Source organism: Pelophylax lessonae (assembly GCF_965119305.1).
Source record: "Pelophylax lessonae genome assembly, chromosome: 3".
Lineage (NCBI taxonomy): Eukaryota > Metazoa > Chordata > Amphibia > Anura > Ranidae > Pelophylax > Pelophylax lessonae.
Window position 1 is genome coordinate 315,308,060 of NC_138770.1, and position 144,179 is coordinate 315,452,238.

At 46.0% G+C, this 144,179-nt stretch overlaps 1 protein-coding gene across 1 annotated transcript; it reads left to right on the forward strand.

Moving 5' to 3' along the window:
- The first annotated feature begins 11,711 nt into the window (after positions 1–11,711).
- Positions 11,712–100,967, forward strand: EIF2B5 (eukaryotic translation initiation factor 2B subunit epsilon). Its single transcript, XM_082251679.1, has 16 exons — positions 11,712–11,902; positions 27,465–27,589; positions 58,057–58,242; positions 58,328–58,505; positions 61,307–61,387; positions 61,518–61,595; positions 72,707–73,019; positions 77,205–77,350; positions 82,374–82,512; positions 82,616–82,720; positions 90,194–90,301; positions 90,519–90,609; positions 92,621–92,744; positions 96,668–96,793; positions 100,122–100,232; positions 100,332–100,967. Exons 1-16 carry the CDS (start codon positions 11,780–11,782, stop codon positions 100,389–100,391), a joined length of 2,094 nt encoding a protein of 697 aa, XP_082107805.1. The 5' UTR covers positions 11,712–11,779; the 3' UTR covers positions 100,392–100,967.
- Positions 100,968–144,179: the final 43,212 nt, after the last annotated feature.

The following is a 144,179-nucleotide window of genomic DNA, read 5'->3' on the forward strand; positions in this document are numbered from 1 at the left end:
AATAGCACATGTGAACAAGTGTCTTATGTCAGTCAGCTCTGCTGCAGGCTATGAAGGGAAAAAAAAAAAATTCCCCTTTAAGTTTGTAATTTTTTAAATAGATTAGTACAGACTATGCCACAATTTAATTTTTTTTAACACAAAAGGGTGTATATTGAATAGTGGAATAGAAAAAAAAAAAAAAAGAGTGTATAAATTTTAAAATCACTCAATAATAGCACATGTGAACACAGCAGTGTATTATCACAGTCAGCAGCACTGAAGGAAAAACGCTGCACACAACTGACTGATAAAAAATATTTTTTTCTCCCTCCTCCTCAGCGGGCAAAAAGATTGTGTTCACTGCACCACCCCACACACAGCAAAATCGATGTAGAACACTAACCCTGCCTATTCTTCAGCCTCGCCCTAAAATGATCGATAAGATCGGTCACTGGCACGGCAAACCCCCCACACAGCAAAATCGATGTAGAACACTGACCCTGCCTATTCTCCAGCCTCGCCCTAAAATGCCCTTATATCTCGCCCTGCCTGCACTCCGACCTGACCCTGAATTCTTTTCGGACACAATATAATTTTTCACTGTCTGTCCCTAATCAGCAGCCAGCACGTATGATGTGTGCTCTGTCCCTAATCTACAGCAGAATGACGCGGTGCGCTGGGGCTCTCGAACTTATAAAAACATGGTCACATGCTTCAGATGGCCAATCACAGCTACTAATACATTAGTAGGCATGGCTGGGATGGCTTAAGGCACACCAGTTAAACGCTTGTTGATTGGCTGTTGAAAGCCCGCCATTAAAAGCACGCCATTACATACAAACCCGGAAATAAAATGACAGAACACGGATTTTAAACCCGAACATACAGTAAAGTTTTCGGGTAACAAAAATCCAATTATTCGGTACGAACACGAATAATACAGTCCGTGTTCGCTCAACACTATTCTTTAATCAAACATCATTAAACATCGGGTATGTATGTAAATATTATATATATATATATATATATATATATATATATATACACACACACACACACACACATGCTCTTACATCACAGTCCCCAGCATTTCCCTATAGGTCATGATTCCCCGAGTCCCTCCTTACATCAGATTCCCCCCAGCATCTCCTCCTTACATCAGAGTCCACAGAATTCCTCTTTACATTAGAGTCCCCCTCTTAAATCAAATTTCAAAGAGCCCCCTTTACATCAGAGTCTCCAGAGTTTCCCCCTAACACTGTAAGACGGAACTCTGAAGACTCTGATGTAAGAGGAGTTCTGGGAACCCCGATTTAAGGGGGAATGCTGGAGACTGATGTAAGGAGAGTTCTGGGAACCCTGATTTGAGGGGGAAAGCTGGGGACTCTGGTGTAAAAGGGAACTCTGTGGTCACCAAAGCTCCCCCTTGCATCAGAGTTACCAGAGCCCCCTTACACTTCCCTTCCTCAGTCCGCCACAGTCTAGGGCACGACAAGTCCCACTGCAGAAGGCTGCCATACCCAAGTCCCCACAGAGGGCATTATAAATTCCAGTATAGTGCACTGCCATTCCTCCCTGAAGAATGGAAGCCTGCTATGCTTGGACTTGTACTGCTCTCTGTAGGGGACTGAGGAACTACTGCCTGCTATGCGAAGACTTGTAGTGCCCTCTGTGGGGACTAAGGCATGGCAGCCTGCTATTCTGGAACTTGTAGTGTCCTCTGAGGGACTGAGGATTCCTCAGTCCTCCACATTCTAGGGCACTACAAGTCCCAGCATAGTGGGCTGTCATTCCTCACAGCTGGGGGGAAAAACAACAGAGTTAAACATCTAAAGGACAAATCCAACCAAAAGTACCAATAATGTACAGAGTCCATATGCTATGTTAATGTCAAAGTCCCGCTACCCCTCACCTTCCACCTCGGGTGCTGTCATTGTGTAGGGCAAAGAGCTCCAGCTAACCATGTTTGGCTTTGATGTCAGATATGCAGGACTGGCTCAGCTCCACTCTCTTCCCTGGCAACTGACTGGCCTCACGGGGGGCCTCTCCTCCTCCCCCAGCCACCCAGGGGCCCCTTTCCTTTTCCCCTGGCCTAGATTCCCCTGACTGCGCCCTTCTAAATGTTGTCGCTCTGCCACTAGCCGCAAGGCCCCTGTAGGTGCGAGGCCTTAGGCAACCGCCTAATTTGCCTAATTAGAGAGCCGCCTATGCCCCAGATTCATCTAGTGGCAGGGTGAAACTGCGGCCTAGCCGCATCCTCCGATAGAATCCTCAGCAGTGTGAATAGTTCAAGTTCTGGAATATCCCACTCATCCCTTCTCCCATCCCTATATAAAATAAAACAAAAAGAACCCCTAGACTGTTAATTGACTGAGCCGGAAAGTAAAGTGTTAAGTTTCCGCATGCAGTTGCTACCGGTAACCCAGAGGGACCTGAAAATGTACGAAATCCAGCAGCCTTCAAGGGGGGGGGGGGGGGGAGGAGTGCTATATCAGTTTTAGCTCTTCTGGGAAGGCTGGTCACAAGCTTTAGGAGTGCGTCTATGGGAATGTTTGACCATTCTTCTGAAAGTGCATTTGCAGGCACTGATGTTGGAGAGAAGGCCTGGCTCGCAGTCTCTGCTCCATCTCATCCTAAAGTAGGGTGACGTCCCTGGTTTCCGGAGACAGTCCCCGGATTAAGGACACTGTCCCCAGACCAAGTCTGTCCTGGGTTTTGTCCCCGGATAGGGTTGCCACCTGTCGGGTATTGCCTCGGACAGTCCAGGTTTAGACACTTGTGCCTGTGTCTCTGTCCACTTGTGACCCGGACACAACATACTTCCAGTCCTGCCTCTCTTCCTCTCCCGCCTGGTGCCTCTCTCACCCCCCCCCCCCCCCCCCGCCACCACACCTGCAGCCTTGATAATCTCCTTTGCAGTCATTGGTTTGCTGTCCCAGCAACTAATGACATGCTTTTTCTGCCATTCACACTGCATAGTGAGAGGTAAATGGCTCTAAAGCAGCTCTGCCTCCCAGCTCTGCCCCTAGCTCAGCTCTCACACTTCCCTTCTTGGTACAGTAGCTCCTGGGTCCCACTGGTAAGGCAATCTAAATGGACAAGTTAAAGAGGGAAGGGGGTACTGATATGGGGGGGGGGGGGGATCTCCTTGATCTCTGGAGGTCTTGAAGTAAAGGGTTGGGGAGGCACTGATATAAGGGGACTATGAGCTAATGGGGATCTCTAAGAGGGGGTACTGACTGCTCATCTAATGGTTGGTTATCAACCATTAGATCAGGTGCACCCCCCCTTTCTAATTCAGCAATGCCTGTCAGTGCCACCTCATCATTGCTGCCCATCAGTGCCACCTACCAGTGCCCATCATTTTTCTTTACCATCTTACAAGGATTCAACATGTCTTTTAAGTGTAGCTTATTACATGAGTGCCTAAACACTATATGGTACATTTACGATGGCAAAACTGAAGCAGTTCTGAGGCAAAGGGATGGGTTTGGAACAATTAGTAGAAACATTACACTGGTTTCTAAAATAATAGCTCCAAATTTGGCACTTTGCCTCCACATTGTTCCAGTTTGATAAATTTGGCCAATTGGGGATATGTATTAGGAGAACTTCTGGGGCAAAACACTTTTCCCCAGAACTGCTCTTTATGCATATGACCCATTGTGTATAACCACACTGCTCCACTCTAAGTTCTATTTGTATTAATCCTATGATCTAATCACAAATAGATCTTCAGCTTTTATAGCTCCCATAAAAATTGCATGTGCTTGGAATATTAAAGGAACACTCAAGGCACATACCTTTTTCAAGCCAGTTTTATGAATGGGAGTCACTGGTTGGCTGAGAGCATCAGCTTTCTAGGGATCGACTGATTATCGGCAATGCCGATATACATCAGGGGCCGATATGCACTTTCCCCGATATATCGGAATCAGCACCTAAGGTTACTGATATTGAAGGAAAGTGCTGTACCGGAGTGATGCCTGCAGCTAGAGGCATCACCCCTGTACCGGCGTCCATAGCTGACGGTCGGCTGTTTAGTAGTAATGACAACCAATGCGGCTGAGAAGCTCGGCTGTTATTACAAGGAGTGGGAGGGGACGTCCCTCCCCCCTCGCCTCCCGTGGCTCGCCCGGGTCTCCCGTCCCACTTGGAGACCCGGGCATCTTACTTCCACAGCCGCCGAAAAGAAGACCCGATCAAAGCCGCATTCGGCTCTGATCGGGTCTCCATGTAAAAACCTGGAAGTGATGTCATGACATCACTTCCAGTATTCTGCGCCAAATTAAAAGGTGGCTGTTAAAAATGCTTTTAAGTGCAGAGGAGGGGTTTGGGGTCTTTTAGACCCCCAAATCCCTCCACAACTGTACCTGTGAAAAAAACAACTTTTTTTTAAATGTCCGAAAATATCGGCCGATACCAATATCTGATGACCAAAATATCGGTACTAAAAAAAAAAAAAAAAACACAACTATCGGTCGATCACTACTGCTTTCAGCCAGAGGCATTGCTTGGAGATAGACGCTGGAACACAGACTTTTATTCCTATATGGCAAGACAGCGTTTAGGGACCACCTGACACCATAAAAACGTAATTTTGATGAAGTCGTTATGGTGCCTAACTGTTCCTTTAACATTTGTAGTCTTAACAGTTAGCTATTAATATTTGATTATTGATGTTCCAAGGTATCCTACCATGCAATCGTTTACTGTTCTGAATTGTTAATTTATATTGTTATTGTTGAACCAAAATTCTTTGGTAAGAATAAAATACAAAAATATGCATTGAAAAGTTTCTCTTATCTTCTTAACATTTGGTAGTCACATCCCAAAACATTCTAAGAAGTATCTTTTCTCTCTTTTTTTATCTCATGGACAAAATGTGAGATATAACATACATCTCATACAATCATTCCTTAACCACTTGCCGATCGCCGCATGACTATCTACGTTGGCGGTCAGCCCCTCACAGCCAAAGTGACGTAGATCTACGTTGCTCGCCTGTGAGGCTCTAGGGGGCGAGTGCGCGCTGCCGGAGGCGCGCTCCCGCCCTCGCTCCCTAACATCTCCGCACGTGTGACCGGCGGACCCGATGTCCGCCGGTCACTCGCGATCATTGGGTGGAGAGGGAGAAAGGCAGACGGCTGATGTAAACAAAGCCGCCTGCCATTCTCCCCTGTGTAATGACAGATCATACGGTTCTGCTATGCAGGATCGTATTTCTCTGTTACACGAAAAGCCATGCCCCTTTACAGTTAGAAACACGCCCCTAGGGACACACTTAACCCCTCCTTCTCCAATAAAGTTAACCCCTTCCCTGCCAGCGTCATTTTTACAGTAACAGTGCTATTTATAGCACTGATTACTGTAGTAATGTCACTGGTAACCCCAAAAGTGTCAAAAATGTCAGTCAAGGGTCCAATCGGTCCGCTGCAACGTCGCAGTCCCGCAAAAAAAAAAAAAAAAAAAATCTTTCCCTTAGTTAGTAAACGCAATAACTTTTGCACAAAATACGCTTATTGATATTTTTTTTACCAAACCTATATAGCAGAAAAATTGGCCTAAAATGTTAGAAAAATTTTGATTTTTACATTTTTTTGGGGGAATTTCATATAAAGAAAATGTGAAAGATTGTTTTTTCAAAATTTACGCTCTTTTTGCTTATAGCGCAAAAAGTAAAAATCGCACAAGTGCTCAAATACCACCAAAAGAAAGCTGTTTGTGGGGAAAAAAAAAAGTTTAGGTACAGTGTCGCACAACCGCGCAATTGTCCGTTAAAGTCACGCAGTGCCGAATCGCAAAATAGGGCCTGGTCAGGAAGGGGGTAAAATCTACCGGGGCTTAAGTGGTGGTTAAACACATACCACATACACTGCATATATAATTTGGAGGAAAATATGCTTATAAAAGAGTTTACCATTTGCCAATAAAAAAAAAAAAAATAAATAAAATATGTCCCCTGATTGAATTTCAAACATCTGGTCACCTTATCCCATAGGTATTCTATTGGGCTGAGGTCAGGACTCTGTGCGGGCCAGTCAAGTTCCTCCACCCTAAACTCGCTCATCCATGTCTTTATGGACCTTGTTTGTGCACTGGTGCGCAGTAATGTTGGAAAAGGAAGGGGCCATCCCTCAAACTGTACCCACAAAGTCGGGAGCATGAAATTGTCCAAAATGTCTTGGTATGCTGACTCCTTAAAGCGGAGTTCCACCCGAAATTTATACTTACCTCCATCTTCTCGCTCCCGGTCACCTGAAAAACAAATGGATAATCGCAATTTTTTTTTTTTTTTCACTTACCTTTTAGAGAAAATATACTCACCTTACTTCCTTCTTCCTCCCCTCGGCGGCCACGGCGATTCGTCACTTCCTGGCTTTTGCAATGATTCCTGGGAGCTGAACGTCATCGCTCCCAGGAATCATTGCGCCTGCACCGGCCCCGACGTCAGTTCCGGGGCGCGCGCGTCATTCCCTTCTAAACAGCTTCTGGGCATGCCCAGAAGCTGTGGAGGGATGACGCGCGCGACCCGGAAGTGACGTCGGGGCCGGTGCAGTGCATCGTGGGACCGAAGAAGGAGGAAGAGGACCGAAGAGGACGCGGAAGACGATCGCGCTGGCTTCAAGCTGCCCACACCCGAGATGGCAGCGCTGGAGAAGACAATTTCAAGGTAAGTATTTCTCCTGAAAGGTAAGTGCAACCCGGGACAGATCAGAGGCTAGCCATTGTGGAATGTGCTAGCCCTGACTGTCCCGGGGGTATTTTTTTAAAAAAATGTATAACTAGGGTGGAACTCCGCTTTAAGAGTTCCTTTCACTGGAACAAAGGGGCCAAGCCCAACTCCTGAAAAACAACCCCATACCATAATCCCCCCCTCCACCAAATGATTTGGACCAGTGCACAAATCAAGGTCCCTAAAGACACGGATGAGTGAGTTTGGGATGGAATAACTTGACTGGTCTGCACAGAGTCCTGACCTCAACCCGATAAAACACCTTTGGGATGAATTAGAGCGGAGACTGCAAGCCAGACTTTCTGGTCCTACATCAGTGCCCAACCTCACAAATGCACTTCTGGAAGAATAGTCAAAACATTCCCATAGACACACTTATAAACCTTGTGGACAGCTTTCCCAGAAGAGAGTTGAAATTGTTATAGCTGCAAAGGGTGGGCCAACTGAATATTGAACCCTACAGACTAATGCTGGCCATACACTATACTAAAAATCGTTCAAATTAATTTTCAAAAAAACGACCACTCGCCATGAGAGCAGACGATCATGCCATCATGTAATGGCCAATAAATCAGTCAATGGACATGAATGAATCCGTTTTTTGCTTGTTTTTTCACATATACCGAGTGCAAACAGTTTGGACTATAAACATTAACCTTTCGTAGCAATATTTCCAGGCCCTGAGCCTGACATGGGTCACCCATTGTTACCGGTAACGCTTCCAACACATTTAAGTTGAATACCCAAGGGTGAGATTGGAGACAATGACCATTCCGGCATCTTGGGTTTGTTTTGTTCATTTTGTAATGGGGATGGGAGAAGGGAATGATTGGGATACTCCTCTGGCTCAACTAGGTTTAACTGGGACACTTGGTAGAAAAATGCCTGTTGGCACTGTTTTGACGCCAGCTGAATGAAAACCAACGCTTTCTGGCACTTGGAGATACTGTTTTGATGAACTGTGCTAGAACTTCGATTTTAACACTCTGGTTAACTCAGAAGATCCAGGACTGTAGTGACACTTGACTCTGTTTAGCTCAAAAGTCCAATGAGCAGCTGCCTCCAGCCCTTCACTGACTGAGGTAGCTCCTTGTGACTGCTTGTGCTGCCGCAACCTTTAACACTGTACACTTAACTCTTCAGGGCCCAACCGCTGGTGCCCCCTTTACACTTCAGGGTCCTCTCACTAGGCACTCCCTCTGACACTTCAGGGTCCTCTCACTAGGCACCCCCTTTACTGCTAGCTAGCTCCTGGATCCCAGGGACCCTCACTGGAGCGGTCCCCTTAAAGCTGGGCAGACCCCTAGGGGCAGTTCACAGCACTCACGAACTTAGAATGCTTTCCTGGAACTGAACCCCTCTTCCTTCGCTGGTCCTCGGCACACCGGATCCTCTCTGCAGCTCAGCTCCCTCTCTGGATTCTCAGGCAGACCACCCGAGACACCTGATCCCTCTGACAGGAGGAGAGACAGCCATACTCTCCCTCCTGGTACTCTGCTTCCCACCGTCATGCGCTCCCCTCAAACTTATACCCACTCCCAGAATCCTCTGCAGCAGAATCTGCCTTCTGGGGTAAATACAGGCCTGAATGTGCCTGATTGGGTTTCTCCCACTACCCAATGAGAATCCTCTCATGGAGCCAGTGGGGAGAATCCCCTCTCAGCAGCCACACCTAGGAGACATGACAGCCCAGCTGAACATCATGGCCCTGCTGTTAGGCAGCCAAAGCCCACTATACTTTAACCTAGCACCTACCTTGTAGGGTGTGTAAGCTGGGGAACAGGTAGCAGGTGCAAAGCTCCCTGGGATAAGCAGACCTTCAGGCACAGATACCAAATCCAGTGACAAACAGTGCAGTGTTTATCGGTGCTATATACAGGTGCTGTACAGCGCTTTAAAGAAAACAAGCAGGAATAATAATAATAATAATAATAATAATAATAATAATAATAATACAAAAGCCTAGCCATGTCCCGGTGCTTACTACACACAAAGCAGGCCTCCACTAAGGCTCCATTTACACCTAGGCGTTTTTGAGCATTTTTCAGATCCAAAAAGGCAAAAAAAAAAAAAAAAAAAAAAAACATTCCAAAACACCCAACAAGTAAAACCCCATTCATTGAAATGGCCCCTGTTCACATCTAAGCATTTTAACGCCTGAAGCAAAACGCCTGTAGCTGAAAAAAGTACATGAGCTTCTTTTTGGGCCGATTACCAGCGTTTTTGATAGATGTCAATGCCTGCCTCCAAAACCGATTGAAAATCGCAGTAAAAAACACACAAAACCACTACGCTCAAGTGTGAATGCAGCCTTAAACAGGCTGAGCAAGCCTACAGCTTGTCAAATTCCAAAGATACAAGCTAATCGTTTTACTGACCTTCTGCTCTCATAGACAAATGTATGTTTTCCCAGGCTAAGAGAGCACTGGCTCTCTGTCTCAGGTGAATTTAAATTGGCCTCAGGGAGAGGACCAAGATCCGAACTGGATCATGGATCAGTGATCCCTAAAGGTATATGAGAGGTACCTGGGGGATGTATAAACCCCGAAAAGGACTTTTGCCGGCTCTCTCTGGGACGCTCTGCTACAGGTGGTACATCTTTAATTTATCGTTCTTTCGGCAGATCATTTCCAAATTTGTCCTTATTTTTTTTTGGGCAAAAAAACATCACAACCTGTTACCGATTTGTGCCCATTAACCACTTCATGACAGGAAGAATTTGCCCCCTTAAGGACCAGGCCCTATTTTGTGATTTGTCACTGCGTTACTTTAACGGAAAAATTGCGTGATCGTGCGACGCTGTATCCAAATAAAATTGACATCCTTTTCCTCACAAATAGAGCTTTCTTTTGGTGGTATTTGATCACCTGTGCGATTTTTATTTTTTGCGCTATAAACAAAAAAAGAGTGACAATATTTTTCACATTCTGCTATATGACATTCTTTATGACATTCTCATAAAAAAATTAAAAATCTAAATTTTTTAACATTTTAGGCCAATTTGTTTTCTGCTACATATTTTTGGTAAAAAAAATTGCAATAAGCATATTTTGATTGGTTTGTGCAAAAGTTGTCGTGTCTACTACCTACGGGAAAGATTTATGTCATTTTTATTGTTTTTTTTTTTTTTTACTAGTAATGGCGGCGATCTGGGATTTTTTGCGGGACTGCGACATTGCGGCGGACAGATCAGACCCCTAACTGACATTTTTGACACTTTTGGGGGTACCAGTGACATTACTACAGTAATCAGTGCTAAGACTATGCACTGTTACTGTAATAATGACACTGGCAGGGAAGGCGTTAACAGTATAGGTGATCAAGGGGTTAAATGTGACCCTAGGGGAGTGATTCTAATTGTGGGGGGGGGCGTGGCTTCTGAGATGACCATAGAGACATATGATCCTATATAGCAGGGTCACATGGGCTCTATGATCATCCCAGGGAGAAGGACGGACGACTGTCCTCTGTCAGCGGGGAGTGATCACGCGTGTCAGGCGGCAATCGGACCCGCGCATCAGCTTCCCTGCTGCCGAGTGGAAGCGGGAGCGCGCCCCCTAGCTTCCCGTGCACGACCGACGTTTGCGCAGGAGAGTCACCCTGCCACAGTAAAAAGGCGTCAGGTGGTCGGGAAGTGGTTAAAGCGGAGTTCCACCCAAAAGTGGAACTTCCGCTTTAGGTATTCTAACCCCCTGACATGCCACATTTGGCATGTCATTTTTTTGGGGGGGGGGGGGCAGGTACCTAGTTTTGACAGGTTTCTGCTCGGAGCGCCGCAACGCCCTGAGCGGAAGTTCTCCTCTCCCCCTCCCTCCCTGCAATCTTCTGGAACATGTCAGAGGTCCCAGAAGATTGTCAGCCAATCAAGACGCGCAGCGCGACTCGCGCATGCGCAGTGGGTACCCGGCTGTGAAGCCGCAAACTGTCACAGCCGGGTGCCCACAGCAGTGATGCCGGCGCCGAGACCAGAGGGAGAGGATCGAGGCTTCGGGCGGCCGCATCGCTGGACCGTTGGACAGGTGAGTGAAAAGGCTGGAACTCCGCTTTCACTGGCTGAAAAACGAACTGTCCAAATGACCGAATTTTAGCCAATTTTTCCCATAGTGTATGGCCACCATTATGCTGGCCATACACGCACAGAATTTCGGCCGTTTGCAGACTGAACGATTATTCGTCGGTCGAAAGCGAATTGGCCACTAACTTACAGAATAAACTCTTTTACATAATCGTTTTCATAATCATAATGATCGTTTGATAACATGCACAATACGAGTCAGAATATTATTTTCGTTTCAATTTTACCATACACGTAAAAACTTTCGTAGAAACGATAAAAGTTTTCGCTATGGATCCATCGACATTAGCCGGGCACACGATCAAAATCGTCAGCAAACTTGCGTTCACTAACGGCCTGATTTGCGAACGATCTTTCCTAAAACGACCATTTTCGGCCGAAATTCTGTGCGTGTATGGCCAGCATTAGACTGGGATGCCATTAAAGTTCAGGAGCGTGTAAAGTCAGAAGTCCCAAAAAAGTTTGGTAATATAGTGTACATATATATATATATATATATATATATATATATATATATATATATATATATATATATATGTGCATATATATATATATATATATATATATATATATATATATATATATATATATATATACATACACATATACATATATATATATATATACATACATACATACATACATTTATGACAGAGGTTCTAGCCCCCTCTTTCCCACTCTATCTAAAATGAGGTAATTTAAAAAAACAAACGGTTAGAGCCGCTATTCTCTCTCATGTAGAGATGATAAAGTGCCATCTTGTGGCCAATATGAATATAAGACATAAATGTTTACAAAAACGGGATTACTGTGCAGTGTAGCTAGATGGCTGGCCCTTCTTAGGTGAGTTCAGTCAAGAGGTGTACCAAGATGGCTGAATTGGCGCACGGAAATGTACGTTGGTTTGACTTCTCTGGGACACCGTAGAAGGTGCCGGGTGACAGAGTACGGTGGCTTGGAAGGCTTAGTGGAGAAGCGTGTGAGCTATGGCTGCGCGGGTTGGGAAGCGAGGTGGAGGGGGAGAAGAGGAGCAGCCTGCTCTGTATGCGGTGCTTATAGCAGACAGCTTCAATAGGAGGTTTTATCCGATCACCAAGGACCGACCACGGGTAAGAGCTGGAGTTTAGGGCTGACAGCCATGACATGTGTCATTGCCTCATCATGTCACTGATCCCTTGTTTATACAAGCATGGGGCATCTGAGCTGATTTTTAAACATTGTTCATGTTACCATATGGGCACTTGTCTTTATTTTTCCTTTTCAATGGGTTATCATTACTTCTAAGTTCCAGCTGTATTACATCTTCATCCTCGGTAAATGTATATTCTGGGTGGGGGATGGATTTTATGTTGTTGTTATTACCCACTTTACTTCCAACATGTTGCACCCCCCTTCCCGTCCAGACCATTGTGCCGTTTTCAGCACTGTGATATTTTGACTGACAATTACTCCTTTATTTAACACTATCCAAATTAATTTTATATCATTTTTAGTTTAGACAGAGCTTCTTTCTGGTATTTAAAACGAAACTTCATCTAAAAGTTCCACTTGTTTGCATCCCCTCCACTCCACCGCCACATTTGGCATTTTTATGTGGTTTGGGGGAGCAGATACCGGATTTTGACAGATGCCTGCTCCCACTTTTGGTCAGATCACCGCTGCAAACGAAGCGGAATTTTGCTCCGCACCCCCTCCCCTGCAGCCGGGACACATCACAGGTCCTAATAGACTGCGGGACCATTCAGAAAGTGCAGTGTGGCTCACTTTCCTTACCCAAGATGCTAGTTAAAAATCGGCTCGGATGAGGACATCGCTTTATTCCTGCACAGGTAAGTGTGCTTATATTAAAAGTCAGCAGCTACAGTATTTGTAGCTGCTGACTTAATTTTATTTGAGAGGTGAGACTGGAGCTCCTCTTCTTTCATATATTTTTTTTTTTTTTTAGTGGTTGGGAATCTCCTGTACCATGTCTGCAGCACTGCATCTCCTGCAGGGGCTGCGGAGGAGTCTCACTTACCTTTCGGTTAGGTGCCTTACATTAACCACTTGCCGACCGCTCACTGAGCTGGTACTGCGGCAAAGTGGGTCGATACCGTCCAGCGACGTAGACCTACGTCGAGTGCGATCACGGCTCACAGGGCACGCTCCTGCATGCCCCGCCAGCCGATTCTGGTCTGATTCGGCAGAGAACCAATCAGTCACCAGATACAGACCAATGATTTTTGGTCTGGATCTGGTGATCGGTTCCAGCCAATGACATCATGTTCCTGTGTAATGTAAACACGGGCAGGGGAAGTGATGTAACTGTCCCTTCTGGAGCCCTTTCAGTTTCAGGAGAAGAGAGAGACACTTTAAAAATGTGAGTTCCACCAAACACTACACTGGCACACCTCACATAGGCACATTTAACCCCTTGATCACCCCTGATCACCCCCCAAACCCTTCACAGTGAACGCTATATACAGTGGTATACAGATCTTTTACTGATCACTGTATTAGTGTCACTTGTGACTCTAATTTGCGCTTGCGTCAGGCCCAAATAGGGTTAGGGCACCCACCATCTATCCCCTAATAAAGTGTTAACCCCTTGATCACCCCCAGTTAACCCCTTCACTCCCTATCACTCTGTGCACTAAATACAGTATATAGGTAAATACTGATCACTGTATTTAGTGTCACTTGTGACCCTAATTTGCGCTAAGCCCAAATAGGTTTAGGCCACCCACCATCTACCCCTAATAAACTTTTAACCCCTTGATCTCCCCCAGTTAACCCCTTCACTCCCTATCACACAGTGCACTAATACATACAGTATATCAGATAACTACTGATCACTGTATTTAGTGTCACTTGTGACCCTAATTTGCGCTAAGCCCAAATAGGTTTAGGACACCCGCCATCTATCCCCTATAAAGGTTTAACCCCTTTATCTCCCCCAGTTAACCCCTTCACTGCCCTGTTACAGTGTTCACTATATACAGTGATTACCGATCACTGTATTAGTGTCACGGGTGACACAACTTAGGCTAGTTAGCATCAGGGTCCCACTACACCACCGTTATTTAGCGTCGGTTAGTCAAGTACACTAACACACATACACACACACACCTCCATTACTAGTATAGTGTTTGAACAAATCAATATCTGATCTGATCCGAACTATACTAGTTTAGTGTTCCCAAAGCACAGTGTTTGCACAATCAGCACTGATTCCTGCCAGCACCTGCGTTTAATCCCTCCGCCCAGCCCACCCTACCCAGGCAAGTGTAGTAATCAATAGATTACTGTCACTTCCAAAAAACACAAATCACACAAAACTGCTGCGTTAGCAGAGTCAGGCCTGATCTCTGCTAGCACTAGCAGTTTTTTTTGTAGTGACCAAATAGTCCTTAACAACCAGGTGCTTTTTAACCTGTTAGTCACACTACTGTACCGGTAAATTTAGTTACTAAAAGTCCAAACGTTGGTACAGTAGTGCAAAGGCTTACAGTATACTGACCATGTCAAATGAGAGCTATGGGGAAGCCTCACTGGCAGAATCAGGGTCAGTATACAAACCTGATGACAGCAGCGGCTCCCTGACAGATAGCTCCGGCGACAGAGGGGTCCCTGCTAAGGTCAGGCATACCCGACCCCATTCTGGAGTTGCTGAAATGCAAGAACCGGTTGTTTCTCGTATGCAGCAGAGTGCCAGTACTAGTGCCGCTCACACTTCTCGTGATCGGGCAAGCACGAGCGGCCTAGTACACCCTGGACCTAGTACAACCAGCACTGCAGTAACACTTGGTGACGTGGCGAGTCCCATAAGTGCAGTTGAATCTGATGCGGTGGCTAGCACGAGTAATGGCCCGCAGTCACTGCGTATTCGAAGACAGGCCCGTAGTGCCCTCTCTGAAGCGCTGGCATGTCCTAATTGGCAGCCCACAGATTCCACAGCGCCAGTACTTCCCCCATTCACTGCCCAACCCGGAATCCAAGTGGAAACAGCTGGTTTTAATCCCATTAACTTTTTTGAGCTGTTTTTCACTTTCTTTTCAGATCTATTGTGGATCAATCAAATTTATATGCACAACAATTCATCGCCGCCAACCCAAATTCACCCCTTGCCAGACCATTCGGCTGGAATCCTATAACGATTCACGATTTTAAAATCTTTCTGGGCCTATCCTTCAACACGGGCATTACAAAAAAGAATGGATTGCGGTTATATTGGTCCACTGACCCAATTCATCAAATGCACGTGTTCTGTGCTGCTATGTCCAGGGCTCGATACGAACAAATATTTTGATTCATGCATTTCAGCGACAATGAACTCTGTCGTCCTCGGGGAGACCCTGAATATGATCGGCTCCACAAAATTCGGCCCCTCGTAGACCACTGCAATGAGCGGTTTGCAGCCTTGGTTACCCCCCAACAAGATGTCTGTGTTGACGAGTCCCTGGTTAAGTTTACTGGCTGCCTTGCTATCAAACAGTACCTCCCCAGCAAGCGTGCCAGATATGGGGTCAAGCTGTACAAGCTGTGTGACAGGGCCACAGGCTATACAGTTAGTTTCCATGTCTACGAGGGAAAAGATAGCTCTGTGGAGCCCCCCGACTGCCCAGACTACATAGGGAGCAGCGGCAAGATAGTTTGGGACTTGGTGTCCCCCTTATTTGGAAAGGGGTACCACTTGTATGTGGACAATTTTTATTCAAGCGTGCCACTTTTTAGACACCTCTTTCAATTGCAAATTGATGCTTGTGGCACCGTGCGATCTAATCGCCGGGGCTTCCCCCAATGACTAGTAAATGCCCCACTGAGCTCGGGGGAGAGAGCCTGCTTGAGGTGCGATGAATTGCTTGCAGTGAAGTGGAGGGACAAACGGAACGTTTTCGTTCTGTCCTCCATTCACCCAGACACGGCAGTCGAAATTACTACGGTCACAGGTGTTGTTGTTGAGAAGCCCCTCTGTGTCCACGACTATAACCGTAAAATGGGAGGAGTGGACTTCAACGACCAGATGATGGGACCATACTTAATTGCCCGTAAGGCCAGACGCTGGTGCAAAAAAGTGTCTGTATACCTATTTCAATTGGCTATTTACAACGCTTTTGTTTATAAAAAGCATCTGCCGTAACATTATCCTTCTTTCAATTCCAAGAAGAGATAATCAGAGCCCTTCTGTATCCAGCTGGTGCTCCTGCCCAAATTCCCAAACCAGATGCAGTGAGCCGGCTGCATGAGAGGCATTTTCCGGAATTCCTCCCGAGTACCCCTACTCAAAGATACCTCCAAAAAAGATGCCGTGTCTGCAGCAAGCGCGGATTTAGGCGTGACACCCGTAATTTATTGTCCCGACTGTCCTGACCGACCTAGTCTTTGCCACGGTGACTGTTTCCGTCGCTACCACACATTAGTGGATTATTAGCGTAGGGTACAGCACGGCACAGTTTAGGGCACATTTACACAGGGTCTCAAAAGATGTTCGATGGCTATCGTCATTTTGAGAGACCCTAACCTGGAACTCTAACGTTGAAGAAAAAAAAAAATACATAAAAACATAAAATAAAAAAGCCAAAAATAGTTGTCGTCTAAGTTATTTTTATGTTCTTCTACACTTCCTACTGTACTTTTACTGTACTTTGTTTGTTTTTCATTCTTTTGTTAACCTGTTTCTCTTGCAGGTACCCGTCGGCTGCCACATTGATTTTATATATTCTGACACAAACAGTGTTTGCGCACAGCATATATGGATACCTCTGATGGCAGCAGCTGTGGTAGGTTGATTTCACCACTGCAGTTAAAATACCTTTAGGTATACGTGGAATATTGTCATGTATACCCACCATTAAAATCAGTGGGTTTGGCTGTTTGAGCGGTTAATGGTGTGTAATACTACACAATATTCCTGTGGTGATTTCTGTTAGGTTCTCTTTTTTTTTTTCGTTCAGCCCACAGGCTGCATGAAAAAAAAAAAAAAAAACCTACACTATATGCCAAACAAGGACCAGCAATGTACTGGTACGTTGCTGGACTTTGAGTGGTTATACCAGGATGATGCCTGCAGATTTAGGCATCACCTTGGTATTGTTTTTAACAGCCAGCGGTCTGCTTACATGTAAAAGCAATCCTAGCGGATAATTGGCCGCTAGACTGCTTTTACATGCAGTGGGAGGGGACTCACCCCCCTCCTGCCGCCTTCCACGTTTTTTCTCAGGCTCTCCTGTCCCACCGGTTAACCCGAGAGTACAGTCGATGGTTCAGTTATCTAACCATAGAGCTGATTGGAGATGAGAATGGCTCCAATCATCTCTATGGCCTAAGATATCGGAAGCTACGAGCATTTCATGACTTCTGTTTCGCCAGAAATAAACAGCGCCATTTTGAAATTGGGAAAGCATTTTAACACACCAATTTTGGTGTGGTCAGATGTGTTAAGGTCAGAGTAGAGATCTAGAGTCTTAAAGACCCCAATTTTTTTTAAAAAAAAGAGTACCTGTCACTACAGATTGCTATCATAGGGGAAATTTAAAGTGATAACAATAAAAATGATTAAAAAAAAAAAAATGAAAGAAAATGTGTCAAAATAACATAAAAAGCAAAAAAAAAAAAAAAAAATAAAGCCCCCCTGTCCCCCCGTGCTTGCGCACACAAGCATTGGTCTAGTGTCATATGTAAACCGCAATTGTACCATGTGAGGTATCGCCGCGAATGCCAGGTCGAGTGCAGTAATTATTGCAGTAGACCTCCTCTGTAAGTCCAAAGTGGTAACCTGTAAAGACTTTTAAAGGCTTTTAAAACCGTACGTAGTTTGTTGCCGCTGCACGGGCGTGCACAATTTTTAAAGCATGTCATGTTTGGTGTCTATGTACTCGGCATAAGATCATATTTTAAATTTTAGCTAACAATTAGGAATTATATAGTGTATTTCTGCATTAAATATAAAAAAAGTTTTTTTTACGCAAAAATTGCGTTTTGAAAATGTGTGCGCAAATACCGTGTGACAAAAAAAATTGCAACATCCACCATTTTGTTCTGTAGGGCCTCTACTTTAAAAAAATATATAATGTTTGGGGGTTCAAAGTAATTTTTTTAGTTTTTTCTTGGTCTTCAAGTGTTTAGAAGAGTGGGTGATGTGTCGCTAAGATTGAGCATAAAATGCCAGGACTGTTCAAACACCCCCCCAAATGAGACCTTTTTGGAAAGTAGACACCCAAAGCTATTTGCTGAGAGGCATATTGAGTCCATGGAGTATTTTACATTTTGCCCTCAGGCTCCATGCACACAGGGCGTCATAAAAACGTGCTCCAAAGCTGTTTACATAACGCCGGGAAACAGCAGCTGTAAAAACGTGCTTTCAGTAGCTTTTCCTACTAGCGTTATTGCACGTTTGGCCACAGTAGCTGTTAGCAGCGTTTTTTTCTGCCTCCATTCAAAATCAATGGTTCCCTATGGGAGCCTATTGATTTGAATGGAAGTCACACCGCAGGTCGGATCAGGGTGATCCGACTTGCGGTGCGACCTGCACTGTGAGAATCTTGAGGGGGAACTCCACGCCAAAATGGGGAAAAAAACGGCGTGGGGTTCCCCCCCAGGTTCCAAACCAGGCCCTTCGGATCTGGTATGGAATTTGAGGGTAGCCCCGTGCCGAAAAAACGGCGTGGGGTCCCCCCCCAAAATCCATACCAGACCCTTATCCGAGCATGCAGTCCGGCATGCCAGGAAAGGGGAGGGGACGAGCGAGCGGCCCCACCCCCCCTGGATCATACCAGGCCACACGCCCTCAACATGGGGGGGGTGTGGGTGCTTTGGGGCAGGGGGGGACTCTGCACCCCGCACCTCAAAGCACCTTGCCCCCATGTTGATGAGGACAAGGGCCTCATCCCCACAACCCTGGCCGGTGGTTGTGGGGGTCTGCGGGCAGGGGGCTAATCTGGAGGCCCCCTTTAACAAGGGGGCCCCCGATCCCGGACCCCCTCCCTATGTGAATGGGTATGGGGTACACTGTACCCCTACTCATTCACCCCATAAAATGCAGTGTATGGAAATGACGACAGGAGACGTTTTGGAAAATTTATTAAAAATCTTCATCCGGCTCTTGTCCTCTCCGGGGGTCTTCTCCTCTCCGAGGGTCTTCTGCTCTTTTGCTGTCCGCCCTTCTTGTCTTCTCTCCGGGGTCTTCTGCTGTCTTCTCCTCTCCGGGGGTCTTCTGCTGTCTTCTCTCCGAGGGTCTTCTGCTCTTTTGCTGTCCGCCCTTCTTGTCTTCTCCTCTCCGGGGGTCTTCTGCTGTCTTCTCTCCGAGGGTCTTCTGCTCTTTTGCTGTCCGCCCTTCTTGTCTTCTCCTCTCCGGGGGTCTTCTGCTGTCTTCTCCTCTCCGAGGGTCTTCTGCTGTCCGCCCTTCTGCTGTCCAATCTTCTTGTCTTCTCCGCTCCGGTCTTCTGCTCTTTTGCTGTCGGCTGTCCTTCTTCCTCCGGTCCTCCTCCGACGACGTCTTCAGCGATTATGCCGGCCTCTGGTCTCCGCAGCTTATTATATAGCCATTAGGGGCGTGGCCGCCAGATGACGTCATCGGGAGACCACGCCCCCTTGTGTCACAGGTGACGTCACCTGTGACACAAGGGGGCGTGGTCTCCCGATGACGTCATCTGGCGGCCACGCCCCTAATGGCTATATAATAAGCTGCGGAGACCAGAGGCCGGCATAATCGCTGAAGACGTCGTCGGAGGAGGACCGGAGGAAGAAGGACAGCCGACAGCAAAAGAGCAGAAGACCGGAGCGGAGAAGACAAGAAGATTGGACAGCAGAAGGGCGGACAGCAGAAGACCCTCGGAGAGGAGAAGACAGCAGAAGACCCCCGGAGAGGAGAAGACAAGAAGGGCGGACAGCAAAAGAGCAGAAGACCCTCGGAGAGAAGACAGCAGAAGACCCCCGGAGAGGAGAAGACAAGAAGGGCGGACAGCAAAAGAGCAGAAGACCCTCGGAGAGAAGACAGCAGAAGACCCCCGGAGAGGAGAAGACAGCAGAAGACCCCGGAGAGAAGACAAGAAGGGCGGACAGCAAAAGAGCAGAAGACCCTCGGAGAGGAGAAGACCCCCGGAGAGGACAAGAGCCGGATGAAGATTTTTAATAAATTTTCCAAAACGTCTCCTGTCGTCATTTCCATACACTGCATTTTATGGGGTGAATGAGTAGGGGTACAGTGTACCCCATACCCATTCACATAGGGAGGGGGTCCGGGATCGGGGGCCCCCTTGTTAAAGGGGGCCTCCAGATTCCGATGAGCCCCCTGCCCGCAGACCCCCACAACCACCGGCCAGGGTTGTGGGGATGAGGCCCTTGTCCTCATCAACATGGGGGCAAGGTGCTTTGAGGTGCGGGGTGCAGAGCTGCCCCAAAGCACCCACACCCCCCCCATGTTGAGGGCGTGTGGCCTGGTATGATCCAGGGGGGGTGGGGCCGCTCGCTCGTCCCCTCCCCTTTCCTGGCATGCCGGACTGCATGCTCGGATAAGGGTCTGGTATGGATTTTGGGGGGGGACCCCACGCCGTTTTTTCGGCACGGGGCTACCCTCAAATTCCATACCAGATCCGAAGGGCCTGGTTTGGAACCTGGGGGGGAACCCCACGCCGTTTTTTTCCCCATTTTGGCGTGGAGTTCCCCCTCAAGATTCTCACAGTGCAGGTCGCACCGCAAGTCGGATCACCCTGATCCGACCTGCGGTGTGACTTCCATTCAAATCAATAGGCTCCCATAGGGAACCATTGATTTTGAATGGAAGAAAAAAAACGTATAACGTGGCTTAACGCACGTTAAGCAACATTATGGAGCCTTATGGAGCCTTTAGCAGCGTCAGACGTTTTTTGCAGCTTGACGCTGGAGCTCCTGAACCCACAGTTTCTGGGTTTTTTTTGGAGCTGTAAAACGCCTATGCCACTTGGAGCTCCTAAAAGCTCTATGTGTGCATGAGGCCATAGAATAACATGGATGGGCGTTCTGCAGCTGCAAAAAAAAACGTCTGACGCTGCTAACAGCAGCTGTAAAAACGTCCAGTGTGCATGAGGCCTAAGTTTCAGGAAAATGACAATTTTTGTTTTTATTTTGTTTTTGGTTTTTTACACAAAGTTGTCACTAAATGATATGTTGCTCACGCATGCCATGGTTATATGTGAAATGACACCCCAAAATACATCCTCCTGAGTACAGGGATACCCCATGTGAGACTTTTTGACAGTCTAGCAGCGTACAGGACCCCGAAAACCAATCCCCACCTTTAAGCTTTCTAAGGGCGTAAATTGTTGATCTCACTCCTTACTACCTATCACACTTTTGAAGGCCATGAAATGCCAAGATGGCACACCCCCCCCCCCCCCAAATGACCCCATTTTGCAAAGTAGACACTCCAAGCTATTTGCTGAGAGGCATGGTGAGTATTTTGCAGCTCTCATTTTTTTTGGAAAATGAAGAAAAAACAGGAAAATTATTTTTTTTTCCTCTTTATCAATTTCCAAAACTTTGTGACAAACAGTGAGATCTGCAAAACACTCAACATGCCTCTCTGCAAATAGCTTAGGGTGTCTACTTTCCGAAAAGGGGTCATTTGGGGGGGAGGGGGGAGGTTGTGCTGTCTTGGCATTTCATGGCCTCCAAAACTGTGATAGGTAGTCAGGAGTGAAATGAACAATTTACGCCCTTGGAAAGCCTGAAAGTGGTCATTGATTTTCGGGCTCCTGTACTCTACTAGACTTCAAAAAAGTCTCACACATGGGGTATCCCTGTACTCAGGAGAAGCAGCAGCATGTATTTTGGGGTGTCATTTCACATATACCCATGGCATGTGTGAGAAATATATAATTTAGTGACAACTTTGTGTAAAAAAACAAAACAAAAAAAAATAATATCTTTCTCGGAACTTGTGGCAAAATATAAAATATTCCATGGACTCACCATGCCTCTCAGCAAATATTACTTTCCAAAATGGGGTCATTTGGGGGGAGGGGGGCTTGTGATATCTTGAAATTTTAGGGCCTTCGAAACTGTGACAGGTAGTGCGGAGGTGAAATGCACAATTTACGCCATTAGAAAACCTGAAAGAGGTGATTGATTTTCGGGGTCCCGTACACAGCTAGACTCCCAAAAAGTCTCACACATGTGGTATCCCTGTACTCAGCAGAAGCAGCAGAATGTATTTTGGGGTGTCATTCCAAATATAACCATGGCATGTGTGAGAAATGTATCTTTTAGTGACAACTTTGTATTAAAACTTGTGGCAAAATATAAAATATCCCATCGACTCACCATGCCTCTCAGCAAACAGTTTGGGGTATCGACTTTCCGAAATGGGGTCATTTGGGGGGGGGGGGGTTTGTGGTATCTTGACATTTCAGGGCCTCCTAAACCATTATAGGTAGTGAGAAAATGTAATGAAAAATGTACGCCCTTTGAAATTCTGATGGTGGGGATTGGTTTTCGGGGTCCCGGGTGAGCAATATATCATTTCAATGACAACTTCGTGTAAAAAAAAAAAAAAAAAAATATATATATATATATATATATATATATATATATATATATATATATAATTTTTTTTTTTTTTTGGTCATTTTTCAAACACCTGTGAAAAAAAATGAAATATTCAATGAGCTCAACATGCCTCTCAGGACATTCCTTAGGATGTCTTCTTTCCAAAAAGTGGTAATTTGGGGGGGGGGGTTTGTACCGCCCTGCCATTTTAGCACTTCACGAGATAGGCAGTCAGAAATTAAAGCTGCGTAAATTCCAGTATTTACACCATAGTTTGTAAACGCTATAACTTTTGCGCAAACCAATAAAAATACTCTCACTGAGATTTTTTTTTTGTCAAAGACATGTAGCTAAATACATTTTGGCCAAAATATATGACATAAATTGAGTATATTGGATATTTTTTAAAAGACAAAGTTGAAAATGTAATTTTTTCTCTGAATTTTCGCTCTTTTTTTTTTTTTTTTTTTTTTTTTTTTATTAATATCGCAAAAATACCAAAAGAAAGCTCTGTTTGTGGGAAAAAAAGGACGTAAATTTTGTTTGTGTACAGCATTGCATGACCGCACAATTGTCAGTTAAAGTCACGCAGTGCCGAGTGGCAAAAAGTGGCCTGGACGTAAAGCAGGAAAATCCTCCTGTGGTAAAGTGGTTAAAAAATGGTGCCGCCCGGCGCCAACACGTCACCGCGCATGCACCGTCTACCCGGGAATAGCTGAACGTGTACGGGCTTTCCCGAGTGGCAGCGGCACATGCGCACTACACCGGAGAACTGGTAAGTGGGACCCTCACTCGAGTATAAGCCGAGGGGGGCTTTTTCAGCTGGTGTCTTCAATACTTTTTCCTTGTGTCATTCCGTTTTATTACACATAACTTAATTTCTAAACTTATTTGTATTAGTTTCTTTGTATGTATGGTTAACGACATGTGGCAGAAATTTCATGTCAATAACACCTTTAGAAATATATTTACCTAGAAAAATGGTGACGCGTTCAGTACATAATTTTACTCACTGTATGTGCGTAATTAGGGAGTTTAGAAGTTAATATACAGGTCACATAGAGGATGAAGACCAGATGTACAGGGAAGGAGGTGAAAGGATTAAAAAAAAAAAATAATAATAAAAATTAAAAACCTATCCCGCAATTTAACCTCTTGCCGACTACTTAACGCATATATGTAGCGGCAAGGAAGGTGGTCTTTAACACCCGACCACAGCACTTATGCGTCCATGGTGGCCTGAGGTTTTGTGCTGAGAGTGCGCTCACGGCATGTTCCTAGCACACTGAATGAGCTTTCACTGACTGCTCTCAGGCAAGGCTTTTGATCAAGGGCCAGTGGGATGGGACGATCATGTGACGGCTGTGAGAGCCAATCGGTGATATTTTGATACAGAAGCCATGTTAAGGGGTTAAAGAATGCATGCAAATTAAATCCAAAAATCAACCCTCCATACCCCCCACCATCAATCTGCTGCCTCTTTTGGTCTGGAGCCAATGAATGATCTTTCATCCATCAGGTCCTTCTCTTTACTCCGTTTGTAAGATGAAGGGGCAGGCCGTGACATGTAAACAGTCGTACTGTGTACATTTTGTGATCATGGTGATTGGTTATTACAGTGATCACATGGTACAGAGACATGCAGAACAGCTCTGTGAACCAAGCTGGGAAGGCATGACCTGCATCCCTAACAGGGGCACTAGCTGACCAAGGGCTGTTTCTGAAGTGCTGTTTATCCACTTGAAGACCAGGCCTTTTGTGGAACTTTTTGTTTACAAGTTTGAATCAGTATTTTTTGCTGGAAAATGACTTATAACCATCAAACAGTATATATATATATATATATATATATATATATTAGCAGAGGCCCTAGGGAATAAAGTGGCGATAGCTGCAATTTTTTATGTCAATCTACGGTACCTACAAATGTCCATAGGCGACGCTTTAACGTTATTGCTCTTGTACTAACATTCTCAACAATACCTCACGTGTGGCGCGAACACCATTTAACTATGTGTGCATGACTTGTGTATGCGTTATATTTTTTTATTTGTACACTGTCCCTTTTAAAAAAAAAAAAAATGTTATTATCACTTTTACTTTTTGTAAACATCCCTTGTAATAGAAATAAGTATGACAGGTCCTATTTATGGATAAATCTAGGGTCAAAAAGACCTCAAATCTCTCCTTTACCCTTTTGAAGTTTACTTCCGCCCTAGACTGGACATGACTTCAGGACGTCGCTCCGGTCCTCCAAGTGCATAGAGGCAATCAGAGATGACCTAGTCTCTCACAGCCTCTTTAATCAGCTGGCCACACTGTCGGATTGTTTTGCAGGTAAGCTGCTGGAAATAGTAAGCCTGGGAAACACCGGTGAGCTGTGGGAGAGGCCTATCCCGCTGCTTCGGAAAACAATCCAGTGGCTAATGAGCTGCTCAGATCGATTTCATAAGAAAGCAAACCGCTGGCTTAAAAAAAAAAAAAAAAAAAAAAGATATCGGGGCTATGGCTGATGGCTTCAGCCATAACCCCGGTAAACCGGCCGATATCGGTTTTCCGTTGCCGATACCGATATTTTGGCCATTGTGTGTGTGTGTGTGTATGTGTGTGTGTGTGTGTGTGTGTGTGTATATATATATATATATATATATATATATATATATATATATATATATATATATCCTCTGCACGTAAAAGCATTCAAAACGCCAAGTTTGGCTTTTTGCAAATGCTGTCATTTTTTTTATTTTTTTTCAAATCTGGTGCTGAGTACCCGGAAGTGATGTCATGACATCACTTCCTAACTTTTACATGGAGAACCGTTTAGAGCCGAATGCAGCTTTGATCGGGTCTTCGGCGGCCGTGCAGGCTGTTTGCCTGGGTCTCCCGGTGGGACGGGAGACCTGTGCGAGCCGCGGAGGGGGGGGGGGGGGATGTCTCGTCGCTCCTTGTAATGACAACCAAGCGGCTTCTCAATTGGTTGAAGCCCATTCTTGTTGCATTTTAATCGCCTAGCTTTGTCAGTGGTAAGGCATGATGATGTCACCCATGTCTGCCATAAGCCAGAGGCCAAGGTAACATAACATATTGATTGGTATAAGCATAGCAAAGCTCCTAAAGTATCCTAAGGTTTGCTAAACGCCAGTGCCCAGTGGGTTTTTTTTTTTTGTTACCTAAGTGGAGGCCTCTGGTGTCCTTAACAACAAGCGAATAGCTTGTTTTTAAGGAGTAGGTCGGCATACCGGCTGCCACGTCCTTTACAATGAATAATCATCAGCTGTTGGTGGGCTTCCCCGCTGACAGCTGAATGTAAAAAAAACATTGCCAGCAATAAAAAATAGTGAACAGAAACAGTGTGGGGGGACTGCCCCCCTATCCTTTGGGTCTGGTATGGGTTATAAGGGGAACCCCACACCAAACTTTAAAAGAAAAGGGCATGGGGTCCTCCCCAAAATCTATGCCAGACCCTTATCCAAGCTTGCAGCCAGGCAGGCCAGAAAAGCTAGCCCCCCCTCCTGAACCATACCAGGTGTAATGTTCTGGTACCTTTGGGTACCCTAATTACTCTTTCATAAGTGTATGCGCCCCACCATTCTCTTTTGGTAAGGTGCGCATACACCTTTAAGACTGATGCTGTCATCACTGAGCGCCGGACTGGATGGCTATTTAGATCGCCGGCTCTCACTCACATGTGTTCGTTCAAACTGCTTTGTGCCTTGATGCTAACCTGTCTTGAAGCTCTCATGCTTGCAAGCATACCTCGCTGTCGGAACCACGCTGCGCTGATCCCTGTATCCCGCTACCGGATCATCCGCTCTTGCCGAACCTCTCCTCTGCTACATTGCTATTAGTGATAAGTACCCCACAGGGGAAACCTCTATAACCTTTATACTAAAGCTTACACTATCTAGCTCTGCATACTAAGGACTATTACTACATCTGTATTATCTAAGATTGCTAGCTCTTGAGCCTACTACCACCTGTTCTTGCACTGGGTTGATCTCTCTTGTATGTCCACCTGCTACTCTGTCATCTGCTACCATACATGATTGCTAAACCTATCTGCATCCCATCTGCTACTATCTTACTTTCAAGAACATTTCCTTTCAAGTGTCTGTCATCTACCATCTCTACCCAACCTGTCTCTTCAGCCTATCATCACTGTGTTACTATATACATAAGTCACTCTAGGAAACATCTTATTGAGTGTGTGTATTTACTTGCTGAATTGAGATCCTCCACACATGATGAGTCATTGGGAGTTGGGATTGGTGTCTCAGCGTTTCTCTACATGACTACTGAAGTGGAATATTTCTGCAGCTGAAAATCCACATCATACGTAAAACGCAGGAGCGTTACACCAGGCCTCATGCCCTCAACAAGGGGCGGGGTGCTTTGACATCTTGCTAATCCTTAACTGATATCATCTAAATCTAGAAGATGAAGACTATGCCAAAAGTACTGTAAATTCTTTACTGAATGGCAGTTATTGGGCTGCTTTTGAAGCTCTTTTGGCTATACTTCTCCTGTAGGTCACAGGAGTGCACTTAGTTGTCCACTTCAGTGACCCAGATTTAGCTGACAGTGGGCTAAAGTCCGCTGTTGGCTGATGTCACAAAGCTGGTCCATGCTCTGCAGGGATCCTGACAATAATGCTGGGAACCGCCCAGGTGCCAAACCAGCGTGCTGCTGAGAGCCTGAGCCAGCTGCTCCAGCCCTCACCACAGCCCAGTGCCTCTGTGAGCGCTGGAGGGGCAGAGCACAGAGTGATGACCGACGGTCACCTCTGTGCTCAGAGTAGACTTAAGAACTGGGTGATCAGTTGTCTTTATTGCTCAGATCTCAGTGTAGAGGCAGTGGGTGCAGCTCAGATCGATTCAGCCTTCTAGGTGAGTTTGATTGTCTATTATTTTAGATTCCCACACTTCTCTTTTAAATATGGTAATGCAAAGATATGTTTGTTAATATTACAAGTAGCAACAAATCATATGAGTCTTAGTTGAGAGCAGTCAGAACAATGTAAGCTAGGGGTGTCAGGACAAATATTCTAGATTAGTTGCTTACAGCTTTTGCATATTTTGCAGTCTTTCAATATGTGCACCAGTACTGATCTCTTGACACAACCTGTAAAGAAATGATTAATTTCAATGTTTTTTCTTTGTATTTCAGGCTCTTTTACCACTGGCAAATGTGGCTTTATTAGATTATACACTGGAATTTCTTACTGCCACTGGGGTTAAAGAAACATTTGTTTTTTGCTGTTGGATGGCAAATGAGATTAAAGAACACCTAAGGTAAGACTGAAAATTCAGGAAACTCCTGCTAATTTAGTCCATCATGGGTCATTGACAACATGCCTCTCAAATTGGTGGGAAGATGCTCTCTCCCCCCTCAGGGAGATGGTCAGAATGCCACGCTTGCTGTCACCCTGCTGGCTCTGCCAAGTGGCAGTGGGCCTGGAACTATGCAGGCACCATCAGATGGGAGGTCAGCTTCAAGAGAACACATAGATTGGCTAGCCTAGGCCCTAGAGAACATATTCTCTAGTGGGAGTTCTCTGGTGAGAGTTGTTCTTTATAATGCTGGATTTAGCAGATGTCAGTATAGCCAAAGCTTAGGAACAGGAATGGATATGTGGATATATTTTCAGGTAGCAAATTGTTGCTTGATATTATTTGGCAATTGTATTAATGGAAATATACCTAATTTTATTTTTCTTGTGCCTTCTCTCCTCCACAAATAATATCAAATAGTCTTGGAGGCTTAACATGTACATAACCATTTTCCATTACCACTGATTTTTGCATAGCACCAATTAAACTTGAAATACTCTGTAATATGTAACTATCTCGTATGACTGAAGCATCTAGTGACCAAAATTATTTTCTCTTACGTCCTCCGACAGTCGCTGCCACTTCATATTCATCACTAATGGGGGTTATTGACCTTTGCTCCGCAGGAGTAGCTAGGCAACAAAATTTATTAATATCAAAGCTTTTAACATATCCCACCCCTAGGGGGTGGTCCCCTCAGTCAATACCTCCCTGCTTCCTGCATTCCCAACTCAGTTTCTAATGCCTAGCTTAGGAGAAGGCTGGCTGTTCCTGTGCTGGGGCTCTCAGTCTCAGCCTCTATTCTCTTTCTGATTTTATTTTGAGTTTTTTTCTCTTTCTTTTACTTAGCTGTTAATTTTCAGCATTAGTTAGCTTCTTCGGATGAAGATGATCATGCGGAGCTGGGTCTCGGACTGGCCACCCTGGTTCCCAGGGCTCAGGGCCAGGGGCTTCCCAGCCTGCCATCGAGCGTTCAGCGCAGGTTTCCCTGGCATATTGAACGACCCATCCCTGTTCGCTGCAGGAATGCTATCGGTGAGGTGGCTACCTCACTGGACGCATTTGCGGTTTCGCACCGCAGTTCCACTGCATCCTGGGTGCGACACTCCCTGTCCTCCGTGCAGCGGTTTGGTCGCTGGAGAAGGCTCCCCACGCCATCCGGACTGGTAAGTGTAAATCTATGTGGGGACCTGTCTATTTGGGCGTCAGTCTGGGACTGTGTGACCCTGCATGTCTGTGTGACTGCTGAGCTCCCTGTCAGATTCCTGTGTGGAATAGCTGCCTGTCTGTGGGCTGCGAGGGGGGGGGGCTCTCCCGCTCTGCTGGGTGAATGCATGAAGCAGTCTGGGCTTAGGCATGCGGTGCGGCGATCGCTGCGGCGATCCGCCATTTTTTCGCGGCAAAATTGTGGTGACCGGTCCTGTGTGGTGCGGCGCGGCGTTTTGGCACCAAACGCCGCCATTTTGGCGGCGATCGATCAGGCCACATGTCGAGGCCATTTTCCCTTTGCCTAAGGAATCCTCAGCTGAGCGGCCATGTTTGTGTAGCCTTACATAGGCTTTATAGGGTGGTCAGTCTTGCATCACTTCCTTTTGCTCTGGGACAGCGATCGGTGGCAGCAGCCTGTGTGATCTCTCCAGGTTTTTACCATTCTTTTTCCTGTATTCCTTGCCCATTGTTATTGTCCCTGTGGGGGTCGGTGTATTCACTAGGGTGCGGCGGGCTACGCTCGCCGCGGTCTTAAAGGAGCAGTACTCCTTTTTCCTATTATTGCTGGGGCATGGATTCTCAGGATTGCAAGTTTCCTCCCACCTTGGTGGGGGGCCAAGGGGCTGCTGCATCCCCCGAGGGGGCTGATCTGGCTACTATTGTGGCGAACTTGGCTGCTCAGGTGCAGATGCTGGTGGCTGATCGATCCACCAAACGGCCCAGATTGTCTATTTCCTCTGATTCAGAGGGCGATGGGGCTGCTATGGCCGGAGTGCCCTTCTCAGGGTCTCACTCATCTCTGGACCTTGTGGGGTCTGAGGGGGAGGCTGAGGTAGAAGGGGTTGATAATTCTCCCCCTGGCTCGTCTGAAGAGCTTGCACTCATGGATGAGTTGGTTGCTTCTATCAAGCAAACGCTGCATTTGCTGGATGAAGAATGTCCTCCTGTTTTGATGTCCTCTTATGGGACGCAAAGGAAGCGCAAAACATCGCAGGTTTTTCCTTGTTCTACGGAATTTCAGCGCGCGGTTGATGAGCAATGGCGCAATTTAAAGAAGCCTTTTGCTGTGCCGAGTAGGTTCAAGCTGCGTTATCCATTTACACCCGCTACTGATGAGCAATGGTGTGTGCCGCCTCAGGTGGATCATGCAGTGGCGATTTTAAATAAATCCACTGCGATCCCTGCTGAGGATACCCCGGTGTTCCGGGACCCGACGGACAGGAGGTTGGAGTCTGGCCCGTCATGCTTATACGGTTGCTGGTTCTATGCTGAAGCCTATTTTTGCTTCAATTATGGCAGCCCAGGCTATTGCGGATTGGACGCAGGTGCTCAGGCGCACCCTGGTGGCTGACTCTGCCCCGCCGACAACTTTGGCTATGGTGGATCAAATTCATCAGGGTGTCATGTATTTGTGTGATGCGGACTTGGATTTGGTCCCTTTGGCTGCGCGTCTTTCAAGTGTGGCGGTATTGAAACGTCGCCTGATATGGCTGAAATGTTGGTCTGTTGACCAATCTTCTCGCTAGACTTTAGCTAATTTGCCCTACGCGGGACCTCGCCTTTTTGGCGAGTCTTTGGATACTCTGATCAAGGGAATTTCTGGGGGTAAGAGCACTCTCTTGCCCCAAACTCACAAGAATAAGTTTGTTCGTGGTAAGAAGAATGCCTCGTTTAGGCCCTCTCAGGGGTCCTTTCGGGCCTTTCGGTCGCACTATAAGGGCAAGCCCTTCAAGGGCCAAGGCTCCCAGAAGAAGCCGTGGGCAAGTAAGCAGAAGTCCGGCCAGTCCGGGTCCGCTGCCCATAACAATACGGCCTGAAGGGGCGCCCTCACCCGGTTCTGGGGTGGGGGGACGTTTGCTCGGTTTTCTTCAACCCTGGCTGGACCGCATTCGGGACAGGTGGGTTCAGGAAATCGTTCGATCTGGATACAAGATCGAGTTTCTCTCTCGGCCGGCGGGCAGATTTTTCCCCTCAAACCTTCAGTTGACTCCGGAGCGCTTGCAGGATCTGCACCGGGCGGGACCTGCGGGCCCAGGGAGTGGTGGTTCCGGTGCCTCATCGGGACAGATTTCGGGGGTTCTATTCCAATCTGTTCACTGTGCCCAGAAAGGAGGGCAAGGTACGTCCGATTCTGGACTTGAAAGCTCTGAACAGCTTTGTGCGGGTTCGCAAGTTCCGCATGGAATCCCTGCGCTCGGTGGTGGCTGCCCTGGTTCCGGGGGAGTTCATGGCCTCCATCGACTTGAAGGATGCGTACCTTCACATTCCCATTTTCGAGGGTCACCAGAGGTACCTTTGATTCGCCATTGCGGAGGATCATTACCAATTCGTGGCGTTACCCTTTGGTCTCGCTTCGGCTCCGCGGGTTTTCACCAAGGTGCTTGCGCCGATTCTGGCTTTGTTGAGAGCCCAGGGCATTTCTGTCCTGGGGTATCTGGACGATATCCTGATCCGGTCTGCGACCAGTCAGGGCCTGGTGAACGACCTGTCCATCACGATGCAGACTCTGCAGGAGTTCGGGTGGACGATAAATTTTCCAAAGTCAACTCTGTGTCCGTCGGTTCGTCTTCCCTACCTGGGAATGATCCTGGATTCTGTTCAAGCGAAGGTCTTCCTGCCGGAAGACAAGCTTCGGACGCTTCAGGACGCAGTCAAGTCGCTCAGGGACAATCAGTACTCGTCCCTCCGGACGTGTATGAGGTGTCTGGGATTGATGGTCTCGGCTTCTGAGGCGATCCCTTTTGCCCAGTTTCACACGCGGGGTCTCCAGGCGGAGATTCTGGCCGAATGGGACGGGCGACCGCAATCTCTGGATCTACGGATCTCATTGAGTCATCATACCAGAAGGGATCTTCTGTGGTGGCTCCGGTCCCCGGCGGTGTCGGGGGGAAAGTCTTTTCGCCCTTTCTCGTGGACGGTGATCACCACGGATGCCAGCCTGTCGGGCTGGGGTGGTGTTCTGGGCGTTCTGTCCGCCCAGGGAACTTGGTCGGAGGAGGAATCCTCCCTTCCGATCAACATTCTGGAATTGCGAGCAATAAATCTCTGCCTTCTGCGTTGGACGGACAGGCTTCAGGGCCGTCCGGTTCGGGTGCAGACGGACAATGCCACAGCGGTGGCCTACATCAACCACCAAGGAGGCACCAGGAGTGCCCGAGCGGCTCGGGAAGTAGCCGACATTCTGTCTTGGGCCGAGACGCACGTCCCGGCAATATCTGCGGTTCACATTCCGGGAGTGGAGAACTGGCAGGCGGATTATCTAAGTCGCCAGACCCTGGACCAGGGAGAATGGTCCCTTTACCCGGAGGTCTTTCAGATGCTGTGCGCGAAGTGGGGGTCCCCAGATGTGGACCTGTTCGCGTCTCGTCTAAACAACAAGGTGGAAAGGTTCGTGGCAAGGAAGCACGATCCTCGAGCAGACGCCTCAGACGCGTTAGTGGCGCCCTGGCATCAGTATCGTCTGATGTATGCCTTTCCACCAATTCAGCTGCTGTCCAGGCTCCTTCGCAGGTTGGCCTCGGAACCGCACACGGTGATTCTGGTGGCGCCGGACTGGCCTCGCCGGTCTTGGTACGCAGACCTCGTGAATCTGGCGGTCGACGCTCCGTGGCGTCTACCTCTTCGAGAAGATCTCCTGTCTCAAGGACCGATATTCCATTCTGCTTTACAGTCGCTGGCTTTTAACGGCCTGGCTGTTGAAAGCCAGGTCCTGAAGGATAGGGGTCTTTCCCCTGAGGTCATTCCCACTTTGATCAAGGCTAGGAAGGCTTCTGGCCACGATTAAGGGTCAAATTTCTTCTCTGGCCGTTCTCTTTCAACGCCCTGTGGCGTCTAACTCCTTGGTTAGCACCTTTGTTCAAGGGGTGCGGCACCTGGTCCCTCCGAGGAGGGAGCCTTTGCCTCCATGGGACTTGAACCTTGTTCTGTCCGTGTTGCAACATGCTCCTTTTGAAAAGATCAGGGAGATCTTGTTACCTCTGTTGTCCAAGAAGGTTGCTTTTTTGCTGGCGATCACTTCGGCTCGCAGAGTGTCGGAGCTGGCAGCCTTGTCCTGCAACTCTCCGTATTTGGTGATTCACTTGGATAAGGTGGTCTTACGGCCTAACCCGTCTTTTCTTCCGAAGAGAATCTCGGAATTTCACCTCAATGAGGACATTGTCTTGCCTTCGCTTTGCGCGAAGCCTAAGCATCCAAAGGAGGTGGCTTTGCATTCCTTGGATGTTGTTCGGGCGATCAGGGTTTACCTGTCATCGACGAAATCCTTTCGCAAGTCGGATTCTCTATTTGTCCTTCCAGAGGGTCCTCGGAAGGGCATGGCTGCGTCAGCTGCGACCATCGCCAAATGGATCAGACAGACCATTGTGCAAGCCTATGCTTTGAAGGGGAAGGTTCCTCCTTTCCTGTGAAGGCGCACTCTACCAGGTCTCTGAGTACGTCTTGGGCCTATCGTCATCAGGCTTCTGTGGCCCAGGTGTGTAGGGCGGCGACTTGGTCGTCAGTTCACACCGTCTCCAAATTCTACAAGGTGGATGTTCAGGCATCGGCGGATGCTTCCTTTGGCCGCAAAGTTCTTAGTGCGGCAGTGCCTTAGGGTCCCTTGTTTTGGGTCCTTGGCTGTTGGGATGTCTTTATCCCTAGGTTACTTGTTTTCCTGGGTTGTTGCTCCTGTTGAGCACGTTTTTTTCCTGTTGCCCAGTTAGTTTCCTTACTTGGTAAGGTTCCTTTTTCTCTGATGTGGGTACTGCGTTGCTTTAGGCGCGGCTGCGTTTTTTCCCACCCCTCATGTCTACACTGCTATGGGACGTCCCCATTAGTGACGAATATGAAGAGGCGGCGACTGTCGGAGGACGTAAGAGAAAACGGAATTTTTGTAAAATCTTACCTGTAAAATTCCTTTCTCTGAGTCCTCCGACAGTCGCCGCCCCTGCCCCTCTTTTGGGGTTTGTTTATGCACTCTACTGCTATGCTACTGAAACTGAGTTGGGAATGCAGGAAGCAGGGAGGTATTGACTGAGGGGACCACCCCCTAGGGGTGGGATATGTTAAAAGCTTTGATATTAATACATTTTGTTGCCTAGCTACTCCTGCGGAGCAAAGGTCAATAACCCCCATTAGTGATGAATATGAAGTGGCGGCGACTGTCGGAGGACTCAGAGAAAGGAATTTTACAGGTAAGATTTTACAAAAATTCAGTTTTTTCCTGACTGATGTATTTAAAACAAATACCACATTATGGCGATTAGACTACGCTCCAACCATACAAGATGTAATTATATAATCTAGAATACTGCAAATTTTGTTGAAGCTATGCGAATGTTTCACATTTGTTGAGCGTGCTATTTATACATTGACTCTTTGGGGTTGATTTACTAAAACTGGAAAGTGCAAACTCAGGTAATGCTCTGCATGGTAGCCAATCTGCTTCTAACTTTAGCTTGTTCAATTAAAGCAGAGTTCCACCCATTTGCCCCCCCCCCCCCACCAGTGCCACATTTGGCACCTTTCAGGGGGAGGGGGGGAACGGGTTTGGCCCCCTCCTCCTTCTCCCACTGCCGAGTCAATCCGAATGCGCAGTAGGGACTCGCCCGCGAAGCCACAAGGCTGCACTGCCAGGTTCCCTTACAGGCAATGGCGACGGCAGCACCCGACAGCCGATGGAAACATTGGTTGCGGTGCCGACATTGCTAGACTCCAGGACAGGTAAATGTCCTTATATTAAAAGTCAGCAGCTACAGTATGTGTAGCTGCTGACTTTTAATTTTTGGAGGGGGAGGCTGGAATACTGCTTTAGGCTTTGGAAATAAAACCTGGAAGCTGATTGTTTTCTATGCACACCTACACCGTATTTTGGTATCTATGCACAGCTGCACTAGATTTTGCACACTCCAGTTTTAGTTAAAAATCAGTATTTTTTGCTGGAAAATTTCTTAGAACCCCTCTAACATTTTATATATATATATATATATATATATATATATATATATATATATATATATATATATATATATATATATATATATATATATATATATAATCAAACCTTGGCACCCCACATTTCCCATAATGCTCATGCTCTCTGCAGTGTAGTTTAGCATCATGGGAAAGATAGTTTCAAAACATCTGGGGTGCCAAGGTTTACCATCGCTGCCCTAGAGAATAAAATGGAGATTGCTGCAATACTTTGTCACACCGTATCTGCGTAGCTGTCTTGCAAACACAATTTTTAGGGAAAAAATAATATACTTTTTTTAATTAAAAAGTAAGAAAACAGTAAAGTTAGCCCAATTTCTATAATGTAAAAATGTTATGCCCAGTAAATTGATACCTAACATGTCATGCTTCAAAATTGCGCATGTTCGTGGAATAGCGACAAACAATGGTACTTAAAAATCTCCATAGGCAATGCTTCAAAAATGTATACAGGTTACCTGTTTAAAGTTACAGAGGTGGTCTAGCGCTAGATTTTTTTGCTCTCTCTAACGTTCGCAGTGATACCTCACCTCACCGTTTACATATGTGTGTGTGACTTGCATATGTGTTAATTTCTGCTCTTGAGCAAAGAGGCATGGGGGGGCGCTTTACAACTTTTTTTTTTTTTTTTTTTTTACACTTTCATTACTATTGCAAGGAATGCAAAGACCCCAAAATAGAGGGCTCCAGGAGGTTGCATACACATTGTTGCACTTAAAGTGGTTGTAAACCCTTACTGTATATCACCAGTAAAGTTACTACTTTCTGGTGATATACAGAGATGAACCAAATCCTCCTACAAAAGTTGTACCTGCTTATCTGCAATCTTCTCTTCTCTACTGTACATCTGTTCCAAGTCCAGAATGTATAAAGCTTGTCTGAGTTAAAAAAAAAGGAGGGTGACGGAGAGCTGAAATCCCATTCTGAAGACTTTAGTGAGGAGAGATTGGAGGAAAGGGACACACACCCCTTTCACACAGCACACAGGAACAGAGATGAGGCTGTTAATCTGCTGGAGGTCCCTCCCCCTGTCACCATATTTCTCTTGGTGCCAGGAAAACATGTCAGAAGTGATTTATGCTGAGATTTATGCTGATGGCAGAGGAACAAAACAGAAGACAGAAATGACACTTGGTGCTATGGATTGAGACTAGTACACGGTATATAGCGGGGGTCAGCAACCTGTAGAGCGTGGTCTGGGCTTGCTGACCTGCCATCCCAGAGCATCAAACAGAATGCAATGCAGAGGGACTACTTAAAAAAAGTTAGAGTTGTAATAGGGAGCAAGAGCCGCATAAGCCAATGTCTCCTCTGAAGTGCTAGATCCTTTCCTATGTGGAGTAATTCCAACTGCATTCCACTTCTTATTCCAGCTAGTGTTCTCCAGAGTAAGGCCAGTGCAGGAAAAAAAGAGATCTTCAGGTCAGTGTGAAGCAATATGGTGGGCATAATCGTATAGGGCTGCTTTCACACTGATGCATTGAGGTTTACCTACGACACGGGTGCAATGCAGTGTACCTGCAGCTTTCCTGCGGGTTTGCTGCATTTAGCAATAAACTTCCATTATATCCTGCAGGTTCGGTGCACTTTCTAAATGCTGGAAAAGTACTCCCCACATGCAGGATCTATTGGAAGCATCAATGTGAAAACAGCCTTATAGGGGGCTCAGAATAGTAAGGGTTCATTTACATTTTGTAGTTGGGGGGGGGGTGTTAAATCCCCATAGTTAAGACGCGTTTTTATCACCTCAACCACACCCTCTTTAGCTTAAGTGGACGGGGGTGTACACATGTCCTAGCCACAGCAGGAGTTATATGCCCTGTCATGGTGGGTGTAGCACCTGCCAAGCAAAACTCATTTAAGTGAATGAGGCCGCTCTGTAAATGCCCTGTAACCTTGTGCTGTATAGCAAGCACGGGGTTGAAGCAGGCAGTGTTGTGTTGCTTTCTCACCACCTACTTTAACCCCCTGGACTCCGCAGAAGCATGCAGTTGCGAGGAGCTTGCAGAGTCGCCCCATTTACTTGAATGAAAAAAAGAAAGGGGAGTTTGAGACTTTGAATGAGACGTGTGACACGGGCAATTAAAATGTGAAACATGTTTATTCTGACAACAAGAACATTGCATATGACAGGAAATAAAAGAATTAATTCAAATTATGTTGAATAACAAACATTGTAGATATGAGCTGAAATGCGTTGATAAAGTCGCACAATTGCGCAAACAATTGTGGAATATGGCTGTCCATACATATTACTGGATTGCACCAGAGTAGGTTTGACGCGTTTCTGTGGACTGTGTTCCACTTCATCAGGGTCAAGTAGGGGTGTAGCTCTGTAAAAGATATATGTATGTATAACAAGGAATACCAAACGAATATAGTATTGAAATGGACAAGAAAAACCAAACCTCGTCAACTTACACTGCAGCTCAAGTCTACTGGTACATGCTGATATAAATTGCTGGGTATGGCTGGAAGTGCAGCTCTACCAGGAGCTGTGGGGGCACAGAAGTGCGGACAAGCAGGGCACGGCAAGTGGCAAAAACTGGGAAAAGAGGGGTGGAAAAAAGATGGATGACATGAAAAAATAAAAATTCGGGATGGAGGTGCTTGGTTTAATATCAGGCGCCTCACTCAAAGTCCCGACCTCCCCTTTTATCTCATGCAATTAGAGATGGAGACGTGTGATTATGACCAATTTTTTATTACTACCTAGTACATTTTTGTATCTAGGTGATTGTCCTACTGTCATGGCCATCACCTATGTTACAGACTCCCTTTTATATAGGTGGTGTCTGACACATTTTACTTCTATACTAGAATATATGTCTGTCTATGCATCTCATATATGCTGTATTGTTTTTATGCAAAGTATTGTTGTTTATGTATCTGCACTGTTGGGATGCCTGGTTGATTCCTCTTCCCGGGAGCTGCGATGCTCACCAGGACCCCTCCCATCTCCCCTTCTCTGCTCCGGCGCAGGTGTGTGGGTGGGCGGGTTCCCGCTTAGCATCGGCGCCACTCCCTGCGCCATGTGCATGACGCCATCAGCATCTGGCTGCGCTTTCCACCCTGTGTGCTTATAGGCATCCCTTCGGAAGCGGTTTGCCACATGGCACCTACCTCCCGTTCAGGACTGCCGGTTATAGCACATGCTAGCGTGGCGTTGGGGGTACAATGTGGACTCTCTTTGGACACGGTCATGGCATCTTCTCTTCTGAGCAGCGGATTTTTTACTATCTCACTCATTCACGTGGATATCCTGTACTTGTAAGTTATCTTGCTCAATCCATCTATATCTTTTCACTTTGTTTAGTCTGGGACTTTTTTCTTCAAACCCTTTCTTCACCATGCACTTAATTATCTATTTGGGTTCCATTCTTACTTGCTATGTCCTAGCACCTTTTTATTTTGTTATTCGTTGCATGCTTCTTTTTGGACCCTGCCTTGATCTAGACATCACGCCACGTTTATTTATAGCACCACGCACTGCTATGATGTGCATATTTTTTGTACTCTTCTACTAGATTGATCTGGTGGCTATAAGTCTTTCACCATTGATTATCACTTTATTATTCTTTCATTTTAAATTTTTAATTTCTCTTACGTCCTCCGACAGTCGCCGCCTCTTCATATTCGTCACAATGGGGGGTAATTGACCTTTCTCCGTAGGAGTGTAAGATCCTGGCACTCTCAGTGCCTTTCTATCATCTCACTTCCGGGTTGCGTTCCACCACTCAGGTAGGTGGAACGCATTTAAGGTGTGTATTCCTTTAACAGTGCTGACGTCATCATCAGGCGCCGCAATGAGCGGCTATTTCAACTGACGGTCTGCACTCACACATTGTTCGTGCAACCGCTCCTGATACCTGCCTAACCTGACGCTGCCGAATCTTCCAGCTACATACCCTATACCTGGATTGACCGGAGCCTCGCTACCTTATCCTACACTCCCTCACTACTGGCTATTGATAAGTACCCCACAGGGGACCCCCTCTTATCAACAACGCTTGCTATCTATACCTGCATTATAAAAACTATTGCTAGCTCTAGGATACATGCTCTCCAGTATCTACCATCTGCATTTCTAAACCTAGATCGCTAGCTCTTGTGCCTATTATTTGTTACAACCTGCATTACCGAACTAAGCTTAGCAACACCTGTATATCTTGCTTGCTATTATCTATCACCTGTTGATTATACTAGATTGCTAGCTCTTGTGATTGCTATCTATCATCATCTCCTATCATTCCTGTAACATCACTATCTGAGTGCTTATCATCATCTACTATCACTCCTCAGAGCCTATACCTTCAGTGTAACATCTCACTGCTACTTGCATAATTACTATCACTCCTGCAACATCATGAGTGTTTGTATATGTGCATACTGAATCAGGCTGAACCACTATGATGAGTCAAGAGAGTTGGATCAGGTGATTTAACAAGATCTCTACAAGACTACTGAGTGAAATTCTGCAGCTGCAAATCCAGTATCCTTGAGCTAAAACCCAGAGCGTTACAAGGAGTAGCTAGGCAACAGAATATGTCAATATTAAAGCTTTTAACATATTCCCACCCCCAGGGGGTGGTCCCCTCAGTCAATACCCTCCTGCTTCCTGTTCCATACCTCAGTTTCATTGACTAGCTGTTAGGAGTTAGCTGGCTGTTTCTGTGCTGGGGCATTTTGTCTCAGCCTTTATCTTTTTGATTTTATTTGAGTTTTTTTCTCTCTCTTTACTTAGCTGTTACTTTTGTCAGCATTAGTTAGTTCTTCTGATGAAGAGGATCATGTGGGCTGGCCCCCCTGGTTGCAGGTTGTGGGCCAGTGGCTTCCCAGCCTGCCATCGAGCGTTCAGTCAGGTATTTTTTCCTGGCATTGGTGAACGACCCATCCCTGTTCGCTGCAGGGATGCTGTGGTGAGGTGGCTACCTCACTGGACGCCATGCGGTTTCGCACCGCAGTTCTACTGCGTCTTGGCTGCGACTCTCCCTGTCACATGTGCAGTGGCTTGATCGCTTGTGCAGGTTCCCCACGCCATTCAGAAGGTAAGTGTACTCTGTGTGGGGACCTGTCTGTTTAGTGGGTGTCAGTCTGGGACTGTGTAACCCTGCATGTCTGTTCACACTGTGGGACTCCCTGTCTGGATGCTGCTGTGGGCTGCAAGGAGGGGGGCTGTGATACACTGTTCTGTGTTACTAACTGTGTGATTTCTCTGTGTGACATGCTATATGTTGTAGGGCATGCTGTGGTACATGTTTTGTACAACATGCGGCGGCCGCTGCTGCGGTCCGCCATTTTAACGTTAACTACAGGCTTATGAGGGCTTCTCCTATATGCTTGGAGCGGCGGTTTTGGCGCCAAATTTCGCCATTTTGGCGGCGATCGCTCCGGCCTCATGTAGTACTGCATTTACCTCCTCCCCCGGCGGCCATTTTCTTGTAGCCTTCCATAGGCTTTATAGGAGCGGCTTCTGGTACATCACTTCCTTTTCCCTGGGCACACCGATTGATACAGCAGCAGCAGTGATCTCTCCAGGTTTTTATCCTCCTTAGTCCTGTGTCCTTGCCTAAGTTTGTAGTTTTCCCTGTGGGGGTCGACTTGTGCAGGTGTGTGTGAGCGGTGGGCTGCGCTCGCCGCGCTTTTAAAGGGGCAGTTACCCTTTTTTTCTCCTACACACTTCTGGGGGCATGGATTCTCAGGAGAGCAAATTTCCTCCCCCTTTACTGGGTGGTCAAGGGGCTGCTGCTGTTTCCCCTGAGGGGGGCGATTTGGCCACAGTTGTGGCTAACCTGGCTGCTCAGGTGCAAATGCTCAATCCACTAAACGGCCCAGAGTTTCAATATCTTCTGATTCAGAGGGCGAAGGTGATGGGGCTGCTATGGCTGGGGTCCCCTTATCGGGGTCCCGTTCGTCCCTGGACTTTGCAGGGTCGGAGGGGGATGCAGAGGTTGAGGGGGTTGATGATTCTCCCCCTGGCTCGTCTGAAGAGCTTGCAATCATGGATGAATTGGTTCCGGGAACCTACGGACAGGAGACTGGAGTCTCTGGCCCGTCATACTTACTCGGTTACCGGTTCCATGCTAAAAGCTATTTTTGCTTCCCTTATGGCAGCTCAGGCTGTCGCGGATTGGACGCAGGTACTTAGGCGCGTCCTGGTGTCTGATTCTGCCCCGCCGACGACTTTGGCAATGGTGGATCAGATCCATCAGGGGGTCATGTATTTGTGTGATGCGGAATTGGATGTAATTCCTTTGGCTGCACGTGTGCACAGCGTGGCGGTGTTGACACGCCGTTTGATTTGGCTAAAATGTTGGTCTGTGGACCAATCGTCTCGCAAGACTTTGGCTAATTTGCCCTATTCGGGATCTCGTCTTTTTGGCGATTCACTGGATACGCTGATTAAGGGGATCTCTGAGGGTAAGAGCACGCTCTTGCCCCAATCTCGCAAGGCTACGGGCGCTCAAGGTAAGAAGCACGCTTCGTTTAGGCCCCCTCAGGGGTCCTTTCATGCCTTTCGGTCACACTATAAGGGCAAACCCTTCAAGGGTCAAGGCTCCCAAAAGAAACCGTGGGCAGGTATGCAGAAGTCCGGCCAGTCCGGTTCCGCTGCCCATAACAACGCGGCCTGAAGGGACGCCCTCACCCAGTTCTGGGGTGGGGGGACGTTTGCTCGGTTTTCTTCAACCCTGGCTGGTCCGCGTTCGGGACAGGTGGGTTCAGGAGATCGTTCGATCCGGGTACAAGATCGAGTTCCTGTCTCGGCCGGCGAACAGGTTTTTTCCCTCAAACCTTCAACTGTCTCCGGAGCTTTTGCAGGATCTGCACCTAGCGGTGCAGGACCTGCGGGCTCAGGGGGTGGTGATTCCGGTGCCTCATCGGGACAGATTTCGGGGGTTTTATTCAAATCTGTTCACTGTGCCCAGAAAGGAGGGCAAGGTACGTCCAATTCTGGACTTGAAAGCTCTGAACCGCTTTGTGCGGGTTCGCAAGTTCCGCATGGAATCCCTGCGCTCAGTGGTGGCTGCTCTAGTTCCAGGAGAATTCATGGCCTCCATCGACTTGAAGGATGCGTACCTACACATCCCCATTTTCGAGGGTCACCAAAGGTACCTTCGTTTTGCCATTGCGGAGGATCATTATCAATTTGTGGCGTTACCCTTCGGTCTCGCTTCGGCTCCGCGGGTTTTCACCAAGGTGCTTGCACTGGTTCTGGCCTTACTGAGAGCCCAGGGTATCTCAATCCTGGGGTATCTGGACGACATTCTGGTTCGGTCTGCGACCAGTCAGGGTCTGGTGAAGGACCTGTCCGTCACGATGCAAACTCTGCAGGAGTTTGAGTGGACGATAAACTTTTTAAAATCGACGCTGTGCCCGTCGGTTCGTCTTCCCTATCTGGGTATGATTCTGGATTCGGTTCAGGCAAGAGTCTTCCTACCGGAAGACAAGCTCAAAACGCTTCAGGACGAAGTCAGATCCCTTCGGGAAATTCCGTGCTCATCCCTTCGGGCGGGCATGAGGTGTTTTAGGTTTGATGGTCTCGGCTTTCGAGGCGATTCCATTCGCCCAGTTTCACACGAGGGATCTCCAGCCGGAGATCCTGTCCAGGTGGGACGGGCGACCACAATCTCTGGATCTTCAGATATCGTTGAGTCCTCGCACGAGAAGCAATCTTCTGTGGTGGCTGCAGTCCCCGGCGTTGTCGGGGGGGCAAGTCCTTTCGTCCGCTTTCGTGGACGGTGATCACCACGGATGCCAGCCTGTCGGGCTGGGGTGGTGTTCTGGGCGTTCTATACGCCCAGGGAACTTGGTCGGAGGAGGAATCTTCCCTTCCGATCAACATTCTGGAGTTGCGGGCGATAAATCTTTGCCTTCAACGCTGGACGGACAAGCTTCAGGGCTGTCCGGTTCGGGTTCAGACGGACAATGCCACAGCGGTGGCCTACATCAACCACCAAGGGGGCACCAGGAGTGCTCGAGTGGCTCGGGAAGTGGCCGACATTCTGTCTTGGGCCGAGACGCACGTCCCGGCGCTAACGGCAGTTCACATTCCAGGGGTGGACAACTGGCAGGCGGATTATCTGACCCGCCAGACTCTGGACCAGGCGGAATGGTCGCTCCACCCGGCGGTCTTCCAGATGTTGTGCGCGAAGTGGGGTCTCCCGGATGTGGACCTGTTCGCGTCTCGTCTGAACAACAAGGTGGGGAGGTTCGTGGCAAGGACGCGCGATCCTCGGGCAGACGGGTTAGTGGCTCCGTGGCATCAGTATCGGCTGGTGTATGCATTCCCACCGATTTCAGTTGCTGTCCCGGTTCCTTCGCAGGTTGTCCTCAGAACCAAAACGGTGATTCTGGTGGCGCCAGACTGGCCTCACTGGTCTTGGTACGCAGACCTCGTGAATCTGGCGGTTGACGCTCCATGGCGTCTGCCTCTTCGGGAAGATCTTCTGTCTCACGGACCGATATTCCATCCTGCTTTACAGTCGCTGGCTTTGACGGCCTGGCTGTTGAGACCGAGGTCCTGAAGGATAGGGGTCTCTCTCCGGAGGTCATTCATACTTTGATCAATGCTAGAAAGGCCTCTTCGGGGAAAATATACTACCGTACTTGGAAGGCCTATTTTGCCTGGTGTGAGTCCAGGGGGTATTCCCCTCGCTCATACTCGGTTTTGAGAGTGTTGGCTTTTCTTCAAACGGGCGTGGACCAGCGTTTGGCGTTGGCCACGATTAAGGGTCAGATTTCTGCTCTGGCCGTTCTTTTTCAATGCCCTGTGGCTTCAAATTCTCTGGTTGGCACCTTTGTTCAAGGGGTGCGACACCTGGTCCCTCCTAGGAGGGAGCCTTTGCCTCCATGGGACTTGAACCTTGTTCTGTCCGTGTTACAACATGCTCCTTTTGAAAAAATCAGGGAGATCTCGTTCCCTTTGTTGTCCAAGAAGGTCGCTTTTTTGGTGGCGATCACTTCGGCTCGCAGAGTTTCGGAGCTGGCGGCTTTGTCCTGCAGGTCTCCGTATCTGGTACTCCACTTGGATAAGGTGGTCTTGCGACCTAATCCTTCTTTTCTTCCAAAAAGGATTTCGGAATTTCACCTCAATGAGGACATTGTCTTGCCTTCGCTTTGCGCGGAGCCTAAGCATCCGAAGGAGGTGGCCTTACATTCTTTGGATGTTGTTAGGGCGATCAGGGTTTACCTGAATTCGACAATATCCTTCCGCACGACGGATTCTCTCTTTGTCCTTCCTGAGGGACCTCGGAAGGGCATGGCGGCGTCGGCTTCTACCATCGCCAAATGGATCAGACAGACCATTGAGCAGGCATATGCTTTGAAGGGGAAAGTTCCTCCTATGCCTGTGAAGGCTCACTCTGATCTCTGAGTACGTCTTGGGCCTGTCATCATCGGGCTTCTGTGGCCCAGGCGTGTAAGGCGGGGACTTGGTCGTCCGTTCACACCTTCTCAAAGTTCTACAAAGTGGAAGTTCAGGCATCGGCGGATGCTTCCTTTCTTCCTAAGGTTCTTAGTGCGGCAGTACCTTAAGGTCCCTTGTTTTTGGGCCCTTGGCTGTTTGGGATGTTTTTATACCTAGGTTATTTGTTCTTCCTGGGTTGTTGCTCCTGTTGAGCAAAGTTTTTTTTCATGCTGCCCAGCTGGTTTCCTTCCTTTGGTAAGGTTACTTTCTCTGATGTGGAGACTGCGTTGCCTTAGGCGCGGCTGCGTTTCCCACCCCTCATGTTTGCACTGCTTTGGGACGTACCCATTGTGACGAATATGAAGAGGCGGCGACTGTCGGAGGACGTAAGAGAAAACTGAATTTTTGTAAAATCTTACCTGTAAAATTCCTTTCTCTGAGTCCTCCGACAGTCGCCACCCCCGCCCCTCTTTTGGGGTTTGTTTATGTACTCTACTGCTATTCTACTGAAACTGAGGTATGGAACAGGAAGCAGGAGGGTATTGACTGAGGGGACCACCCCCTGGGGTTGGGATATGTTAAAAGCTTTAATATTGACATATTCTGTTGCCTAGCTACTCCTACGGAGAAAGGTCAATTACCCCCCATTGTGACGAATATGAAGAGGCGGCGACTGTCGGAGGACTCAGAGAAAGGAATTTTACAGGTAAGATTTTACAAAAATTCCGTTTTTTTTCATGTCATCCATCTTTTTTCCACCCCTCTTTTCCCAGTTTTTTCTACTTGCCGTGCCCTGCTTGTCCACACTTCTGTGCCCCCACAGCTCCTGGTAAAGCTGCACTTCCAGCCATACCCAGCAATTTATATCAGCATGTACCAGTAGACTTGAGCTGCAGTGTAAGTTGACGAGGTTTGGTTTTTCTTGTCCATTTCAATACTATATTATTTTGGTATTCCTTGTTATACATACATATATCTTTTACAGAGCTACACCCCTACTTGTCCCTGATGAAGTGGAACATAGTCCACAGAAACGCGTCAGACTTACTCTGGTGCAATCCAGTAATATGTATTGACAGCAATATTCCACAACTGTTTGCGCAATTGTGCGACTTTATCAACGCATTTCAGCTCATATCTACAATGTTTGTTATTCAACATAACCATTTTTATTTTATTTCCTGTCATATGCGATGTTCTTGTCGTCAGAATAAACATGTTTCACATTTTAATTGGCCGTGTCACACGTCTCATTGAAAGTCTCAAACTCCCCCTTCTTTTTTACTCAAATTAGGGATGGAGGTGCTTGGTTTAATATTAGGCGCCTCACTCAAAGTCTGGACCTCCCCTTTTATCTCATTTACTTGAATGGGTCGTGATTGGCAGACAGTAGCACCCACCAAAAACAACAGGGAGCTTAATTCCTGCTGAGGCATGTGTACACCTTGTGGCTGCTGCCTCAGCGGCTAAAGGTCATAGGGATTAGGTGCAGTAAAAACCAGACACCCCCATACTTTGTGTGAATGGGTCCTAAGGGTGCTGCTATTGAATGCAACTAGGGGCTCATTCACAAGTGCAGCAGGCACTACTGCTCCTGAAAAGCGATTCAGTTGTGTTTGACAGGTGGTGAGGAGCTGATATGTTGCCTTCTCACCACCTGATTTAAACCCATGATTGCAACATGGTAGTACGACAATTAGAGGTTTTAATAAGGTGTGAGGAGGCAACCTTGTGCCCGGTAATTTTTGACGTATCCCATTTGTTCAGGTAGATCTCTCCCTCTTTAAGGTTGCCTTGTGATTTTATTTTTTTTTTTTTCATATTTTATCTGAGGTTTACAACGACTTTAACTCATCGTGCGCCAACACATTATAAAACTTTTCTCTATCGTTCATTGATGGACGCAGTCTCTGATCTTCATCTCAGTAGGGTTATGCTGCACCCTACAGGAGTAGGACACTAGGCAGAAAAAAAATCTGGCTATGCCTATGGGCAGTCCCAGAGGGTACACCCTCTCTCTTCCTGCTATAGGATGTCAGTTTTAATCTGCCTAGTCAGGAGTAAGGACCTAGTTCCTTGCTGGGAGACCTACAAGCAACTATGCTGGATCTGGGCGACGGGCTGGATGTATAGATCCAGTGATCACCCCAGCCAGCCAACGACCTTAGCTCCGCACTGGGTTGGCCACGACATAGTTCCACTGGACAGGAACTGGCCCCTCGAGTTAAACGACTCGCCAGGTCGCATACGACTGGGTTTAAGCTCTAGTCGCAGTGTCCCTTTTTTTTTTTTTTTAAAAGGTATGCAGTGTCCCTTTGTGGCTGGCAGCTCCCCCACTTCGGCAGAGAGGGGTTGTGTCAGGAGATGGCGCCCGCCTGTTTTGGTATGGTGAGTAAATGTTCCCCCTGGACTTTGACTTGGCCATTCTAACACCTGGATATGTTTATTTGTGAACCATTCCATTGTAGATTTTGCTTTATGTTTTGGATCATTGTCTTGTTGGAAGACAAATCTCCGTCCCAGTCTCAGGTCTTTTGCAGACTCCATCAGATTTCCTTACAGAATGGTCCTGTATTTGGCTCCATCCATCTTCCCATCAATTTTAACCATCTTCCCTGTCCCTGCTGAAGAAAAGCAGGCCCAAACCATGATGCTGCCACCACCATGTTTGACAGTGGGGATGGTGTGTTCAGGGTGATGAGCTGTGTTGCTTTTACGCCAAACATAACGTTTTGCATTGTTGCCAAAAAGTTTGATTTTGGTTTCATCTGACCAGAGCACCTTCTTCCACATGTTTGGTGTGTCTCCCAGGTGGCTTGTGGCAAACTTTAAACAACACTTTTTATGGATATCTTTAAGAAATGGCTTTCTTCTTGCCACTCTTCCATAAAGGCCAGATTTGTGCAGTATACGACTGATTGTTGTCCTATGGACAGAGTCTCCCACCTCAGCTGGAGATCTCTGCAGTTCATCCAGAGTGATCATGGGCCTCTTGGCTGCATCTCTGATCAGTCTTCTCCTTGTATGAGCTGAAAGTTTAGAGGGACGGCCAGGTCTTCGTAGATTTGCAGTGGTCTGATACTCCCATTTTAATATTATTGCTTGCACAGTGCTCCTTGGGATGTTTAAAGCTTGGGAAATCTTTTTGTATCCAAATCCGGCTTTAAATCCAAATCTGGCTCTAAACTTCTCCACAACAGTATCTCGGACCTGCCTGGTGTATTCCTTGTTCTTCATGATGCTCTCTGCACTTTAAACGGACCTCTGAGACTATCACAGTGCAGGTGCATTTATACGGAGACTTGATTACACACAGGTGGATTCTATTTATCATCATTAGTCATTTAGGTCAACATTGAATCATTCAGAGATCCTCACTGAACTTCTGGAGAGAGTTTGCTGCACTGAAAGTAAAGGGGCTGAATAATTTTGCACGCCCAATTTTTCAATTTTTTATTTGTTAACAAAGTTTGAAATATCCAATAAATTTCGTTCCACTTCATGATTGTGTACCACTTGTTGATTTTTCACAAAAAAATTACAGTTTTATATCTTTGTTTGAAGCCTGAAATGTGGCAAAAGGTTGCAAAGTTCAAGGGGGGGCGAATACTTTTGCAAGGCACTGTACCTCTCTCCCGCAGGCTAACAAGGGGAAGGACCCTCGTCGCAGACGGGGTCCCTCCTTTTCAGCTCACAAGAAGTTTTTTTGTCCCTCTGGGTCAGTCTATAAGGCAAAGCCCTTTAAGACTCCCTCAGGTGGGACTAAGCGGCCCCGGTCTGGCAAACACAAATCTAGTTTCTTCAGACCTGAGGACAAGGCCACTTGGGCCTGAAGGTGCGCCCTCACCCGTATCTGGGGTGGGGGACGTCTTTGCCGGTTTCTGGACCTGTGGCTTTCCCGGATATAAGACAAATGGGTTCAAGCGGTCATACGGTCCGGTTACAAGATCGAGTTTTGGTCCGTTCCGCCGGTGAGGTATTTCCCTTTCAATGTGCGACTGTCCCTGGATCGCTTACAGGCTCTCTTTGGGGCACTTCAGGACCTGGTACAACAGGGAGTAATAGTTCCAGTTCCGTGTGTGAAATGTTTTTGTGGGTTTTATTCAAACCGGTTTACAGTCCTCAGGAAGGAGGGCAAGGTGCGTCCAATCATGGACCTGAAGGCACTGAATTGCTTTGTGCGAGTTCAAAAATTCAAGATGGAATCAGTTCGCATTGTGGTGGCTTCCCTACAGCAGGGGGATTTCCTGGCCTCAATAGACCTTAAAGATGCCTACCTTCACATCCCAATATGTGCAGGTTCACCAATGGTTTCTCCGTTTTGCCTTGGGAGAGGATCACTATCAGTTTGTGGCGTTACCCTTTGGTCTCGCCTCTGCTCCTCGGGTCTCCACAAAGGTGTTGACTCCGGTCCTGGCACTGTTGCGACAGCGGGGGACATCGGTCCAGGGTTACCTAGACGATCTGCTTCTCCATGCGGAGTCTTTCTCGGTACTGGTGACATATTTGGAGATCACCATGAGAACTCTGGAGGAGTTCGGTGGATTCTGAACCTTCAGAAGTCATCCCTGGTCCTTTTAATGAGACTGGACTATCTGGGCCTGACTCTGGACTCGTCCTCCGCCAGGGTATTTCTTCCTCCGGAAAAACTCTAAAAACTCCGGACCGCGGTTCAGCTGTTGCTGTCCAGCAAATATTCGTCCTTTTGGACTTGTATGAGAGTTCTGGGACTGACGGTGTCGTCCTTCAAGGCGGTCCCCTTCGCTCGATTCCAAACGAGGATCCTCCAGATGAAAATCCTTCTCAAATAAATGAAGAATCCAACTTCCCTGGACAATCAGATCCAGCTGAGCCAGGTGACCAGGGGGTCCCTGATTTGGTGGCTTCGGTCCCCGATGCTCAAGCAAGGGAAATCCTTCCTCACTGTATATTGCATTTTGATCACCACGGATGCCAGTCTGTCTGGGACGGGAGGGGTTCTCGGCAGGTTTTCTGCTCAAGGAGTCTGGTTCCTGGAAGAGTCCAGGATACCGATCAATGTCCTGGAGCTGAGAGCGATCAGGCTTTGCCTAGTCCACTGGACCGAGCACTTGAAGGGTTGTCCAGTGCGCATTCAATCAGACAATGCCATGGCCCTGGCTTATGTCAATCACCAAGGGGGCACCAAAAGTGTCCTTGCGGCCTTGGAAGTGGGAGGCATTCTTCGATGGACGGAGCGCTTTGTTCCAGCTCTCTCCTCTGTTCACATTCCAGGAGTGGAAAACTGGCAGGCGGATTACCTCAGCCGACAGGCCTTGGATGGAGGGGAATGGTCTCTCCAACCAGAGGTGTTCCAGCAGTTGTGCCTTTGTTGGGGCACTCCAGATGTAGATATGTTGTCATCCCGGATCAACAGGAAAGTGCAGAGGTTTGTGGCCCGCTCCCGGGACCCTCTGGCAGACACCGCAGATGCACTGGTGGCCCCGTGGGGTCAGTATCAGCTGATGTATGCCTTTCCTCCTCTCAAGTTGCTGCCAAGACTTCTTTGCGGGGTCGAGGCGGAAAGGATTCCAGTCATTCTTGTGGCTCCTGACTGGCCTTGCTGAGCTTGGTACACCGACCTGCTCAGGCTAGTCGCGGACGCGTCTTGTAGACTTCCTCCTAGGGAGGATCTACTGTTTCAGGGGCCAATCTTCCATCCTGCTTTATGGTCGCTGGTTTTGACGGCTTGGCTGTTGAAAGCCAGGTGCTGAAGGACAGGGGGTTGTCTGCTTCAGTGATTCCCCACGCTGCTTAAAGCGAGGAAAGCGACTTCTAGGAAGATCTATCATCGTACATGGAAAGCATATATTGCGTGGTGTAAGTCTCTTGGGGCTCCCTCTTGCTCGGATCTTGACCTTCCTTCAACGAGGAGTTGATCAAAGGTTGGCCTTGAGTGCTATCAAGGGTCAGGTCTCGGCCTTGGCAATTTTATTCCAAAGGCCATTAGCCACCCATTCTTGGGTGCGTAACTTTATCCAGGGAGTGCGACACTTGGTACCTCTGTTGCCACCTTGGGACCTTTTCATTTGGTGCTGTTGATTCTCCAGAAATCTCCTTTTGAAAGTATTCAGGAGATTCCCCTGCTTACCGTATCCCAGAAGGTGACCTTTCTGGTGGCTATTACTTCTGCGCACAGGGTGTCGGAACTGGCGGCATTGTCCTGTCATTCTCCCTATCTGGTGGTTCACAGGGATAAAGTGATACTTCGCCTGGATCCGTCCTTCCTTCCGAAGGTGGTTTCCAGTTTTCACTTGAATGAGGACATTGTTTTACCCTTTTTGTGTCCTAAGCCAAAACATCCTAAGGAATTTTTACTGCATACTCTGGATGTGGTTCGGGCAATCAGGGTGTACTTGGCGACTACTGAGTCTTTTCGGAAGTCAGATTCGCTCTTTGTTCTCAGGGATGGCCATAAGAAAGGGTTGCCTGGGTCTGCTGTGACTATTTCCAGATGGATCAGACAGCTGGTGGTGCAGGCTTATTCGATTAAGGGTCAGGTTCCTCCTTTCCCTGTTGAGGTGCATTCTACTCGTGCGCTTAGTGCTTCCTGGGCTTTTTGCCATCAGGCATCTGTGCTTCAGGTTTGCAAGGTGGCTACCTGGTCGTCAGTTCACACCTTCACAAAATTTTATGAGGTGGATGTGCTGGCATCTGCAGATGCCTCTTTTGGCCGCAAAGTTTTGCATGCTGCTGTTTAAGGGGGTTCTTAGTCTCCCATGAGGGTGTTTAATGTTTTTTTCAGGTGGGTCTCATCTTGTTGTTCTGCTGAGTCCTATGTTGCCTGGTTGGCTATGTTTAGCTTTGGGGACTTGTTCTTTTCTGCTGTTCCCACCCTTCATTTTTATGGCACTGCTTTGGGATGTCCCTATTGATATGAAGATGAAAGACTGCGTCCATCAACAGACGATAGAGAAGATTGGATTTTTGTCTTACCGTAAAATCCTTTTCTCTGAAGTTCATTGACCGATGCAGTACCCGCCCCTCTATTTTGAGTTGGGTTGGTATTATTTTCTCTGACACTGCTTTAATACAAAACTGACATCCTATAGCAGGAAGAGAGAGGGTATACCCCCTGGGACTGCCCATAGGCATAGCCAGACCCTTTTTTTGTCCTACTCCTGTAGGGGGCAGCATAACCCTACTGATATGAAGATCAGAGATGGTGTCCGTCAATCCACTCCAGAGAAAAGGATTTTACGGTAAGACGAAAATCTAATTTTTTCTGACAGTTCAGAAATGTGTTGAAGTTCTGTTTGTGGTGAGCATTACCCACTTGCAAGGCATGCAGCATAGATGGTACAAATAGAAATGTCTGTTCACACAAACCATTTTTTTTTTTTTTTTGGCAAGACAGGTTATTACCTTAGTTGCCTGAATCCATCTGTTACATAAAGATATGACAGGGTTAAATATTGTGTATTTTAAATATGGCTAGAGCTAAATTTTTAACCACCTCCTGAGACTTTCTTTACAGCATGAAGAGATCAGTTTATTGCTAATAAGACTGGGGCAGAGTTTTTAAATCTCCCAATATCAAGATATTACCTAATTTTTAGCATTACTTATTCATTATTTGTTCTTACAATGGAGAGGAAGATCAGAACACTTTTCAGGGCCGTCCATGCATAAATCCACAAATGATATGACAGCCAAAGGTAGCCCTCAGGTCTGCCTAATGTTGCTCATAGCAGTTTTTCAGCTTGCGGATTGCTTTGAAATAACATTTTTTTTTTTTCCTGATTATTTGCTTTATTGAACATGTCAGGCTTCATGTACACTACAGTTCCTAAACTTGAGACTATGGCTTTTTGGGAGCTTTGGCAAAAAAAAAAAGAAAACTTATCTCTATAAAAGCCTATGTGTTCATGTACATCGTGTAGGATCGTTTAGGAGCTGCTTCGGGTTAGGGGAGGTTCAACTTCCCTCTCCTGAATGTGGAAAAATTGTTTTAAGGATAGGAACGTTTCGACTGCCAATGCGATTTTTTGCTGTGTTTTGCGTTTCCCCGCGGTCAATATAGGCTATGTGTACATGAGACCTTATAAGCCAAAAGTTGTGTTTTTTTTTTTTTTTTTGGAAAGTTGTTTATTTAGATGATTTTTGCATAAACACAAGAATAATTTATAAAGGCACAATAGATAAAAGTCAAAATGTGTAGACACAACCAGTATACACACATATATATATATATATATATATATATATATATATATATATATATATATATATATATAGAAACCTAGAATGTGTCGGCAGATAAGAACCATTTGGCCCATCTAGTCTGCCCAATATATCTGAATCCTATGAATAGTCCCTGGCCCTATCTTATATGAAGGATAGCCTTATGCCTATCCCATGCATGCTTAAACCCCTTCACTGTATTTGCAGCTACCACTTCTGCAGGAAGGTTATTCCATGCATCCACTACTCTCTCAGTAAAGTAATACTTCCTCATATTACTTTTAAACCTTTGCCCCTCTAATTTAAAACTGTGTCCTCTTGTGGTAGTTTTTCTTCTTTTAAATATGCTCTCCTCCTTTACCGAGTTGATTCCCTTTATGTATTTAAAAGTTTCTATCATATCCCCTCTGTCTCTTCTTTCTTCCAAGCTATACATGTTAAGGTCCTTTAACCTTTCCTGGTAAGTTTTTTCCTGCAATCCATGTACTAGTTTAGTAGCTCTTCTCTGAACTCTCTCTAGAGTATCTATATCCTTCTGGAGATATGGCCTCCAGTACTGCGCACAATACTCCAAGTGAGGTCTCACCAGTGTTCTGTACAGCGGCATAAGCACTTCTCTCTTTCTACTGCTTATACCTCTCCCTATACATCCAAGCATTCTGCTGGCATTCCGTGCTGCTCTATTACATTGTCTTCCCACCTTTAAGACTTCTGAAATAATTACTCCTAAATCCCTTTCCTCAGATACTGAGGTCAGGACTGTGTCAAATATTCTATATTCTGCCCTTGGGTTTTTACGTCCCAGGTGCATTATCTTGCACTTATCCACATTAAATTTCAGTTGCCAGAGTTCTGACCATTCTTCTAGTTTTCCTAAATCCTTTTCCATTTGGCGTTTCCCTCCAGGAACATCAACCCTGTTACATATCTTTGTGTCATCAGCAAAAAGACAAACCTTACCATCGAGGCCTTTTGCAATATCACTTATGAAGATATTAAACAAAATTGGTCCCAGTACAGATCCCTGAGGTACCCCACTGGTAACATGACCTTGTTCTGAATGTTCTCCATTGACTACAACCCTCTGTTGTCTGTCACTCAGCCACTGCCTAATCCACTCAACAATATGGGAGTCCATGCTCAATGACTGCAGTTTATTGATAAGTCTTCTATGTGGGACAGTGTCAAAAGCCTTACTAAAATCTAGATATGCAATGTCTACTGCACCTCCACCGTCTATTATTTTAGTCACCCAGTCAAAAAAATCTATAAGATTTGTTTGACATGATCTCCCTGAAGTAAACCCATGTTGTTTTTCATCTTGCAATCCATGGGATTTAAGATGTTCCACAATCCTATCCTTTAATAGGGTTTCCATTAATTTGCCTACTATTGATGTCAGACTCACTGGTCTATAGTTGCTCGATTCCTCCCTACTACCTTTCTTGTGAATGGGCACGACATTTGCCAATTTCCAATCTTCCAGGACGACTCCTGTTACTAATGATTGGTTAAATAAATCTGTTAATGGTTTTGCCAGCTCACCACTAAGCTCTTTTAATAATTTTGGGTGTATCTCATCAGGACCCTGTGACTTATTTGTCTTCACTTTAGACAGCAATCTTAGAACGTCTTCCTCTGTAAAGACACATGCATCAAACGATTCATTAGTCATCCTTTCAAGTGGAGGTCCTTCTCCTTCTTTTTCTTCTGTAAAAACTGAACAGAAGTATTCATTAAGGCAGTCGGCTAGCCCTTTATTCTCTTCTACATACCTTCCGTCCTTTGTTTTTAATTTAGTTATTCCTTGTTTTAATTTCCTATTTTCATTTATATATCTGAAGAATGTCTTATCCCCCTTTTTCATAGACTGAGCTAGTTTTTCTTCTGCCTGCACTTTAGAAGTTCTTATAACTTGCTTGGCCTCTTTCTGCCTAATCTTGTAGATTTCCTTATCTTCATTGCTCTGTGTTTTTTTATAATTACAAAATGCTAGCTTTTTATTTTTAATGATTTGGGCCACTTCTGCTGAGTACCACAGTGGTCTCTTCCTTTTTTTGCTTTTACTGACAAGTCTAATGCAATTTTCTGTTGCCTTCAATAATGCACCTTTTAAGTAGTCCCATTTCTCCTGGACTCCATGTAATCCGTACCAGTCTGATAAGGACTCATTTATGACTAATTTCATTTTTGAAAAGTCTGTTTTTCTAAAATCTAAAACTTTTGTTTTTGTGTGGTGTGACTCTTTCACAGTTCTTATATTAAACCACACTGACTGGTGATCACTGGATCCCAAGGTTTCGCCTACAATGACATCATATACCGAATCCCCATTTGTGAATACCAGATCCAAAATGGCCTCCCTCCGGGTTGGCTCCTCAACCACTTGTTGCAGAGACAACTCCAGTAGGGAATTTAGAATATCTGTACTCCTGGTAGAACTTGCTATTTTGGTTTTCCAGTTTATATCTGGAAGATTGAAATCTCCCATAATGATAACTTCTCCTTTCATTGTCATTTTAGCTATTTCTTCAACTAGTAGATCATCTAGTTCTTTGACTTGACCAGGTGGTCTATATATCACACCTACACGAGTTACTGCATGATTAGCAAACTGCAACATAACCCAAACTGACTCTATGTTGGCCTCACCAACTTGTATTAGGTTACATTTAATGCTATCTTTCACATACAGGGCCACTCCTCCTCCTTTCTTGCCTTCTCTGTCTCTTCTGTATAAAGAGTACCCTGGTATGGTTATGTCCCAGTCATTTCTTTCATTAAACCATGTCTCCGTAACAGCCACTAAATCTACATTCTCAGATGCCATAATTGACCCAAGTTCATTGATTTTTTTACCTAAACTGCGAGCATTTGTAGACAGGACTCTGAGATTATAATTTCTTAACCTCTGTGCTTCTGACCTGTTCTGGCATTGTTTCGGGGGGCAATTGGACTCTTGTAATTCCACTCTTTTGCCCCCCCTTCCTAGTTTAAATACTCTTTCGCAAATTCTTGGAGTTGTTCACTAAGTACATTTGTTCCTTTGAGAGAAAGATGCAAACCATCTTTTTTGTACAGTTCCTTTCTATTCCAAGTAGAGCTATCATGAGAAACAAAGCCAAATCCTTGCTCTTGACACCATTTACTAAGCCATATGTTGAACTCCTTTATGCGCCTCTGCCTATCATTCTGAACATTATGCACAGGCAGAACTTCAGAAAATGAAATGGTGGATGCAAAATCCTGTACGTCATTTCCAAGTGTGATAAAAGATTTTTTCACCTCTGACACTTCATTGCAAGCCAGGTCATTTGTCCCTAGATGGACAAGAACATCCACGTCCCCTTCTTGCTTTGCTTGCTTAACAATATTAATAATACGTCTTCTATCTCGTCTAGCAGTAGCACCAGGGAGACATCTCACAAAACCATTTTCTTTAAGCTCCACACTTCTTATGATTGAATCACCCAGCAACAGCTGCTTCCTTTGAGACTTAACTTTATCTTTTTTGTCCTTGGCTGCAGTCTTGCATACATTAGACATAGGAGTCAATGGTTTCTCACCCTCTGTGCTTGAGTCCATATCCATGTTGTCCTTACATTCTGAGAGTGCTGCAAATGAATTTTGGAGAACCACTGACTGTGGGACATATCTTCTATCCACCACTCTAAGTCTTCCTGAACCTACAGTAACCCATCTGCCATTTCTGGGGGTCCTCTGTGGCAGTGGCATTGCAGCAGTCCCAGCTGAAGTTTGTTTAACAGATAATTTAAATATCTCTGATTTCAAAAATGCAATTTCCTGCTGCAGTAAGGAGAATTGTCTACAGATCTGACAGCATCCGAATCTCCAAAGAGTGGAACATGAAATTAATGCAAAACAATTCCTGCACTGAACCAAGTCTGCCATTTTAAAGAGGAGAGAAAAAAAAAAAAAATAGAAAATTTGTAAATTTAAGTCAAACAAATCTTACCTTTTTTTTTTTCTTTTTTCCACCTTCCAGCCTACCTCCTGACTATCTCCTGCAATATCTCATTCACTGTACTTAAAATGTTGTACTTGCAATGGAGTACTTGCAGCTAATGAATTAGACCTGCTAATGAGTATTTCTCTATATATACACACTCCTTCACAGCTCCTCCCCCAGCAACAATTGTAACATCTTAATGGGCTAGTCTCAATATGGCACGTTTAAACAAAACTTTAAGGAGTTGTAAAGTCAGGAAGGTTTTTTTTTATCTTAATGCATTCTTTGCATTAAGATAAAAAGCCTTCTGTGTGTAGCAGCCCTCCCTAATACTTTCCTGTGCCCCATCTCTTTCCAGTAATGTCTACAAGTCCCTCGGCCATCCAGGACTCACCCTCCTGATTGCCTGAGACACAGCCGCTGTGCCATTGGCTCTCACAGCCGTCAATCAAAGTCAGCCAACCAGGAGAGCGAGGACGGGGCGGAACAGCAGCTCCATATCTGAATGGACACACGGAGCTGCAGCTTCGCTCGTGTGCACCCATAGCAAGCTGCTTACTGTGTGGGCTCTCAATAGGAGGGAGGGGCTAGGAGAAGCAACGAGGGACCCGAGAAGAGGAGGATCCAGGCTGCCCTGTGCAAAACCAACTGCATAGAGGAGGTACAGTAAGTATAACATGTTTTTTATAATTTAAATTAAAAAACAAACAAGACTTTACAATCATTTTAAATATCAAAGGGAGAAGGTGGGAGTATTTAATGGCAAGTTATAGAAATTAAAGGTGCCCATAAACCCCAAATACAACGAGACATACCCATTCATACTCAACCCACACACACCTCCCACATCAGCGCTAAGTGTGCCAGAATAACCAATATAGAAGTAAAGGTAAGACAATGTCCACTACCCACAAAGAACCATGGATTATATTGAAGCAGACCTTGATCACGCCAGAAGTTGATTGCTCAGGAGATGGGCAATTATATTATGTTCCTATGAAAGCATTGGCGTCATTAAAAAAAAAAAAAAAGGTTTTCTGTTAAGTATTTATTTTGGTTACTTCCTTCTAAAAGCTTTTGCGAAAAATGCAACATAATAAAGATCTGCAAAGAACAATGAATTCATCCAAAATGTCAACAATTTAATTATGAAATGCATTCTTGCCGGTTGAAGTGCACATTAGCATTAGGTAGGAGAAAGACAAACATACAGTTTTATGTATACAAGACAAAAGCAAAAGCTCTTTTGTAATTTAATGGTAAGTCAATAACATTACATACGCCAACTATCTGTCATTTTGGTTTCTAGTTTTGAGAAGCTTAGGTGTGGGGTACCCCACAACTAGGCTTCTAAAAGCTAAAAACCAAAATGACATAGACGGCATCTGTAATCTTATTGACTTACTATTCTATTACAGAAGAGCTTTTGCTTTTGTCTTATATTGTCTATGTTAACTGGTATGTTTATCTTTCGTCTACCTAATGTTAATGTGCACTTCAGCTGTCATGGTTGCCTTCCATAATTATGCTGTTGACATTATGGATGAATTAATTGTTCTTTGTTGACAGTTAACATATTGCCTTTTCATTAAAGTTTTTTTAGATAAATAAGATTAAAGTAAATGTAAGTATATGTATCTGTTATATAACAATATATGTATGCCTGGACAGGAATTCCAAATGGTGCCGACCTACCCACTCAAATGTGGTGCATGTTGTGACCTCTGACCTTTATCGCTCACTTGGGGATGTCCTCAGAGATGTGGATGCTAAATCTTTAGTTCGATCAGACTTTATCTTGGTCACTGGGGATGTGGTTTCTAATATAAACATTGAAGCGGCTTTGGAGGAGCACAGGTAAGATATTCAAAATTTCTCGTGGCTAATTTTAATTAGGTGTTCTTTGTTGTTCTGCTTAACTAATGAACTTTCTTTCTTTTAGGACGCGTCGGAAATTGGAGAAAAATGTTTCAGTAATGACCATGATCCTGAAAGAATCCTCACCAGGTCACCGCACAAGGTGTCGGGAGGATGATGTTATCATTGCTATGGATAGCAAGACAAAACGTGTTCTACTTTACCAAAAGAGCCAGGATTTGAAGCGATACCACTTTCCAACAGTAAATTATCTTTCTTCCAAGCCCAGTGCAAGGAACTAGAAAGAAAAATTGATTTAGAGGTGTACATTAGTGTTGCATGGATTTCGGTGCTGATGCTAAGCATTTGCAAGAATACTTGTGCAAATGTTCCGATACCGTTACCTTCAAGTCCGGGTTCACATATGTGCATTGCCGGTTTCAGTGTGACCTGAACCAGACTAAAAATCATACCTGACTTTTTATAATCACACTGCGTACGGCTCGCACATATGTGAACCGGCTCCATAGGAAAGCCAGTTTGGTTCACATGTCATGCGAATCAGATGCAGTTCAAATTGCAATATATAATATTAGGGTTGCAACGATACTGGTAGCATTTGCAAGAATATCGATACTCGTGCAAATGCGCCGATACTAGAAACCGATCCCTTCAGGTTGGGTTCTTTCATCTGTCAGCGGGAATCCCCCGCTGACAGCTGGAATGTATACAAAAGAATGCCAGCAATTATCGGTTGGTAAGGAGCCAGGCCTCTGCGTCCTTAACAACCAATTACGTTTCAGCTGTCTCCCTCCTGCTCTTCTCTCTCCGCTTTCTATTGGCTGTAATTGCTTTTTCCCCCTCCCTTCACCACTCCCCGTAAACTGTCCCCAACCACGCGTAGGCTTAGGAGCTTTTTCCCCGAATGATGATCACCCCGCCCCTAGTGGAGGGATGACTCAACCACCCATTGTCAAATTTTTTTTTTACATGGCAATTACCTTAGCTCTGCCCCTTGTCGTACACATCCTGCCCCCTCGGTGTGCGTGGTTACATCGGAGTGAAGTGAGAAGAGTGCAGAGTGAGGCGCGCTGGGAAGATGGGGAGGTGAGTGACTGAGGGGGAGAAGTGGTGTGTGTGTACCCTCACCTCTGTATCCTGTTTGAGCTGAATGTGTTGTGGGGTGACAGGAGCTGCTTCTTCTTTCTTCTCCTCCCCATCTATATAGATACAAAGGAAAATTCCCCTGAATATGGGATTTTTTAGGCACACAAGTAAGTTGATTCAAAGATCTATGCAATAAATTATATAGTTTATTAAAGTGACAAACATAAGAGTATAAACAATAAAAACATTACAGGCAATATACATTCATCAAGATCTAACCATAACCATGCAGTGACAGGAACCAATGTCCAATATATTTCGGAAAATCAATTTCCTTCTTCAGGGACGGTTCAAGCTGGAAATTGTTATGGTTAATCCTGCGATATATGTAAAGCCTGTAGGGTAGCTAAAAACAAGCTGGTTCACCGCAAATGTGGATCCACCGTCATAGGTATCTATATATCCCATAGGTCAAAGGAGACCAGTAAGTTAGAATGTAACGTGGGATGATTTTAGTGGAAGCCCCCTGTCTCCAAAACTCTGTGGTCACCTGAAGTCCCAAAAGACAGGCCGCAGCACCAATGGACCGACAATATGGGCCAACTGTATGATGGGGGACGCGTGAGCTCCACAAGTGGGGATCAGCCAGCGCAGTCAAAAGAAGTATGGCCATCCCACGTTACATTCTAACTTACTGGTCTCCTTTGACCTATGGGATATATAGATACCTATGACGGTGGATCCACATTTGCGGTGAACCAGCTTGTTTTTAGCTACCCTACAGGCTTTACATATATCGCAGGATTAACCATAACAATTTCCAGCTTGAACCGTCCCTGAAGAAGGAAATTGATTTTCCGAAATATATTGGACATTGGTTCCTGTCACTGTATGGTTATGGTTAGATCTTGATGAATGTATATTGCCTGTAATGTTTTTATTGTTTATACTCTTATGTTTGTCACTTTAATAAACTATATAATTTATTGCATAGATCTTTGAATCAACTTACTTGTGTGCCTAAAAAATCCCATATTCAGGGGAATTTTCCTTTGTATCTATACCCAGGGATGTGGCACTTTTTTCTGGATCACCTGCCACGAGCAAACCCTTCCCCCATCTATATAGCATCTTCTTTCTATATATACCACCCCTCCCCCATCTATATAGCATCACCTTGGTATAGATCTCTCCATAAAGAGGACCTGTCATGGCCCATGCTATTACACTGGATGTTGTTCATCCCTTGTAATAGCAATAACATTTGATCCAAAAAAAAAATGAAAGGTACAGTGATTAAAATAAAAAAAAATGATGTATCAGTAATTGGTTTTGGCGAGTACTTGAGGAAAAGTATCGGTACTCTTCCTCTGTGTTAAACTGGTATGGGTGCAACCCTATATAATAACCATTTTATAATAAAATAAACAAAAGAACATAAAATATATTTAGTATTAGATTATTAGCTAATTTAATAATGTGTCACATGACACTAAAAATAGGTATCCGTAATTGGTAACGGCGAGTACTTGAGAAAAAGTATTGGTACTCGTACTTGGTCTTAGCCTTAGGATACTGCTAAGGTTTACTTTTGAATTTCTTTGATATGTCTAGGTGGCTAAGCTATTTTACTATGATCTCTATCAGTATCATGGGTTTACAATTCTCAATTCATATTTGTAGACAAACAGAAAATTATTATTATTATTATACAGGATTTATGTAGCGTCAACAGTTTGCGCAGCGCTTTACAACATAAGGGCAATGCTACTAAAATAAGAAAAAAATAAATAGGAAATTACTACTACAATGTCAGTATATGCATGTATGCAGCCTTGTATGGCTACAGATGAGAGATTGGTAGGTTACAAGAAATTGTTGTAAAAGAAGAGTGTGATTGGATAAATGGCTGACTAAGCTTTGAGAATTGATTTTGTTGTTGCCTTTGTATTTTTAGAGTATCTTCCAGAGCAAAACTGATGAAATAGAGCTGCGCCATGATTTGTTGGACTGTCACATAAGTATTTGTTCACCTCAGGTATGGGTTTTTTTTTGTTTTTTTTTTTTTTCCCACAGAATAATCATCTACAGTGGTATTGTTGTAGCATATTTAAATGCAACTTTTTTTTTTTTTCTTATATATATCTTCCTCTCCTTCAATTTTGCAGGTAGCCGAGCTGTTTACAGACAACTTTGACTACCAAACAAGGGATGACTTTGTTCGTGGCATCCTTATTAACGAAGAGGTAAGGTGTCTGAAGTCTAAAAAGCTGGGTAGCCTTGTAGTCATGGTTGCTTTACAAGATACATAAAGTTATTAGTACATTTTTGTGTGTGCTTCAAAAGATACGTAATCTTTACTACATTTTGTGGCATCAACAAACAACGGTTTCTGTCTGTAAATTTTTTTTTTTTTCTTTCATTGACGGACACAGCTCCTGATTCTTCTTAACCATTGGTTTATTTTGCCCCCTACAGGAGTAGGACACTAGGCAGGAAAAAGCTTGAGTACGCCTATGGGCAGTCCCAGGGGGTATACACCCACTCTCAGCTATAGCCATTCATTTTTTTTCTGCCTAGACAGGAGTAGGGACCTAGTTCCTTTCTGGTATCTCTGGTCCTGGCATTTTTTTTAAACTAGATCTTTTTTTTCCTCCTTTTTTTTTTTTTTGTTCCTGTGAGAACTACAATTAGACGACAAACTGGATAATCTAGATCCTTAGGGTCCCCCCAGTCTGGCCAGGGAGCGGGTGCAGACTGCAGCCCGCGCTAGGTCGGCCATGACATAGCCCCACTGGACGGGGGTTGGCCTGCAAGTTAAACCTCTCACAAGGACACATACGAACTGGCCTTAGTCACAGCGTTTCCTCCTGGCCGACAGCACCCACATTATGATGGAGTGGTGTCCTGTCCGGAGCGGTGCCCACCCTGTTCCTGGTGTGCTAAGTAGCTGTCCCCCCACTACCCCTGCAGGGTTTTGGGGTGGACGTGGGCCCCTCCCTGTGATGGTCTGACCCCCGGGTTCCCCTCCCTTCCCCCCAGCCCCTCTAAATTTTCAGTCACTTTGGGTCTTTTGGGCCCCTTCCCCCTCGGCCTTATGGTCAGCTTGGCACCTCCCTTGGACTGGGTGGCGCTGTGTGGCCGCTTAATTTTTATTGACTGTCTTTCTGCCTTGTTTTAGCGAGGGTATCCTGCCTGCGTGTCCTCGTCATGGCGGGTGGCCCCCTTTTAAGGGGGCAATGTCCTATTATGTCCTCTATGGAGGGCGACCCCCCCCCCGCCTTGTTTTTTTGCGGGGTCCAATAGGTGGTCCATTTGTGGACCCTTGGCCGGCGTCCCCTTGCGGGATCGCAGTCTGCGGCCTCCCCTGATTGTTATGTTTTTAAGGTGAGCTCAGTATATAGCGACCTTACTGGGTCTGCGTCTACGCACCCCGAGTGCTCAGATAGTGAGGATGATTGCTCTGCTCCTCTAGCCATGCTTAAATAGGCGCTGGTGGATGCACTGTTTGTTTCAGTGCATTAAACTTCAAAAACAGAGGTTGCAGCACTCATAGTCCCTCCAAAGCGGTGAGGTTGTTCCTCTTTCTGCTTACCTTGACTACTTGTCACAAGACAGTGGGGTTGTCCAAAATGCTAGGCATTTTTTTTGCTTACAGTATCCTTTATAAGTATATAGTGTGTTAATGGTGGCCGGTCCCACCTATAGTGGACTCGCCAGTTTCCAGGTCAAATTTGGTTACCTTCATCCCGGTTGAGGAGTCCCCGACCTTTACAGGTCCAGCTAATAAGAGGGCAGATGCTCTGGCCTGCCAAATGTGCACTGTGGCTGGTTCGGCAATTAGGCCGATAATTACTATTCCCCTGGTGTCTCAAACTCTGACCGAGTGGGCTAAGCTTTTACGCTTGGACATGGTGGGAGAACAGCTTCCCCCTGTCTTTGCAGAGCTGGTGGACTGGTTGGTCCAGGGGCTACAGTTTATTTGTGATGCCTCTTTGGATGCAGTTCTTTTGATTTCTAGGTTGTCTGTATCAGCAGTGGTCCTTTGGAGTATTGTCTGGCTGAAATGGTGATCTGTGGACCAGACTGCTAAGAAGGCCTAATCTGAGCTCCCTCTTGTAGGGGATCGCCTGTTTGGAGCTTCCTTGGATGACATCGTTAAGGGTCTCACGGGGGGGATAGCACTCTACTTCCAGCAGGCTACCAAGGGTAAGGAGCTCCGTTGTAGACTTGGGCCATTCTCCTAAGCGGCCTCTTCATCTCTCAGGGTCTCAAGACAAGGAATCAAAAGTCAGGGCCTCCACCAGAGGTTCCAAGAGGACCTGGTCTGGCAAGCCACGAGCGGGCTTTTCCAGACCTACGGACAAGTCTGCCTCTGCATGAAGGGGTGCCCTCACCCGTATCTGGAGTGAGGGGACATCTTCGCTGGCTTCCGGATCCATGGACCCCCCTGGTACAGGTCTAGTGGGTCCACAAAGTTATTCGGTCAGGCACGAGATCGAGTTTGGTCTTGTTCTTCGGAAAGGTTTTTTCTCAAGTTGTCTTCCAGGACAGCCCATGAGACCTAGGGCTCTTCATACCAGGGCAGGCAACACAATACCCCACCAAATAAAAGCAGTCCTCTAGTCCTCCCCCTTCAGTATTAGTGTTTCCTCCGAGCAGGTGTTTCCTCCGGACAGGGGGTAACATGTTTCCTGGAACCTGGTTCTTTGGGTCTCATGGTCTCTCCTTTGGAGATTTAGGAAATAATCCTATATACCTTCTGCCCAATGCTATACCTCATTACCTGCAGGCTAGTGGTGGTTGCTCAGTCCCTGGGGAGGACCCAGACCACTGATGACGTCCTGGGAAGCAGGAGAGAGTCTCTGTGTTATCCGGGGGGGGGGGGGGGCGGTCCTTGCAGGCAGCATGGCTGGCCGTGAAAAGCGCATTGCTGATTCAGGGATTCTTTCTGTGTACAACTCCATGTGTAGGGTGGAAGGGGCGGAGCTCCTGCGTTCCACGCTGGCCCTAAGGAAGTGACAAGGTCCTTTCCGGTCGCGGTGGGGACATCAGCGGGCGCCAGATATACCAGTTCCAGTCTCTGTAATGCGCGGACAGGAGACTGCTAGGCGGCTGGTGTTGTGTGTAACACTCAGCAGAGGCTGTGGAGACACTGAAAGAGCAGGATGGACTCCTGCAGCAACTGCTCAGGCAGCAGACGCAGTATCTGGCACCAGCACCTCTCAGGTAAGCCTGGGGAATCTTCCCTCTTGCATATTCTGTGGGGCTTTTTTCCCCTCCGTCATAGCTGTGTGGGCTTAGTGAAAGGGCTTTTTTTCCTCTCTCCTGCACTGGGGTGTGTTTGTAGATTTAAGTGGTCCAATTCTCAAACTAGACTTTGTTTTTTTGTTCTTTTTTAAACCAAGGCTCAGAACAAGGTCCAGGCGCAACCATTGAAAAGGAAGTGTGCAGTTTGCGGGTCAAAGCTAAACTCCGCGTAAAGTAAAGTGGTCTGCCGCACATACATAGACAGTTTATTGAAGGATGACCCAGCTATATCCTCTCAAAGGAAGCTCACTTCAGTTAGAGATGAGCTTTCCTCTACATTCAGTTCCTTTAAATCCCTTTGACAAAATGCAGACTGCCACTCTGAGTCAGACCTCAGATAGGACTGTGGCTGGAGCTCCAACGCAGGGTTCGGGATGTGAGGTTCCAGTAGAGGAGTCTGCATCTCCCCATTCATCACAGGAGGAATCAGGATCGGGGGAAGAGCCTAAGGATAGGGCATCCGTCAGGGGCTCTAGGTACAAGTTGTCACTCAAAGATGTGGATGATTTGTTAAAGGCAGTCTATGTCACACTTGAAATTGAAAAGGAGGAGGTTCAATTATCAAAACATGATCTTATGTATGAAGGAATGCATAAGAAAAAGGCCAGGGTTTTCGTGCACAGCTCCCTTCTAGATACAAATAGATTAGAATGGGAGAATCCTGAAAGAAAACCATTTTTTTCCCCCTGCAGCCTGAAAAGGAGGTTTCCTTTCGATGATGACACGGCGCTGCTGTGAAACAAGTATCCTTAGTTGGACGCGCCACTTGCCAAAATTTCCAAAAATATTGATCTAGCCTTTCATGACATGGGTACGCTTAGAGACCCCATGGATAAGAGAGGGGATATCTTGTTGCTCAGGGCCTGGGAGGCATTGATCTTAAACTAGCTTTAGCATCTACTTGTGTAGCCAGAAACCTTGAGTTATGTCTTTCACAAATACAGACTCACCTGTCTGCCGGGACACCAAGGGATCAGATCATTAAATCTTTCCCACTTCTTTTCCGGGTAGTAGGTTTACTGGCTGATTCCTCCGCTGAGTCGGTCAGGATGGCAGGTAGGACCTCGGCTTTGATTAATTCAGCCCGAAGAAGTCTCTGGCTTAAAACGTGGTCAGGAGACTGTCTAAATTGCGCCTCTGTAGTCTTACCCCAACAGGCGGCCATCTCTTTGGCCCCGGGTTACAAGAAGCTCTGGAACGTATGGCTGAAAAACTCCCGACTCCCCGGAAGTTTTTTGAGGGCAGGGGGGCAAACAGCAGGGTCCGTGTGAGAAGGAGGCCAGACCCCAAAAGCATTGGACTGGCCACAAAGGCAGAGGTAGAGGGGTCTTGTTTAACCCTCCTCAACAGCCTGCCAAACTGCATTGATTCCTGCCGCAGGGTGGGAGGAATATTAACGGCCTTCCTCCCACAGTGAAAGGGGATCACTTCAAGCCCGTTTACTTTGGATCTGGTGACCAGAGGGCACAGACTGGAATTCAATTCCTGGCCGCCGGAGAGATTTAGTCACCAGTCTGCCCAGAGATCGATTAAAGGCTACTGCCTTGAGTCTCCAGATAGGAGACCTAGTAGATCAGAACATCTTGATCCCGGTCTCAAGGGCAGAGCAGGGCAGGGGTTTTTACTCCCACATCTTTGTGATAAAGACGCCCTCGGGAAATTACTGCCTGATATTGAACCTTCGTTCTCTAAATTACTCGATCAGATATTAACACTTTCGCATGGAATAAATATTTTCCATAAGAAATGTGCTTTACCCAGGTGCTTTATGGTAACGCTGGATTTAAAGGATGCCTACTTGCACACCCATATTCACCCAGCATACCAACCGTTTCTACGGTTAGCATTGAACCTGTGATCAGAGATCCGACATTTTCAGTTCCAAGCGATGCCCTTCGGGCTGTCTTCCGCCCCACGCATCTTTACAAAGGTCCTAGGGGAAGCATTGGCCCCGTTAAGATGGAACAATTATGATCATCCCCCACCTGGACAACCTCCTAGTAGTGGCAGATTTGTGTCAGAAACTAGAGAGGGATCTCTAGACGGTTCAGGAGTTCCTTCAGTCGCTAGGCTGGATAGTCAACAAAGAGGTCTTCTCTGAAGCCTTCCCAAAGAGTGACCAATCTTGGGTACAAGATTTCCTCACTGGATCAAAAGATTTTCCTTCCGCTGGAAAAAGTTTCAAAAACTGCTCATATGATGGCATCCTTGCAGATCTCGCTCAGAGATATCTCAAGAGCCGTAGGCCTTTATGAGCTCTTGCTTTCCGGCTGTGCCTTGGGCGCAGTTCCGCCATCGTCCTCTTCAAATATTCCATCTAAGGAACTGGGACGGGTCTCCAAGTTCTTTAGACTTGAAGGTACGAATTCCCTCCAAAGTAAAGAGAACCCTGTGGTGGTGGAGGTCGCCTCTTCACCTCACAAGAGGGCTGGAATGGGTCATGCCAATATCTCAGAGAACAGCAATGGATGCAAGCTCTTTTGGATGGGAAGCCCATCTTCAAAACGAGATAGCGCAGGGAGAATGGTCCCCGATGGAAGCAAGAGCATTGTCAAATCAAAGGGAGCTTCTGGTAGTGCAGAGAGCCTTAGAGGGTTTTCAGGCACAGGTCAAACGACATCATTTGCAGATTCGGTCCGACAACATTGCAAAAATGCCTCAACAAACAGGGAGGTACAAGAATTCGGACCTTGCAGTTCACAGCCCAAAAGATTCTATCTTTGGCTTAGGTGAATCTAGTCTCCATTTCAGCACTTCATCTAAAAGGGACTCAATTGTTTGGCAGATTACCTCAGCCGCTACCAGGTGTGTCGGTACAATTGGTCCCTCAACCCAGAAATTTTTGAGGAAATTACCAGCAGGTGGAGTTCCCCAGAGGTGGACCTTTTTGCAGCCCAAACAAACAGCAAAACGGAGAAATTTTCCCTGAATCCAGGGGACCAGTCTCTAGGGATTGACGCTTTTGCGAATCCTTGGTCATTCAGCCTTTGCTATGCCTTCCCTCTTATCAGACTAAACCCTGAAGTCCGCTTCTTCTGGATGACCCCATATTGATCCTGGATAGCCCCCTTTTGGCCCAAAAGGCCATTTTCACGCCTGCAGGCACTAGCCTCAAAACCTTGTGTGACTCTCAGGGCCCGGTATCTTATTCTCAAGTAGGATCCTTTAAACTTATCAGCGTGGTATCTGAGGAGCAGATACTAAGCTCTCAGGGGTTCTCAGTCAAGGTTCTAAATACCCTAGTTCGTTCCCTGTGAAGCCTGTCACAAGAGCTATATCCTACAAAATTTGGAAGAAATTTAACTCTTGGTTGTCTGACAAACAAAGATTTTCTCCCAATGTTCCATCATTTCTGGAATTTTTTTCAAGAGGGTGCCGACTAGGGTCTATCTCTTACCTGCAGCCATTAGTGTTTTCCTCCAGTACTCCCTTTTGGAAAAGCTGGTTATAGTGAGGTTTTTCAGGGCAATCGCCAGGTCAAAACCAATGGTTGTCAGATCATGTCATACTTGGGACCTATCTCTAGTCCTTCAGGCCTTAGTGACTGCTCCCTTCGAACCCTTGAGGGACTTGTCAGTAAAATTACTCACACTAAAAACTGCGTTCCTGATTGCAGTTACGTCAGGTCGCAGGGTCCGCAAATTGCAGGTTCTCTCAGTTAGGGAGCCTTTCCTCACAATTTTTGACTATAGAGTGGTATTAAAAACTGATCCAGAATTTTTCCGAAAGGTAGCCACTTGCTTTCATAGATTACAGGATATTGTGCTACCAACCTTTTGCAATATCCCAAAGAATGAGAGACAACAAGATTTTAGTTTTTTGGAGTTCTTCTGGCACCTTTAGGAAATCTGAGGCATTATTTGTTATTTTTTCTTGGACACACAAGGGTAATGGAGCCTCTAAGGCCACCATAGCCGGTTGAATAGAGCAGATAATTGCTGAAGCCTATAGAGTTTGGAATGTTTCTCCACCTTTTGTCAACGCGCATTCAACAAGAGCCTTGTCCACGTCCAGGGCTGAAAGGGTTGGCGCTTCATCTGAACAAATATGTAAGGCAGCCACATGGTCTAATTTTTTGACCTTTATCGCCTGGACCTCCTCTCTTCCCAGGAGCAGGCAGTTGGTCGAAAGGTGCTCCAGGCAGTGATCCCTCCTAGACAGGTAAATTCTGGCTCATTGTCTCATGGGCTGTCCTGGAAGATGACTTGAGAAAAGCTGAGTTAGACTTACTGGTAACTCCTTTTCTGAGAGTCTTCTGGGACAGCCGGATTCCCACATGGTGATGTCTTGTATTATGTATTATGCATATGTTTTACAGGAACATCCTACGGTTCTCGAAAAATACTGAAGGGGGAGGACTAGAGGACCGCCTTTATATCTTGTGGGGTTAACCTGTTTCCTGTTCTGGTAGGAGGAGCCCTAGGTCTCATGGGCTGTCCTAAAAGACTCTCAGGAAAAGGAATTACCGGTACGTCTAACTCTGCTTTTTCCTTCAAACCTGCACTTGTCCCCAGATCCCTTCCGGGGTCTCTTTGGGGCATTGCAAGACTTGTTATTTCAAGGGGTGATGGTTCCGACTTGGGAACATTTTCAGGGGTTTTTACTCAAACCTCTTTACAGTCCCCAGGAAGGAAGGCAAGGTAGGTCCAATTCTGGACCTCAAGGCGCTAAGCTGGTTTGTGTGAGTACAGACGTTCCACATGGAGTCCATTCACAGGACTCCTACTTGCACATTCTAATATGTGCTGGTCGCCAGTGCTTCCTCTGTTTTGCCGTGGATGAGGAGCATTATACGTTTGTGGCGCTGACCTTTTGGTCTCGCCTCCGCACCTCGGGTTTTCACAGGAGTGTTGCCCCGGTGCTGGCATTGTTTGTTTGAGTCAGCGAAGGATCGCGGTACTGGGGTACCTGAACGATCTTCTTCTGCGAGCAGAGTCTCCGACTGCATTGATGGCCTACTGGAGATTGCTCTGCGAACTCTGGGGGGAGTTTGGTGGAATCCTGAACATTCAGCAGTCTGCTTTGGTTCTGTCCACAAAAACTGGACTATCTGGGTCTGACTCTGGACTCAGCCTCTGCCAGAGTGTTTCTTCCTTGGGAAAAACTCCAGACATTGCAGGAGGCAATTCAGCTTCTGTTGTTCAGCAGACGGTCATCCCTCCAGGCTTGCATGCGAATACTGGGCCTGATGGTGTTCACCCTCGAGGCGGTCTGTATGCACAGTTCCACACAAGATATATAAAGAGATTCTGGTGAAATGGATCAAGGATCCATGGTCACTAGAGGTGGCTTCGCTCTCTGGCATTGCGACAGGGGAAAACCTTCTCCTGTACTGGACGGTTTTCTCCACGGATGCCAGCCTGTCTGGATGGGGGGGCGTCCTCAACACAGACGTGCTCAGGGGGGTCTGGACTCTGGCAGAGCCCAGACTGCTGATTAGTGTACTGGAACTCTGAACGATCAGACTTTGTCTGGTTCATTGGACAATTGTCTTCAGGGGTGTCTGGTACAAATTATTTCGGACAATGCCACGGCTGTGGTCTGTCAACCACCAAGGGGGCACAAGAAGTGTCCTGGTCGCTTGTTAAGTAGCCAGCATTCTAAGGTGGGCTGACTGATTCGTTCCAGCCCTCTCAAACTTCTGCCACGGCTCCTGTGCAGGATTCAGGCAGAAGGGATTCCGGTCATTCTAGTGGCTCCAGACTGGCCTCGCCGGTCTTGATATCTCAATAAATATAGACAAGGTGCTGCGCGAAGGTCTAAAATGCTAATATATCCGGTAGAAAAATAGAAGTGAAACCACAAACAATATTAATCTATAAATAAACCAGCACATAAACCACATAAATATTAACTGATAGAGCTATTTCAAACAGTAAGAATAAATATGCAAAAAAGCAAAGGTGCTCGTGCTGAGCATGATAAAGAATTAAATGACGTGTAGGTGGATCAATAAAATCGAGAGATGGCCATATCTAATCCTAAATGAGCATAGTAGTGAATAATTAAGTAAAATGTGCACATAAAACAAACACGATTCTCCGATAATTGGTAGTAAGTAGCATACAGGTGGATAGGGTGATTAAAAAAATACCACTAAATGTGAACAATTGCGTGTGCATATAAAAACTAAACAATGCACCAAATAAATTTGCTTGAATGAAACAAGTGATTCTAAATGTGTAGCGTATTAGCATTAGGCAATTAATATTATCCAAATTCCAGCTGATAGCATAAATAATCAAATGGCAAGGACAAGCTTAAAAGCTGATATTGTCTCAATTCTTAGCTATGCAATTGAAATGCTAAAAAAGTCATAGAATTTGGCTGTGCTCTGTGGTACAATGATGCAGACACTTCACATATCACCGTGCTCTGTCTAATTGCCGGTGCACACAAAAATCAATGCAGAGAGGGGATGTGACTGTCAATATAGTGGCTGGATGGATGGATAAAGTGCTCGAGTGGTGGGTCTTGTGAAGATATTCGGTGTTGAACACCTAAGAGACTATAGACCGCTCACCTTGTTCATATGTACATAACAGCATAAGATGTAATCCTTATTATCTCTGCTCTTCAAATTAAGGAGGGGGGGGGGGGGGTCTTATCCTCTCTCTTTTTCGTTCCTTACTTTTGATGTACTCCGTGTGATGTATATAAAAAATAGAGAAGGTCCATAGCGTAATCCCATTAAACATTCAACATTTATTAACCATTTAAGCCCCAAGCCTATTTTTGACACTTTTTGTTTACAAGTTAAAATCATCTTCAAGAGGACTTTCTTGGGTCCCTCATTGAGTGACCTAGGGATATCTATCAGCACATCTCTTCCGAGGTTTGCATCAATGTCAATGAGCCCCTAGATACTGGGTGTCATACCCCATCACGTGCATCATTGCAGTCTTCCACCTCACCCTGTCATATGGACTATTCCTGTTCATACAGGAGGGACAGGATTTATTTCTTCATCATTGTGCTAGATGTCTAGATGGCTGATTTCAATAACCTTTATGCTTCCTCCATGCTGCCCTAAATGTCCTAATTACATGAAGACAGTGTCCTTTTATCCGCATCAATTTGAGATTTCAGCTATTGGGAAATCTTGACTAATGGGACTTGGTGGCAGTGGTGTCGAGTGAATGGATGGGGCCCTCTGACGTGTGTATGTGTGAGCGTGTGTGTCAATTGCTGCAACAGCAGGTTGCCAGGTCTTCATCATCTGCTGCACGTTAGCATATGATTTTTATTGTCTCATATTGTGCTACTAATAAAAGTTTGTTTCTGCAGTTGTATACCAGAATTGAGCCTTCCAGTTCTGAGGTGATTGTCTATAATTCCCAATTTTTTTTTTTTTGGTATGTAGTGGTTTACAGGTTGCGGAGGCTCCCCGGTCCCACGTGGCCATTTGGTACGTACCAATTTTGGAAGACGCATCCTCCAGTTTACACATCTGGGGGACTAGTATCCCTAAAACCTTTTATCCCCACTTTGAGCTCCATGTTACCTGGTTGGCTAACTTTAGCCATTGGGGACTTACGTTTTGTTTCTGCATTGTTTCCCACCCCTCATGATTTTACTGCTTTGGGACATCCCTATGAGTCATGATGATAAGGAGCTGCGTCTGTCAAATGATAGAGAAAACTGGATTTTTGTAAGAACTTACTGTAAAATCCATTTCTCTGAAGTTCATCGTCAGACGCAGCACCCTCCCCTCTGCTTCTGAGGTATGGGGTTTTTGTCTTCTAAACACTGCTTTCAACTAAACTGTTTGATGATAGCAGAGTCTGAGGGGTTATGCCTCCAAGGACAGCCCTCATAGGCGTGGTTACGTTTTTTTTCCTGTCTAGTGCCTATTCTTGGAAGGAGGAGCCATAACCCTATGAGTCATGAAGATAAGGAGCTGCGTCTGTTGATGAACTTAAGAGAAAAGGATTTTACAGTAAGTTCTTACAAAAATCCAGTTTTTCCTCCACTTTATTTTGTGAATGTTTGTCTTTTGTGTTTGTTTGATTTTAGATTATTTACCTATGTTTTTGCACACATGCAGATCTTGGGAAATCAGATCCATCTTCACGTGACTCAGGAAGAGTATGGTGCTCGTGTCTCCAACTTGTCTATGTATGAAGCTGTAACTTCGGATATTCTGTGTCGTTGGCTACACCCTATAACTCCTGAAATGAACTTCACTGACCAAGATAAACATGATTATACACACTCCCGTCACAATATTTACAGAGGGTCAGAGGTCAGTCGTGGCCATGGCAGCATTCTGCATGAGAATGTTTTGATCGGCAGTGGCACTATAATTGGTGCATTGTGTAATATCAGCAATGCCAGCATTGGAAGAAATTGCAAAATCGGTAAGTTCTAGGGAGAAATGGGTGGTTGAATGCTTGGTATGGAATTAAAGTGTATTTGAAAACCTTTTTTTCTCTATCGTTCATTGACGGACGCAGTTCTCTCTGATCCATATCAGTAGGGTTATACTGCCCCCTACAGGAGTAGGACACTAGGCAGAAAAAAAAATCTGGCTACGCCTATGGGCAGTCCCGGAGGGTACACCCTCTCTTTTCCTGCATAGGATGTCAGTTTTAATCTGCCTAGTCAGGAGTAAGGACCTAGTTCCTTGCTGGGATCTTTGGTCCTGGCATGGAAGTAATTTTTTTTATGTAGATTTTTTTTTAGCTAGTCTTTTTTTTTTCTCTGGAATGTTTTTCCTGTGAGATCGTCAAGCAATTATGCCGGGCTGGGCGACAGACTGGACCCCCATATCCAGTGGGCACCCCAGTTTTACCATCGAGCGCATGCAGGCCTTAGCTTTGCTCTGGGTCGGCCACGACCCAGAGTCCCACTGGACGGGGACTGGCCCCGCAAGTTAAACGTCTCGCCAGGATGCACACGACAGGGTCTAGGCTTATGTGGCAGCGTTGCTATTTGGCCCACAGCCCCCCTACTCCAGTGGCGTTGGGGTTCTGTCATGAGATGGCGCCCGCCTGTGTTTCCGGTATGGTGAGTAAACGTCTCTCTCTCCCCCCCCCTTCCCTGACAGATTTTGGGGTGGACGCAGGCCCTCTCTCTGGGGTGTTTTGTTGGAGGCTCACTGTGCAAAACCACTGCACTGAGCAGATTAAGTATGACATGTTTATTTGTTTTTAAAAATAAAAACTGTGCCTATTCAATCCCTTTAAAGTGATTGTAAAGGTTTGTTTTTTTCATTATTTTTTTAGGGGGGGACTGTGGGGAAGCTTTGTGCAGAAGGTTTTTTACCTTCCTGCATAGAATGCAGGAAGGTAAACTTTCTGCCTTTACAACTACTTTAATTGCAGATATATGTGCATTTGCATGCTACAACCTGAAAGAAAGGAGCAAGCAGTATCTGGTTGTGCCAGAGTGGCTTTATCAGATATGCTGTAGCATAATTGTGTTGCTTTTCAATTTGGTGTCTTATCTTGTCCTTGATTGCTTTTGCTCATCTCGTGTTGGCTGACTATACACATTGCAGGTTTCTGTTAGTGAATCATTACCGTTGTATTTATGGTGACTGTCTGTTTTTTTTTTTTGAAAAACAAACGTTTTATTAAACAAACGTTTATGCACACATACAAAAAAAAGGAGATCATGGGAACATCAACACAAGGTGTGAAATAGAACATTCAGTGGCATATTCACAATAAACGTAAAACATACAGCATAACGAAATGTAAAATACAACAAGAGTGGAGCATATATTGGAAAATGACATAGAGCATCACTGCATCAGAGTAATAAACAGTAGCCCGGGCTAGGATTGTACGTGTGAGAGAGAAGACTAGACCGAGGGAGTGGAGTGGGACACAGCTGTGCTGCAATAAGAGAAACACTGCATCTAGGGGGCAGAACATCAGGGGACCCATAACAAAAAGGGGGAAAATTAACCACGGCAGCTCATGGAGGGGGCGGAGAGGAGTCACATGTGGAGTCAGTTTGAAGCCACCTATCCCGAATCTTGTGATACCGAGTTGGGCACCCACGGTGCATATACAGGTCCCTCTCAAAAAATTAGCATATTGTGATAATTATTTTCTGTAATGTACTGATAAACATTAGATTTTCATATATTTTAGATTCATTACACACAACTGAAGTAGTGCAAGCCTTTTATTGTTTTAATATTGATGATTTTGGCATACAGCTCATGAAAAACCAAAATTCCTATCTCAAAAAATTAGCATATTTCATCCGACCAATAAAAAAAAGTGTTTTTTATACAAAAAAAGTCAACCTTCAAATAATTATGTTCAGTTATGCACTCAATACTTGGTTGGAAATCCTTTTGCAGAAATGACTGCTTCAATGCGGCGTGGCATGGAGGCAATCAGCCTGTGGCACTGCTGAGGTGTTATGGAGGCCCAGGATGCTTCGATAGCGGCCTTGAGCTCATCCAGAGTGTTGGGTCTTGTGTCTCTCAACTTCCTCTTCACAACATCCCACAGATTCTCTATGGGGTTCAGGTCAGGCGAGTTGGCAGGCCAATTGAGCACAGTAATACCATGGTCAGTAAACCATTTACCAGTGGTTTTGGCACTGTGAGCAGGTGCCAGGTCGTGCTGAAAAATGAAATCTTCATCTCCATAAAGCTTTTCAGCAGATGGAAGCATGAAGTGCTCCAAAATCTCCTGATAGCTAGCTGCATTGACCCTGCCCTTGATAAAACACAGTGGACCAACACCAGCAGCTGACATGGCACTCCAGACCATCACTGACTGTGGGTACTTGACACTGGACTTCATTCATTTTGGCATTTCCCTCTCCCCAGTCTTCCTCCAGACTCTGGCACCTTGATTTCCGAATGACATGCAAAATTTGCTTTCATCCGAAAAAAGTACTTTGGACCACTGAGCAACAGTCCAGTGCTGCTTCTCTGTAGCCCAGGTCAGGCGCTTCTGCTGCTGTTTCTGGTTCAAAAGTGGCTTGACCTGGGGAATGCGGCACCTGTAGCCCATTTCCTGCACACGCCTGTACACGGTGGCTTTAGATGTTTGTACTCCAGACTCAGTCCACTGCTTCCGCAGGTCCCCCAAGGTCTGGAATCGGTCCTTCTCCACAATCTTCCTCAGAGTCCGGTCACCTCTTCTCGTTGTGCAGCGTTTTCTGCCACACTTTTTCCTTCCCACAGACTTCCCACTGAGGTGCCTTGATACAGCACTCTGGGAACAGCCTGTTCATTCAGAAATTTCTTTCTGTGTCTTACCCTCTTGCTTGAGGGTGTCAATGATGGCCTTCTGGACAGCAGTCAGGTCGGCAGTCTTACTCATGATTGCTGTTTTGAGTAATGAACCAGGCTGGGAGTTTTTAAAAGCCTCAGGAATCTTTTGCAGGTGTTTAGAGTTAATTAGTTGATTCAGATAATTAGGTTAATAGCTCGTTTAGAGAACCTTTTCATGATATGCTAATTTTTTGAGGTAGGAATTTTGGTTTTTCATGAGCTGTATGCCAAAATCATCAATATTAAAACAATAAAAGGCTTGCACTACTTCAGTTGTGTGTAATGAATCTAAAATATATGAAAGTCTGTTTATCAGTACATTACAGAAAATAATGAACTTTATCACAATATGCTAATTTTTTGAGAGAGACCTGTAGATAATCTTTTTGTAGGGGAGAGAGCTATTAACCTCTGTAATCCACAAGGCCAACTTGGGGGGGGGGGGGGTTGGAGACTGGATCCACATTCGAGCGATCAATTTACGTGCGCTAAACAACGTCTCCTGCAGAAATTTTATTGTGTGTTTGTCCATGTCTCCGTCAGGGAGTATACCTAGCAGGCAAATCTTAGCATCCAACGTCACGGGAGCACCCATCCGGTCATGGAGAAACTTCACTACCTGTTCCCAGAACTCGTGGATACTGGGGCACTGCCACAATAATTGGGCAAACGTGCCAACCGCTAGTCGGCACCGAGAGCACGTGGGGTCACAGGAAGGGTCAAATTTAGCCAATCTGTCCAGAGACAAGTATGCCCTATGGACAATGTACACCTGCGTAAGGCGGTCGGCCGCCCTAGGGGAGACTAAGGTACAACCCTCCAAAGCGTCGCTCCACTCCTCATCATCCATGTCTCCCACGTCAGTCACCCAAGCATCTCGAAGGCCATAAGCCAAGCGAGAGGCAGCACCCGAAATGAGAGTGTCATAGAAAACAGTGATGAGCTTGCTCGGTTCCTGACCCCCTACTATCTCTAGAACATCCGGTGAAGGGAGGGAAGGGATACCTGTGGGAAACTGAGCCCGAAGGGCATGTCTCAGCTGTATATAGCGAAATTGCATAGTAAGGGGTAAAGAGAACTCCGTGCGCAATTGCACAAATGACTTGATCACTCCATTACGAAGCACATGGGATAGGTAATAAATGCCCCGATCCATCCACACACTGGGGTCAGTAATCTGCAGCAATTCTGGCAAGTGCCTGTTATACCATAGAGGAGTAGAAACATGCACGGTCGATGGTGACTGTCTGTTACATGAACTCTGTTCACACACCTTACTTTCTCCCTTTTCTTATGCCAGGTGATAGAGTCATTCTTGAAAATGTGTGCATTTGGGATGATGTTCACATTGAAGACGATGTCATAGTGAGAAAATCTATTATTTGCAATAATGTTATTGTGAAAAAAAGAGTGCTGATTGATCTACACTGTGTCCTGACTTCAAAGGTAAGAGATACAATAATCATTATCATAAGTAATGGTCACATAGCAAAAAGTGCATTTAGTGGTATTTATAACTGAGCACCAAACAAAGGCTTGGGTTCATACATTCTATTCCAGGTGGCCAACTATTTTGTGTCATCCTCCTCCTACCCCAGTCATCTAGATATCCTTGCTCATACAATAAAAGGATGAGGTGCCATGGCCACAATGACATGTGGAGACGGAAAGGCTAAAAGACTGCCGACTACATTGGCACACCTAGAAACTATCGCTCCACTAGCGGTTTAAGTGTACAGACCTTTTAACTAGAAGTACATTAAGGAAAATTCACAGGTTGTACTGTAAAGCAATAATGAGCATTGGCTCAAATGGTGGTGGCAGCCAGAGTAAATGTATTACTGACATTGACCAGCAGAATGTGTGGGTAGCTATGTGCGACATTGACAGCCTGACCACTCTAGGCCATGGTCCAAATCTAGCGATAAGAACAGTTTACATCGGGGGTTGGGAAGCCGTGGATCCCAGTTTACAAGTCAACCACATGCAGCCCACAGGTAGATTGGGAACACGGCCCTGCATTGCTGATCTTCCCCCTCCCACCTCCCTCACTACAGAGCAAAGTGCGGGGCATATCACAGTACTGAATGGAGGGCGGGAGCTGCTGGAGGTAACTGTTGGTTGCTATGAAGCTGGGCGGTCCTAGCTATCAATCACCAGCTTGTTTATGTAAAAAAGTTAACTCCGGCACCTCCTGCTCTGGTCTTTACTCAGTACTGTGACACATCTTGCTCTCAGCTCTGCTGCACCGTGTACACCAGTGTAAGGTAGGAGACTTCTACCATGTGTGTGTGGGGGGGGGGGGGGGCGCAGAGTAAACTACAGTGGGTAATGGTGTGAAGGGGCCAGATGACTTTGGTTTGGGGGGGGGGGGGGTGGCTGCATAAGACTCTACAAGGAGGGGTGATGTTAAGGGGGGGCATAGGGTACAGGACACTGCTTGGGGGGGGGGGATGTCATGTGAGGAGGGCTCTAAAGTTGGGGGAAGTGATGGGGTGATGTGGAGGGATATGTAATAAGGAACGCATTCAGCGCTATAATCAGTAAAAATGAAGTAAAAGCTGCTGAACACCAGTACAGGTAAAATCTATCAAATCCCAGTTGAGCATAAAATACAAAAGAGGGTGCAGCGCTACAATAAAAATAAATATATATAAATGTACACTCAAAGGTATGGATGTAAAAGAGTCCTTAAAACAATCCAATCACAGATACTGTGTATACATAAATATAAGGAAGAGTCTTTAGATGTCACAAAGCCAAGCTTGAGGATTAAAGGAGACCCGTGCTGTAAAGGATGAAATATTGCACCTCTTCATATGTGATTCCATCACCAGAATATGTGCTAGCCTCTCACCTCAATTACCAGACCTCTAAGGTCATTGCGCAGTGTATTGCCAAACACCGAATGGGCTCCCAATCTCCACAGCAATGCCTCCAATCTCAGACCGTTCATACAGTGTTGTATTCCACCAAGGAGAGGAAGGAACAAAAGACATCTAGTGCTCTCCGTTTATTCAATGTTTAATGCTTATTAAAAAGTATTGTACTTACAAACATAGCACTTTCCAAGTGCATAACGAACAGCTATTAACAGAGATACACAGCCGGCTGTGCGCTCGATGTGAGATCCCTTCGGAGCGTCGCGGGTGACGTCACCGCTCCTCCCCCGTACGCGTTGCGTCAGTGGGTGTGACTTCTTCAGCCCCGTTTTTATTGGGGGCTTGATTGTTAGTTGTGTTTTTTGTTTTGTTTTTTAAAGGGCGTAAGCCCTCCACCCACCCACCGATCTTAGATTTCCTCTAAGTTGTCCATATTGATTTCCACCTCTTAAAGGTTGCCTACCCCTGGCATAACTGAAAAAGCTAATTTTCCCACAGCACAGTTTCCTATATTAGTCTGTTCACGATTTTACAATGGCACATTTTAATTTGATGGTAATTTTCACATTTTACAAATATATAGTATTGTAGTCTAAGAACAAAATCGAGTGTAGATAAAATGTTGCACTTCAACCAACAGAGTAAATTGGTGACCAACCACACAGGATTATCTATTTACACAACAGGGTGATATATGGGTCTGTAGTAAGATTTAACGCTGTGGTTGTCAACTTTTGCACCCTTTGTGGCCCTTGACATCATTAGAAGCTGCACATAATGTTCAGTATATGTAATGCTTAAGAGGACTGTCAGAAACTGTAGACCTAATAGAGGAAATGAGTGTCATTTTGGCTGGGGATATGCTGCGAACATGTTACATGAGGTTAGTAGAGATCAATGCTATTACCCTGTTCGCACTACAGACTGCTGAGGTCCAAGGGCCGCAAATCATTTACCAAGTTTGCACCAGGAATGACCTCCCCAAAGACCCTGCATCTCGTGGTCAGAGTTAAAGTAATTGCATAGAGGTGACAGAACGACCTCTGTGCGGGGGTTGGGACAACCCTGTTCAGCAAGGTAAATTTCTGTCTATAGAGGTCTGAATAAAAAGAAAGATGTGGACTTGGGTCTAGCTACAAGAACTTAAGCTGGGTATACATTAGGGGAATAATTGGCACATCGATGCATTGCAATGCAGCCTTTTAAGATTCAACATCGATGTGGAATCTAGTTTAATCGCAATTATGCGTGAAGTCATTCTGACTCCTCCCCCTTTCACAGAAGTGTCATTACTGGAATGACATGTGCCGGTGGTCTGGCTGCGCTGGCGCTGTTTCCCTCTAAGTGGATGGTGAAGCCTCACACCCGCTCTCCCCCTTCCTCGGGATTTGTAGCTCTGTCGCCTCCCCAATGGGTGGGTGCGGCGCCATTCGGGGCTTACACACACATCACTGCAGTCTGCTTCAGGAAATGAGCTGCAAGGGGAGGAGGGGGTGGTAGGAGTGCTCTGAAAGGTGAGAGACCAGCCTGTCACCAGCTTAATGTAAATGAGGGATGAGTGCATAGAATTGGCACATCCCCCCACCTCTGCTGTATCTCCAGCTCGTATGTACTGTGTGCCTGTTACACAGCTTTTTTTCTGTCTAGTTCTTCCTGAGATTTCCCTATAAACTTTCCCACCTGGAAACCTCCACTTGGTATACTTGCAGATAGAATGCCTTCCTTTTTTTTTTTTTTTTTTTGTTTGGACCTGCATTCTATCTATTCTAAGTTGCTGCCAAAAGATTTACCAATGATTTGTTAAAGTAAAACCAAAGGGTATTCTTTTTTCTGTAAGATAAAAAAAAAAAGATATACTGCTGACCGTCACTGTATCATGTCTGCAGTCTCTGGCCATCTCCTGTACCATGTCTGCAGTCTCTGGCCATCTCTTGTATAATGCCTGAAGTCTCTGACCCTCTCTTGTATCGTGTCTGCAGTCTCTGACCCTCTCTTGTATCGTGTCTGCAGTCTCTGACCCTCTCTTGTATCGTGTCTGCAGTCTCTGACCCTCTCTTGTATCGTGTCTGCAGTCTCTGACCCTCTCTTGTATCGTGTCTGCAGTCTCTGACCCTCTCTTGTAACGTGTCTGCAGTCTCTGACCATCTCCTTATTTTGGGTGGAGCCTGGAGCTCCTCTTTAAGTTGTCTGCTGTGTTTTGACTTTGCTACATGTAGGGAGTGTCTTTATTTTTTTTTAAGAACGGACTGCTTTAATTCTTTTTGATGAAAACCATGGGCATTAATTGTGATGCATCGTGGATTTGAATCGTTGATATGATAATCGTAAGGGTGAGGCCAGGGAAGATGCGCACCTCTAGTATATACACATAGTGACAGATTCCCTCCTCAACACAATCCTCACACATCTCTCCCACTGTGCTGTTGTATTCTGACAGTGGGGGCTACCTCCCTTCCCACCAGAATACACTGATCGAATGATGGTTAGACCAATTTCTGTTGAATAGAGAAGAGTCACACATACCGAAAGTCGTCCAGTTCTTGCTGAGCCTGCAGACTTTCAGTATGTGTATACCTGGCTTTAGACAGTAAGAAGAGTTCAGTCAAGTGAACTGGCATGTAGTGTGTAATTTAGGGTTCCCATGCTTTCTGGAATTTAGATCATAGTCTTTCATCCAATGTGGCTTCCATTTTCTCATATGCCATGCACAAATTAATGTGGGATTTAAATGTGCTCACAAGCCATAAGCCGCATAAGGATATCAAAATTTTGCAGCAAGGAAAATATTATGTGTTTTTTATTTGAATATGTTGAAATATTTCCCTAGATTGTATGGTATGTGAGCTCCTAAGGGATCCAAAAGACATTAATTCAGAGGGACTTAGAAGAGTATACATTTGGAGTAAGTTAAAATGTTTCCACTATGAGATGTTGCTAGGAGAGTCCCAGCCAAGGGTAAAAAGTATATTTCCCAAGAATGAGGAAAGAGAGGAGGAGATACAAGTTTGCCCAAATACTTGACATTATCCTATACTTTAAAGCAGTGGTCCTCAACCCTGGCCTACAGGGCCCACTAACAGGCCAGATTTTCAAGATAACTGAAATACATCCCAGGTGATATCATTTGCTGCTCAGTGATTGCAGTACTCTAGTCTGCATCTCCTCAAGGTAATACCTAAAATCTGGCCTGTTAGTGGGCCCTGTAGGCCAGGGTTAAGGACCACTGCTTTAAAGGATGCGGAACTAATAGGACTAGGGAGACCTCTGCGATACAATGGGGGAGCCAAAAAAAGCCTGAGTAGAGATAGGTGATAATACGTAAAGCTTCCAGGTTCACCCACAAAGGGGATATTTTTCTGGCTATGGAGTAGAGCCAATTGAAATATTTTTGCAGCCTGAAAATAATAATGGCACATTTTCATATCATTTGAAGCACAACAAGTTCACCCCATGTTTGTGATATAGGAGAAAAGCAAATATCTTTTTAACAATTTTTCTGTTAAGATGATCACATAATTTGTAATCTTTCAAGTGACCTAATCTTAAAGTGCTACTTAGTCCTTTTATTCTTTTATGTCCACCTATAGGTCATTGTTGGCCCTGATATAAACCTGCCAAAGAACACTGTTATTTCACTACATCATCCAGATGAGGATGAAGATGATGATGATGAATTTAGTGATGATTCAGCCAGTGGTAAAGAGAAGGAGAAGTTAAAAGTCAAAGGTAAAAAGGGAAAAAAACATGTAGGTTATGATAACTTTAAAGACATACTGGAAATTATTTCTCTGGCAAGCTTTTCTAGCATTTTAGTATGCTCTTTCCACAGTTTACAACAAGGAGGAGGTTGGATTGGAAGGAGAAGGCTATGTATGGAAAATTTCAGACAAACCAGTTGACGAGGAGGAGGAGGCATTGCACAGAAGTATGTGGGGTGAGTATGAAATGGCAATGGGTAAATGCACATTGAAGAATAATACCCAACACTGTTTATGTGGCGCTGTGTGGAAATTGTTTTATAAATGAGCAGATCATGCTTTTAATAACTGAGTTTTTATTATAGTTGCCTCCTCCATTGCTGCTTGTCCTTTAATTGTCAGGCCTTCATAAGTCAACTTCCCAGTGCTGTAGTTTGACAGAACGGTGGTAGTTGTCTTCTTTTTTCTTAGAGTCTGATTTATGGAGTCCCATAGCCAATATGACTCAGTCTTTCCTTTTTTTATGTAGAATAAATCAATATGGCATCTTTTTCGTTCACTACCACCAGGGGTAATGTAGCAGGAAAGTCTATGTGCCACTTGTCAGATACAACCCTTTCTGGAGTTTTCCTTAGGAATATCCTTATCTTTTGTAGACCTTCTTCCCCAGTTTTCAATATTCTTACCCTGCAGGCTATGATCTCCTCAGTGTCCTCTCACTTATGTGAAAAAAATAGTGTCTGCTACAAGTGTATGTCTGTCTACAAGTATCTGCATTATTGCATGTAACTGCTCTCTACCGGATGTCTGCACTAACTTCTGCTGCAACTCTCCCTATATTGATTTCAGTAGCCTCTTTTGCAGGTCTTCGGTCTTCGTCGACACTGTAGTCTCTCTATTTCTCAAACTGTTCGCAGTGCTTTCCACCTCAACCAGTTCCTCTCTACCATACAAACTGCTGCATTTCGTGCTGCACCTTTTGCAAACCCTTTAGTTTTTACAGTGCTTTAACTTGAAGACCAGGTGCTGCAATGTTTCTAGCATTTTGGCTCTTCATTTTCATCTATGCAGTGTTTTCTTTGCCATACAGTACATTAAAAAGTCTTCCTACCCTGACTAGGAAAGGTCGCTCCGAACCAGTGGGACACTACAAAAAGAGTATGGTTTTTGTTAAGCCACACCCCATGCCATGCTCTCTGCTACAGGCCACGCTCAATTTCTACCCTGATCCATGTCAAGCTCTCCCCTCTGCACTTACCAGTCTATTAATAGCTCATATTTGCCTCTGTTCTGGCCCCATTTCCCCTTGTCTCCTTATCTTTAAATAGCTCCTGCTTACCCCCATTCTCCCCCCCCCCCCTGGTTCTTTTATGACCACCTGCTCTTTTCTCTCTTTTTTTTTTCCTGTTTGTGATCTTTTTTTGTTGCAAGTCAGCTTTTGTCCCTTCCCTTTAGCAATTTGTTGGCCTTTTTATCCTTCAGCAAGTGGTTTATGATCTACAGCTTTTTTTCCGCCATGTCATACAACAAACTTCTACTTCCCTTCCCTTCCCTGTGGTACATCCGTTATTATATCCCTCAATTTTCTGCTCTGCCACCTCTATTTAATCCCACAGTTTGCTCATTTCTGTGGGAATGCACTACAGCATTGATCAAACATCTGTAAAGGAGAAATCTCCAGGTTGGTGAGTTAAAGCTCACTGTTTTTCTCATTTACTTGGCAGCTCTCAGTTTTCAGCGTAGGCCACAGTAGAGGTATACATTTGGACTTTAAACATTGCGCAGGCATCTGTAAATTTTACATACTCTGGCTACCCAGTGCAGGGTGCAGATTGTGAGCTTACTAGCGGTCAAGTGATCTGTCAACTCTTAAAGCTAATTTTTTTCCCTTTGATTGGTTAAACTAGGACTGTTTTTGTTTTTTTGTTTTTTAAACCTGACTAAATATGTAATTACCATTTTGAAAATCATCTTGGGAGTAATTGATTTTGTGGCTTCTCTGATCCATTAGTTCATGCAAACCCAATGTTTTCTGTGTGAAATCTCTCCCTAGCTGTCAGCGGATCTGTGATAGTGAGCCCTTATAGATCCCCAGCTCAGGATTCCCCAGGGCATGGAGTCTAATGGGCCATACGCACTATACAATTGTCTTTCGATTTTTTCCTTTAGATTTGCCAAAACCATATAAAATGAGGTCAAATCTAAACACTTTCAATTTGTATTCAATTCGGCAGGCCCCTGCACTACTTAGTTAAAGGTAAATCTAAAGGAAATCTAGTGTGTATCCAGCTTAAGCTCCAGCCTGCTTCTTCACCAGGGCGCCTGATGGTGGGGATGGACTTTCAGCAGGCTGGAACCAGGTCGTGGCCCCCAGGTAGGCCCAGCTGAAGATGTGGAGACCGCTGGCTTGTGCAGAGTAAGCAGCAGACTTTAAGGATATCCAAGAGACAAGCCGAGGTCAGGACAGGCAGCAAACAAACATTGACGGAAAAACGAAGCCGGGGTCGGTACAAAGGAAATAAGATATAATAGCCAGTGCTGTATTTTGGCCTAGGCCAACAAGGCCCAGGACTAGGGCGGCACTTTGTGGGGTGGCGGCACCCGCATGAAAAAGAAAACCCAACCCATCCTCTAAATCCCGGCTCTGCTGTGTCTGCCTTCCTCCTGCACACATACAGTGCCCGGCGCAGCTTGCAGTGGCACTTGGTATCGGTATATCGGCAGACTGACCATTCAGGCCAGTAGGGAGCCCCATCATGACGAGCAGCTGAGGTGCGATAGTGATAGATCCTCCTCCTCTGGTCAGTGTACGTCCAGGAGCTCTCCCTAACCCGCACTGATAGCTCAGGCTTGATGAGTGGGACAATGGGAAGTATCGGCTCTCCTTCCCCCTGCTGAGTGCTGACAGCCAGAGAAAGTCCTGGCCAATCGCAGCCACCTATATCCGACCACCTGGGACATGAGCAGTTGATAGTAGAGGAGCTCAGGGGGAGAGGAGTGAGTGGGCACACACATTATACCAGTAATGCAGGACTTACAGGTGAGGCTCTCTGACTCTGTATGACTCCTGCTACAGCAGAAACTTCCCCTCCAACTTTACTTCCCCTCTCTCCGTGTGCTGCAACACTCTATATCTTCCCAGCAAGATGAGACAATCACACCCATCCCCCCTCTTCACCTTCTCCTGTTTGTTTGCTCTCCCCTCACATCCTGCACCCTCCTGTCTAAGATCTGACCATTGCCATCACTGACTGTCTGCCTGACACCCTTTCTATCCCAGATTACTTGTTATCTCTTCTTCAGCAGCTCAGTTATGCCTCGTTTCCACTGAGCGGGTCGGTTCGGTACGGTACGCTAATTTGAGTGTTTCCATTATGAAAGTGGCCCATACAACCGAACCAAACCGCACCATTCCTGGTCCTGCTTCAGATGTAGGGCCATAGGAAATGGTACGGTACGGTTAGGGCGGAGCTACTGGCGTCACACGATAGAGTCCTCTGATTGGCGGACAGGAAACCATCAATGCTCACGTCAAATGAAAGAGCAAAACAAACACCTCATTTGGTGTAAACCCCGCATGGTCCCTGGTGGCCCGACTTGCAGTGGAAACGCTCACCTGAATAGACCGGACCATTCTAACCCTTCCAAACTGTACCGACCCGAACCGTTCCGCTCAGTGGAAACGAGGCAATACTTATCTGCAGTCATTTAAGAGTCGGTTCACACATCGCATGTGATTCGGAACGCACTGCTCTGCAAATAACATGCGATGTTTGTGCGTTGCGAATTCAGCCATACAGATTGTATGGCTGAATTCGCTTCGCATTCAGACCAAAGTCACACAGGACCCTTTTTTGGTCCTCACCAGAATCGGATCGCATGGTGGTTCACACCTATGCAATCCGATTCATGTCTGAACTGACAGTTCACACTGCAATATGCGAACTGATCTGGGGGTGTGTTTAACTTTGTATTGACACCCCCAGCGATTTGCATATGGCAGTGTGAACTGCCTGCGAGTCAAGTGTGATGCAGTGGATTCGCAGGGTTCCCGCATCGCATATGTATGAACCATCACTTAATGACTGCAGATAATGTACTGAGCTGCTGAACAGTTGGAAGATATTAAAAGTCATCTTGGATGAAAAGGGTGTCAGGCAGTCAGTGTGTGTGTGGACCCCTAGAGAGGAATGTCTAGATCCGAGACCACACTCATTCACACACCCCCGGGGTGCGCGCAGAGCAGCGATCGGTGGTACGGTGTGTCATTCTGACTCACCGCATCTCCGATCCCCGTAAAGAGCCTAATGACGTAAGCTCTTTAGCATGTGACCAGTTGTGTCCGATCACAGCTGGTCACTTAGTAAATAGAAAGTGCCGTTGATCGGCTTTCCTCAGTTCGTGCCTGACAGCCACGAGTAGAGGAGAGACGATCGGCGGCTCTCCTGACCGGGGGGTCTGTGCTGGTAATCAGAGCATTGATTACTAGTGCAGACCCTTAGGGGATTGCTCACCCATGGCCACCAGGGGATTGCCCACCCATGGCCACCAGGGGATTGCCCACCCATGGCCACCAGGGGATTGCCCACCCATGGCCACCAGGGGTTGCCCACCCATGGCCACCAGGGATTGCCCACCCATGGCCACCAGGGATGCCAATCAGGGCTCAGAGACCCTTCACCAGAGCTGCCCATGATTGCCATCTATCAGTGCCACCCACCAGTGCCCATTATTGCCCATTAGTGCCGCCTATCAGTGCCCACCAATGCTGCATATCAGTGCTACCTATCAGTGCTGCATATTAGTGCCTCATCATCAGGGCCTGTCAGTGCGGCCTCATCAGTGCAGGAAAAAAATGTATCGATTGACATAATTTTATAACCTAAACAAAAAACATTTTTTTTTTTTTATTTGTGTAGCAAAAAAAGAAAAAACCTTGCAGTGATCAAATATAACCAAAAGAAAGCTCTATTTGTGGGAAATAAATGACATAAATTTGGTTTAGGTACAGTGTTGCATGACCGCGCAATTGCCATTCAAAATGCAACAGCGCTAAAAGCTGAAAATTGGCCTGGGCAGGAAGGGGGTGAAAGTGCACTGTATTGAAGTGGTTATAAACCCCAATCATGGATTTTGAACAAAGCACATATATCTGTAGTATTTACTTATCTCTCTCTCCAAAGCTCTAAGGCTCTGTTCACACCTGTTTTTTTAATGGCACCTTAATCTTGTTGCGCGGTAAATTGCACTGCAATCGCAACGCTAGTCTCTCTAAAAGGAACATGAGTTACTTTTAGGCAACAACGTCGCACTTTGCGATTTGCCACGATTGTTGCAAAATTGCGGCCCAACTGGGGTGCCATTAGGAAGTAATGGCATTGCAAGCAAGTCTCGCATTATGCAGCGATTTTAAATTGCGAGTGGAATCGTGGCCATTCCGCTCCTGATCAGGTGTGAACAGAGCCCAAGTGTATTTTCTCTCGCTGGTGCTTTGTTCCTCTATTCTCAGAGTGGGTCACTTCTGAGAAGTTTTCTTCTGTTTTCTTCATGTGTTTTCTTGACACATAAGATACATTTATGTTGGGGGGGGGGGTCAGAACAGAGCTTGTCTATTCACAACCCAGTTCTTCTGCTGTGTGGAGGGGTGTTTGTTCCTTTCCTCCAATCAGCTCTCACACAGTGTAACTGCAGTTTCTCTGCCCCCTCCTCTGTGCTAAGGCATATGAAGAAATTATTTTTAACATGATCTGCACTTCTGAAAGGGTGTAGAGAGGGCAAAGACTGCAGATTACCTATTAAAACCTATGTATGAGGATTTGTTTCATCTCTGTCTATCACCTGATGCTGTTCACTTCACTTGGGATATGTGAGGTTTACAACCACTTTAACATTAGAGATTCAGGTTTGCACCAGAATGGATGCAAGAAAAAGAGCACCAACACACTTTAACCACTTCCTGCCCACCCTATTGGCAATTGACGGCGGGAAGGTGGTTGCATTATCCTGGCCCGCCGTCGTATATCACTCTGACACACTGTATCTCTGATCTCAGTAAAGAGCCTACTGACCTAGGCTCTTTACCATGTGACCAGCTGTGTCCAGTCACAGCTGGCCACATAGTAAATAGGAAGTGCCGTTGATCGGCTTTCCTCAGTTCATGCCTGACGGGCACGAGTAGAGGAGAGCCGATCTGCGGCTCTCCTGACGGGGGGGGGTCTGTGCTAGTCATCAGAGCATTGATAACCAGTGCAGACCCTTGGATGGGTGCCCCTAGAGCCACCAGGGATGCCCACCAATGACCACCAGGGATGGCAATCAGGGCTCAGGGAGCCTGCCAGTGGTGCCCTCCCCATCAGTGCTGCCCATTATTGCCCACCAGTGCTGCCCATTATTGCCCACCAGTGCCGCCTATCAGTGCCCACCAATGCTGCACATCAGTGCCGCCTATCAGTGCTGCCTATTAGTGCCTCCTCATCAGTGCAGGAAAAAAACATATCTATTTACAAAATTTTATAACCTAAACAAAAAAACTTTTTTTTTTTTTCCAAACTTTTCGGTCTTTTTTTATTTGTGTAGCAAAAAAGAATAAACCTTGCGGTGATCAAATACCACCAAAAGAAAGCTCTATTTGTGGGAAAAAAATGACATAAATTTGGTTTAGGTACATTGTTGCATGACAGCGCAATTGTCATTCAAAATGCAACAGCATTTTTGGCCTGGGCAGGAATGGGGTGTAACTGCCCTGTATTGAAGTGGTTAAGCGTAACTTGCCCATAACCAGTTGCTTCTGGCTCGAGGCTGCAGCTTTGCTGAAGCCCAGAGCCCCCAAATAGTAGTAAATCATAAAGGGGAACTAAACACATTGATTTAACGGTTTCAAAAAACAGTTAAATTCCTGGAATGCTGGGATTGCTAATAGGCACATTTGCTTATGACCTCAACCAAACCGTCAATCCATCAAATGGCTGGTGTCATAACTGATCACATGTGCACAGGGCTAGTGCAAAGGTTTTTAACACCCTAGGCGAAACCTAAGACTTCCACCCTCTTCACCCTGTCCATGTATATGGCGGAGGTGGTTGGGGTGGAGACTTTTGCGGCCGTGGTCCGCAGGCCCACACACCTGCGCCTCCTGGACATGGTCTGAAGACAAATAGTGGTGGCTCACTTTCTTGCACCAGCCATGGTCTGCAGGCCCCGAGCTCGCACCTGCTCCTCTGCACCTGGCCAGAAGACAAACAATGCCATTGTGCTTGCTTGACATGCCAGCGGCACACTGGCGTGGTGCCCCCGACTGATGTGCGCTCTAGGATGGCGCCTACCTTGCCTATAGGTAGTACCAGCCCTGCATGTGCAGCAATATGGCAGTTGCAGTTTAAACAGAAGCATCCTTGGCTGTAAAGGATAGGAGGGCTTAATTCTGCTTTAAAGCTGTCAGCAGATCAGCCTCTACAAACTCACTAGTACCTAAAAAAAATGCAGAGCAACTGAGCATGTGCATAGCAAGGTGAAACCATGTATTACTGGATTTTGAACAGTATAGATGCTTATTTTTCATGTTTTACATATCTTTACCTGCAAAATGGGCCAGCCTGGAGTGATCTAGCAGGACTTCATTTTCTGACTAAAGTTCGACTTTAAGTTTACATTGTACCAAAGAGCTTTTTGCATTTAGTCATGGTATATCACAGTTTTCTTTTTAACCCCAGGCTTTACCAGTTCCAATGAAGAGGACAGTGATAGTGAAAGTGGAAAGAGCACAACTTCAGAGCAAATAGACAGTCGGCCAACCTCACCTCTTCTAGATGACATTAAAGGTGATGATTTGTAACTTAAGTATAAAGAACATATTAAATTTTTTTCAATTTCTGTCTGTTCCAGTAATTACTTCTGCTAAAATACCTGTAATACTGTACATTGAAAGGAATAAAAAAAAATACCTGTTCACAAAAAAAAAATTATAATTTAGTGAAATGGTTTCCCTCCTCTGTTTCCTATTTCATATCCTTTTTTTTTTTTGTTTTCAATTTTTAGTTTTTCAGAATGAGGTTTTGGGAACATTACAGAGGGGCGTAGAGGAGAACATCTCATGTGAAAATCTTCTCCTAGAAATCAACTCTCTCAAGTAGGTTGTCCAATGTACTACAAGGAGAAATATGGGGTTAGTAAAAAAACATACATACTTTCATGCTGACATACTCCATCTCACTGGAAAATAAAATAAAAGTGCAGCGCTAATTGGTGAGGAACTGCAACGGTTCTCAATACAAACAAATAAAATTACATATGTGATCAGTAAATGTGAAAATCTGTAACTGAATACAAAAAAGTCCATATAGAGTTCACAATGGTAAGTGCAAGTGGAGTAATCCAAAACAGAGAGGTGAATCTTGATACTGATATCCCATCACCAACACCAAATAAAATTGCGCTCACCAGATGCTGTTGACCCTGAATACCATATAGCATGAGGGTCAAAAAGGCTGTTAGGATGGTATAGGATTCCTGAAACGATCTGCAACCACGGATGTCTCCCAGGTGTATATCCAGCAGGGTAGGTAGAAAGGATCACTCACAGAAATCCTGACCCATGTGAAAATAAACCAAAGGAAACAGACATAGTGTATACTCCATCTCACTGCAGCTATCCTATGCCAGCTTTAAGAGCTGACGGATCACTCAACTGCTATTAGGTAACCTTGCAGTCTGCACCCTGCACTGCTTCGCCAGCACTCACTGGAGAGACAGGGTGGAAAGGGAGCAGGTGTGGCTGGTTCCTGCTTTAAACTTGATTCTGAAGACACAGCTGCCAATCAGGCAGCCTAAGGACCCTTTCACACCGACGGTCCGTTCCCACCCGATTTCCCCCATAGAGATGCATGGGGAACTGAGAGCTGTGTTTCCGCACACAGCGCAGAGACACAGCTGTCATCCTCCTGCTCAGCGGGGGATCGGCGGCTCGATCCCCCGCTGAGAAAAATGGAATCCGTCCGACGGACGGATAGTGTGAAAGGGGCCTAATAGATCACATCAATATTGTCAGAATTCTTCACAAGCCTGCTACAGCCCTGTCCTATCAGCTGAAAAGCTTGCTATCAGTTGACACCCGCAGGAGTGCATTTTAGATTGGACTTCTTTGGCTCTAAACAGAACTATAGCCAAAAAAAGAATTGGCCATTTGCAATTTTGACTGAAACTTTTCTATAGTTTTCATTCCATGTAACAAACAGGATGCTTTATCAGCATGTATTGCAGTGGGACAATGGTTAATATACCTTAAACTCTTACATTCTTTGTGCCTATGCTTACCCTTTCTGCATCCTGCTGATTGACACAAGAGATGACATTGGGGGCACCAGGATGAGGTTAAGTTGCATCATAGAAACTGAGCTTTTATTCCTGGTTCAAACCCATTGGGTATGACATGCGGAGAAATGATTTTTTGAACTTGGTTCCAGACATAAAAGTTACATGCTGCAGTTTTTTTAATGATATGCGTTTGTGCTATATGGTAATTTTATAATATAATCCATTAATTCGAAGCAGAGTTCATTTAAAAAAAAAAGGTTTGCTAATTAAAATCTATCTTGAGAAAAATGTTTAGAATGCCATTACTGATCTTCTGTAAACTCTAGTTGCCTGGCTACAATACTGATCATTAAGCTTCAACGCTAAATTCCTCAACATAGAAAGTGCAAGTGAAGTAAGTCAGAGCTCCTGATTTGCTTGCTTGTGTCCATATTTAAATAAGCAGTGATATTGGCATATTGTCAAGGTGACCAGGAATCTAGCATTTTCTAAAGCTGGTCAAAAATGAAGACCTTCATATTTTATTTGACAGATTTTATACACAATGTCTATAAACCGTTTTGACATTATCCAATAGTGCTCAAAAGATATAGCCTCAAGATTTCAGGTTGTAATAGGTTCTGAAAAATCCCTATGGTTCCCACCTTACCTGTCTGGAAAAACTTATGCCAAAATTTATGCAAAATTCACAGGTGATTTTTTTTTTTTATTGTTTATTTGAATGTTAACTAATAAAATGGATCTGGGTGAAGTTAAAAAGGAGTTTCTGAGTAATGTAGGTCCTTTTAGGAATGCAGATTTAACTTTCCTTTTTTTCATCTATACAGACATGCCTACAACATCTCTCTTGTGGAAGTCATGCAAGTTTTATGCAAGGTGATATTAGAGTTCCCTTTGCAGCAGTTGAATGGAGTGCTTGATGTTAATCCATACTGCAGCGCTCTGCTACCTGTGAGTGTTCCTGTCTTATTCTGAAGCCAGCTTTCAGTTTATAGTAACTATCCAATCTGATTTTGCCTGAAATAGTTTGTGGCTTCCCTGGTCTGTGAGGTTGGTAAAGATAGAGATGAGGGATAACCTTTATGAACATATAATAAATGTGTGTATATGTGTATATATTATATACATATACACACAGTGCCTTGCAAAAGTATTCACCCCCTTGGCATTTTTCGTGTTTTGTTGCCTCGTAACCTGGAATTAACATGGATTGTTTGAGGATTTGCATAATTTAATTTACAGAACATGCCCACAACTTTGAAGATGTTTTTTTTTTTTTTTTTTTATTGTGAAGCAAACAACAAATAGGACAAAATAACCGAAAAAGTAAATGTGCATAACTATTCACCCCCCTAAAGTCAATACTTTGTAGAGCTACCTTTTGCGGCAATCACATCTCCAAGTCACTTTGGTAAGTCTCTATGAGCTTGCCACATCTTACCACTGGTATTGTTGCCCATTCCTCCTTGCAAAGGTGCTCCAGCTCCTTCAAGTTGTGTGGTTTGCGCTTGTGAACAGCAATCTAAGTCAGACCACAGATTTTCTATTGGATTGAGGTCTGGGCTTTGACTAGGCCATTCCAACACATTTACATGGTTCCCCTTAAACCACTCAAGTGTTGCTTAAGCAGTGTGTTTGGGGTCATTGTCCTGCTGGAAGGTGAACCTCCGTCCTAGCCTCAAATCTCGCACAGAGTGGTACAGGTTTTGCTCCAGCATATCCATGTATTTAGCACCATCTATCTTTTCTCAACTCTGACAAGTTTCCCAGTTCCCGCTAATGAAAAACATCCCCACAGCATGATGCTGCCACCACCATGTTTCACTGTGGGGATGGTGTTCTTTATAGTTACATAGTTAGTGAGGTTGAAAAAAAGACATCAGTCCATCCAGTTCAACCTATGATGTGTGTGTGTGTGTTTGCTTTTAACCATACATTGTATACCCCTGTATGTTGTGGTCTCTAAGGTGCCCATCTAATAGTTTTTTGAAACTATCAATGCTTCCTGCTGATACGACTGCTTGTGGAAGAGAATTCCACATCCTTACCGCTCTTACAGTGAAGAACCCCTTACGCATATTAAGGTTAAACCGCCTTTCCTCTAGTTTTAGTGAGTGGCCACGTGTCTTCTTGTATTCCCTTACTCTGAATAGTTTGTTCCTTATGCTAGGGTCGCCAGTACAGTATTTGTACCTTGATATCATATCCCCCCCCCCCCTCAATCGTCTCTTCTCCAGAGAGAATAGGTTCAGTGCTTGTAGTCTTTCCTCATAGCTGATGTCCTCCATTCCCCTAATTATTTTTGTTGCCCTTCTCTGGACTCTTTCCAATTCCAGCACATCCTTTGAGGACCGGTGCCCAGAACTGGACAGCATACTCCAGATGTGGCCGGACCAGAGTCTTGTAGAGAGGGAGAATAATCTCTTTATTTCTGGAGTGAATCCCCTTTTTTATATATCCCAGTATTCTGTTGGCTTTGCTTGCAGCGGCTTGGCATTGCATGCCACTGCCAAGCCTGTTGTCTACCAGTACCCCCAAGTCTTTTTCCATCCTAGACTCACCCAGAGGTTCCCCCCCTAGTGAGTAGCTTGCTTTCTGGTTTCTGGCCCCCAAGTGCATTACTTCACATTTTTCAACATTAAACCTCATCTGCCATGTAGTTGCCCACCCCGTTATTTTGTTCAGGTCCGCTTGCAAGGTTTCCACATCCTGCATAGAAGATATTGGCAAGCTTAGTTTAGTATCATCCGCAAATACTGAGATTGTACTAGATATCCCCTCCTCTAGATCATTTATGAATAAATAAAACAGGATTGGTCCCAGGACAGAACCCTTGGGGGACCCCACTTTCCACACCCGCCCAATCCGAGTACTCCCCATTAATCATCACGCTCTGGACTCTCCCCTGGAGCCAGTTCTCTATCCCAGGTACTCACCCTATGGTCCATACCTACATTCCTTAGTTTGTACAGTAAGCGTTTGTGGGGAACGGTGTCAAAGGCCTTTGCAAAGTCCAGATACACCACATCCACAGGTCTTCCTTTATCTAGGTGGCAGCTCACTTCATCGTAGAAGGTTAATAGATTGGTTTGGCAAAGCACTAATATGCATTTGTGCTTTGATGTGATGTGTTGGGTTTGCGCCAGACAGCATTTTCTTTGATGGCTGAAAAGTTCAATTTTAGTCTCATCAGACCAGAGCACCTTCCTCCATACATTTTGGGAGTGTCCCACATGCCTTTTCACAAACTCGTGTCATTTTGTTTTTTGCTGAAAGTAATGGCTTTCTTCTGGCCACTCTGTCATAAAGCCCAACTCTATGGAGCATACGGCTTATTGTCCTTCTATGTACAGATACTCCAGTCTCTGCTGTGGAACTCTGCAGCTCCTCCAGGGTTGCCTTAGTTCTCTGTGCTGGCTCTCTGATTAATGCCCTCCTTGCCCGGTCCGTGATTTTTGCTGGGCGGCTGTCTCTTGGCAGGTTTGCTGTTGTGCCATGTTCTTTTCATTTTGCTTATGATAGATTTGAGGATTCTCCTGGGGATCATCAAAGATTTGGATAATTTTTTATAACCCATCCCTGACTTGTACTTCTCAACAACATTGTCCCTTACTTGTTTAGAGAGTTCATTGGTCTTCATGGCAGTGTTTGGTTAGTGGTGTCTCCTGCTTAGGTGTTGCAGCCTCTGAGGCCTTTCAAAAAAGGTGTGTATATGGAATGACAGATTATGTGACACTTAGATTGCACACAGATGGACATCATTTCACTAATTATGTGACTTCTCAAGGTAATTGGTTGCACCAGAGCTTTTTTTGGGCTTCATAACAAAGGCGGGTGCTTACATACACACATGCCAATTTTCTGTTTTCTATTTCTAAAAAATAGTTTTATGTATATATTTTTCTCATTTCACTTCACCGACTTAAACTATTATTATTAACTATATATTGTATATATTACATAGAATGTTCATATGATATGCTCTATGTATGACTATTTAACCACTTCCTGCCCATGCTATAGCCGAAAGAGGGCTGCAGTGCGTGCTGAGTTTGCCAGGAGAGTGTCCATGGACATCTTCCTATGATCATGCTGCCCGCGCACCCTGTGATCACCGAGTCCTTGGGACTCAGCTGATCACAAATCGGGGTTAAAGCCAAACACAATGGCCCTTTACCAAGTGATCAGCTGTGTCTAATGACAATTGATCACCGAAGTAAACACAAGACACAGTGTCCTGATTATCATTGCTGCCAATCAGTGCCCATCAGTGTCACCTATCAGTGCAGCCTCATCAGTGCCAATCAGTGCAGGCTCATAGGCGCATATCGGTGAACAAGACAAATTATCTGTTTGCAAAATTTTATGACATTGAAAATTTTTTATTTTTTTCAAACTTCGGTTTTTTTCGCTTGTTTAGCAAAAAATAAAAAACCCAGTGGTGATTAAATCCCACCAAAAAAAGATCTATTTATGTGGAAAGAAATGATTAAAATGTAATTTGGGTACAGCGCTGCATGACCGCGCAGTTGTCATTCAAAGTGCAACAGCGCTGAAAGCTGAAAATTGGCCTGGGCAGGAAGGGGGTATAAGTGCCTGGTAAGCAAGCATTTAAAGGATCTATAAAATGTAAGCATTTAAATTACTGTTCTCTGTAAAATCTAGTAGTTATTCAGTAAAAAAGCATTTTCAGACTGTAGAAGGTCGCTATTTAATATAAGGACAAATGCATACAACTGAAGAAAATGGGTCGTGAAATGTTGTTTGTTCTGGTCTAGGCAGTAGTAAACAAACCAGAATGTGTTTTTGTTTTGTTTTTTTTGTAGTGTCTATTGTTTAAACTATATATATTAATCTATTTTCTGGTTTACTAGCTTCTGAAGAGATGGACTCCACTTTTCAAGAACTATATAAAGCGTGCTTCAGATCACTTGTGCTGTCTTGGAGCTATGGAAGAATTCTTCCTGGACCATGAGTCTCTTTGGGCAGCAACTGCAAAGGTGAAGTAACAGAATGACCCCAGGAGAGACCTACTCAGAGATTTAAACAGTAAAGTGTTATCTAGGACTGCTGGTAAAATATTTAGCTCAAAGAGTCTATTCATATTGGAACTTCCTATTCAAATTAAAGCTTCACATGTGATAGGTCATCACACCATCCATTTTATGGCTTGACAGTGAGAGCACAAGATAATGTGACAGTTCTCATTTAAAGCATTTCTTGAATGTAACTGTTTTGGAAACCATTAAATTGATGGGTTTAGTTCCACTGTAACTAAATAAAGCCTGTTAAAGCAGAAATAAAGGGGTTAATACTAAACTTTCCAAAAGTACCTCACTGCCCTGTGCCAATCTTTGCCCATCTTCATTGGCCAGCGAGGGATGACATTACTTATGTGCATGCACAGGAAGGCGTTAGTCCGGCACACAGAGACTGGCCAAGAGCTATAATATAAGCTGAGCTGCACATGTGCAACTCAGTTTACAGTGCCAGAGAAGACCGTGAGCAGGCAGGTAGGGGTATATTATTGAAGAAGATTGCATGTCTTTTATGCAATAAAAGCCAGCCTGCCTGCTTGATGTTTGTTACAGCGGAACTTTGGTTCCGCTTTAATAATTCTTCAAAATGTGCTGAAAACTCAAATGTGTTTACGTGATCTAAAACACTTGCCTTAGGGTAAATGTAACCTAAAGGTAGAAACAAAAATAAATAAGTTGTGTTTCTGGTGGATGTGCCTTTTCAAGATTTATTAACTGTTGATCAGAAATTAGTTTTTGAGGACAAGGAAGAGAGGGAGAGTTTCCAGTAAGAAAGCAACTTATTTGGGTTTCAACAAAATGGTGGCCTCCGGCAAGAAGTAACAGGAACAATGCTGGAGGCAATTTACAGCATGTGCTAATTTTGCTATCCTGATATTAATTTGGAATGTATGTTTTATTAAAGAACCTTATTTTATCGAACTGTTATGGTTTAAGTTACGCTTTTGGGGTTCATTCACACCAGAAGCACTGGGGTGCATTTTGTAACTGCATTCCCAACACATGGCAACCAAAATATAGTGGCTCTCTATGAATGAAGTTCACACCAGCACATTGCATTACATTGACCCAGCATTGAAAAGAAGTACACCATACACTACGTTTTTACATCACAATGCATTCCAATGCACGCAAACGCTCATAAATGCAACAAACTGCACTGCGAGGCAAAAAAACAAATGCAACACATATTAATGAAGACCTAATATTTACTTCATTTATATAGCATGATGTTAGATTTTTTAATGTAGAAAAACAATTCTATATCCCTGTTCATGAACTGAAAGAGAAAGAAATGATTGATTTATCAGGTCCCTGGTGGTGTTGGGGGGGGGGGGGGAGGAAAGAGCTAGAATAGCATTCACCCTTTTATCTTTTACTGTTCTTTCATAACAGTACAATATTGGTATATTCCATTCATTCATCCATACAGTGCCACATAATGATACCTGTGTCTGAATGCCTGGATGTCAGAAAATGTGTTCAAGCTCAGAACTCTAAAACAACTCTGTATTTTTCTGGATTGATACAGCTTACTCTCTGCATCCAAGAGACCTAAATCTATTTAAAGAGTGCTGCGCTGTCAAATGTGGACAAATATAACTGAGTGCTGAAATCAATAAATAAATATATGCAAAGAAATATATATATATATATATAATAGGTACCCTCGCTGTGTGGATAACCATAAATAAAAGTGCTCTAACCAGATATGATCTGAGGTATAATGAAAGCAATGTGAAGCATTAAACTGTGTGAGAGTGCACACAGCGTGCACAGATTTCCAAACAATTGTCTTGTTGATCAAAAACCACGTATAATAAAATTAACTGGTTAAAAATAAAGACTACATAATAGTGACTGCGTTCCAACAACTGTGAACAATCATGAGCAACAGTGTGACAAGGCTGCGACAATAAGTGACAGTGTCTCAAGCGTGCATCCAAGACCCCACTGTCAGATAAATCCCAATCCCAGGCACTCTGCCAACACCCGATAAAATGTTCCACTGTTGCAATACTATGAAAGGATTAAACGTGGTATTGCTCTTGTGGCTCACCCTTAGGGTATAAGCTCACCTGAGTTGATGTAATCTCGCGTTTGGGTTTAAATCCAGCTCCGATTTCCACTGTGTATCCCTGGGTGATCGCCTCTAATTTGTTGGCTGGGATGTGAATTCTGTTGCAGGTGAAATTATGTCAACCTGGATCTTCTCCTTAGTGATCGGATATTTTCCTCCAGAGTGTAAACTCCCAATTGCCAGGTGACGCTCTCCGCAATTCACATGGGAAAAGAAAATGCAAGAATCCATGGTTCAAATAACGTTGATGTAGAGATGTGAATTGCGGAGAGTGACACCTGGCAATTGGGAGTTTACGCTCTGGAGGAAAATATCCCGATCACTAAGGAGAGGATCCAGGTTGACATAATTTCACCTGCATAATTCATATCCCAGCCCACAAATCAGAGGAGATCACCCAGGGATACACAGTGGAAATTGGAGCTGGATTTAAACCCAAACACAACATTACATCAACTCAGGTGAGCTTTTACTCTAAGGGGGAGCCACAAGAGGAATACCATGTTTAATCCATTCATAGTATTGCAACAGTGGAACATTTTATTGGGTGTTGGCAGTGCCTGGGATTGGAATTCATCTGACAGTGGGAGCTTGGATGCACGATTGAGACACTGTCACTTATTTTCGCAGCCTTGTCACACTGTTGCTCATGATTGTTCACAGTTGTTGGAACGCAGTCACTATTATGTAGTCTTTATTTTTAACCAGTTAATTTTATTATACATGGTTTTCTGATCAACAAGACACAATTGTTTGGATATCTTTGCACGCTGTGTGCACTCTCACACAGTTTAATGCTTCACATTGCTTTCATTATACCTCAGATCATATCTGATTAGAGCACTTTTATTTATGGTTAGCACTTTTTAAATAGATTTAGTATTTCAGCACTTACCTGAAGGGAAGTGATCAGTGCGAGCTGCTTTGCCTGATAGCTCTTCACATAGTAGCTCACAGGATCACACAGTATATTATCCAAGAGACCTAGCAGACTGAAAACACTCAAATTAAAAGTGCATGCCTTCAAAACAATTATTTGATATGCTAGTAGTATCACTGCCAGTGTTTGTGTTAACTGTTGAATCGGTTTTTGGCTCACTGAAGTATAAGAATGTTTTCTGTCTGTGTCATTTTGGTGCCAACACTTTATTCTGTCTAGTACCTGAATTCTTGCTGTGTATTTTAAGCATATTAATTATTCCACTGTAGGTTCTTATGGGATTTTACCAGCAGGATGTACTAGCAGAAGAGATGATTCTCCGTTGGTTTTCACAAACCGACATAACTGATAAGGGACGACAACTGCGTAAAAAGCAAGCGGTATGTGTTTTTATGCATTCCTGTCTTACTTTCTCTCCTGTTTTGCCTGTCTTGTTTTTTTTTTTTGTGCCTATAAACTATTCATATTCATTCACACAGCTGCAGAAGTTTATACAGTGGTTAGAAGAAGCTGAGGAGGAATCGTCAGATGATGAGTGATAAGGACAATTTTATTGCCGGACTACAGAATCCTATGCCAGATGATACCTGTGGATCTTGTGCTTCAGTTCCAGCACACAAAAGCTGATGTTCCCAGGGTGGCTTTATTGACTTTTTGTTCAGAGTCTAAATGGCATTGAAAGAATGACCTGTATTTGGTGCCATAAAATATTTACACTTTGCCCTCCCCAGATGTGTACATCATCTTGCGGTTATTGGGCAATAACAAACCACCAAATTTCTTCTGTGTAAATTTTTATGGATGGGAAATATATAAAGTGGTATGTAAAATCTAGTATTTTATTTGTACTGATGCGATGGGCATTGTTGGTTTTAAAAAAATTTTTTTCTACAAACCACATTTATTACGTACCATATATTTCCCACTTATGTAGCAGAATGTTTAATAAAGGTAGTCAGTTGCCTTTAACAATAAACGACCAAGGATCCATGGCAATCTGTCCATAGTTTGCTACATGACCATATATGCTGTTGCCCATATACAAGACTGAAAAGCTTGCATGTTTGAGTGCAAATATTTATTTCAGGGAACAAATAAAGTCTTTATGGATTTTGTCTGCGTGTGGACTTATTGAGTTAAAAGTTTTAACGAATCATATCCGATACTAAAAGTATCACAAAGTGAGGCAGGGGCATAATAATAATATAAAATATTATATTATTATATTAATATATAATAAAATAACGATAATAATAAAATACTCCTACAAAAAAGGTGCCAATCAAATAGTCCAAAAGTATAAGTGCAGTTCACTCCAACAGTGATATGAGAAAAAAAATCCTGTAGAAATTTTTAAAACCACACTTCAAAGATCTCTCCTTTTCCAGATGCAGTCAACTTCACCTTGTGTTAGGTGCACACCACCACCCAGTATTCCATCAAACTCACAATGACTCTCAATGCCTGTCATATTACCGATAGGCAATCATGTATTTGGTTTGAAAAAAATTGTATCAAACTGCGCTAACAAAGATAAAAATAAAATAAAATTGAGTGTGCACTGTGAAAGTGAAAATAGCAGCTAGCACTCCAACCGACAGATTGTGACAGAATAAAATATATATATATATTGCAGCGCTAAATAAACAGATGAATAAGTGCCCGTTCACATACGAGCGACGCTACCTCGGAGGTCGCGGTGCGAGCAGCGCGCCGCGACCTCGGAGCGGCCGCCACGGACTTCATAACATTGAAGTCTATGGCGGTCGCCTCCTGGTCGCCCCAAAGAAGCTCCGGACCCTTTTTCTAAGTCGGAGCGACTTGTGTCGCTCCTATTAGAACGGGTCCGCAGCTTCCCTATGGGAGGCGACCTGTGAGGCGACCAGGTCGCCCTAGTGTGAACCGGGACTTACAGTAATAATATGTACCCAAAATAAATTGTTATACACGTTAAATATACTCAATTGTGAGAAAGTGAGTGAAAAACTCATTAAACTTATTGGTAAAGAAAGTCCAAAAAAGTGCAAGTAAAAAAAGTCCAAATAAATCCGCACGGAAATAGTGACTTGAAGAGAAAAAGTCCCACACCACAGATATTCAAATGTGCTCACCAGATGGTATGGACCCAAATTGCTATACTGCAAGTGGGTCATACAGGCTGAATGTTAAGATGTCCACAGCACCGAATGATGGGAACCTCTACAGCGTCTCTGGATTGCAGGTTGAGCCCAGGTGGATATTCCCCAAACAGCTCCAGAAGATTATGCCCAGGAATCCCCAATCATGGATGGATATAAAGGGATGAACCAAGGGACAACATAGTGTGATACCGTATGGATGGTTTATTAAAATAAAAAGAAATGCACTTACAGAGTTTCCAATATTAAGAAGCATTCAATTAAGGTCTGGCACTCGTAATACATCTGATGCGTTTCGTTAAAATTAACATCCTCACACTATGTTGTGGATTTATTTGGACTTTTTTACTTGCACTTTTTTGGACTTTCTTTACCAATAAATTTAATGAGTTTTTCACTCACTTTCTCACAATTGAATTTATTTTGTGTACATATTATTACTGTTATTCATCTGTTTATTTAGCGCTGCACTATATATATATATATATATATATATATATATCATGTATTTGGGATGTAAATACTTCACTCTTGCAGGACTCCAGGCATCCAGTCCCTTTCCCCTGTAAGGGGTCTCTCAGGCAGTGTACATTAAAAGAAAGAAATGCTAATAGAGTGATGCCATGAACACTCAATAATATTGACTTAACGTTAAAATCCTACTTACAAGCTTGCATAATTCAAAATGCCCATCAAGGTAAAATATTAATCAGTCAGATATAGCCAGTATATCCCCGCCGGTAAGCAAAGTGCTGAGCATCTCATCTGGCCCATTCTTCCGTGACTTCTGCTGCTCCTTTTGATGAAGTTGGAAGACGAAACGTGTTGAGGGTTGGACCGAATGGCAACCAGGAGTGACGCTGCAGAAGTCATGGAGGAACGGGCCGAGTGAGACGTCGAACACTCAGCTTACTGGCAAGGTTATATCTGGATATACCTGACTGATTACATTTTACAACTTGATGGGCATTTTGTGTTCTGTAAGCTTGTAAGTTGGATTTTAACGTCATGTCAATGAATTGAATGTTCATGGTATCACACTATTAGCATATCTTTCTTTTTAATGTTTGCTGTCTCAGTAACCCCTTAAAGGGGAAGGAGATCAGATACCTGGAACAGTGAATGTGTGTGAATATTGTCTATCAGCAATCTGACCGGCATTGAGAGTTTAATGGAATACTGGGTGGTGGCGTGCATCCAACACTAAGGCCAAGCTGACTGCATCATGAGGAAATATCTTTTAAGGTGTGGTTTTAAGAATTTCTACAGGACTTTGACCCTGTATCACTGGTGGAGCGAACTGCACTTTTGGGCGATTTGATTGGAATCTTTTTTTTTTTTGTAGAGTATTATTTTATTATTCTAGTTGTATATTTTATATTATTATCATGCTGTTGACTCATTTCTTGATACTTTTAGCATTAGGTAGGATTGGTCGATTTATATGTATGATAAGATAGCACAGCAGTGTACACAAGGTGTAGATCTGTTACACATAATTTTAGTTTTTTTTTTTTTTTCATTTTCACATAATTTTAAAGTTTTTTTATAGTTTATCACCATGGCTTTCTGAGCGCAAAGCTGTTATATTATTGTATTTGAGTTAAAAGTTTACCATGGAATATTTGTTGCTAACAATATGAAGACTGGTACAGTAAATTGTGTAATTATTGCTAAACATATAGTGATAATGACATGTAGCGCTGACTGAAAACATAAAGTTTTAGTACTATGTCTGGCTTTATTCCTCAGAGCAAGAAGAGTCTCTTACTTGTTGAGCAAGCTATAATAAGTTGCCAAGTGTTTATTACAGATTATGTTCTCTACCCAGAGCATCTTCAGGATAATGTATGCTTCTGCATAAGGGCAGCAGATTTTGATTTAAACTCCAGTCCAATGCTGATGGTAGCAGGAGCACATTTATTGTGCTGTATTAATTCCAGAGTGTTCAGCCATGAAAATATTAGTGGAATAGTTGACAAGAAACTTGATGCGTACCTTTCTTCAGGGCATTTGCCATTTGGTTCCTCCAGTGCTGCCTTGGGAACCTCAATTTGGTGCTCTCGGTTCTCCAAAAGCCTCCCTTTGAGAATTTTCGGGAGATTCCCTTGCTTACTCTCTCAGAAGGTGGCTTTTTTTGGTGGCTTTCCCCTCTGCGCGTAGGGTGTCGGAACTGGCTGCGTTATCCTGTCGTTCACCTTACTAGTGATTCACAGAGACAAGATGGTCCTTCGCCCCTGTCCGCCATCCCTCCCAAAGGTTGTCTCTGCTGATTTTCATTTAATTACGTAGTCTTTTAAGAAGTCAGACTCAGTATTTGTGCTCACAGATGTGCCTCGGAAGGGGTTGGCCGCTTCCTCTGCCACCACTTCCAGATGGATCAAACAGACGGTTATTCAAGCCTATTCCATCAGGGTTCAGGTTCCTGTTTTCTCTGTCAAGGTGCATTCAACTCAGGCACTTGGTGCCAACTGGGCTTTCCATCATGAGGCGTCACTGATGCAGGTTTGCAAGGCGACCACTTGGTCGTCGGTGCACACTTTCACAAAGTTCTATGAAGTGGATGTGTTGGCATCTGCGGATGGTTCTTTTGGCCGCAAGGTTTTGCAGGCTGCTGTTTAGAGGACCTCATCCTCCTTGATGGTGTATTGTTTTTTTCAGGTGGGCTCCATTTGTTTTGGTTGAGTTCCTATTGCCTGGTTGGCTACTGTTTTAGCCTGGGGATTTTTTTTTGCTGTCCCCCCCCCCCCCCCACCCAGTGGTTGGATTCAAAAATTTTAGTAACCAGTTCAGACTTTCAAGCATGGACGGTGTAATCCTCAGCTGCCATGCTGTTTGTGTGACAGCTGTATCGGCCAGAGGAAACTCAGCTGCATTGAGGATGAAGTGTCCATGTGAATTGTTGGGGCACTTTTGTTCCCCAGCATGTGCAGGCCCCGTTGCACAATAGTCAGTGTTTGGGGCCTTTTGACTGGGCTCCATCACACGAATGGCCGGACGGCTCTACTAAATGGCACAGGTCAGTGCATGTGCGCGGTCATCCCCTTGTCACGGGGCTATGACGCAGCCACTCATGTCAGGCGTCCCTATGACATCTGACGTGCAGCTCATGCACGGGTGCCATGGAGCCAGGGGATAGAGCTAGATACTCATCCAGAGGCAGCTCTTTACCGGACCAAACGTCCGGGGGCCTTTATTGACTCCACCTGCCACCAGTCTATCGCCTCATTTCCCTAATGGTTCAGGGGAAGTGGCCTTCGACCACCCCCCAAATACATACATATATATGGGGGCCATTCCCATATGGCTCCAGACTGGCAAACATACCTGTCCCAAGACTTACTTACCCGTGCAGTGCATCAGTCACCCACAAATGTAAGTATTTCTATTGAGGATTACTATTATGGACTTTCTCAGCAATTAGTATCCATTTTTCTGAATCCTTATTGCACTATATTGTGCAGCAGACATTTAGTGATATATTCTCCATCTTTATTGGATGCGGGTCTATGAATGGGCACATTTATACTTTATACTTTATACTGTATATAATACCCCGCTACTAATATTAGTATTATTTTTACCACCAAGGATGGTCTTTTTTCTGCCATGTGATCCTTGTGAGCTTCAGTGTGCACGGTTCAGGCATTGCTTGCCTGGCAGTGTCTCTACCCAATCCATCAGTACATGGGGAAACCCCCCCCCAATCCTGCCATTAGCACTCTATCTGTGGTCATCAATATGATAGGATACATACCACAAATTACCATTCCTTATGTCATTAACCGTACACTGTGTGTATCCATTATTTGCCATGTGATCCCAGTTTACTTTGAGGCAGCCAATGATATCCCTCACCTATTTGCCAGGTCTTTTGAAAAAGGCTTTGTGTACATATTATCCTTACTCAGTGCTGTCTGTTCTCAGTTGAAATGGATTTTTTAGCATAAATTTGCTCTTCATTTTGATTTGCTGATGGTGTATAAAACAAATTGTTTATATCTACACTGTAGCTAAAAAAAAATGTCAAAATAGATTACCACTAGGTGGAGCTATGAGCCCTCCTACTAATTTTGCTTGCTTCTAGGAAAAAAAAAAAATATATATATATATATATATATATATATATATATATATATATATATATGTTCAGACTTGTATAAAGTACTCAAAATTTCTACTTGAGTAAAAGTACAAGTGCTCGATCAAAAAGTGACTTAAGTAGAAGTGGAAGTGCTCGCAGAAAAAGTTACTTAAGTGGAAGTACTAAAGTATTCGACATTTTTTTTACTTAAGTATTGCAAGTAGTTTTTTCAAAAAAATTGCTACTTAAGTACTAAAAGTAAAAAGTACCAGTAGTTTTGAAAAAAAAATTCTACTCAAGTACTGAAAGTAGAAGTAGAAGTACTGTGTTATGTAGTTATTAAAGAAAGAAGTCAAAAGTTTGAACATATTGTTTTTTATTATTTCAAATGATTAACCTAAAGGACAATCACAATTCCTTAGGCTGTAACTTTTTGTAAACAAAAAACAGATAAATTATGTCCCTCCCTTCCCCTTTTAAAGCATCCCTCCTCCTCTTCCCTGCATGTTTTTTTTCTCCACAGCTTATTGGTGCGCAAAATCATATATAAACCAATGTGATATACAACAATATATTCCAATAATGAAATAAAGGAAGAGTGTATGCAATCTAAGTAAAAAAAAAGTTCAAAATATTGTGAATCTTCAAATATATATATATATATATATATATATATGTGTGACAAAACAAGATGAATATAATTTCATATCTGCTGTTAATGGGAAAGAACCTCCCAACCAGGGCCGGCCTTAGGTGTTCAAGCGCCCTGTGCGAGCTGATCCTGTGGCGCCCTGCACATTTTTTCTTGCACTTTTTTTTGCACTTCATTTGACTTTTCTTTTTTATGATCACTACAAACTTAGCCCCCCTTACATTAGAGACCCCCCTTACATCAGAGACCCCCAACGGAGCCCCCCTTACAACAGAAACCCCCCAACTGAGCCCCCTTACAACAGAAACCCCCCACAGAGGCCCCACTTACATCAGAGACCCCCCACACAGAGCACCCTTACAGCAGAGACCCCCCAGCCCCCACAAAGAGCCCCCTTTACATCAGAGACCCCCCACACAGAGCCCCCTTACATCAGAGACCCCCATACAGAGCCCCCTTTACATCAGAGACCCCCCCCCCACAGAGCTCCCCTTACATCAGAGACCCCCCACAGAGTCCCCTTACATCAGAGCCCCCCACACAAAGCCCCCCTTACATCAGAGACCCCAACACAGAGCCCCCTTACATCAGAGCCCCCCACACAAAGCCCCCCTTACATCAGAGACCCCAACACAGAGCCCCCTTACATCAGAGCCCCCCACACAAAGCCCCCCTTACATCACAGACCCCAACACAGAGCCCCCTTACATCAGAGACCATCCCCACACAAAGCCCACTTACTTTAGAGACCCCTTACACAAAGCCCCCCTTACATCAGAGACCCCAACACAGAGCCCCCCTTACATCAGAGACCCCAACACAGAGCCCCCTTACATCAGAGACCATCCCCACAGAGCCCCCCCAACAGAGCTCCCCTTACATCAGAGCCCCTTCACACAGAGCTATCCTTACATCAGAGCCCCCCACATCAGAGCCCTCCCACACAGAGTCCCCCTTACATCAGAGACCCCCACACATCAGAGACCCCCAAACAGCCCCCTTACATCAGAGACCCCCCACACAGAGCCCCCTTACACCAGAGACCCCCCACACAGAGCCTCCTTACATCAAAGACCCCCCACACAGAGCCTCCTTACATCAAAGACCCCCCACACAGAGCCTCCTTACATCAAAGACCCCACACACAGCGCCCCCTTACATCAGAGACCCCCCACACAGCGCCCCCTTACATCAAAGACCCCCCACACAAAGCCCCCTTTACATCAGAGACCCCCCACACAGAGCCCCCCTTACATCAGAGACCCCCACACAGAGCCCCCTTACTTTAGAGACCCCTCACACAAAGCCCCCCTTACATCCAGAGACCCCAACACAGAGCCCCCTTACATCAGAGACCATCCCCACAGAGCCCCCCTTACATCAGAGCCCCCCCCCATAGAGCCCCCCCGCAGAGCTCCCCCTACATCAGAGCCCCTCCACACAGAGCTCCCCTTACATCAGAGCCCTCCCACACAAAGCCCCCCTTACATCAGAGACCCCCCTTACATCAGAGAGCCCCCTTACATCAGAGACCGCCCACACAAAGCCCCCCTTAAGTTACATCAGAGACCCCCCCATGTTTCCCTTAACCAAGATGGCCGCCAGTGCCTCGATCGCACTGCGCATGCGCACGTGCCTCTACTGCGAGACCGCCGGAATCCCCGCCTCCCAGCGCTGAGACGTCAGCGAATGGAGACAAGGAGGGGAGGAGCGGAGTGGCCGAAGGCCGCCACACATGTCAGAGCACCGAGAGGCGCATGTGGGAGCACTCCACGCCGGCCCAACGGAAGCCTGGAGTGGAACAACGCTTCCCAAATGGCTAGAGACCAGGTACCCATGAAAAAGGGGGGTATCTTTACCTTTGCCTTCCTATAGAAAAGGGGAGGGGGAGGGGGGAAGGCAGAATAGGGAGGATAATTGAAAGAGTAGGAGAGAGCAGTAAGGAGGGAAACCAAACAAAAAAGAAAAAGGGAAAGGCAGAGAAAAGTAACGAGTAACGATGCAGCACACAAAAAAATATCGGAGTAGAAGTATCGAAATCATCGAAAAAATGTAGTGAAGTAGAAGTAGGAGAAAAAAATTCTACTTTAGGAAAGTACAGATACCGCATTTCGGTACTTAAGTACAGTACTTAAGTAGTTCTACTTCGTTACTATACATCTCTGTATATGTTTATGGCCTGCATTTATCATATACAGTACTTACTGTTACTAGCAATCTCCTCTCCACTTCCATCCAGCCATGCTGCAGTGCTAAGACATCACGTGGTGCTGCTAAGCCGTGCTGAAGGAAGTGGGTGGAGGAGGAGGACCAAATCTGAGTAGGCGGAGAGGAGGAGGAAGAAGTGATGTCACTGGTTGCTAGATGCCAAGCGGCTCCACTCTAGCAACCAGTGCTGTGTGTGTAGGTTCCTGCAGCAGAGATTGGAAGAGAGAGTGGCCAGCCAGAGCCAGGGGAATCGGATGGTAGCTGGATCACTGTCTGATGAACAGTAAGTCTGACTGGAGTGACAGACTGACAGTGACCCCCCTTCTTTGGCAGCTTGCATCGGTTCGGTGAACTTGGAAAATATTTTTAACAGGTTTGCGCGAACCGGCTGAATCCCACCACTGCCCCCACCCCTCATGTTTAACACTGCTTTCGCACGTCCCAATAGCTATGAAGATCAGGAGCTGTGTCCTTCAATGAACGAAAGAGAAAATCGGATTTCTCTTTCGTTCACTTATAGACACCGCTTCAAGTCTTCAGACCATTGGGCTTATAGTCTTGCTCTCTAGGAGTAGGAATAGGTGGAAACCTTTTTGGTTATGCCCCTGGGGCAGTCACAGAGTGTATACCATCACTTCCTGCTGTAGAACCCCAGTTTTTTTCTGCCTAGTCAGGAAAAAGGACCTGGCTCCCTGCTGGGATCTACGGTCCTGGCATTTTCTCTTACGTCCTCCGACAGTCGCCGCCTCCTCTAAGTCATCACAATTGGGTATTGTCCACCTATCCGTAGGAATAGCTAGGCATATAGACTTAGTCAAAAGACATTAGCATGTACACACCCACGGGGGCTGTCCCATCTGGTCAATACCCCCCCTGCATCACCACTCCCAACTCAGTTTTAATTTGCCTAGCTTTCAGGAATAGTCAGGCTCCCTTGTGCTGGGGCTTCAGTCTCAGCCTTCCTATATCTTTCTTTTGATTTTCTTTGAAAAATGTCAGTTTTTTCTCTCACTTTACTAGCTGTTTATTTTGTCAGCTTTAGTGTTAGTTTATTCTTCGGATGAAGATGGATCATGCGGTGCTGGGATTAGGACTGGCCGCCCTGGTTCTCCAGGGCACTGAGGGTCAGATGGACCCCCAGCCCGCCATCGAGCGTTCAGCTATGGTTCGCCCTGGCATTATGAACAACCCATCCCTGTTCGCTGCAGGGATGCAGCCGTAAGGTGGCTACCTCACAGGATTCGTCTGCGCTGCTGCAGCGTCATGTCCCTGGCTCACGGCACTCCCTGTCAGGAGAGGACAGAGGTTTATCCGTGCATAGAGGCTCCCCCACGCCATTGGGTACAGGTAAGTACTTTTCTGTGTGGGGCCTCTGTTTGGGGTGGCAGTCTGTGTTGCTGTGTGTCCCCATGTCTGTGCCTGTGTGACTCCCTGTGCGATCCCTGCGGGGTTCGTTTTGTGCATATTGTATGTTTTTTACTGGGGGTCCCTGTCCCTGTGTCACCTTAGGTGCATGTTGGGGGTGCAGACGTGCGTGTTGTGCGGCGACCGCTGCGGGGGTACGTTCGCGCGGTCCGCCATGTTTTTTACTGCCCGTGGCTATGGCCCCTCTGGGGCGAGTATACAGATCGTTTTGGCGCCCTCCGCCGCCATTTTGTGGGCTGTAGAACGATCGGGTCGGCCGCATGTCGGCGGCCATCTTGGTGAAGCCTCAATGCATTTCCTATGGGCAGCCATTTTCCCTTAGGTCTGGCTTATAGCCAGCCCCTTCCAGCAGCATTTCCTTTTCCTCTCAGGCAGCAAAGGACACAGGTAGCAACGATCTGCGGGATCTGCACTGCATCTCTCTGTCTTCTTCTGCATACTGCTTCTGGCTCAGTTTCTTTCTCCTTTTGGGGGTCTTCATATCTGTGACAGTAGCGGTGGGCTGCGCATTCCGCAGCGCTATTTAAGGGGACAGTACATAATTTTTTGCACTGTAATTTTTTCTTGTCTTGAGCCATGGATTCTCAGGAAAGCAAGTTTCCTCCAGCTTTAGTGGGGGGCCCCAGTTCTCCTGTGGCTCCGCTGCGACCTGATTTAGCTGCTGTAGTTGCGACTTTAGTGGCAAATATGGAAATGCTGATGTCTGAACGGGCTGCGAGAAAACGGCCCAGGCTGTCTCTCTCCTGATTCAGATGGGGATTTGGCTGCTGCAAGCGTGCCCTTTTCAGGGTCCTGCTCATCCTTGGACCCCCCGGGGTCTGAGGGGGAGGCTGAAATTGAGGGTGTTGACACATCCTCCCCAGGGTCACCTGAAGAACGGGCGACCATGGATGAGTTGATTGTTTCTGTAAAAGAAACCTTGCATTTGGAGGATGAGCCCACTCCTCCGGGCGTTGTGTCCTCTTTTGGGACGCACAGGACCCGCAAGTCTGTGCAGATTTTTCCCTGCCCAGCTGAATTTCATTACACTGTTAATGAAATGTGGCGCATGTTAAAACGTCCATTCGTGGTGCCTAGTCGGTTCAAATTGCTTTATCCTTTTGCGCCGGCTACGGAATCGCGATGGTGTGTGCCTCCACAGGTGGATCACACTGTGGCCGTACTGAGGATACTCCGGTTTTCCGGGATCCCACGGACCGGCGGTTGGAGTCTCTAGCCCGCCATTCCTATACGGTGGCGGGTTCGTTGCTCAAACCCGTTTTCGCGTCCATTATGGTGGCTCAGGCGGTAGCTGATTGGATCAAGGTGCTTAGAAGCAACCTAGTGTCTGACGATGTGCCGCCTGCCCGACTGGAAATGGTGGACCAGATCCACCAAGGAGTCATGTATTTGTGTGATGCAGCCTTGAATGAGGCCCCCTTGGTGGCTCGACTCTCGAGTGTCGCGGTGCTTAACCGGCGACTGATATGGCTGAAGAGCTGGTCGGCCGACCAGTCCTCACGGAAAACAGTTGCTGATTTCCCCTATGCTGGCTCTCGCCTTTTTGGCGAGGCGTTGGATACCCTGGTGAAGGGTGTCACGGGGGGCAAGAGCACTATGCTACCCCAGAACCCGAAGAACAAGTCCTTCCGGGGCAAGCGGGGTTCTGTGCCTAGATCCACTCAGGGGTCCTTTCGTGCCTTTCGGAACCAATCCAAGGGCAAGCCCTTCAAGGCCCAGAGCAACCAGAAGAAGCCCTGGGCGGGTAAGCAGAAGACCGGCAACGCCGGCTCGGCGGGACACTCCGCCTCTGCCTGAAGGGGCACCCTAACCCATTTCAGGGGTGGGGGGACGTTTGCGCGGTTTCCTTCCACCTTGGCTGCTCCGGGTATCGGACAGGTGGGTCCAGGAAATCGTTCGATCAGGTTACAAGATCGGATTCCTTTCCAGGCCGGTGGACAGATTCTTCCCCTCCAATCTTCATCTGCTTCCGGGGCGTCTGCAGGATTTGCATCAGGCGGTGCAGGACCTGCTTGCTCAGGGAGTGATTGTCCCGGTGCCTCACCGGGACAGGTTTCGGGGGTTTTATTCAAATCTGTTCACTGTGCCCAGGAAGGAGGGCAAAGTGCGTCCTATTCTGGACCTGAAAGCGCTGAACCGCTTCGTGCGTGTTCGAAAGTTTCGAATGGAGTCTCTCCGTTCGGTTGTGGCCTCCTTGAGTCCGGGAGAATTCCTGGCTTCGATAGATCTGAAGGATGCATACCTGCACATCCCCATTTTCGAGGGTCATCAGCGGTACCTTCGGTTTGCTATCGCAGAGGACCACTACCAGTTTGTGGCATTACCTCTCGGTCTCGCTTCGGCTCCAAGGGTCTTCACCAAGGTGTTGGCACCGGTTCTGGGCCTGCTACGGGCCCAGGGCATTGCGGTCCTGGGGTACCTGGACGATCTGCTTCTGAGATGGAGGGCAAGCCAGGACCTTGTGCGCGACCTGTCCATCACGGTACAGACGCTTCAGGAGTTCGGATGGACCATCAACGTTCAGAAATCAGCATTGTCTCCGTCGCTTCGCCTTCCCTATCTGGGAATGGTTCTGGAATCTGCTCAGGCAAAGGTGTTCTTGCCGGAGGACAAGCTCCGGACTTTGCGGGACGAAATCCGGTCCCTCAGGAACAATCCGTCTTCGTCACTCAGGACCTGCATGCGGGGCCTGGGGTTGATGGTGTCGGCCTTCGAGGCGATTCCCTTTGCCCAGTTCCACACGCGGGCTCTCCAGACAGAGATCCTGGCCAGGTGGGACAGACTTCCTCAGTCCTTGGATCTGGAGGTCTCCTTGAGTCGCCAGACCAGATTGGCTCTTCTGTGGTGGATCCAGTCTCCGGCGGTGGCGGAAGGCAAGTCCTTCCGCCCGGTGGTGTGGACAGTGGTTACCACGGACGCCAGCCTGTCGGGCTGGGGTGGAGTCCTGGACAACCTGTCTGCCCAGGGCACTTGGTCGGAGGAGGAATCCTCCCTCCCGATAAATGTGCTGGAACTAAGAGCAATAAAACTCTGTCTCTTCCAGTGGTCGGACCTTCTCCAGGGCCTGCCTGTTCGTGTACAGACGGACAATGCTACCGCGGTGGCTTACATCAACCACCAAGGGGGCACCAGGACTGCTCGAGTGGCCCGGGAGGTGACCGACATTCTGTCTTGGGCTGAGACTCATGTCCCGGCGATCTCAGCAGTTCACATTCCGGGTGTGGACAATTGGCAGGCCGACTATCTGAGCCGCCAGACCCTGGACCAGGGGGAATGGTCCCTACACCCGGAGGTCTTTCAGATGCTGTGTGCGAAGTGGGGATCCCCAGATGTGGATCTGTTCGCATCCCGATTAAACCGAAAGGTGGAAAGCTTCGTGGCAAGAACGCGCGATCCGTTGGCAGACGCCTCGGATGCGTTAGTGGCCCCTTGGCATCAGTATCGTCTGATGTACGCCTTTCCTCCGATTCAGTTACTATCCCGGTTCCTTCGCAGATTGGCCTCGGAACCGCACATGGTGATTCTGGTGGCACTGGACTGGCCTCGCCGGTCCTGGTACGCCGACGTTGTTCACCTAGCAGTGGCACCTTCGTGGCGCCTGCCTCTGCGGGAAGATCTTCTGTCTCAAGGTCCGATCTTCCACCCTGCTTTACGGTCGCTGGCTTTAACGGCCTGGCTGTTGAGACCCAGGTCTTGAAGGACAAGGGTCTATCTCCTGAGGTTATTCCTACCCTGATCAAGGCTAGGAAATCTTCCTCTGGTAAGATCTATTACCGTACCTGGAAGGCCTACTTCACCTGGTGTGAGTCCAGGGGGTTTTCAGTCCAGGGGGTTTTCCCCTCGTTCTTACTCGGTGTCGAGGATCTTGGCTTTCCTCCAGTCTGGAGTGGATCAGCGCCTGCCGCTGGCCACGATAAAGGGCCAGGTGTCAGCACTGGCGGTCCTTTTCTAACGCCCTGTGGTGTCTCATTCCTTGGTGCGCACCTTCATTCAAGGTGTGCGACATTTGGCTCCTCCTAGGAAGGAGCCTTTACCTCCATGGGACTTGAATTTGGTCCTGTCCGCTTTGCAGCGTGCTCCCTTCGAGAATATCAGGGAGATATCGTTGCCTCTGCTGTCGAAAAAGGTTGCTTTTCTTGTGGCGATCACTTCGGCTCGTAGAGTGTCGGAGCTGGCGGCGTTGTCTTGCCATTCCCCTTACTTGATAATTCACAGGGATAAGGTGGTTTTGCGACCACCCCCATCCTTCCTTCCCAAGGTGATCTCTGATTATCACCTTAATGAGGACATTGTCCTGCCTTCACTTTGTACGAAGCCTAAGCATCCAAAGGAGATTGCCTTGCATTCCTTGGATGTTGTTAGGGCGATCAGGGTTTACCTGAAGTCTACGGAATCCTTTCGGAAGACGGATTCCCTCTTTGTCCTTCCTGAGGGACCTCGGAAGGGCATGGCTGCGTCCGCAGCGACTATTGTTAAATGGATCAGACAGACCATTGAGCAGGCTTACGCCTTGAAGGAACGGGTTCCGCCCTTCCCTGTTAAGGCGCACTCTACCAGGTCTTTGAGTACTTCCTGGGCCTATTGGCATCGGGCCTCGGTGGCCCAGGTGTGCAAGGCGGCGACTTGGTCGTCGGTGCACACTTTTTCCAAGTTCTACAAAGTAGACGTTCTGGCGTCGGCTGATGCTTCCTTTGGCCGCAAAGTTCTCAGTGCGGCTGTGCCATGATGTACCCTTGTTTTTTTCCTGGGTCCCTGGCTGTTGGCATTTGCTTTCCTGGGCTGTTGCTCCTGTTGAGCATTGTTTGTTGCTGTTGCCCAGTTGGTTCTTATAGTGCGTGTAAGATTCCTTTCTCTGATGTGGGTACTGCGTTGCCTTTTCTACGGTTGCGTCTCCCACCCCTCATGTCTATACTGCTTTGGGACATCCCAATTGTGATGACTTAGAGGAGGCGGCGACTGTCGGAGGACGTAAGAGAAAACGGAATTTTTGTAAAATCTTACCTGTAAAATTCCTTTCTCTGAGTCCTCCGACAGTCGCCGCCCCCGCCCCTCTTTTGGGGTTCTTATTACCTACTGCTATACTACCAAAACTGAGTTGGGAGTGGTGATGCAGGGGGGGTATTGACCAGATGGGACAGCCCCCGTGGGTGTGTACATGCTAATGTCTTTTGTCTTTTGACTAAGTCTATATGCCTAGCTATTCCTACGGATAGGTGGACAATACCCAATTGTGATGACTTAGAGGAGGCGGCGACTGTCGGAGGACGTAAGAGAAAACGGAATTTTTGTAAAATCTTACCTGTAAAATTCCTTTCTCTGAGTCCTCCGACAGTCGCCGCCCCCGCCCCTCTTTTGGGGTTCTTATTACCTACTGCTATACTACCAAAACTGAGTTGGGAGTGGTGATGCAGGGGGGGTATTGACCAGATGGGACAGCCCCCGTGGGTGTGTACATGCTAATGTCTTTTGTCTTTTGACTAAGTCTATATGCCTAGCTATTCCTACGGATAGGTGGACAATACCCAATTGTGATGACTTAGAGGAGGCGGCGACTGTCTGAGGACTCAGAGAAAGGAATTTTACAGGTAAGATTTTACAAAAATTCAGTTTTTCCTATTTGTAAATGGAATTTTTTACTTTTTTCTTTATTTTTGTTCCTGTGTGAACTACAATCAACTGATCTTCCCTTTGTAGGTGACCGTCTTTTCGATGCTTCTATGGAAGAGATCATTAAGGGCCTTACGGGAGGCAAGAGTTCATTGCTTCCACAGGCTGCTCTGGCAAGGAACCTGGCCGTAAGCAGGGTCCCTTCTTTTCGATTCACAAGTGGCCCTTTCATCCGGCTAGCTCGCTGGAAAAGGGCTCGAGATCCACCCGTAACTTTGTGGGAGGCTCCAAGAGACCCTGGAATGGTAAGCCCAAAGTGGGCACTTGTAGTTCTGCAGACAAGCCTTCCCCTTACGGAGCAGTGCAAGACCTGTTAGCACAAGGAGTTATTGGGCCGGTTCCAGAGTCGGAACGTTCCCAAGGTTTATATTCAAATCCGTTCACAGTTCCCAGGAAGGAAGGCAAGGTTTGTTTGATCTTGGATCTCAAGGCTCTGAACCATTTTGTGCATGTTCAGAAATTTTGGAGGGAATCCACCCACACAGTCGTAACTTTCCTTCACCAAGGAGATCTGATGGCTTCTATCGATCTCACGGATGCTTACCTTCATATTCCAATATATGTCGGGCATCAGCATTTTCTTTGTTTTGCCGTGGGCGAGGAGTACTTTCAATTTGTGGCGTTACACTTTGGTCTCGCCTCAGCTCTTCGAGTGTTCACAAAGGTTTTGGCCCGGGTGTTGGCTTTGTTACAGCAGAAGGGGATCGCGGTACTGGGTTACCTGGACAATCTGCTTCTGCATGCAGAGTCTTCCTCTGCTTTAGAAGCCGACTTGGAGGTTACAGTGCAAACTCAGCAGGAGTTCGGGTGGACACTGAATTTTCAGAAATCGTCACTGTCTCCGTCCACAAAGCTGGACTATTTGGGTCTGACGCTGGACTCCGCGTCAGTCTGGGTGTTTCTTCCTTAGACAAAACTACTGAAGTTACAGGAGGCTGTTCGGCTCCTGTTGTCCAACCATCGATCATCACTTAGGACCTGCGTACAAGTGCTGGGTCTAATGGTCTCCACCTGTTTGAGGTAGTTCTGTATGCACAGTTCCACACCAGACCTTTGAAAAGGGAGATTCTGATCAAACGGAACAAGGATCCGCTGTTATTGGACAATCTTATTCTGTTGAGTTGGGGTTCGAGTTAGTCTCTCCTATGGTGGCTCTGCTCCCCCGGCCCTTCGTCTGGGAAAATCTTTCTTTTCTTCCCCTGTATTGGACTGTAATCATCATGGATGCCAGTCTGTCCGGGTGGGAGGTGTCTTGGGAGCGTGTTCGGCCCAAGGTGTCTGAAATCGGACGAGTCTAGGTTGCCAATCAACATCCTGGAAATTTGTGCGATCAGACTTTTTCCGTCTCACTGGACGGATCATCTGCAGGGGCGTCCTGTGTGGATCCAATCGGACAATCCTATAGCTGTGGCATATGTCAATCATCAAGGTGGCACAAAGAGTGCCCTGATGGCCTGGGAAGTGGCCTGCGTCTTGAGGTGGGCAGAACAATATGTTCCAGTCTTCTCTGCTGTGCACATTCTGGGGGTGGAGAATTGGCAAACTGTCTATCTCAGTCAGCAGACGTTGGATCTGGGAGAATGGTCTCTTCACCCGTAGGTGTTTCATTAACTGTGTCTTTCGTGGGGGACCCCTGATGTGGACCTGTTGGCTTCCCGTCTCAACAGAAAGGTACAGAGGTTCGTGTCAAGGTCTCGGGATCCTCTGGCCAATGCCGCGGATGCTCTGGTGGCCCCTTGGGGTCAGTATCGTCTGATTTACGCCTTTCCTCCAATACAACTTCTGTCTAGACTGCTTCCCAGAATCGAGGTAGATGGAATTCCAGTCATTCTGGTGGCACCAGACTGGCCTCTCTGGTCTTGGCACGCAGGCCTGGTAAGGCTGGTAGCAGATGTCCCTTGGAAACTTCCTTTCAGGGAAGATCTTCTGTCTCAGGGACCAATCTTCCATCCTGCTCTACGGTCGCTGGCTTTAATGGCGTGGCTATTGAAAGACAAAAGGCTGTTGGAGTTGGTGATTCCTATGCTGTTGAAGGCTAGAAAATCTACTTCCAGGAAGGTTTATTATTGAGTTTGAAAGGCGTATATTACTTGGTGTGAGTCTCGGGTTTCTCCCTGCTCCTTTTCTGTGTCTCGCTTGTTGGAGTTTCTACAATTGGGTGAAGATCAATGTTTAGCTCTGGGCGCCATCAAGGGCCAGATTTCCGCCTTAGCTATTTTTTTTTTTTCCCAAAGGCCATTGGCGGCAAAGTCTTTAGTTCACACTTTTGTGCAAGGAGTTTGCCATCTGGCTCCTCCGGTGCGATCCCCGGTGCCTCCGTGGGATCTAAATTTGGTACGGTCGGTTCTTCAAAAGCCTCCCTTTAAAAATATTTGAGAACTTCCTCTGCTCACTCTGTCGCAGAAGGTGGCCTTTTTAGTCACTATTACTTCTGCACGTAGGGTGTTGGAATTGGCTGCATTGTCCTGTTGGTCTCCTTACCTGGTGATTCATAGGGACAAAGTGGTGTTGCAACCCTGTCAGGTGTTCCTTCCTAATGTTGTCTCTGCATTTCATTTGAATGAAGATTTTGTGTTACCGTCCATTTGTTCTAAACCGAAAAATCATAAGGAAATTGCTTTACATTCCTTGGATGTGGTCAGGGCGATTCCAGTGTACCTGGCGGTGACTGAACCGATTCGGAAATCCCATTCGTTGTTTATTCTTACGGATGTACCTTTTGTAAGAGGCAGGCTGCGTCTGCTGCGACCATTTCCAAGTGAATCAGGCAGACGGTGGTGCAGGCCTATTCTATTAAGGGTCAGGTTCCTCCTTTCCCTATTAAGGCGCATTCTACAAGGGCGCTCAGTGCCTCCTGGGCCTTCCGTCATCAGGCGTCTGGTTCAGGTATGCAAGGCGGCTACATGGTCGTCAGTACACACATTCACAAAATTTTTATAAGGTGGATGTACTTGCATCTTCAGATGCAGCGTTTGACTGCAACGTTTTTCAGGCTGCGGTTGCGGAGGCTTCCACTTCTTGAGGGTGAACATTTTTTCTGGTGGTGAGCTCCAGTTGTTCCTAGTTGAGCTCCTGTTGTTACCTGGTTGGCTATGTTTAGCTTGTTGGGAATTCTGTTTGCTGTGTTTTTTTTTTGCCCATCCCTCATGTTGACACTGCTTTGGGACATCCCAATGGTCTGAAGAATTGAAGCTGTGTCTGTCATTGAACAAAAGAGAAAACTGGATTTTTATCTTACCGTAAAATCCTTTTCTCTGAGGTTCACTGAGAGACACAGCACCCACCCCTCTGTTGGGGTTGTTTGTTCTTCTGACACTGCTTGTTACAAACTGGGGTCTTACAGCAGGAATTGATAGTACGCCCTTGGGGCAGGGAGGGTATAACCAAAAAGGTTTCCGCCTATTCTTACTTCTAGAGTGCAAGAGCATAAGCCCAATGGTCTGAAGACTTGAAGCTGTGTCTGTCAGTGAACCCCAGAGAAAAGGATTTTACAGTAAGACAAAAATCCAGTCTCTCTCACGTTGATTGATGGACGCAGTCTCTGATGTATATCGGTATGGTTATACTGCCCCCTACAGGAGTAGGACACTAGCTAGAAAGAAAAGTTCTGGCTACGCCTATGGGCAGTCTGGGGGGGGGGGGTATACCCCCTCTCTTCCTCCATAGGATGTCAGTTTTTTCTCTGCCTAGTTAGGAGTAAGGACCTAGTTCCTTGATGGGATCTCTGGTCCTGGCAAAGCTTTTTCTAGATACATTTTTTTTTTTTTCAGTTAGCTTTTATCCTGTGAGATCTACAAGCAACTATGCCAGATCTGGAAGACTGTCTGGATGTATAGATCCAGTGGTCACCCTAGCCGACCAGCGAGCGCACGCAAACCTTAGCTCCACAGTGGGTCATCCGCGAGATAGTCCCACTGGACAGGGACTGGCCCCGCAAGTTAAACGTCTCGCCAGGTCGCATACGGCCGGGTTTAGGCCCGAGTCGCAGAGTTCCCATTTGTCCGACAGCCCCCCACTTTGGCCGAGAGGGGTTCTGTCAGGAGATGGTGCCCGCCTGCTCTGGTATGGTGAGTAAATGTCCCCCCCTCTTCCCCTGGCGGATTTTGGGGTGAACACGGGCCCCTCACAGGGACGGTTGGACCCTCACATTCCCGGGTTCCCCTCTGTCCTGTCATGCACCTTTCTACCTGCCCCCCCCTCCTCACACTGGGGGCTATTGAGCCTACTCCCAGGGGCTGAGAGCATCCGGGCCGGATGTGGGGAGCAGGGGGTGTGCTGCCAGAGCCAGACAAATGATCGTGCGGAGGGGGTCTCTACCTGTTACTACAGGGCCCACCTGCCAATCAATCTCGTTTTGGAGTCTGGGGGTTCCCCACGAGGGTCCTCAGCTGTTCTGCAGACCGCCATTTTCTTGTAGCCTCATGTGCTGAGGAGATTGGCGGCCATCTTGGTACACCCGACACGGCCATTTTGCGGTGGTTCTCACTATAGGAATCAGAATGGGAGTTCCTGGAGGCATTTTGTGGGTGGAACCCCTCCCTATGCCCTGGGCTGTTAATCAGATCCTTCCTTTTTTGGATCAATCTGCTGCTGACATGTGCTGTGCAGACGTTCTGGTCCTCCTGCTGCATCTGTATACAGTGAGTCTGGGGGTGTTTCTCTCTGCTGGGTGTCTCCAGTGTGCTTGCCTAACCTCCAGGGGGCACTGTAGCGCGGTGGGACTTTTTTAAAAAAAAAAAAAACATTTTTGTGTAATTTTTTTCAGCCTTTGCTGATGGGTTTCCCTGGTTTAACATGGATCCTACAGATCTTGTGTCCTAACTTGACCCCCTTGGGGAGGCCGCAGGGCCCTCCGGACCCCAGCTGTCTACAGATGCAATTTCAGCGGTCCTGGAAGCGTTTGTGTCCCGGGTAGAGGTGGCCTTTAAAGGGCGAAGTGCTAAGAAATGCCCTCTGCCTACCCCTGTCTCATCTGATGTCTCAGGTTCTGAGTCTGATTCAGCCACTGCAGATGCAGGTCTCCCTGCCTGGTCTGCTACTTCGCGCCCTGTCTCCTCTGATAGCGAGGATGACATTTATGCCTCCACTGCTGTGTAAGATAATGCGCTGGTGCATGCACTAGTTGTTTCTGTGTGCGAGACCCTGAAAATGGAGGACACAGTTGCGACTGCGGCGCAGGTTATGTTTGGCACTCACAAGCTATCCAGAGCGGCAAAGGTTTTTCCCTTTCCTGTGTATTTTGACACCATGCTCAAAATAGAGTGGGACTGCCCAAAGAATTCCTCTGGAGTCCCTGATAAAGAAGTGGACTGTGCCACCTACGGTGGACCTTCCGGTCTCCAGGCTGAATAAAGCTACGGTGATTCCAGTGGAGGATTCCCCATCTTTTAAGGATCCGGAGGATACGAAGGTGGCGTCTGTGGCCTGCAATATGTACTCCCTGGCGGGGTCTGCACCGAGACTGGTGTTTACGGTGGCCCTTGTCACGCAAACATTGAATGTTTCAAGTTAACTACGCTGTGACTTGGAGGGAAAATGTCTCCCTCCTGCCTTTGCAGAGCTGTTGAACCAGCTGGTGTTTTCGATGCTGCGCTGGACTCTGCTCCAATATTGGGCTGACTGTTGGTTTCGGCAGTGGTTCTCCGGCGTATACTTTCGCTGAAGTGCTGGTCTGTGGATCAGACTTCAAAGAATGCCTTGACTAATCTGCGTTTTCAAGAAGATCGCCTGTTTGGAGCTACCCTGGATGACCTCATTAAGGGCTCACAGGGGGGAAGAATACCTTTCTTCCACAGCCTAACAAGGGTAAGGACCCTCGTTGCAGATGGGGTCCCTCCTTTTCAGCTCACAAGAAGTTTTTTCGTCCCTCAGGGACCAGGTCAGTCGATAAGGCAAAGACCTTCAAGGCTCCCTCGGTTTTAAGCGACCCTGGTCTGGCAAACAAAAGTCTGGTTTCTCCAGACCTGTGGACAAGACCACGTGGGCCTGAAGGTGCGCCCTCACCTGTATCTGGGGTGGGGGGGACGTCTTTGCCGGTTTCCGGACCTGTGGCTATCCCGGACACCAGAAAATTGTCTATCACCAGAAAAAGAGTTTCGATCCGTCCCTCTGGTAAGGTTTTTCCCTTCCAATGTACGACTGTCCCTGAATTGCTTGCTGGCACTCTCTGGTGCAGTTCAGGACTTGGTACAACAGGGGGTAATAGTTCCAGTTCTGTGTGCGGAACGTTTCAGGGCTTTTATTCAAACCTGTTCACGGTTCCCAAGAAGGAAGGTAAGGTGCGTCCAATCCTGGACCTGAAAGCACTAAATTGCTTCGTGCAAGTTCAAAAATTCAAGATGGAATCGGTTCGCACGGTGGTGGTCTCCCTACATCAGGGGGATTTCCTTGCCTCCATAGATATCAAAGATGCCTACCTTCACATCCCAATCTGTGCAGGACACCAACGGTTTCTCAATTTTGCAGTGGGAGAGGATAACTATCAGTTTGTGGAATTGCCCTTTGGTCTCACCTCTGCTCCTTGGGTCTTCACAAAGGTGTTGGGCTCCGATCCTGGCGCTGTTGCGGCAGCGGGAGATATCGGTCCTGGGTTACCTGGATGATCTGCTTCTCCATGCGGAGTCTCCTACGGTGCTGGAAACAAATTTGGAGATCACCATGAGAACTCTGGAGGAGTTCAGGTAGATTCTGAACCTTCAGAAGTTGTCCTTGGTCCCTTCCATAAGACAAGAAAGGCGAAGCGCCTCTAAGTGCAGTAAATTTTTTATTTCAATGGTCACACAAGATCTAACAACTCACATGAAACAATAGGAAGTAGGCTCGATCTGGAGTCATGGGGTGATCGTAAATTCCTGAGTCCGGGAGAGAAGATGTTCAAGGCCGGTAGATGGAAGCGGGGGACAGTACAAGCCGGCTGCTGTCTTCCGGATCCGGCTGATCTCCGCGTGTCAAGCTGGAACGCAGCGTTAGCCACGTGACGTCATCATGGTTGAAGGTAATCACACGATGCGTTTCAGAGCATGTGCCAAGCTCGCGTAGAGCATGGGCCAAGCTCGCATAGAGCATGCGCGCTCTTTTTTCAAGTGTAGTTATTGGTCCCTTCCATGAGACTGGACTACCTGGGCCTGACTTTGGACTCATCCTCAGCCAGGGTGTTTCCTTCTCTGTAAAAACTCCAGACCGCGGTTCAGCTGTTGCTATCCAGCAAATGGTTGTCCCTTTGGACCTGTATGAGAGTTATGGGACTGATGGTGTCATCCTTTGAGGTGGCCCCCGTCGCTCAATTCCACACGAGGATCCTCCAGAAGGAAATCCTTCTCAAATGGAACAAGAATCCAAATTTCCTGGACATTCAAATCCAGCTGAGGCGGGTGACCAAGGAGTCCCTGATCTGGTGGCTTTGGTCCTTGATGCTCAAGCAAGGGAAATCCTTCCTCCCTATATATTGGACAATTGTCACCACAATGAAATTTGTCTGGGTGGGGGAGTTCTCTGTAGGTTGTCTGCTTAAGGAGTCTGGTCCCTGGAGGAATCCAGGTTATCGATTAATGTTCTGAGAGTTGAGAGTGATCCAGCTTTGCTTAGTCCACTGAACAGAGTACCTGCAGGATGATATGGTAAGAATAGTGCTGTTCTAAATAAATGGTGACAAATCGTAAAACTTAAGCTGGATACACACTATCCAACTTTTGTGGTTAGATTTCCTTCAGATTTACCTTTTCTATGTAGTGCAAGGGCCTGCCAGATTGCATACAAATTGAAAGTGTTTAGGTTTGACCTCATATTATATGGTTTTGGTAAGTCTAAAGGAAAAAGTCTTCAGAAAATCTTATAGTGTGTATGGCCCATTAGTATTAAATTAATAAATCTAAAACTTCATTTTACGCAATAAATATATCAAATCAGGAAAACAAACTACTGCTGAGTTTCCAATTACATAGGGAAAAAAATATATAATTAATATAATATTAGGAGTGCACAGTTACCTTGGTAAGAATAAAATGAGTGGATCTTGAATAAATATAGTGAAGAAAACTGCCTAATTAAAATAGTACTGAATGATCAAATAAAAGTGGTGTAATGAATCTTCTAGTGATGGTTTAACCACTTTAGGACCGGAGGATTTTCCTGCTTTACGTCCAGGCCACTTTTTGCAACTTGGCACTGTGCGATTTTAACTGACAATTGTGTGGTCATGCAACGCCGTACCTAAACGAAATTTACGTCCTTTTTTTTCCCACAAACAGAACTTTCTTTTAGTGGTATTTGATCACCTCGGCGCTTTTCATTTTTTGCGATATTAAAAAAAGAGCGACAATTTTGAAAAAAATAACAATATTTTTCTACTTTGACAGTTAAAAAATATCCAATATATTAAATTTTTGTCATATATATAGGCCAAAATGTATTTAGCTACATGTCTTTGACAAAAAAATTCTCAATGAGCGTATTTTTAACCGCTTTAAGACCGGAAGATTTTACCCCATTCCTGACCAGGCCATATTTTGTGATTCGGCACTGCGTTACTTTAACTGACAATTGCGCGGTCGTGCGATGCTGTACCCAAATTAAATTTGTCCTTTTTTTTCCCCCACTAATTGAGCTTTCTTTTGGTGGTATTTGATCACCTGTGCGATTTTTACTTTTTGCGCCATAAACAAACAAAGAGTGACAATTTTGAAAGAATAACCATATTTTTCAAATTTTTTTAAATGAAATTCCCCCCAAAAAATGTAAAAATCAAAAATTTTTAACATTTTAGGCCAATTTGTTTTCTGCTACATATGTTTGGTAAAAAAAATCGCAATAACTCTATTTTGATTGGTTTGCGCAAAAGTTATCGCAGCTACTAACTACGGGAAATTTAATCATTTTTATTGTTTTTTTTTTTTTTTTAACTAGCAATGGTGTCGATCTGGCGGTGATCTGCAATTTTTTTTTTTTTTGCGGGACTGCGACATTGCGGCGGACAGATCGGACCCTTGACTGACATTTTTGACACTTTTGGGGATACCAGTGACATTACTACAGTAATCAGTGCTATAAATATGCACTGTTACTGTAATAATGACACTGGCAGGGAAAGGGTTAACTTTATTGGTGATCAAGGAGTTAAATATATGCCTGGTGCTTACTGACGTGTGTGGGGGGAGGGGACTGTGTGACACAGGCACAGATCGCAGGTTCAGCTATGCTGAATCCTGTAATCTGTCCCTGCCTGTCACATAGGAGATCCGCCCGCTTTGTTTACACAAGTGGGCGGATCTCCTCACTCGATCCCCGACGATCGGGGAAGAGCAGTGGGGATCACTGCCTTTCCTCCCCTGGCCCGACTCCCGCTGTGTCTGAATACAGCGGGAGTGAGCCTCCGGCGAGCGCTGCCCACAAGGGGAGGAGTCCAGCGACGTAGGTTTACGTCGCTGGACGATATCGAGCCACTTTGCCGCAGTACGCTCCATGTGGGCGGTCGGCAAGTGGTTAAAAATGGAAAAAATGTATGCACAGCCAATAGTTGGTCTAAGGTGCACAAAAATTACTCAAAAAGATATGCGGATATTCAGTGAAATAAGGTGTTTAAAATCCACACAACAGTAATACATAAATGTAAAAGATACGAATGCAGGGATGTGAGCGAGCAGGCTCCTCGCAGTATTAGTGATATATTACATTGTGAAGTTTCAATGGTTGACACAGTCTATGGGTGTAATAAGCAGATAAAACAGCAATGCACCCCCCAACAGTCTATCTCCAGTGGAGGACTTCCTACAGCCAGCGATGGTAGATAGCTGCAAGGGGCAATATCCCAGGTGGATGTGGCTGTACTAAAAGTTTTTTTTGGCTCTTCTTTTGGGTTTTATTGTTGAGAGTGATAGCGCGTGGGTACCCCCCTTTTTTTCCGAGTACCTGCAGGGCTGTAAAGTGCGTATTTAATCGGACAATGCCACGGCCGTGGCTTATGTCAATCACCAAGTTGGCATCAAAAGTGTCCTTGCGGCCTTGGAAGTGGCAGGCATCCTTTGTTGGGCGGAACTCTTTGTTCCAGCTCCCTCCGCTGTTCACATTCCAGGAGTGGAAAACTGGTGGGCGGATTACCTCAGTCGACATACCTTGGATGCAGAGGAATGGTCCCTCCATCCGGAGGTGCTCCAACAGTTGTCCCTTCATTGGGGCACTCCAGATGTAAATCTGTTGGCGTCTCGGGTCAACAGAAAAGTACAGAGGTTTGTGGCCCGCTCCTGGGACCTTCTGGCAGACGCCGCAAATGTGCTGGTGGCCTCATAGGGTCAGTATCAGCTGATGTATGCCTTTCCTCCTCTCAAGTTACTGCCAAGACTTCTTCGCAGGATCGAGACGGAAGGGATTCTGGTCATTCTTGTGGCTCTGGACTGGCCTCGCCGAGCTTGGTACGCCGACCTGGTCAGGCTAGTTGCAGACGCTCCTTGGAGACTTCCTCTCAGGGAGGATTTACTGTCTCGAGGGCCAATCTTCCATCCTGCTTTATGGTCACTGGCTTTGACAGCTTGGCTGTTGAAAGCCAGGTGCTGAAGGACAGGGGATTGTCTGCTTCTGTGATTCCCACGTTGCTTAAAGCGAGGAAAGCGACTGCTAGGAAGATTTACCATTATACGTGAAAGTCGTATATTGCGTGGTGTGAGTCTCTTGTGCTCCCCCTTGCTCTTACTCGGTGGCTCAGATCTTGGCTTTCCTTCAACGGGGAGTTAATCAAAAGTTGGCCTTGAGTACTATCAAGGGTCAGGTTTTGGCCTTGGCAATTTTCTTCCAAAGGCCATTGGCCACTTTTTCCCTGGTGCGTACATTCATCCAGGGGGTGTGACACTTGGTACCTCCGGTGCGACCTCCGTTGGCACCTTGGGACCTTAATTTGGGGCTGTGCCTTTTTCAGAAACCTCCTTTTGAAAGTATTCGGGAGATTCCCTTGCTTACCTTGTCCCAGAAGGTGGCCTTCTTGGTGGCTATCATTTCTGCGCACAGGGTGTCGGAACCGGCGGGGTTGTCCTGCTGTTCTCCCTACCTGGTGGTTCACATGGATAAAGTGGTACTTTGTCCGGATCCGTCCTTCCTTCTGAAGGTGGTTTCCAGTTTTCACTTAAACGAGGACATCGTGTTACCTTCTTTGTGTCCTAAGCCAAAACATCCTAAGGAATTTGTGCTGCATACTCTGGATGTGGTTCAGGAAATCAGGGTGTACTTAGCGACTTATTGAGTCTTTTCGAAAGTCAGATTCGCTCTTTGTACTCATGGATGGTCCAAAGAAAGGGCTGCCTGCGTCTGCTGTGACTATTTCCAGATGGATCAGACAGACGGTTGTGCAGGCCTATTCAATTAAGGGTCAAGTTCCACCTTTCCCTGTTAAGGCGCATTCCACTCGTGCGCTTAGTGCTTCCTGGGCTTTTCCATCAGGCATCTGTGCTTTTAGGTTTGCAAGGCGGCTACCTGGTCGTCTGTTCACACCTTTACCAAATTTCATAAGGTGGATGTGCTAGCATCTGCAGATGCCTCTTTTGGCTGCAAAGTTTTGAAGGCTGCTGTTTAGGGTTTTTTTTGGCCTTCCTTGAGTGTGTTCACTGTTTGTTTCAGGTGGGCCTGATCTTGTTCTGATGAGTCCTATGTTGCCTGGTAGGCTATGTTTAGCCTTGGGGACTTATTTTTCTGCTGTTCCAACCCCTCATTTTATGACACTGCTTTGGGACGTCCCTACTGATATGCATCAGAGACTGCGTCCGTCAATGAATGATAGAGAAAACTGGATTTTTGACTTACCGGAAAATCCTCTTCTCTTAGGCTGGCCATACATATTGTACAATTTTCTGTCAGATCTACCACAAACCACATAATGTGAGGTCAAAGCTAAACAACACATTCACTTGTATCCAATTAGGCAGGCCTTTGTACTACATACTTGAAGGTAAATTTCAAGAAAATCTGACAGAAAACTGAAAGAAAATTGTATCATGTATGGCCAGCCTTAAGTTCATTGACGGATGCAGTACCCGCCCCTCTATTTTGAGTTGGGTTGGTATTATTTCTCTGACGCTGCTTTGATAGAAAACTGACTCCCTATGCAGGAAGAAAGAGGGTATACCCCTGGGACTGCCCATAGACGTAGCCAGAACTTTTTTTCTGCCTAGTGTCCTACTCCTGTAGGGGGCAGTATTACCCTACTGATATGCATCAGAGACTGCGTCCGTCAATGAACTTAAAACAAAAGGATTTAACCGTAAGTCAAAAATCCCATTTTCTTTGCTAAAAAATTACTTAGAACCCCCAAACATTATATATATATATATATATATATATATATATATATATATATATATATAATTTGTCAGCAAAGACTCTGGAAAATAAAATGGCGGTCATTGCAATATTTTTTGTCACGTGGTACTTGCGCGGCGGTCTTTCAAACTCAGTTTTTTTGGGGAAAAATACACTTCACCGAATTAAAATAAAAAAAAACGAAACACTAAAGTTAGCCCAATTTTAATCGATACCTAACATGTTAAAGTTTAAAATAGCGCACACTTGTGGAATGGCGAGTAGGGTACTTAAAAATCTCCATAGGTGACAATTTAAACATTTTTCCAGTTACCAGTTGAGAATTAGAAGTCTTTTTCCAGAATTATTGCTCTTGCTCCATAGGTGACGATTGTGGCGATACCTCGGGTGTAATTTGAACACCGTTTACATTTGCAGATGCCTCTTACATATAGGTTTTCTTTGGTGAGCAAGCTCACGGGACAGGGTCACGTTTAATTTTTTTTTTTCTATTTGCGTTATTTCGTTTTCTTATTTTTAACACTGTTTTAAAAAAAAAAAAAAATCTGATCACTTTTATTGCTGTCACAAGGAATGTAAACATCCCTTGTGACAGTAATAGGCAGTAACAGAGGTACTCTTTATGGAGGGATCTGGGGTCTAAAAGACCCCAGACCCCTCAACTGCACTTAAACGTATTCAAAACGCCTGAAATCTGCATTTTAAAATACTGACAGTTTTTATTAAATTGGTGCCGTTGGCAGCTGAGGAAGCTGGAAGTGATGTCATGATGTTGCTTTCAGGTTACATGATTGTAGAGCTGATCGAGGCCTAATCCGGCTTTGTTCAGGACTCTAACCAGTCGGCGAACGTGTGGGCTGGTTGCTCGGTCTCCCGGTGGGACAGGAGACCCGGACAGAGGGGCAGGAGGGGGGTGGTGGCAGGGAGGGATGTGCCCTCCCGCTTGCTGGGATAACGGCTGAGCGGCTGCTGAGTCGCATCGGTTGTTATCTCCAGAAAGCCGACTGCCGGCTATAAAAAAAAACTGTACCGGGGTGATGCCTCTTACCTGCAACCACTTCTTCAAGCCGTCATACAGGTACGTCAGTTTGCGGGAAGTGGTTCAAATAAAAGTTACTTTCGGTCTGGCTTTTGCCGCTTCCAGGAGACACAGGTGACATCACCTCGCATCACCGCTACCTTCTGGCAGATAGCTGGGTGCTTGAAATCCCGCAAATAATGCACCCTTGCAATAGGCTTGAGTGTGCTCCTGTGGGATTCTGAGATGGCAGCTCTGAAAGAAGGCACAATGATGTCACCTGCGCCTTACAGGATCATTGCGAGTGATTTTTTTTTTCTGGGGGGGGTGGGTGGTGGACAAGGAGTTTACAAGGAAGTGGAACTTCTGTTTGCCACAGAAGGTTAGCTTTAAAGTGATACTATATAGAGAAGAGGTATTTTCCAGAATTCATTCATATAACTCCTATCAATAATTTTTCTCTTATGTCCTCTCACAGTCTCCGCTCGTTTAGTTAGCCTTCATGAGTGGGTAATGCGCCTCTGCAGGAGTAGGCTAGGCAGTGAAAAGGTTAACAAACAAAAGCTTTTACGCATAACATACCTCTAGGGGGCTGTTCCTTAGCTATAACCCATCAGCCACTAGGAGCTGCTCTTCAGTTTTATGCTGCCTAGCGTTAGGAGTAGGCTAGGTCTTCCCTGCTGGGACCTAGTGTCTGTTTCTTTATATATTTTTCTTGAAAAGTGTTTTTTTCTTTGAAAATAGCTTTTTTTATTTCACTCACTATCGCTAGTTAGTCAGGGAATTCCTGGAGGACTACAAGCGACAGCAGAGCTGGGCCTAGCACTGGATAATATAGATCCTTATGGAGTCCCAGCCTGCCACCGAGTGTCGCAGGTCAATGGTGCGCCCTGGTCTCGCAACGACAGTGCCCCTTGAGATGGGGACGAGCCTGCGGAGTCCCTTCTTCGCCGGGATGTCTCAACTCCGGAACGCCCGTAAGTTGTTAGCATCCTTCCTGGCTGACGGCACCCCCACTCAGGGTGGGAGGTGTTCCTTATCATAGCGGTGCCTGCGTTCGCTGGACTGGTGAGTGTTACTACCCCTGGGTCCCTAAAAGGGGGCTATTATCTGTGGGGATGTTCTGTGGGCCCACTCTTAGGGCATGACAATACATGGTGGCTTCTGTGGTATCCCCCTCCTGGCTGTATGGTACGGCTCCCTGCCCCTGCTGGGGGCACTCTGCAGGGCATACTGCCATGACTGGGGGGTGTGGGGGCTTAATACATCCCGGGGGTGCTCTCTGGGGTGCCCTGTGTGGGGGCCAGAGCATGTATTTTTGCTCTTTTTTGAGCCGTTCGCGCAGCCGCCATTTTGGGTGAGGGCAGGCTGTTTGGGCCTCACTGTGTGGGCAGCAGCCATTTTTGCTCATTGTTTTGGAACCAATCGGGCGCCATCTTTGGTATGGGCAATACCTAGTAAGGGCGGCAGCATTTTTGCCTGTGCTTGTCCCATAGACTTTCATCAGGCACCTTTTGTTTGTGGCTCAGGGCGGGCATAGGCCTCTATATGCGTGAGGTCCCTTCCTCTTTTCTCTCATTTTCACTGCAGCAGCGTGTGGCAAGTACAGACACTGTGGGGTGATTTTAACCGTTTTCTCTGGCATTTTCCTGTAAAAACTGTTTCTTCTTCCTGCGGTTGTGTCTGCTTTCCACCTCATCGTTGTCTCTTCCCTTGCTTCCGCCTTGGGCTAAGCCCAAGTGTCCCAAGGACTTTGTCCTGTGTTCCTTGCATGTGGTCCGGGCGATCAGGTTTTTGCCTGTCTGCCACAAAGTCTTTTGGGAAGTCTGATTCCCTGTTTGTCTTTACGAGGGTCCTCGGAAGCGTACAGTTGCGCCCGCTGCAGTTTCTTCTGGTTTGGATCGGACGGACTTTGGTTTTGGGCCTTTTTCACTATAGGCTCTGATGCCTCCTTTTCCTGTGAGGGCATGTTCTACTAGAGCGTCATTGCCTCTTGGTCTTTCTGCCATCAGGCTTCCTGTGGCTGAGGTGTGCATGGCTGCGACGTGGTCATCTGTGTGCACTTTCACAAAATTCTACTGACTTGATGTACCGGCATCCTAGGATGCTTCCTTTGGCCGCAACGTTTTGTGCTGAGAAGTGTGTTTCTGTCTCTTCTTGGGGTGTATTTGTCCAGGGTTGGCTCCTGTTGAGCTTTTGTTGCCCTGTTGGCTCAGTTTTTTCGACTCTGGCCTCGTTGCATGTTGCCTTTTCTTGGGTTGTGTCTTCCCACCCCTCACACCTACACAGCTTTGGGACATCCCACTCATGAGTGCTAAATAAAGGGGGACGACTGTCAGAGAAAATATAATTTTTTTTGTAAGAACTTACCGTAACATTCCTTTCTCTGAGTCCTCTGACAGTCGCCGCCCCCGCTTCTCTTCTTTTTGGGGTTGATAGTCTTCATGTACGGCTTGCTACAAAACTGAAGAGCAGCTCCTAGTGGCTGATGGGTAATAGCTGAGGAACAGCTCCCTAAAGGTGTGTTATGTGTAAAAGCTTTTGTTTGTTAACCTTATCACTGCCTAGCCTGCCCCTGCAGAGAGGCGCATTACCCACTCGTGAAGGCTAACTGAACGGGCAGCGACTGTCAGAGGAGGTCAAATCCTCTCAATATAGGGGCTTCTCTTACTGCTGATGTATGCTCTCTACAGTCTGTGTCTGCACAGCTTTGGTTGGTGCTATGCCAGTCACGTGACAAAAAAAAAAATACCTTCAGAAGAGCCATTCAAATGAAATTATAAATATCAAATACCTGTTTTACAGCTCCCTATAAATCTTTATTAATATGGTGTAGGCAGAGTCAAAAATGACTGATACGAGCTTACATTTTATTCAGACAGCATCTACATCCAAACCTTTTTTTTTTGTTTCAATATTTTTATTAAAGTTTTACATGTTACAACAAAGCCAACAGACAGGTGGCATAAATCTGAACAAGGAAAGAAAAATGAGAGAGTCAAATTGCGACAGGAAAGTATACAAGGAAGAGTTATACCCAAATAAAGTGAAATACAGTCATAACAAATGATCATAAGCCACACTAGAGAGCCCTTGCTTATGACCCTTCTCAAGTAGTAAAGCAAATTTCGTGCGCTCGAGTAGAATATGACGGAGGGAAGAGGGATACTTCGGACTCAAGTGGAAAAAGCCTGTGGTCTTGCTGCCCCCTCAGGATCAAGAGTATCCAGAACCAACTGGGAAAAGAGACAAAAGAAAAGGGGCGCACCGACCTAGTGCATCACCACTAAAACCATTTATTAAAATGTTAAAAAGTGTACAGTATACTCACAAGGCAGGTGTGATAATACACACATCAACATAGTACATAAAATCTCCAAGGTAGCCAAGGTCCCACACGAAGCTGAATGGCATGCAGTGTGCCATATGGGGCTGCTATGGCTGGGCTGACGCGTTTCAGGGGCGAACCCCCTTCCTCAGAGCCAGAGGAAGGGGGTTTGCCCCTGAAACGCATCAGCCCAGCCATTGCAGCCCCATACGGCAAACTGCATGCCATTCAGCTTCGTGTGGGACCTTGGCTACCTTGGAGATTTTATGTACTATGTTGATGTGTGTATTATCACACCTGCCTTGTGAGTATACTGTACACTTTTTAACATTTTAATAAATCGACTTATGACCCTTCTCCACAGAACATGAAGATTCACCATTAGTGGGGTCCAATTTAAACCAGGGGACCCCACAAATGAAAGAGGGGGTAAGGCCAGCCAAAGAGGTCCGCCCGCCCATAGACAGAGATTTGGACAGCACAGGGAAAGAGACAGTAAAAAGAGAGAAGGAAAAAAAGAAGTAATAGAGAGAAAAAAAAAACACCCCAGCACAGTGTAAGGAATAGTTAATACTCTGTACCAACCCAGGTCGTGTGCGAGAAAACACCCTAACCCCTGAAGGCCGGGACAACACAGTTCGGCCCGGGGGTCCCCCTCCAGATATCGCAACTATGGGCTCCAGGTCTTTTCAAACAGTCATACTTTATCATTAAGTATAGCAGATAAATGCTCATTAATTATCAACCAGGACAGTTTAGCTCTGAGCAGTTCAAAGGGTATGGTGGCCGATTTCCAAGACTGCGCAATGACGATCCTGGCCGCTACGAATATAAATCTGATAAGCAATTTAGCCCCCTTGGGGGCATCAGTTACCATTTCTCCCAGCAGCGCATGTCGCGGGTACTTCCGCAGATTCACCTGGGTCAGGGAATAAATAAATTGATATACTCGTATCCAATATCGCCTTTACCTTGGGGCACGTCCACCACACATGGAAGGCTGTGCCCTGCTGACTGCAGCCTCTGAAACATAATGGAGATGCCCCCGGGACATACGTCGCCAACCTAGTGGGGACCATATACCACCGCAAAAGAACCTTGTAATTAGCCTCAATTATAGAGGTGTTGATCAGAGATCTGGAAGCAGCGGTAGCCATCTTGTGCCAATCCTCATAGTCTAATGATTCTTGTAGGTCCCCTTCCCAGGCCCCCATATAACTTAACTTATAAGAGTCTGAAGACGTTAAAATGGCATATATTTCTGAGATGTGAACCCTTAGTTTATCAAATTTTTCACACAGAAATTCCATGCGAGTTCTACAAACTAGGTCAGATTCGCGTTTCAAAGTATTGGCATAATGTGCAATTTGGGAGTATCGATAGCATTCAGACCCAAGCATTTGAAATTTTTCCATCAAAGTCTGTTTGTTGTACAAACCCTTAAGGTCACAGACAAAACCCTTAAGGTCACAGACATCAGCAATGCGTAGTAAATCTTTATTCATCCACAATGAGAACGCCCGGGGAGCAGTCAGGGTTTCTGAACAGAGGGGCCACTGGTTTATGAGGAGACCCAGGGAGAAAGAAAGCGAGGGGCACATAATAGCTGGGCGGGATCTCGGTGACAGCCACAGTAAATGTGAAATTGACCAACCCCCGCAGGAACTGGATTCTATTCGTAGCCACAAAGGAAGTGTAGCCCTCGAGTGGGACCCAATAAGCTGCACAATCTGGGTGGCATAAATAATATTTGAAGAGGTCCGGAACCCCCAGGCCACCTCGCCCCCGGGGGGCATGAAGTGTGCCTTTATTTACCCTCGGTTTCTTGGTTCCCCAGATAAAGGAAAGCATTTTTTTCTGGAAGGAAACAAAATCAGCTCTATGAAGCTGTATGGGAAGGGTACGAAACAAATATAAAATCTTGGGGAGAATCATCATCTTAAGGGAGTGTATTCTGCCAAACCATGATGGGGGTCTGAGCTGCCATTTAAGCAGATCCTCTGAAATTTTTGTAAGCAATGGCGGATAGTTACAGGAATATAAAGTGCGCAAAGAGGAGGTCAGGTGGATTCCCAAATAGGGAAGGGTATGAGTCTGCCATTGAAAAGAAAAGTTGCGCCGTAAGGTTTCCACTGTGCAATGGTCCTACGATATGTTCAAGGCCTGAGATTTTGCATGATTGACCGTGAGTCCCGAGATGTGAGAAAAATGGCCGAGCATGCAATATAAATTAGGAATGGAAATTATCGGGAATGACAACAGCAATAAAATATTGTCCGCAAAAAGCAGACATTTGTTGTCCACTACCCCGCAAGGGAGACCCTGAATATCCTGATGATTCCAAATCTTGATCGCTAAGGGTTCAAGCGCCAGAACAAAAAGTAACAGTGGAAGGGGGCAACCCTGTTGGGTACCCCTGTGTATCTGCAGAGGGGTGGATTGGTGACCTCTGACCATGACTGAAGTGGTAGGGCTATCATAAAGCATTTTAAGGGTGGACATGAAGCGGGGGCCAAAACCACATCGTTCCATCACATATAGAAGGTAGTCCCATGAGATAGAGTCGAATGCTTTGTGGACATCCAGGGAGAGCAACATCCCCTTCCTGGACCCACCGGCGTCCCATTCGGAATCAAACTTTCACTTTTTAATACTTGGGTGCAAATCCTTTGCAGTCAATTACAGCCTGAAGTCTGAAGCAACTGTCTTCAGTTCCTGCTTGTTCTTGGGGCATTTTCCCTTCAGTTTTGCCTTCAGCAAGTGAAATGCATGCTCAATTGGATTCAGGTCAGGTGATTGACTTGGCCATTGCATAGCATTCCACTTCTTTCCCGTTAAAAAACTCTTTGGTTGCTTTCGCAGTATGCTTTAGGTCATTGTCCATCTGCACTGTGAAGCGCCATCCAATGAGTTCTGAAGCATTTGGCAGAATATGAGCAGATAATATTGCCTGAAACACTTCAGAATTCATCCTGCTGCTTTTATCAGCAGTCACATCATCAATAAATACAAGAAAACCAGTTCCATTGGCAGCCATACATGCCCACGCCATGACACTATCACCACCATGCTTCACTGATGAGGTGGTATGCATTGGATCATGAGCAGTTCCTTTCCTTCTCCATACTCTTCTCTTCCCATCACTCTGGTACAAGTTGATCTTGGTCTCATCTGTCCATAGGATGTTGTTCCAGAACTGTAAAGGCTTTTTTAGATGTTGTTTGGCAAACTCTAATCTGGCCTTCCTGTTTTTGAGGCTCACCAATGGTTTACATCTTGTGGTGAACCCTCTGTATTCACTCTGGTGAAGTCTTCTCTTGATTGTTGACTTTGACACACATACACCTACCTCCTGGAGAGTGTTCTTGATCTGGCCAAATATTGTGAAGGGTGTTTTCTTCACCAGGGAAAGAATTCTTCGGTCATCCACCACAGTTGTTTTCCGTGGTGTTTCGGGTCTTTTGGTGTTGCTGAGCTCACCGGTGCGTTCTTTCTTTTTATGTGTGTTCCAAACAGTTGATTTGGCCACACCTAATGATTTTGCTATCTCTCTGATGGGTTTGTTTTGTTTTTTCAGCCTAATGATGGCTTCACTGATGATGCTTCACTGATAGTGACAGCTCTTTGGATCTTATATTGAGAGTTGACAGCAACAGATTCCAAATGCAAATAGCACACTTGAAATTAACTCTGGACCTTTTATCTGCTCCTTGTAAATGGGATAATGGGGGTGTGACGAGACCAATCTCGCCACTGGGCGTTGGAGAAGCCTGGTTGCTCGCCTCCTGCAATGGGACTATGGACCCTCTCATCAGCCCAGGCTAAACGTAAACCCCATGGCAGTTTGACTGTGTTTGTGGCATCTGAGCGCTGTTTGGATATGTTGAGCGCTCAGATCCAGGCTATCTGGGGATGGGTTGAATGTAGGGGTTCTGTTCAGTAGACTGGGAGTTATGCATTTTTTTGTCTTTTTGTGTTTCTTTAAACATGTGGCTAATGGAGCCTTGCCTCTCCTGGAAGCTAAAACGTATTCCTGTAAACTGTAAGGAACAGGAAGCCAACTCCTAATATGGGCATTACAGGAAGTTCTGAGGAGACGGGCGGTCTATTGACACTCAGAGTGATGTGTATTGAGGGCTCGTTAGGGAACCATTGTTCTGTGTCTGACTGTTGTGTGCATTGATTGCCCCCTGGGGCTTCTGTCTCCTTGCATTGGTCAAAACTATCTGACCAATCCCTGTTGACTCATTTTCAAGCCCTCATTTGCATATGCTGGAGAGGACCTTAGTGAGAACTGCAAGTACTTTACAATTGACCAATGGGAAAGCGGTTGTTGGGGGAAGGATGTTCCAATTTCTGTATAAAAGCGTGCTCTGTTCTTCCAATAAATGTTGTTCCTGTTTTACCCTCATCTCGGAGCTTTGTCTCGTTATTGGGGGAATCTGCTGCAGGGATTGCTATGGTTTTCCATACTCCCTTAGAGAATCACTAAGCTCTTGTAAGAGCTTGTTCTGCTGCACTCTCTGGGGAAAGAGAGGTTCACCCACAGGAACCTGGAGCCTTGTCGTTGGTCCAGGGTGGGTAGGAGATGCCAAGACCCTAACCAAGCTGCGGCGGTTCGTGGAGTCTGAAGTGCTTACGGTGTCTGGTGGAGTGCTTGGAGCCCTCGGGAAGCACTAGGAGCATCGGTCAACGGAGGTACCTGCTCAGGGGTGCCCTGTTCCGTAACAGGGGGAATAACACACACCTGGCCATGGAACAGTTGAGCAGCCAATTGTCCCATTACTTTTGGTCCCTTAAAAAGTGGGAGGCACATATACAAACTGTTGTAATTCCTACACCTTTCACCTAATTTGGATGTAAATACCCTCAAATTAATGCTGAAAGTCTGCAGTTAACCACTTAACGACCAGCCACGTAGATCTACGTCGGCTGACTTTGAGTGGTTATACCGGGATGATGCCTCTAGCTAGAGGCATCATCCTGGTACCGTTGTTTGAAGCCGACGGTCGGCTTTCCGTCGGTAACGATCGATGCGGCTCGGGAGCCGCTCGATCGTTACCCGGGGGGGCGGGAGGGGACGTCCGCGGCTTTGCCGGTGGGACGGGAGACTGGATGGAGTCCCGATGAATGCCGGGAACGGCATCGATCGGGTCTCCGATGACGTAACCCGGAGGCGGCGTCCATGACGTCACTTCCGGGTTACTGTGCTGCAAAAGGCGGAAGATTTAAAAAACGGCTGTATGCAAAAATGCCGTTTTCAGCGTTTTGCATACAGGGAAGTGTAGTGGAGGGGTCTAGGGTCTTTTAGACCCTCGATTCCTCCATAAAGTGTACCTGTCACGACATATTGCTGTCACAAGGGATGTTTACATTGCTTGTGACAGCAATAAAAGTGATCAGATTTTTTTTTTTTTAAAAAAACCTGTAATAAAGTTAAAAAAAAAAGAAAAAATAAATAGGAAAAAAAAAAAAAAATTTAGCCGCCCCCGTCACCGTTAGCTCGCGCACAAAAAAAAACGTATACGCAAGTCGAGCCGCAAATGAAATCGCTGTTCAAACCACACATGTGAGGTATCGCCGCGATCGCCAGAGCGTGGGCAATAATTTAAAAAAAAGAGCTACACTCTAACTCTAAACTGGTAACCGTTAAATAAATTTAAAGCGTCGCAGATTGAGATCTCTATTGACCGTAGTTTGTCGCCATCCCACGGGGGGGGGCGCAATTTTAAACCATAACATGTTTGGTATCTATTTACTCGGCGTGACATCATCTTTCACAATATACAAAAAAAATGGGCTAACTTTACTGTTTAGTATTTTTTAAATGCAGTGAAATGTGATTTTTCAAATTTTTTCCAAAAAAATGGCGTTTTAAAGACCGCTGCGCAAATACCGCGTGACAAACAATTTTGCAATGACCGCCATTTTATTCTCCAGAGTCTTTGCTAAAAAAATATATATAATGTTTGGGGGTTCTAAGTAGTTTTCTAGGAAAAAATACTGGTTTTAACTTGTGAACAAAAAGTGTCCGAAATAGGGCTGGGGGTAAAGTGGTTAAAGCACATCTTGTTTGTTTAATTTCAAATCCATTGTGGTGGTGTATAGAGCCAAAAAGATTAGAATTGTGTCGATGTCCCAATATTTATGGACCTGACTGTATGTAGGCTGCACAAATTAGAAAAAGGTGAAAATTAGCTTAGAAAGGAACTGAAATATGAGAATGCTCAGCAGAGGATACCAGCTCATCTACACAGTCCCAGCCTGCAATGGGGACACAGAGAAGATGGGAGGGACAGCTGAAGGCAGGATCAACTGGGTATATTTCCCTCTACACCAAACAAATGCTTTAGTGCAGGCATGTCCAACCTGCGGCCCGCAACCTCAGGTAATGCGGCCCACTGCCCACTGACAATTTTTTTTTGCTGGGGAGGAAGGAAGTCAGGTTGGGGGCACGGCCACAGCAGCTGCCAACTAACAGTAGGCAGAGGCTGCCTCAGAGGGGAGGGGAGCATGTGCAGTGTTTCTGACTCCTACCACCATGACCACTTCAAATCACTGAAATGTTCATGGTGGTTAGAGTGTTCCTTTATTATCGCTCAGAAGAAGTAAACCTATGTATACTGTTTCCATTTAATTTGATCATCCTCTAGTTGTTTTAAATTAGTGCGGGGGGCGTGGCGGTGCGGGAAGGGCGCAGCGGCATTTTATTACTTAATTTAACTATAGTATATATTTTATATGCGGCCCGAGAAAATTTCTCTACACTCAATGTGGCCCAGAGAAGCCAAAAGGTTGGACACCCATGCTTTAGTGGCTTTGTGAGTGTGCTATATTAAAAAGTATCAGCGCTGCTGTGTGATAATATATTATATCTATAAATATGTGCAAATACTGTTTTGTGCACAAAGTGTGCACACTTTGTTATATACCATGTAATGAGATTTTTCCAGTCTGGGTGACACAAAGTCTAGAGCAGTTATTATCAACCACTGGGCTGAAAGGGCCCTGGTTTCCTGTTTGTGCTGACAGCTAGAATTTAGCTATAGTGTCATACTTTTTTGTATGATTGACAAAAAAGTTTCTTAATAAAAATGACCTGATGCAAAAAAAATAAATAAATACATTTAGCAGTTGAAGCAGTTGGGGCTGTGACTTGTGAAGAGTGCTCTGTCCTGCATTCCCAGGGACTCCTTCAAATGGGGTGGAGATGCGGGTGTCCAGACAGTCTCAGCAAAATGTTAACACCAGGCTCCAGCTTCCCTACTCGTACAGAGCAGTAGCCAGAGCTGACAGAGGGGACCTTTGTAGTTTTATCCTTTTTCCAGAGGCCAGTGGGAGTGCAGGACAGCACAAATCTTAGTATCATGGGGATCTCAGAGTATATGCTGCTGATGCCTATCTGTACAAGCCTGGGCCTGCAAGACTGAAGTAGAGCTCCATTTGCAGACAGAAGGAATGGGCAGAGGAGCTTGGTGATTAGCACAAAACTACAAAGAAACCTCCTGTGGGCACCAGGTTCAGCTGAACTGCAGGTTGGCACGTAAGCGTGCAATCTGCTGCTTGGGTAGCGTATGCCACTCTGGGCAGTGGCCAGCTTGGGGTATGCAATCACTTTCTCATTCTCCTTTTAGGCTCTATTGCTGGAGCTGAACACTACCCTCATTCTGAACAATCTTGTGTTTTCTGCCAGACTTGCTTTTTGCAAAATGGTATCCATTCTGATTGGTCATGTGATGAGTCACATAACATTACATTTAAAATGCGCATTAACCACTTGCCGACTGTATGACATCATATGAAGTCCTTTGCCTGTAATGGTTACGCTGGGATGATGCCTACAGCTAGAGGCATCATTCTGCCTGGTATCAGAATTTTCAGCCGGTGATTCCTTTTTCGGCAAAAGTGATTCCAATAGCTGAACAGCCACTCAATCATGTCTGTGGGCGGCGGAAAGGGTGTACCCGGCAGCAACAGCTGCACAGGACATCTGCACATTTCTCCCTCTCTGTGAGCTCGGAAACCTGGAATAAAGAGCAATTTGTCACTTCCAGTTTCGGCTTTTTATTTACCTGCCCGTTAGCGGCCAGGAAAGCAGCTGATCAGACCGATTTCTGCCCCCTTCAATGCAGTGACCAGCGTACATGCCCCCAATGCAGTGTCCAGCATACATGCCCCCAATGCAGTGACCAGCGTACACGACCCAATGCAGTGACCAGCAAACATGCCCCCAATGCAGAGATCAGCATGCGTGCCCCCTTCAATGCAGTGACCAGCATACATGCCCCCAATGTAGTGACCAGCATACATGCCCCCAATGCAGAGATCAGCGTGCGTGCCCCCAATGTAGTGACCAGCATACATGCCCCCAATGCAGAGATCAGCGTGTGTGCCCCCTTACTTACCTGGAGCAGCAGCGGCGGCGGGCAGCTTCTCCTCAGTCCCGGTGACCGGCGGCGCGTCTTCTCCAGTCCTTCCGTTCCCACCTCCTCCTCGGCCAATGGCATGGGGTTTGCCTTGCGGCCAATCAGGAAGCGCGTATCAGACACACTTCCTGATTAGCCAGGAGGAGGATCGGTGTGACAATAGCGAATTTTCATTCACTATTGTCACACAATGGGTGAGCTCGGGACGCACTGCTCTGCGCCCCGGGTCCACCCTTTGCATCGCCCTATTAGAGCCTCTGGCTCTAATCATGTGATGCAAAAAAAATCCCCATTGAACTCCATGCGTCCGGCGCCCCTGCATGCAGATTAGGGGGCCGGACGCATGGATGGGGGGGGGGGGCGGTGCCCCTGCGCCCTCAGTACACTGGCCGCCACTGGCATGTACGCTGATCTCTGCATTGGGGGAATGGTATGCTGGTCACTGCATTGAAGGGGGCATGTATGCTGGTCTCTGCATTGGGGGCATGTATGCTGGTCACTGCATTGGGGGCATGTATGCTGGTCATTGCATTGAAGGTGGCACGCACGCTGATCTCTGCATTGGGGGCATGTATGCTGGTCATTGCATTGAAGGTGGCACGCACGCTGATCTCTGCATTGGGGGCATGTATGCTGGTCACTGCATTGGGGGCATGTACGCTGGTCACTGCATTGGAGGCATGTACGCTGGTCACTGCATTGGGGGCATGTACGCTGGTCACTGCATTGGGGGCATGCACGCTGGTCACTGCATTGGGGGCATGTATGCTGGTCACTGCATTGGGGGCATGTATGCTGATTTCTGCATTGGGGGAATGGTATGCTGGTCACTGCATTGAAGGGGGCATGTATGCTGGTCTCTGCATTGAAGGGGGCATGTATGCTGGTCACTGCAATGAAGGGGGCACGCACGCTGATCTCTGCATTGGGGGCATGTATGCTGGTCACTGCATTGAAGGGGGCACGCATGCTGATCTCTGCATTGGGGGCATGTATGCTGGTCACTGCATTGGGGGCATGTACACTGGTCACTGCATTGGGGGCATGTATGCTGGTCACTGCATTGGGGGCATGTATGCTGATCTCTGCATTGGGGGAATGGTATGCTGGTCACTGCATTGAAGGGGGCATGTATGCTGGTCTCTGCATTGGGGGCATGTACGCTGATCTCTGCATTGAAGGGGGCATGTACGCTGGTCACTGCATTGAAGGGGGCATTTATGAGGGAGCTCTCATAAAAGGAGCGGAGCCCCATCCCTGCTCTACTAATAATTCTAAGAAAAATGATCTTTTTCTTATGGCGGTCACCCTGACATGGATGAGTTCTGTCACCCTGGCATAAAAGGAGCGGAGCCCCATCCCTGCTCTACTAATAATTCTAAGAAAAATGATCTTTTTCTTATGGCGGTCACCCTGACATGGATGAGTTCTGTCACCCTGGCATAGCAGTCAGTCAGTTCACCCTACACTACACTACACTACGGTCACCCTGACACTTAACACTTTCCCTACAGAAACTAGATTATTGAATCTAACTATAGTGTTATATATTACCCTAACTACACTGCATATCCCTTTCCTCACACTAAGTGTCCACCAGTGCCACGTATCAGTGCCACGAATCAGTGTCCAGCAGTGCCACGTATCAGTGCCACAAATCAGTGTCCACCAGTGCCACTGCCCACCAGTGCCACGTATCAGTGCCACGAATCAGTGTCCACCAGTGCCACTTTATCAGTGCCAGGAATCAGTGTCCACCAGTGCCACGTATCAGTGCCACGAATCAGTGTCCACCAGTGCCACGAATCAGTGTCCACCAGTGCCACGAATCAGTGTCCACCAGTGCCACGTATCAGTACCACGAATCAGTGTCCACCAGTGCCACGTATCAGTGCCATGAATCAGTGTCCACCAGTGCACGTATCAGTGCCACGAATCAGTGTCCACCAGTGCCACGTATCAGTGTCCACCAGTGCCACGTATCAGTGTCCACCAGTGCCACGTATCAGTACCACGAATCAGTGTCCACCAGTGCCACGTATCAGTGCCACGAATCAGTGTCCACCAGTGCCACGTATCAGTGCCACGAATCAGTGTCCACCAGTGCCACGTATCAGTGTCCACCAGTGCCACGAATCAGTGTCCACCAGTGCCACGTATCAGTGCCATGAATCAGTGTCCACCAGTGCCACATATCAGTGTCCACCAGTGCCACTGCCCACCAGTGCCAATCACACAGACCAGGCAGAGATAATGGTATATAGGAACTGTAGGCATGGCTACAATGTGGGGAATGCCTGGTTAATTTTCCTTCTTCTTCCTGTAAAGTCGGATAACAAGTCGCTTCAAATAAGATAAGGATCCGACTTGGAGGCGACTCCAATTGAAGTCTATTGGGACAAGTCGGATACAAGTCACCTCAAAGTAGTACAGGACCCTTTTCTGAAGTCGGAGCGACTTCAGTAGTGCCAATTAGGATGGCTCTCATTGATTTACATTGCTTTATCTATCATCCCATCATCTCTGAAGAGCTTCCCTGTTCCTGCTAAAGAAAAGCATCCCCACAACATGATGCTGCAACCACCATGTTTCATGGTGGGGATGGTGTGTTTAGGGTGATGTGCAGTGTTAGTTTTCCACCAAACATAGCATTTTGCTTTTAGGTCAAAAAATTACATTTTGGTCTCATCTGACCAGAGCACCTTCTTCCACATGTGTGTCCCCCACATGGCTTCTCTCAAACTGCAAAAAGGACTTATTCTGGCTTTCTTTCAAAAATGGCTTATTTCTTGCCACTCTTCCATAAAAGTCAGATTTGTGGAGTGCACGACTAATAGTTGTCCTGTGGACAGATTCTCCCACTTGAGCTGTGGAACTCTGCAGCTCCTCCAGAGTTACCATAATCCTTGATTAATGCTCTTCTTGCCCAGCCTGTCAGTTTAGGTGGACGGCCTTGTCTTGGTAGGTTTGCAGTTGTGCCATACTCTTTCCATTTTCGGATGATGGATTGAACAGTACTTTGTGCGATGTTCAAAGCTTGGGATATTTTTTTATAATCTAACCCTGCTTTAAACTTCTCCACAA

What these genes read in the sequence shown, in the direction of transcription:
- EIF2B5 (XM_082251679.1), top strand. Translation starts at nt 11,780, where the DNA reads ATGGCTGCGCGGGTTGGGAAGCGAGGTGGAGGGGGAGAAGAGGAGCAG. An exon ending in ACTGTGTCCTGACTTCAAAG is followed by an intron (nt 77,351 to 82,373) that starts GTAAGAGATACA and finishes GTCCACCTATAG; the next exon opens with GTCATTGTTGGCCCTGATAT. An exon ending in TCTTCTAGATGACATTAAAG is followed by an intron (nt 90,302 to 90,518) that starts GTGATGATTTGT and finishes TTCAATTTTTAG; the next exon opens with TTTTTCAGAATGAGGTTTTG.